Raw genomic sequence first — 107,059 nt, 5'->3', positions numbered from 1 at the left:
TCCTTCATTAAAACTATTTCTGTGCCACAGTTGCACCTGTGCATGAAAGAACCCCATGGAGTGTCCCAGTCCATTTAAAGATTTCTTGTCATGGTGTTGTGGTAGCAAGAAGCAGAAACACACATGTAGAATAACCATGCTGGTTCTGACCACATTTGACTTGGGTTATATGTAGGTTTAGATTAGGCAAATGCCTGTCTGTGCAACTGCATACATTTGCTATTTGCTTCTAAAGCTGCATTTAGGGATGATACCACAGTGGAAAATATTAAGGAAAATTCTAGTGTAGAGAAGAACTAGCACAGGGAATTCCATAGGCCACTGTAGCCTTTTCAATCACTCACAGAAGTGTTTGCAAAAACACCCAGCCTAAAGCTGATCTGTCCAGACTTCAATCAAGAATGCTTGACTTGGAGAGAAAGCATGATAGGCCAGTAATGAATATATTCGACAATGCTACTGTTAATTATCTGGTATATTTAATCCCTGACTTCTCTACCACCCCAGTAATTGTTTTGTGTGTTCATGAAGTGACAAGCTTCCTTCAGAGATGAATGGACTGCAACTATAATATGTGCCATTATTTGATATAAATGAAATACATTGTTTTGTTAAGTTAAAAAGAAGTCAGAGACATTCCATGACCTGTCTAAGCTAGCTGAGATCAGTTCAGCAAAAGACTGCTCAATTCATTTTGGCCTATATTCTGTGTTATTCTTTGTTGTCACTGTTATCATCTGCTTCTTAGCTCTTAACAGTAGCTTAATAGATCATCAGCATCGGCATCGGCATCAGCAGCAGCAGCAGCAGCAGCAGCAGCAGCATCATTGCCTGCATGATCTATTGGTTTAACCAAGAAGGGAAAACAGTGATCTTTGCATTCATTCCAGGCACTCTTGAAGTTTCAGTTTGATTACTGGCTTGCATCAGCTTTAAATTGAAAATAAATATATGGTTCCCAAAAGCCATGTAGTAAATAAATTGCAGAAGTTGCAATTATTTCTTTTTCCTGCCTATCTTTATTTCTGCTTTGAAAACTTCTGTGAGAGAGCCAACTATTGCAGGACATGCTTTAGCTCCTCATACCTCCAGGAGCTGTATGCTCAGTATGAGGATGTGAGGTATTTGACCATCTCCTGCTATTTCTCTAGGTTAGGTTATGTTTCTAAATCTTCCCTGCAAATATTAATGAAATTAAGAAGCTAATTGCTAGAAGACAGCTGGGAAAAGTAATTGCTCCTTTAATTGCAATTAAATTTTTATGACAAGTGCTAAAATGTATATATAACAACCCATAAAACAAGTCTTGGTCAGACATGCACAAAGAAACAGGGGATGAGCCCAGGACCTTCCTCTTTTTTCTTGTTTCCTCCTTGACAGTAACTACTAGTAAAGATTCTGTGACTCAGCAGCTGGGTTTAGACAGCCCAAACTGTTGAATGGGACAGGAAGGAATATACAAGAAGAAGAACTAGTAAACACACCAAAAATGTCCAAGTACTTTGATACTGAGACTACTGTACTTGCTGCTCTGAGTCACAGTGCTTTATATATAAGAAATTAAACAAAGAAGCCAAAGGTCTCAGAATGAAATTATTACAACCAATGCTGATGGAAAGTAAAATACCTGAACGTGAAATCACTTGGAAGTAACCCATGTGATAATGACTCTTTGTCTTAGCTATTTTTAAACTCTTTAGTAGACTGGCTGTGCCCAATGATAATAGAGTTGGCAAAGAGCAGCTTTCCTTGGATGTACATCTGCCAAAGAAGAGAACAAAAAAAATGCTGAATTGGCAAGAGCAACCTCTTAGTCTAAATGAAGATGATAGATTGAAAAACAAAGAGGGTTGTTGGTGGCCTAACTTACAACTTTATTATGGGATCAGCTTTCACCTTTCATGACTTTTTTGTATAAAGTATTTTATTTAAGAATTTAAACTTAAAACTCAGATTCTTCTGGTCCTTCCAAGATTTCCAAAGAGCATATGGGAGTGTACAAAGCAACATTTTGCATGCTATTTCATGGACTATCAAAACCCACCATCCATCTTGGTAACATTTCCGTTTAGGTGTGTCATAATATGACATATTGAAGATGAACACAATGAAGTACCTTAGACACAGGAAATACCAACTGTTTGGGTTTTCTCTTCATATGTTAACAATTTTTTTTATTTGATTTGTTGTTGTTGTTGTAGTGGTTGTTGTTGTTTTGTCATTTTACCAAGAAGGGGTAAAGTAGGATATCCTGCTTTTAAACTTTGGTAAGTAGCAGTGAACTTTCCTGTTTAAATACTGTATCTCTTAGGAAACTTTTCTAGAGAAGAAAGATGACCAAGGTTATTTTGACAAGTGATTATAAACCTATAGGAATTAACTAGGCGTGATATTCAAAGCCATAAGTTTTCAAAATGTTGGCAAAATCTGAAACTTTAGTAATTTTTTCTCCCTAGAAAAGTGAACCACAAAACTAAAGCTAATTCAGAGCTGTTCAGAAAGATCCAGAAACATTTCCCTACTCTTACTTCCACAGTTTTGAACTTGATTTTGATTCTGAAGTGAATTTAACGATGTCTCAAGCATTTGAATGTTTCCTGAAGGTGGTATTTATATATTGCTATCACATCATGACATTCTCAACAAAGCAGATGAGTTAAAAGCCAAATTCTGTTTTGTGCTAGAATTCTTGAAGAAGTTGAGATAATGATACATTTTGTAGTAAGATATCAACAAATGAAAGGAGGCAGCCTTCTGGGTTTTTATGGTGCTTCTATTCGCTCTGGGTTTTAGTCACAGTATCACACATTAGTCTATGTCCCCAGATTCAAAATTACCAGAGTAAGTTCAAATAATTTTCCAACATATGGCAAAGACTGTTCCACACATATAACATATGCATAGATATAGCATATGGATGATGTCAGACTTAGGGCTTGAGGAAAAGCCTGCTGAAATACTAGATACAAGAAGGAAGGTGAGAGCAATAGCCTTTTCTTGATCAGTGACATAGTTGGGGCAGATTCATGCTGACATGAAGGGCCATGTCACTGTTCTGGCAGTGTAAAGGAGCCTTTGGTTCAGAGAAAATTGGCTGAATTGAATTTGAAACTGTAAGGTCATTTAAGCTGTTGTACTATCCAAAGCTGCTTGTGTTGTGGGATGTTCCTGGTGTTAAACATGGAAACCTCTGGCTTACTTCAGGGAAGCTCTCAGCTTGCAAGACTCCATGAATACTTCAGGGTAATGCATATTCAAGCAACAATGGATGTATTGTTCACTAGATGGAAATCCAAAGGACCACTGAATTGCCTTCATCTTACACTCATACCAGTATGTGTTAATCTGTGATATAACCAGTAATGAATGTAATATAGAACACTGCTTTTACTGCTTTTACTTATGGGTAATTGAGAGGGGGGGAAAAGGATTTTTCAGTTTTATAGCAAAAATTATTATAGCAATGTTTAACTCAACTCTGAAACATTTTTATTTCAGCTGAGTAGCATTAGTCCCATTACTATGAAGAGCTTTATTTACCTGTGTGAGACGAGCACTCAAAGCAGCGTAGATTTGGAAGTGATGAACAATTACATCAATATAATACATGTCACATTATAGCAAAGGTCCTTGTTTCTCTGTCCTCTTGTTTAAATTCACTGCTGGGAGCTGTGTCAGCATCATAGCAGAGGGAATCCTATAAGCTCTCCTTGGGGTACAGTTTTGAGTATACGTCAGCAAATGACAACTAGCACTTGGCTTCAGCTACTGATTCTCTGGCTACATGGACCCTTTTATGTCTGTATTCTTTCCCTTGAGACAAATTCTTATTTATTTCCTCACTATTTCTTGATTTTCTTATTCTTATTTCATTCTCTTCCTCATATATTGTACTATGTTTCTCTCCCTGCTTTTTTTCCTTTTTGATAATGCCTCATCCTGCTTCCCATAACTTCCTCTTCTCTCCCCTTCCCTATCATGTTTTTCATTACACAGATCATCCAGTCTCTTGGTTATCTATCTCTCTTATCATTCTTCCTCAATTCTGCATGTTCTTTCCTTGCCTATGGTGGGGACACAAAGAACATGAGAAGAAACCCCCAGCCACTTCCAGCCCAGCTTACTGCCTCTGCTCCATACACCAGGGATTTGCACTTTGGCTTGGTCCTCACATGTAGTGTAGTCCAACTGAGCCTTTCACTGCCACATGGATGAGGAAGCCCCAGCACCGCTCCCATGCTAGCTTTGTGTAACCATAGGCATTATCCTTCTGCCAAAACATGGTGGGCTGCACACTGGTTGTGTTGTTGCATTCGGAGCTCTGACAGCGTTTCGGTGTGGCTAACAAGCAGGTAGGGAAGCAAACTTCTGCCACTGAGGGACTGCCTACAGAGTGCTTTGCAAACAGCACTGCTGTTCTCTGATACATGTGGTCCATAAATGTACAAAGTGAGGAGGCTGATGGACGGGGTAGGTACCTCTGTTCCAAAAATGATCTGATGCATGAATGCACACTGCATTGAAACTTTTCTAAGTGAATATAAATGAGAAGGCTGCCTCTGGCAATCATCATCGCTGTCAGAGGAATGTAACCCTTTCCATTACAATTCACCTGGTTGATTCTGTGATGTTATGACATTGAGGAATTTCATTATTCTTTCCACTACAAGCAATCAATTTGTGCCTTGAAGCATAAAATTCAAGTATGCTTGAAGCTTTGCTGTGCTCACATGGTACATAAATGTTACCAGTCAAAGTTTTCCAGTGCTCTTCAAGTTCCTGTCACCCTTATTACAGCTTTCTGTAACACATGACTGTCACAAGCTGGCATTTTATGGCATAAGTAAAAGTTTTACTTTCTACAGGACACCTTTCTGTCTTCCTTCACCTCTAAAACACCAAGAACTTATAAAATAAGATTCATTAGCAAGCAGCTCTCAAGGTCAACTTTTCTCAGTAAGTATAAACTGGCATAGCAAAGCTTTTACTCCTACTGGGATAAATTTAATCCAGAGTGTTTTAAACCCAGATCTTTAGTAAAAGCTGAGAGATAAATTTGGATGGTGGCATTCTGGGGGGGTGGGGGGACATTTTTTCTCCTCTCAGAGCTAAACATAGTTCTGGCATATAGCCCCAGACTGAAATTCTTGAGAGAGTCATAATAAGCAAGCCAGGGCAAAGAGGAATGTTTTTTTCTCCCTAATTCTTCCACATAAAAAGGTGAAAGGTCAAAGATGAACTTTAATACTAATGCAGTTCTGAACTTCTATGCAGTAATCTGTCAGAACATTAAAAAAAAAGTCAAAATAAAAAGTGTTTTATTGTTGGCAACAGTAGGTTGGTTTTATAAGCATATATATCTCCATCCTGATTTCTTTTAACCTTTGGGAGAATGGGAACTTTGAGATATTAAATGCAGACATTAAGCAATGCACAGTAGGGGTTTTGTGAGTTCAGCCCACCCCATACTTTTCCTTTTATATGCCCTTCTGCATCATTCCAGCTGAAAAAAGGAGTCAATTAGGGCTGTCTTCATGTTCTCTTTCCCTAGCGTTTTTTGACCGAGACGGTCATTCTTGAGGTTAATTTCCTTCTGCCTTCTGTCGAGGAATATTTCATGTGGATTACCAAACTTCATATGCTCTCATCATAAAAACAATTCTGTTGATTCAAACTGCCCCTTAGAGAGGCAACTAGACAAATACATATGTGGATGTGCATGCACATTTAAAAATTAAAAAAGATTTGCTCATGCTGAAGTTTTTTTAAATTTGATCACTGTAGCTGAAATACATGTAATGAAAGCTTTGTTATCTCTTTGGGTTTGTAGTACCACCCTTCTTGGGTTTGCAATGTACAAACAAGATGGTTGAGCTGTCCTTTTCACATTATAAGATTATCTGTGCTGGTGATGATGGCATACAACTTTTAATCACCATGGGGTGTGCAGATAGCCATCTAACCTGGGAAACACAAACTATAACTTGTAAGTTCAGCAATGCTGGAGTGGCCAAATGCATATCAACCAGCATGAATCTGCAGGAAAGCAAGGGGAGTGGCCAGAGTTCCAGAAGATACAACTAATAACGAAGGGTTGCATAACCTGGGCTTGTTTAGCACACAGACATGAAGACTGAGTGCAGGAGTACAGTTATGGGAGACAGAAAGGGACATAAAAATATGACCTTCTACAGAAAGAAAGAGAACAGCCTGTTTTCCATGTCTATGTAAACAGAGAAAGAAAGAACATGTTTTAACTATAGGAACAAAAACTAGATAGGAAAAACTGCCAAGCAATGAGAGAATAAAGCATTCAGATGTATTTTTGTGAAGATATCGTGGCTTCTCTATCACTGAGTTTTTACCAACAGCTTAACCAGCAAAAGTAGATTTCAACTCACCTGAGGCTGAATCCCTCAGGAGAGAAACAGGCATTTCCAGCATGTGATTCATTTGACCCACTCCCACCATACATTGGAAGGAGACAAATTTCACAGTGAAAGTGCCTGTTTTTCTTCAGGGGCTGTGAAAGGCTCTAGGAAATCAATTCAAGTCTAAAGCTCTGTTTTGTAGATGTCTACAGCTTTGTAAGGATTGCACCATCTCGTCTCTGTAACGACACTGACAGATTGATTTTGTACTGGTAAAAACAGCAAAGCTTGATGACCTCTTCAGATTATTTCTAGACTATGGAGGAAGTCAAGAACTGTCACTAACCGTTTGCCTAAACTAAAGGCCTAACTGAAAACCAAATTGCCTGTACAGTAGGATGACAGTAACAAAAATTCATTATTGATTAATTGCTGCTTGGCTGAATAATTGGAATGAGATAGTGAATAATGTAATGGTTAATAAGCAAACAAGTAACACCATCACCACAAAATAAACAAAATACTTTTCTTAATCTAAGAAACGAAGAGTAGAAGCAGCATAGACTTCCCTTTGAGTTCCTGACTGGCCTTTTCAAGATATCTTTTGTGAACCATAAAACTGTGCAAAGAGTTGATGTGTGTATTGTTAGGTTCACTGTATAAATAGAGGATTCCACATCCTGGGCTTATTTCTTAAGCATTACTTTTACTGGAAGAAAATTACTAAAAACACTGTCATCTTGATTATCTGCAGCAAAAAATGGCAGAAACTATTTTGAATTATATTCTCAGAAGACTCCTATTCAACCCTTCAATCCAGAGAAGTCCAAATTGACTGGCAGAAATTCCTCCCATGCCATTGATAAGCTGCTGAATCAGCTCAAAGCATTCAGCCTGTCTCACAATGAGTGCACTTAAGAAGCTGGCAAGCCTGGAAGGCAAATGCAATTATGGAACCCAGCCTTCCTTTTAAGAGTTTTGGATCCTGAGAATCAGCTGAAATGAAATGAATTGGTGTAATTTTCCCTCACCTTTTTCAAGGCAGTACTCTATTTTTCAAGGGAAAAGTGTCATGAAAACCTCACCTATAAAGTTCCTCATGCTGACAAATTAGCTTGGCTGGTACAACTAGTTATAAATGTGTACTGTGCCTTATCACTATGCTGTCTCCATATTTTCAACCTAGACTCATGTAGGAACAGCAATGAAAAGTTACCAGTGGATTTAATGAAATCTTTGTTATGTTTCCCATCTCAAACCTGCATGCTAGGACACTGGCTGAGGATGGGGAAGTTTGGGATTGGTTAAAGTCCAACTGGTTTCACCTGACCTTTATGGGAGTCTGGTACATATTCATATCCTGGGGAAGAAAACCCATGGATTTCTCTACTCTTCATCCCAGGCTTTGCATCTATGCTTGGATGGCTGATTTCCCCAGAGATGTCTCTTTATAGGTGTGTAGGAATTTCACCACTAATGGTAAATGCAGCAGGTGTTACCGGGGCAAGCTTTCTCCTCTTCCTGCTTTGTTTCCTTTTCATTTTTCCTCTTCCAGCTTCCTCACACATTTAGTGAGCTTGTGGCTGGTTTTCACACTTAGCAGGTTGCCAGTGGCACAAACCAGGCACTCTGTTGCTTGTTGGAGAGGCCTCTGTCATTGTTTGAGATAAATGGAGAATCTGGACTAATGGACCAAATCCATCTGTGCTTACACTAAGTAAACACTAAGTAAGTGTCAGTAACTTTCACAGCCCTTGTTGCTTTCCTCAGCACGGGAACACGTTTCCAGACCCATGGATATGGGTTAGATTTCAGGTTGCTTTCCCCTCTCTATCACATCGTGGTGTCAGTTTGACATGCTCCAGAAACTAGAAAATGCAGTTGTTGAGAATTTTGCTGCTAGAGGTGACTCAGTCATATCCAGAGGTGATTATACATCTAGAAATGTAATTATTTAATGCCAGTGCCCCTCAGCTAGCTCTCATGATATTTAACCGCTGTTCCATGCTGTATGGCACTGATGGGACAAAGAGGTACCTTGGCTGAAGTTCATTCTTAAACTGGAACAGCACTGTGTTTTGCATGTATGTAAGCACACCATGTTTTATTATTGTAGGGTTCATACGTTATCCTTGTCATTTCTTCACAAATAGCAAATGATTATCAAAATGTAAACTACACAGAAAAGGCATCTACTTTGGAAAAAAAAGAGGAATGAAAATCCTATGGGAAAGAAAAGTGAAGGAATGTTTGGTGTTTGGTAGTTATTTTAACTCAGCACAAACAATGCTTTTGAAAAGGCACTTCTTGCAAATAAAATGTTGGTTCCCTTCTGCCTCCTACCCCTCAAGCACACAGCTCCCTAACATTTTGAAAGCACCGGAATTAAGTCCTGGCTGAAGATCTTTAGATGGGGGCAGGGGGAGAGAGTGGGATTGTCCATATGGCAGGAAGTACATGCCACAATCAGGAGAAGCAACTGCCCCTGGGAGCAACTACGTTATTGTGATGCTTCTGTAAAACCATTTCCTTGAGGCATCTAAGAGACTATATAGAAAGCTGTCTAAAGGCAAATGTTTAATATCATACAGCATTTCCTTCTTGCTTAACATGTTCATTAAAACTTGAACCTAATTTTTTTTTTGAGGCCATGAATTCCTTCTCTCAAACTCATTTGTATTTATTTAGCTGAACAATAATTTTAGTAGGAAATTAAGGATGGACTCTGTCCTAAGTGTACTAAGGGTAGCCTTTTAAATTATTAGACATAGACACAATTGTGTTTCATTTAAAGGGTTTTTTTTCCTGATCATCTGAGGAAATTCCAAGGACCAGAGGAAATTAGTTATCTGCCTCCAGAAGAAAGTATGTAAAATTAAGTAGGTTTTTAATCTTTTACACAGTTTGAGGGAAACCTTCCCTTCCTGGGAACATTAGTTGTGTTTCATCAAGGCTTTAAAAATTAAATATATACAAATTTGTTTGATATATTTTGCCAAGGATGACTTCAGAGGTAAAGAACCTTCTTCTCATGAACTCTGTGCATTTTCCTCCCTAATCCTAAAATTTTACTCCAATTAAAGCAATAACCTTGCACATATTGGTATAAAAACAGATGTGCAGGATTATACCAAAGGCTCATTGAACTTGTCCACCATCCTGTCCCTGTGAGTGCCTGGTAACTGGGGGAGGAATGGAACAACGTTTAAAAGAAGATCCTTCTTTTTGTGATCCATATCAGCCATTAGCAGTTAACAATTCAGTGGACTTCCATTACCAGGGGATTAACAATTGAGGGATTTCCTCAACCAAAAGTTGTGTCTGGGCCATGACTATTCACAGTTGCCAACAGAGCCAGCCCTCAGGAATGTATCTAATTCCATTTTGAACACACTTACACTTTTGGCCTCCTCAACATCCTGTGGCAAAGAGTTCCACAATTTAATGACGTGTTATAAGAAAAAGAACATCCTTTTGTTTGAAATCTGCTGTTTATCTCTTCCTTGGTGCGTCTGATCAGTCTGTGTGTTCAGAAACGATCAATAATTATTTCTTATTCCTTTGCCACAACATTTCTGCTTTAAAAAGATCTCTCTTATCTCATCTTAGCCTCTTTTGTAAGCTACCTTATTTAGTCCTTCATTATATGAACAGCCATTCTATATTTATATCCCTCATTGAGATGTGATGAAGACAGTCACGTGCTGTGTACCAGAATCTCAAGAATGTTTTGTTTACCCTTTGACTAACATTGTGCTTGCATTACAAAGAATGATCAAAAGTTTTCAGGGATTTGTCAATGAATGAGTCTTAGATCTCTTACTTCAGTGTTAAAAGCTATTGTATCCATTTTGCATCTTTATGAATAATTCTGAATCTTTTTCCTCATGTAAATTACTCTGCACTTAGTGACTAGCAGACTACTGATTTCATATACCAACTGATTATCAATTAGTGAGTATTGCACAATGCTTCTGGAGCTGTCTGTAACAAGCTTTGAATATTCCAGACACAATCAAGCATGGCCAATTGATCAATCAATTTTGTCATCTCTGGCACATGACAAATTTTTCAGAAATACAGAAAAAGGGAATTGTAGTCTACCCTAAATGTAATGACTTCATTTGTTATGACTATTACTTTTAAACTGCAATTGGGCCAGTCTCAGATCTTCAGCAGAGGCCGTGCTGTTGTCCAACAGAAAAGTACCATAGCCTATTTTAGAATCCAGAACTTCTGAATATTATTTATTACTTTGCTTTTGAGCTGCTCTGGAGATGTCTGTGACCCTTTCCAACTTGTGACTTCTGGCAGAGTTGCATTTGAAGCTTCTTATCTTTCTTCTGGTATTTGCAAGTCACTACTGTATGCAATGACACCAGGAGAGCTGGAGCTGCTACTTCAGGCAGGTTTCTTCAGTGTCCCCCTATCCTCAGAGAATGCTGGTGTCCTGCAGTACGGCTTTGGTCAAGCGTAACAACAAGGCAGTCCTGGGAAACGTTTTGAACTGCTACAGCTCTTGGTAGCATAAAGCTGTTCCAGCTGAGCACAGGAACAGCTGGGTGAGTCTGTCTGGGAATTGCTTGAAGATGGACTGAATACTCCCCTGGAAACAGCTAAAAGAGCTCCCTTTGTATGGGATGTTCACTCTATCAGCTGAAAGGCCATAGGAGGGGTAACCAGGTGGAATAGGCCCATGGACTGATTATTTACCATATGACAGACATTAGGAGTGTTGACAGGAAGGACTATTAACACATTCCTTCTAAAAACAAACTCCATTCTTCCTTAAACAACAGTTAGTTTCTTGTTGAAGCAAAAGAACCAGCCACCCAGCTTTTACCATTGAGCTTTTAAAACAATTAAGACCACGATGACAGTCTAATTAGGTTTTAGGTTTTACTCCTCATGCATCTTTTGTTTATATCTGTATCAGAGGAGGACTAAAATCGAGCATGTACTAGTGGCTAATCTTTGTTGCAGTGAATTACAGGTAAAGGAAAAGTAAAAGTGACAAAATCAACAGCAAAACCAAACGAAAATGTTGCCTATATATGAGAATGTCTTTAAATTATTTTTAAAAAGTAGTTTGTAAGCTGTTCTAAGGATTAATCAGTTTATCAGCCAGAAAAAAATTGCATGTTATCATGATCTTTCTTTCAAAACTGATAAATTATTTCCATATGGGAATGCAAAAAAGGTAACATGGGACAGAATCAAACTGCATCTCAGTAATTTGTTACCTGATACTCAGGGCTGTTCACAATCATTTCCTCAGCTGTGGGTCATTCATATTAAAGCATGTCCTCTTAATGAGTTTGTACAACAGGCCCTCAGTTCACTGTGTATTTTATGGAGTATTTTCTCACTTTGTCTCCTTCAGCCTTGTAAACTACATGTAGTAGGTTTGGAAGACATTTTAGTTTTTTTCCTGCATTTCGGTTTTCCTAATAATTTATCTCACTTTCCCACCAGAGAGACAATGTTCCTAGTGTTACCAGGAAAAAAAGCAGCTCTGTGGTTAAATCTTCTCCAGATACGTGTTCTGTGGCGCTGTGCACAGCTAGCAGATGTCAGATAGGCTGCTGGTGTCACCCAGTGGACAGAGAGGTTGATCACAGATAGGTGTCATGAAGAGAAATTTTTCTTTCTGCAGGAATAGCTTGTTCCTGAGTGATTAAAACAGCCTTAATTTTGCCATAGCAAAGATGACAGGATGTTTAAAATTACCTCTGTTCTACCGCCATGGCCGGCACTAAAATGTACAGAGCAAAGACAGGAAGCAGTGCATGTTCCATTAGCAAGAATCGAGCAAAGAATAACCAAACAACAATTAGTGGGTGCTCTCTCCTACTGGGAGAAAGTAATTAAAATAACCAAGCAAAACAGTGTTTGTGCTGGTGTTTATGGAAATGTGGGGGGATTATCAGAATCCAATTCATTGCAGTTCTGTGCAATGCAAAACATAATTGCATTTTAGTAGCCTAATGACAGTTTGCAACAGAGGTAAACAGCTTGTCAGCAGCGGTGAACAAGATCTGGAGAATCCTTTCCTCAAAGTGTTACAACAGTAATGCATTTCACAACATGCAATGTACACCTTGCATGCAAAACTTCAACGGAATAAATCACTTATAAATTAATCTCCTATAAAAAAAATTCTCGTGTTTCCAGATCACGTATGAAAACGAAATATGTACCTACAACTAACATCAGTGCATGTTCCATCTTACACTATTTCCTGATTTGTGAAGAGTATTTCTCAATGTTGCAAAATGGAAGCTTTCTTATTTTTTAAAGACTAAAATATGCTGTTGAGTGCTGTACATCAAGACTTTTTGCCAGAGAGGAAGCAGAAACGGGGTTAAGTACATATAGATGGCTAGATCATATATATAATATTCCTTTTCTAATACTGTGGCAACTGCCATGTGCTTCTTGCCCCTTGCAGGTGGAATGAGAATGACCTGATGCACTGAAATTCCTGAACTGCTCATAGGTATAGAAGAGTTGAGGCTGCTGGGACAAACAGACAGTACTCCTGAGGAGGAAAGATGAGCATTCTGCTCTCCTGATAGCTCAAATGTTCTTAAATGCAGTCACTCACTTGTAACCAGATCACAGAAGTGGCATTGAAAGTTAAATAATGACTGCAATTGTTTTAAGATCCCAAAAACCTGCCAGAAGCTATGGTAGGTCTCTTTTCTAATAAGGAACCCTTAAGGAACCCTGTGAATGTGTCTGCAGACCTGATATCATGTGTGAGGGGGCGAAGGGAAGCCAGACAACCCAGAAGCAATAAGGGAAGTACAATTATATCATTAAGTAGGTGGTAAATTTTGCTTGACCAATTAAGCTAGTAACATTCCTTCTACGTAAGCCCTTATAAACTCAAATTTCTCTTTTAGATCAGATAGCAATGGTTATTTACACTGTAAATTTGATGGCAGGGGCTTCTTAATGTCTCAATTTCTCTTTGCAAATCTATTTAACTTTTCCTAGAATTAAGAGCTCCTCTGATTTATATAGCTGGACTTCAAAGTTGCAAACACAGAGGAGGTAGCTAGTCCCTGTGCAACTTTCTTACGGATTTGTCATAACTCTCTTGACCCCAGATTTTCAAAATCTTATGGTTTTACCTTTAGTGGACAAGGGCCAACTGGACCAGCACTGTTGAGTTGAGGAGGCAATATAAAAACCTTTTTTCCACTTATTTCCCAAATAGGTTTTTGGGTCAATTTTCCAGGAGAAAGGAAAAATATGAAAATTTACATCTGAAAACATCCTTACTTTCTTCCTCTTAAAGGTAGATATTTAATTCAGATTTAGCCCTTGATTCTTAGGCTAAAAATCCTGTTAGTGCTGAAATGTATGGGAATTCCCTCAATGACTTCATGAAGGCCAGAAGGTCACTTCCTCTATGCTAGCTTTTAAAATGCAAATCAGAAATGATAGTTGCTGTGTGACCGATTTCTTAAGAACCGGGAAAATAAGACACAGTGAAAGAAGTAATTTGAATGCCTTAATTGGTACTGAAGCTGCACGTATGCAGACTCAAATCTTCTTAACATTTAAATTTCAGTGCAGCTCCACTCCTACCTAGTGGCAGGTGGAATATTTTGAATACAGAAGTCACTGATGTTTACTGTTGTGCTCTCTGTGCCAAGATGATAAAAATGCCTTTTCAGTCTCTACTACCACTTCTACTGTTAACTCTATTGAGAAATTTTCAGGTAACAGACAACATTCAGGGAACATTGAACAAAAAAACCCCATTCCTTGTTTTAAAGTGTTCATCATATTACTTATCTTTTGCTTTTCTGCCTTTCCAAACTTTAACTTCCTCATACTTCCAGTCCTTCTACATACAGACTTACACAAATATACTTTGTGCTGTGTATTTCCTTAGTACTTGGCCATGTGAAGGGATGATGGTGCCTTTTATTAAATCACTGCTCACTAAGTTTATACTGTAAGGAAAATGATCTGGTTTGAAATTTTCTAGCAGCATGCTTCTGTGTGGAATGTTTTTTCACTCATTTTTATTAGAAAGTGCTGATTCCTGGAAATCAAAATTATTCAATAGCAACAAAAAGATAGTTTTTCACACTGCTAACAAATGACAGATTTCTGCTCAACTGAAGCAAAAGCTTCTTGTGGTTACTAATCTTTGGGTCCCACAAGGCCCCAGAATTCACACACATACCACAGAGCTTCCTGGTACTCTGCCACAGAGTTCTCAAGTTTTAGGGCCCTGCTTTACATTAAGCAATTTTTCAGGGTTACTCCCTCAGCTGTTTCAGAAAACAGAACGATGTAAGGAATTCATCTAAGCTAGGATTAGCAATTTACTCCATCTTCAAAGATACAGATTTGAGTAATATTTAGTTTTCAGAAACAGAAAAAATTTTGGTAGGAAATTCTAGTATTTCTAAACTTTTGTTCTCCTCTGGAATTTTTTTTTTTAATATGAATTTCCTAATTTCCTGTAGAACACATATCGGAATGGGTGCCAGTTAGAATTGCTGGTGAGACAACTTTATAGACAGTTTAGCAACCAGATAAACATAGAATTTTATAAAAACAAACCTCTTTAAAGTTTTTAAACATGTGTCGGAAAAATATCTAACATCTGGTAAAACCCACCTGAGCACAAGGCATACCTCTGTTTTTGTTTTTCCTGCATACAGCTGCTTTGTTTTGTCTTCACAAGTGTCCTTGTTTGTTTTTGAAGATGAGACAGACTGTTTTAATGTGCTCCTTAGTGGACATTTGATTGTCAATGAGGTGGTCGTACTCCAGGTGTGGTAGATCAGAAATCTGATGATTACTTCTGCTGCACATCTTTCCTTCCTTTCCCATAATTCTGTGAAGCACAGTAGGTTAAGCAGCCTGTCCCTGCCATGAGAAAGATGAAGTATCAGGGAGAGTGTTACCAAGTTAGATTAACAAATAAATCAAGTACAGATTGAAGAGCAGCAGAAAATTGTCTCTTTAAATGAGAAGCCTAGGCCCAGTCATCCCCAGTTATTTAAGATGTGCTGTCATCTCAGCATTTCAGGTGTTTCTTAAGGCCTGGTGCAACCAGGAGTGCTGCAGATCTCCTGGCTCCTGCCAAAACAGCCTCTGAAATCCAGCCAACAGGAGAAAAAAGGATGTGCTTTAACTAGATGAGTGAACCAGGCAGGCTTTGGTAGCAGCCAAGAGCAGACTTCAAAGGTTACTCCCTAATGATTTGAAGGTCTTGTAGGCACCTCTTATCTCAGGCAGTTGATTGTGGTATACTAATTTTATCTTTATGTGAATGTGCTACATGTGTTGGCATTATTTGTCTTTTACAAGTGTGGTGAAGACTAATTTGTTTAAAAAGTCCTTTGTAAACTGGGGGGATTCTGTAGGTTGTTTGGTCCAGTAAAGCCGGCAGCAGGAATGCCAAGATCCAGAGCCTTATCTTTACACCTCCAACGAAGACATCATATCATCAATAAACACCTGCCACTCTGCTCTTGTTCACTCCTCTATTGTTCCTTTAATTTTGCTCATTTTTAGACATTGTGGAGTTTGTAAAAAACTATTGTTGCTATTCACCCATAGGAAAGGCATCAATAAAAGCGGACTTGCCTCAAAGAAAGGGAAGCTTGAACCACCAAAGATGCAGTGACAAATCATGTCACCTTTTCCTGTTAAAAGAAACTGCAGACACAACACAGGACAGCTGAGGATTGTTTAAGTTTGAAAAGCTCCTACTGTTCTTACCCACACACAATTTATCCCATGCAATGGTGTCATGGCTTGGAGGAACAGGTGAACTACTGGTAAACTCTTACCAGCAGTGTTTGCACTGGAGCCATCATTGTCCAGCCTTAGTTTAGATTCCTCACTGTGAATTAATGGCATACAGCACATTCCTTCTTTTATTTACACAGAGCCCAGCCACAGGCAGCTTCTCTGATTTGATTTTACCATTCAGTAAAACAGAAGCCCTGCATGAGAAAACAATGGTAAGTAAGGAAAAGTTTAATGGCAGAATGAAACAGATGAGCAACTTGCATTAGCAAGATGTTCCATGCCTGGGTGAAGTCAGGTTTCAGAGGACTGCCAAGGGTATTGCAAATCTCTTTGCTTTAATGGATTGAATGAAAAGGCATTCACCTGAGACTAGCAGATTATTTAAAATCAAATATAGACCATCTTGTACTTGTAAAGGAAAGACTCAGCAAAGATGCTGTAAACAATTTCTCTCTGTTCTTCTGGCTGCCCTTACACATTTTTAGAGAAGGTAAACAAAGTAGCATGAATATGACTCTAAACAAACTCTGAGAAAGCAAGTCTGATGCTCAGATTTTCTATATATTACACTTGTCAGGTGGTTGCACTTGAAAGGGCAAAGCATCAATCAAGCACAAGGGCTTGTATCTTCATAAATGCTGGTTTAGAGAAGCATTGCTCTCAAAGAGAGTTTTTTGGAGGCAACTATCACAAATACTATGTGATATAATGGTTAATAATACAAAAAATCCTATTTCCTAAAATAGTATTTAAAGATCTAATATGAGCATTTTTCCAAACCTTCACAACTGCAGCTTCATTGTTGCTGCTTTTAGAATGTCTTATGAAGTACTGATAAAAACGTATCATGAAAAAAGAGTGTAAATTCTTACTGTGTGGCATAAGTAAGCAGTCAGAAAAGAACCAGCTAGTGACCAGGGGGAAAACAGTTCTTTTATCTCTTCTCCTTGTCCCCCTCATTCACCTGACAGGATAAGAGTATGGTTCCTGCTACATGCTGTGAAGAGAAGCATCTGATCTATAAGGAGAGGAGTTTCTTACTTGGGAGCTTGGCTGTTCTCTTTCCTCGTCCCTTGTGATCTCTGCATACCTGAGGTAATTGAGAGAGCATTTGCAGACTGAATTATGCCCTTCCTTAAGGGCTGCAGAGGAAGGTCAGACATTTTCTGAAGGTGTATGCAGCCAATTCCCAAAATACACCACCAGTGCCAGAATCAGTGACAAAGGAGGCCTTGATTTGGGAACTGAGAGTGGTTTTGCACTTACAAATGTAACTCATCCACTCTGTGATACAAAATGGAGAGCTAATAGTGACTGTTAATCACACAATTACAGAAACACAGAAATTATAACTATTTTTTGCTTCTTTTCAACAAAATCTTGGTTTGCATGCCAACATTCTGTATTCTCTAAAAATGTTAGAAGTTCTACCATGTGACATTGTGACCAATAATTTAAATGCTGCAAATACTAATATTTTTCAGATTTGCATCTGTGAATTACATCTTATATAAGTCCTTTCAGAAGAAATTAATACAAAGATTCTGTGGCTAAAGATACTTAAGGGTTACATAGCCAAGAATCAGAAGAATTTTCTCATAATGAATTTTCTCTAATCTCCTCTAAATTTCATTTTTTTCCAATAGTTTGTCCAAATAATAGCAGTTTTAAAGGAAAGTATTTTCTGCTAGTAGAAAATATGGATGCAAAGAACTACTAAATGACAGGTAATGGCAATATATCTGGTTTTAATGATCTCTGATTATGATACTTAGGGCAGGGAATTGAAAGGATTAGCTGGTACTTAAAGGTGGAGCCCAGAGCAGGATATGAATTATGTTGCCTACTGCCCAGCTTCTCATAACCATGACCATGTCTAGTGTGGGAGAGTCCTTGGAGTGCAGAAGCCTCACAGACAGATGTGGAAGCAGACACTAACAGGACTCCAAACATAAGGGTACTAGTCTTAGAATCCACCTCTTGAAGAAAGACAATCACCAGCTATACTTAAATTTAAAGAGAATATTTATCACTCCTGTTATGATTACTCACTGATTTCATTGTAAGACAATCAGATATTTGCTGGCTTATGAAATTTTGCTGTGTATTAACTATTTGGATTGCTGACAAATAAAAAACCAAAAACTAGAGCTATTTTATTGCTGTAAAAAAAGATTATTTGATTTTTGGAAAAGAAGAATATTAATTGAGAGATTCTTTCTGACTATAAGAATCACTGTTTAAAATTTAGAAGGAAGATAATTAATAAGAAACAAAGGGCAAAGAACAAAGACAAATTCTGATTTATCACAAGGTTTAGACCATTTTTGGTGTTTCCAGCTGAAACATGAAATAACAGTTACAAGTATTTAAAATGCCACTAACTACAGACAATATTATGATGCAAGCAAATATCACCTTCCGTATCCATTTTCAAAAAACTAAAGTTTAGCTTATGAAATATAGTTAGAATTTTTGTTTCCAAACAAATAAAAGATAGGTTAGATTTTGAATATGTTCATTTACTAGTTTATCTTCCCTCATTTAGACTGTTTCCTTGCCATGTAAGCAGAAAGCTGTGCAAATGAGAAGTTGGGAGATTTTTGCTAAATATAGTGGTATTAGTAGTAGTAGCTTCATGGATTGTGTTCTAAGCTACACATTGTGGACATCTTACAAGTTGTCATTTAATAACTGAAAAATTGAATTTCCCAGAAGTTCAGGACTGAATCAAAATTCCTCTTCAAATTAATAAGATGTATACATGCTACCTATATGCAATGCATGCTTTTACTTTTTCTAGGCTAAATGGTTTCATACATAACAGGAAGATGGAAATAAAATCTAAACAAACAGAACACTATTTTTGTTTTACTTGGTTCATAGATTTCTTCTGCCTTTCCAACTGTTTCATAAATTTATTTTTCCTGACTGGCAAATCACTCAAAAAATCTATTTCACCAAAACATGTTTCAATCTAACTACAAGACAGCTTTTGTCATTTGTCATAAAGATGTAGAGTTTTGGCTGGATAGTTAACCTAAATGGACAGACAGCACACTGCATGAAAGTCAAGATCAGACAGATAGCAATCAGGATTTCTTGGGGCTTCATTCAGTACCCTCCTCCTACATCGCAATAAATTATAACTACCTCTGAATGGACAGTCAGTATACTTAGTATTTTCTCTGGCAGATCAGGGAATTCTAGATAAACTACAGATAATATTTTTTCAGAGGAAAAAAGAATATTCACCTATGTTCTGGCTGCACCTAAATACACTGGAGGTAGGGTGGTAGAGACTTAATCAGAAATTGTGAATAGAGAATAATTAAATAATTAAAGAAACTAGACTGAAAAAATAAAGGCAGGAATAGGAACCTAACTACATCGAAATAACTGTCCCTTTAGGCCAGACCTAGGTGGACATCGGCATAAATCCACAGGAGTTTATATTTACTCTCTAGACACTCTTAACTTCATCAGTCAGTGGCAAGGCAGTTAGCACATTTAAAAGGAAATAAACCTGGGGGGTGTATTTATGGGAAAGCTCATCAATTCCAGAGTTTGCAGTGAAAATAATGTTTTTAAAGGGCCTTTACAAAATACAGTCCTGTAGCAGTTACAACACACCAACCCTTCAAACTGGAAGAGCCGCACCCAGCAGCGGTGCCAAAGAGGAGCACACACCTTCATGTTGCTACTTGTAGAAGAAGCTAATTGCAAAGAACCCTGTAATCCTCACTGCGATGGATTCATTAACTTTAAAGGGCTAAAAAAGATCTACTAACTCCAACAAGCTTTCATATTTATGTTTGCATGGAAGAATCATACTGACGTCTCAAAGAGTGATCCAAGACAGTTGGTCATAGGTGAGGAAATGATCAATTACTCAAGGATGAAGTCTACAAACAAGTTTTAGTACTTTCATTCTCATTTAAATCCCGCAGAGTTAGCTTGTAGCTTAAGAACTGTGGACAGAGACAGCTCCCAGACCTTTGTCTGATGACTTCTGCCTAAAGTAAATGTACTGAGACTGTGCATGTTTTGGAAGGTGGTGCTGCATTGCAGGAAGATGCTCTCTTCCTCTCAAGACACGTATACTTCTGAGGCAGAGGCTGAGGAGTCACACATGGACAGAATTGGGAAGCTCCAGTCCTTGCTTTCCCTTTAACTACAGTGGGAAGGATTTGGACAGTGTTTAGACCCCAGGAAAAAGTAACATTTTAGTGCATAGAAAGTTCTTTCTTAAAATTGTGGTCACTAAAGCCCTTAGCGCTGTTTGTGCACATGGACCATGAAGAATACCCTGGTGACACCAAGCAGGGATCTTGGAACTGTTGCTATTTAATCCAAAAGTCAGTTTGCACCAGCCTTTTCCAGCCTGACATTCCTACCTCTTCAAATATTATGTTCAAAAACTAACAGCTTTACTAGACTCATTTTCATAAGGCTTCTGAAAACATGAAATTAATTTGATATATTTGTTAAATTATATGATCTGTAACGTTCTGTAATCTGTATTTGATAACACAAAGTCTTTCAATAATTATATGCCTTCAATTTTGCACACTTAGTAAAAACCAAAACTGTAGATGCAGCATGGTATTTTGAAATATGATGAAGATTTGAATATGCCTGCAGATTTTACAGAATAAACAAAAGTCAGTTTACAGAAAAAAAAAAGAAAACAAACAAGTCCAAGTAAGAATATTTGCCTATATGAAACAGTCATGGCAGCTCTTCAGAATTTTATTGCCATTTGTTTGAAGTTATTCCTCTGTATCAGCTGCCAGCCTGATAGCATGAGCCAAGTAAAGAATTTGGTATGGGCTTGGATACCTGTCATTCTGTCAGGGCCTTATGTAGGCCTTGTATAAACTGCTAGGCAGGGCGCCAGTAGCTCTGTAGTGGGTAGCAGGAATTTAAAAAATCACTGATCCAACCCCTGTAAATAATGGGTTTGTTTACAAACTCCATGCCTGAATGCAGGCTTACTGACTGGGGTCACAAATGTTCTACCTCTGTTTCTGGAATTTTTGCAGTGTGTTAGGACCAGCTCTGGTAACTAAAAAAGCAGTGAGAGCCTTTTCATGGACTTCAGTGGAAAATGGATGAGGCCTAAGTAAGGCAAACAACTGCCTGCTAGTGAATATGCCCAAAAGCAAAATGAGGAACGGCTCATTTTCCTTGTTCATTTTCCCAAGCTCAGAAAAGACATTTACAAGATGCTTTCAGCTGGGAGGATGGACCTCTGTTGAAATCCTGAATTAAAACAGTTCCAGGCAATTTGCTTTTCCTTCTTCTTGCCAAGATGCTACTTGAGTAAAACAGAGGTAAAGACACCCACTCATGCAAGGTGCTGTTGGGAGAGATGCTCTTTGTAAAGAACATGCTGACAAGAGAGGCTGTGGATGTCCTGTTCCTGGAAGTGTCCAAGACTGGGCTCGATGGGACCCTGAGCAACCTGGTCTAGTGCAAGGTGTCCCTGCCCATGGCAGGAGGGTAGGAACTCGATGATCTTCAAGGTTCCTTCCAACCCAAACAATTCTCTGATTCTATGATGTGCTAAAGAAATACAAGCATCATGTTCCCTGCAATCAAGATACCTTAGAGAGAACAGAAGATGTGAAATTGAAAACAAAAAAAAGAAAAAAAAGAAAAAAAAAAGAAAACAACGAGAAAAGTAAAGCAATAAATATTACTTGTGCTATACCTGGCTGGGCACACCTGCCACCCCAAGGCTATTTCCATTCTCTGACCATTCATTTGTATTAGTCACCAGACCTCCTTCCTGATTAAGCATCACTGTTAGGCTGCTGCTGCAAACAAGCAGAAATACGAAACCTGTTTTTCCTGGTGTATCTCAGTGAAGCCACGAAATCCAAGAAGCTCTCTTTGATCTACGAGTCCTTAATTAAAGAGCCACTTTGCATATCTGCTCCTTCATCTGACTTTTCTCATGGTACAGACCTGTGAGGAAGGTGTCAGTTTTTATCCCTGTGATACAGACTAGAGTTGGCTTAAATTCTTGGTTTAGTAATTCAAATTTTAAAAGGAACTGTTGTTAAATGCTGTGATATTAATGACATTTCCAATTACTAGTAAATTCCTAGGAGTTCTAAAATACTTCAAAATCTATTGTAACATTTAAAGAAAGAAAAAATAAGGTCAAATAGCATGTAGATGTCATGCATGTGTGAGCTCTCACTTGGCCATTTCAGGAACATTTTTATGTCTCTATATTTAATATTTATTAAGAATAACATGGATGGGGATAATATTATCCAGAAGAAAAATGCTGATGTTCAATTTACAACGTCTAGTGGGCCTGAATCTTCAGAGGAAATCACCTGTGTGCTTTCCCGCAAGAAGGGATCTGTTTTTACAGCTGCACTTGAAATTGACACAGAGGATGTAGAAAATACCAGCGTTCATCCCGCAGTTTAACAACAGACCCCTTTATAGGAGACCCACCCTTAAAATTAAGAAAGCTGTATAGAAGGATAAGCATCCAAACAAATCCTTGCAATTGTTTTAACAAGATGGCTTAACACAAACCTAGAAGAATGAATGAAACCCAGTGAAATAAATAGAACAAAAATGAAGATATAAAATTATGAGCAACACTTTTTAAATGGCTTTTTCTTAAAACAGGCATCTACTAAGATTTCAAAAAGACAATTATAGCTCTAATTTCTATCCTTATTAAAAACAGACTAGAAAATGGGGCTGGAAGAGACATACAGATGCATTTAACTAGAGGAGCCAAACAACTGCAAGTATTTGGTGGTGATCACCTACAAATATGTCAGTTCCTTGTTGTACGTAAACTTTTTGGGATTAGGTCAGTAGCCCTGCTTTCTCCTTTAAGTTATGCCAGTTATTTTTAATATGAAAAATTATAATTATGATTGAAGAATGCATAGAACAAATAGCATTTCATCAGCTCTTTTTATGACCTACATGATGCATTGTGCCTCACTGCATTGTGAGGCACTAAGAAGTGGTGAAGGAGACAAAAGTGTGCCTGCAATTTGCCCCTACGAAATATCCACCTGCAGCTCATGTCATGTATTCCTGGCTCCCAATAGCCTGCTGGTCTCCTTTGCATATTTAAATTTTCTAGTAAGCCAAAGTGCATCCTGTCCTCACAACAAAGGGGAAGTTCAATTTTCAAAGTGATTTCTATCTAGCTTAGCAATTTAGATAACACTGTGCTTTGGGGCTGCATTTGACTCCTAGAAGAGACTTGTAGAGGGGACAAGGGCCTTCACCTCCATGTTTCTTCTCCATGGTCCTTCAGCTCCATCTGACTTGCACACAAGATAGAAGTGGTGTTTTTCCTCTTCCCAAGTCAATATTCTCCAATGCCAAACTCTCCAAAGACTATTCATCTGTTTGAGCAAAATTCTGGCCATCAAAGACTGAGCCTAGTTTTATGTTTGAGTGAAGAGGGTAGATGAGAAACAATCAACCAAAATAAACCCAGCCCATTGTTAGACACCCAACTAAGATATGACTCCAGGCTGCAGAAAAAAAGTTAGGTTGCACAACATATCACCTCTCTCATGTCCATTATTGTTCACATTGTTCATGTCCTTGTATAGCTTCATGCTCTCTGCACTAATTTGCAGCTTCAATGAACTGCTCATAGCACACCTCCCTGCCTGCTAGGAAGGCAGATGCTGCCATGTTCAAAAGAGATGTTAGTTCCAACTATAATGACACCTGAATAAGGGCTAAATATGCTGGTATAGAAACCCTCCATGGGAGTTTACAGAGCTCTGGCAAACAACAAGATGCTCAGAGGACAGCTAAAATGAGAGTCAAGGAGTTATTATTCTCTAGTTTTATGGCTTCTGTTACATGCCTCTGCAGAGAACACAGGGACCAGCACTCTCTATCAGCTCTGTATCCTGGGTATTGGGTCCAGGTGCATATAGATAAGTGAAGCCACTAACCCAGTCATGTCCTTCCTTGAACAAGCAGTTTGGGAGAAATGGAAGATGAACACAGCCCTCAGTACAAAATCCACCCACTTGACTAAGCACATCTTGCTGATTCCTCAATTCCCTCCCCAAGCAGTATCAGCCTTAAGTGGCAGATTTCTGTTATGTTTCCTTAAGACCTCTCTACAGGGAATTATATGATTTTGCAATCTTTTAAATTATGTTTCACATGAGAATCCTGAGGAGCCTTGTAAACATTGATGGTCAATATTATTCAATACAGTAGTCTCAGACAGAAAGGGATCTAGTAAGATGTCCAAGATCATGCAAGTTGCCTGGGGTTAAGCTGGCACCAGAAATGACCACACTGACCTACACACGGCACAAAGCAGAGATTCTTTGATGTGAAGAGCAGCCAACTTTGAAAGTCTATCTGATTTTTTTACTTCACCTTCACCACCTTGTATTCCATATACCTGTTGTGCAGCTCTTCATTGCTATTGCTTCCTTTATCCTTCTGAGAAAGAACAATAATTTAAATATTTTAAAGTTTCTTTATCTAACAGCCAAATTTAAATCTATTTCAGTACCATGACTGATCTTGAGAAAGAAGCAGAGAGAGTTTGAGGCTGGCTAAACTAACCCAAACCGAGGAGGCATGTATTTAGTCCTGCTTTTGGCTGACATCTTTTTCAATCAGACACTCTATGTGCACTATATTCTATGTTCTACATGTATATATGGGCACATGCCTCCAGTACTTTTATCTGTTAGTCCTGAAGCAGTTATAAAAATGTGCAGGTCATCACAGTAGTATTAGGGGAACAAAACCACTAAAGGAAAAAATGAGCACAGAAGCTGGTTAATTTTGAGGTAAGTTAATTAGGTAAAACATCAGCTGATAAAAATCAAAGTAATGTTATTTTTTCAGCCAATCTTTCTTGCTGTTCCAATTTTGCCATAAAATATTGCTCAGTATAAACTTTTTGCTGACCAGGCTAAGCATAAGTATTTAGGAACACTAAGCCAACTCTTATGGCACTAACACAGGACAGCATCAGCATATAGCACTATCAGAAACAGCATTTTACTTCCAACCTGATAGGCCAACAGGGTCTGCAAATCCTTGCAAACGTGCTCAGGTCTTATGGAAGGTAACACTTTGCTTGTAGGGGGACCTCATGATCTATTTGTGCCATAAAAGTTATCTAGATGATCAAAGCAGCTGACTGCAGAGCTTTGGGGAAGGTGGTAATAGGGAAGACCCCAGAGCACTTGCACCACAGACAGTCTGAGATATTGTCAGTGTTTGGATGAGCTCTGTGCTCTTCTTATAACAATTGCAGGCCAGGATCCAGAATCCATGAGGGTAAATGACAGACACATTTCAGAGAGTTCTCTAAAACAGGTAATTCTAAGACATGGTATGTCTCATAGGTGGGAAGACAATAGCACTTGTTTAAATAATCAGAAAATATGATGTTTCCTGGGAAAGCCCCAAACAATAAGCTTTTTTGTTGCTCTTTTCTTGGCTTTGCAAATACATTACTTAGCAATTGGAAGGTGACATACAGAGGCCAGCCAAAAAATGCAAACTCCATGTTTTGCTGCAGCATCCAGTCTTTTGGACTTTGGGCCACTCAGTTCCCCAAGGAGTCAAGCAGTGATAATAACCCATTTAATGAGGAATAATATGCCAGTGTACTATATTATACAATACATTGTAACATATGCACTTCACACATGGAAAACTGCTGATTTTATACAGCCTCTAACTACTAAACCTATTATTATGAATGATGATTGTCCACATAAGATTAAATCTGAATATGCTTATAATTTTGCCAGTGTACAGGAACTGTCAGTTAAATAGCAAGGTACAACAGTAGAAATTCAGAAACTGTGCTGCAGATACAAAATTATACAGGTTAACTTTAATAACTTGTAAGTAATTAATACTTACAATTACTTATCAGCAAAGATTTTTTTCATTTAAACTGAGCCTGCTTTATAAATTTCAATGTTTCTTCCTTGAAGAATTGATCAACCAGTGTAAATCTTAACTATCCTGATACCTCCCCATTCCTTTATACTATTTAAGCAGTTTAGTTGGTAATCAGAGAATGGATTATGTATTTGGAAGCTACCACACATTTTAAACACTTCTCTAGTTCTGTGCAGGCATCCTCCAGGGTGTTAAGGTGTTAAGGCTATCTTGTACTGTGATAGAAGGCTTAAATATAAGCAGCATGAAGAAGTCTAGAGCTTGTCCTGTAATACAACTGTGGCTGCAGCTGCACTATGGCAGGTATATTTTACTTAGTAAATTATTCAGAAACAAGAACTTAATGGGTAAGAGTTGTAGACACAGAAATCCATGACCTCCTGCTGGTCATTCCCTTTATCAAATCAATAAAATAAGCCTGCAATGACAGACCAAGCAAATGGGAGCTCCCAAGAGACAGGAAAGGGTATGGACAGGTTAGTAGAAGCTGGTTGTCTCAACCCAGGTGTTCATCTGGGATTAGGAAAACTCCAACAGCTGCCAGACTATACAGTGCACTTGCAGATGCACTGGCAGAGTGCTGAAAAGAAGTGTGCATAATCTTGAGATTGCTGACACAGAAGAGTAAGAGGCTGTCCATGAGCACAAGAGCTAAGGGTGGAATCAATACTCTTGCAAACTTAATACCTCAGAGACACCAAGAGCATGCAACTCTACACCAGAGCATTTCAGAAATTATTTGTTACAGCCAGAAAAAAGTGGACACCACATTTTCAGAAAACAACAGAAGAGATGGCATCATTTCATTCAGTGCCCGTTTATTTGGAGCTGATCCTCCATGCTAGGATGCTGGAGTCTCTGCAGCACTTTTAACCTTCACCAGCCAAGGAATTTCAGTTCTGCAGCCCCAGTGGCACCTGACCAACTTCATGGCCAGCATTAGGAAGAAAATGAACAAATGCTTTTTCTTTTTTTTTTCACATGGCAATGTCCTTAAAGAAATCAAAAGATCAGTGCAGAGTAAGCAGTTCTTCCCTCAGATCGTCTGTCCATGTTTTAGGCAGAACTAAACTAAGATATAATGCCTTGTGAAGAACTTTTTATTTAGTCCATTAGTTCTCTCATTCAGAGCAAAAGTGGGATTATGTCAAACATATGTGATCAGATGATTTCCAGTAGGAAAAGGCTTAATATAATACCTGAAAGCATTTAGACACCCTGTATTCTACTAGCAAAGAGTAGTGGATCTGCAGTGGCTATGTAGAAAACCTTGTTGGCAGATGATCAGAGATAATCAGAGAAAGACTGGGTATTTTAAAAAAAAATTATATCCAAAAATCAAGGAGAATTATTGGTTGACAATTTCTCCCTTATGCTAATCCATACTTCAGTTAAATCAGACATTCAGAACAGCTATTCAGGTATTGCATAATTCTAACCACCTCTGCTAAGAGCCATATAACTCTTACCTCTTTCTTCCCAGATGTTGGATGAGAGTGAGAAGCTGATTGTGATGGGTGCCTGACTGGCATCAATTTGCACAGCAGGAGCTAGACAGGAAGAAAACAGTTTGCAGTGCTTAGATCATATATTAAAGGGCAAGTCTGCTTTCAAAAACATAAACCCAAAGGTGCTTTTGGGTTTTTTTTTGTTTTGGCTTTTTTTTTTTTTTAAGAGGAAGACTACAGTAGCACCTAGAGAGCTAGAATGGGCTTGACCCCAGCCTGTGGTTCTGCACTGAGGATTACTTACACTTGCTGAATGAAATGCTCTGGATGCAAATATTTTTGCTGGCGCAATATGTTATGACTCTATCACTCACCTTGAAAGAGGAGACTAAAAATGCTTTGATAAACGCTTTGAAACATTGCCCAGTTTCACTGGCTTTGTTCTTCTAAGTGTTTGTACCTCTTGCTTCAGCTGCAAAGTTATTTCATCATGTCCTAAAACACTGCTATGCAGAGAACTGCAGTATAACAAGCTGTAAAGTGGAGCATGTTGGATTAGGCAGCCAGCTGAGAGTGTAGACTTAACAGAAAGTGCTTTCTACCCTTTGGAAGCCAAACATTACAAGACAGCACATTTGCACAGCATGACCTTACCTTTACTTCCGAGAGACATGTTTGGTGCTGTCTCAGGTTTTCTTCTTTCCTTTGCAGTGCAGGCTGGTAAAGCACAGCTTTTCTTGCATTGTTCTCTTCCGATGGCAGTGATTTCACACTCTATATTTGGATTCAAGAGCACCACTTCCAACCTCCTCTGAGACTTGGCTTCACCTGGTTCCACAGTTTTGTACATTAGTGACTTCTGGGGCTAATTATGGTAATCAATCCCCTCACTGAGCTCTCTCCAGCAACAAGTTAGCATGTTGCCAGTCTCATACCCAGCAAGGAGCTGCCATTTCTGTCCAAGTTCCTGCAATATGCTGGCAGCCATGGACTTACTCGATATGTTCAGTGGCAAGGCCTCATCTACCTGTGGGATCAAAGATGTTGGGCAGATCCTTGGGTTTGAGCCCTTCATAGTGGTTTTACACAGGGACACATCATAAAACTGGATATTTTTATTTTCTAGTTGTATCACTCTTAAGAAAGCATCTTCATGCCTTTTGGTATGCTCCTCTGTACAGATGACACGCCTGCCTTGAATTGGGCTGAGGAGAAAAAAACAGCTGTATTATTCAGTGAGACCAGTGCCAGTTAAAAACCCCAGAAAGCAGACTGGTTATCTTTGCTGCCACACTCATATCTGAACAGGCTGGCAGAGTGCCCCTACATAGCTGAGACTGAGCTACATTTCCTCCCAAGGAAGACACTCCTAGATCAAGCCTAGAAACACCTGTGCAGAGCAGCATCAGGAGATTTGGTGCAGCCAGTGCCAAACCAGGATCCCTGCTGAAGTGCAATACAATGTAATTTAACATGGTTATTGATTTCTCCTCTCCTATGTTAAATTATTTACTCTTGCTCCAGAGAATGATAACCAAATAAATCTAAAATTTTCCTTTCTTAGATGTCACATGCAAAGAACTTTTTGATGTAATAAAACTTTGAGTGTCTAAAAACATTTTCTCCAGCAGCTACTCATTCTATCTATCCTATTTTCTGTTGGGCTTTTTTTTTTTTTTCCCCAGTTTGGAAACTGTGATTTTTCTATCGTTTCGAGAGGGCCATATTTATTATAATTAGAGGCCTGCCAATGTGGAAAATTTCTTAATAATTTTTTTGAGTTCTAAAATCTAAAATACAAGTCTTCAAGCCTCTAAACACAAACTTTGCTGTAACCATACAGTTACCCTTTCCAGTTTCAATGGTAGCTTCTTTCACTCTCTGAATGCACACAAATAAGTTCATAAACTGAAACAATCTAGAGTAAATTTCTGAAATTCCAAAGCAAGTTCAGCAAAACAAGGTTTGTCCTTGGAACAAACATATCAGTTTAAAGCAAATGTGATGAGATCTGAACTTAAAACCCAGTTATCCTGGGAAGTCACACCCCAGAGGAATGCTGTGAACACTGTCTCCCAGTACATTAGTCAGCAGACATGAATTTCATGAAATCCACAGAGCTCTGCTATATGCTATTGTTCAGTCCAAGCCAAAACAATAGAGCAAAGCTGTTCTGTGGCATTATATAACTAACTGTTCAAAGTTTTTAAATTAAATATATTAAACTCATGAAATGCTGACAGCAGGAATGAACATTAGGTATCACAGCTCAAGGAGGTAGTGTTAGATGTAGGACACTGTCACCTTCCCACTTCTCTCTCTCTCTGCTCACACTGCATGGCAAAGTGCCAGTTCCAGCCCTGTGCTGCCCCTGTCTCTCCTGCTCTGTCCTGGCTACATCTACCTCGGGGGTAAGTTTTGTGCTTTCCTTGAAAATGTAAGTTCCTTGCTCCCACCACTAATGGTGTCACACCATTACCTAGCAGTAAAGCCAGGGGGAAGAGCTACAGTGAAATACAAGACCAGTTCTGGTTTCTTGCCTTTCTCTTTCATTCTAGTTTTCATCTACAGCAAAATGAATGACTGTTTCCAATTTAAGACTGGAGGAGGTGTGAAGGTGAAATGGAAGACTATCCTGGACATAAAAGAAAATATCTGGTGAAAGAAATACACAGGTACTGCCTCCAGCACTTCAGCTGTAAACATTACTTCCATTACTCCCCAGAATGCAGAAGGGGTGGAGCAGAGAACCCAGAGGAAAGCTGTTACATCAGCAGGCTGTGGAAAAGAAATTTTTAGTGTTTTTCATGCTACATTACTTTCTGTGTGAGGTCTTGAAAATTTTCTTCAGACAAGAAAAGAACCTTCACTGTGTGAATAAGAATACATTAATACATCGGTGTATTAAATTATATAAAATTGATTACAATCTCAAATTCAAAATATAACTTCCTGATAATTTAGGTTCATATCTCTCTAAATTAGGGTTTTCAGGAGATATGACCTACAATTATTTCTGAGGCTATACAATGTCTCAGTTTGTTATCTGGAAAAGAAGACTGCTTCCATCTGCAGTTATGGCTCAGTGAGTCAATCAAGAAAGATGCTTTTATTATAAAAAATAATTTTTATGACTCCATCATAAATACCCAAAAAATTATTTAAAAACAGCAGTCTAGGGTCTCTGTAGCCTTTCATCCATTACCAAGACCAGGCACAGGCACAGAGATGTGCTGTCAGGGAGATGCTCACTGCAGCATGTCCTAATGTATTTCTAATTTCTGCATTCCTGCCTAATGCAATAGCTCCTTGCCACAGAAATTCCAGGAGTCTTCCTGAGGCACTGACTTGTTTTGTTCACATGAATCTTGTAGTTTAAAAGCAATTTGAAAAGTAAGCTCTAAAGCTGACTTACTTTCACATTTCACAGCATGCATCTATTGATGCAAACTGAGAAGCATTTGCTTTGTCCCAGTCTGAGTACACACACAGCAGACTGTGCTTCTCACGGTGACTTTCACCACTCAGAGAGGAGAAATTTGCTTCTCTTCAGAAGCGCTCATACATCCCTTGAAACCTGTCCTCCAAGGGACACAGATGTTGGGACACCAGCTGAGGCAAGGCAGTACATTTGGATTACAGCTGACAGGCTGTGATCTAGCTGATGTTCAGCAAAAAGAAGAAAAGAAAAAAAAAAAACCAATCACTAAGGAACGTGGAAAGAAGACACAGTGAACAGAGTTAAATGTGAATTTTTCGTCTGGTTTTGCCATGTTGATCTCGCTACTTCATCTAGGTCATAAGAAAATTTTAGAGATGGCTGAGGAAGTAGAAGAATCCTTTGTCTTCAGCAATGGGTGACAAGGAATATCTTTCCTTCTAGAGTCCATAAGACATATTTGCTGTCATGCAGGAAACATTTCCTTGTCTACTTCCAGAATTTAGGCCTAATATTAAACCTCTAGTCAAAAAAATTTTCCCATTGACTTCAGTGAATTTTTACAGCTGAGTAAGGACTCTGAGTTTTGGCCCTCAGCTAGGAAAAAGAGTATTAAAGTGTCATAAACACATAAATAATGGCATCAGTCCCAGAAATACCAACAGAAACAAATATAACATCCTGCTGCTCAACTCTTCTGGGGGCTGATATAGGCCACTTACTCCCTAGTTGTCCTTGCACACCCTCTTTCCAGGATTAAACCACAGCTGTCAGAGACAGCTCCCCTACTCCATTCCATGCCATTTCTTGACACTTACATACAATCTGAAAACAAAACACGAAAGAAAACATAACATGCCCTAAGAAAAAAGTCTTTTTCTGAAGATCATAACTTTGTTTGCTTGGAAAATAGTGCAATTGGAGCAGTCTTCTTAGAAGAAAAATAAGAGGAGGTGACTCTTTGTGTTGTCTTTCAGAAAAGTGTTTCAAATCCTGCTGAATGTTTTGGACTGCATTCAGCCCTTCCCTTAATTCCCCAGCCACCGCCTGCCTTTGTCTGGAAGGCTGATTAAGAAAAACAAATAGTGAGAAAACAAAAACTTCCAGCTGAAAATGGTACTCACAGGTCTCTCCTGGCCTACAGCCTGGCTGATACTTTCACCTTATCACGCTGTTTAGTACAGCATGCAATTGGGAAAAGTAGCATCCATTAATATAATGTGTATTAAACGCTAGGAACAGCTGACTGGCAATAACAGAAGAAGGACAAAAAACTCTGAGCTGGTAAGGGCATTCAACAAGGTGTGTCTCACCCTCTGCATCCATGAGCTTAGATCCTCTTAAAAACAGCTAGATGGGGAATGTGGAACCGGTTGTCAGCCTGTTCACATTAATGTTTGCTTTGTCAGTGCAGTCAGGCCAGCTTCTTACTCCCACTTTGCAATTTTTTTTACAGAGCATTCCTATTTTTGCACATTGGTTATCATGATATTCCCCTCTTAGTTATCCATATTCTCTTATATATGGTGCTAAGTCTGGGTCTGGAAACAGCATAACCTGGAAAATGCTTAACTTTGCTGTGTGCCCTCTCCCCTGAGAGCCTGATGAGCACAGCCTGGGTCCAAAACACCATCTCAAACTGTACAGACACTGGGTTAATCCAGCTTTTTCTAGCTCACTCACAGCTTGCTTTCACTCTGCTGGGTTTTATTTCATTCTATGTTAAGTGTGACACCACTCTACAATTTATTTTCAGCCTACTTTTTTAAAGAAAGGAGGTTTATGTGAAGGTTCATTTTCAGACAAAATTGGTGGAATAACACACCCAAACGTAATGACACTTGGACACACTTTCCAAAAATTGTCAGCTGAGTAAACAATAGCAGCTCAAAGAAATGTCCCCACCTAAACAGAGACAGGCCAAACTGCTGAACCATGTGGCACAAGCCATCTCTCCCTCTCTGCTGGGGTATCACAGTGACTATGAATGGTGCCAGAGTCCAGTCTGGGATGGAAAGAAATAATGCTCTGAGAAAACTGCCTTGGTTAGTTCAGCTGACCACAGAAACATTTATTCTGCTTGTGATTTTTTTTTTCCTCTGATGCATTTCCAGATCTCATGTTTGCAGCTTCTGCATGAGATGTATTCTAATTTTATCTGTCTCCAATATTCCCCTTCTGTCTTCCCTGGGCTTCTGTAGACTTTATGGACTCCTTTACCTGTCACTTCACTTCCAGAGTCAACAAAAGCCATGGTCTGGCAACCTGTTTTGGCACACACCAGATCGAATGGAACAGGAGCACAATCACTCTTTTTCAAGCTTTCAAAGTCACTACAGGGGTCAGAGCAAGGGGTAGAGCAGTCTGATGTATGAGAGACTAATGGACTAAAGCAAACCACAAAATCACTGCTGTCAGATATCCTGGGACCATTACAGTGCCCAACTACAATAAACACACAACAGGAAGATGTAAGATGACTCAAAATGGAGAATTCAGGGAATTTGATCATTGATGCTCCCCCTTTCTCATGCCACCATCCACAAGAAAACCCCAACCAAACCAGCTCTGTAGATTCTGCTTCTATCTAATTAGAAGACTAGAATAGAAAGCAATAAATCCAGAGTGTTCTAGGCAGCATTAGTGCACATGCTATCATGTCATCCATTGTCAGTGCGACAACAGTGCATGGAAATCATGCTGCCATGACACTTGCCTGGAGCAAGATGGACTTTGATCAGTACTACAGCATTAGTTTAGTCCTTTTGAACTCTGTTCTTCCTGGGAATTGTATCAGGCCAGGAGTGAGGAGATACCCATGGGTATGACCCAAGGAAGGGGCAGATGGAACCAGCCAGCCTGGCTGGGGCCAAGGGGGCGGAATTTGTACCTCAGTGAGGAACCGGGCATTACCAGCTTTCCCAAGCAAAGGCCTGCCTGCGGAAGCATTTTAAAACATAGCTATGCAACAAAAGGACCGTTTTGAACCTTCATATGTTATAAATTATAATGGCACTATATTGCATCATCTTATGTTCAAGTATACCAAGCAGGAAAAGTATTTTTCAGCCAGCACGGATATACTGTAGAAAATCTGTGAAAAGTATAAACTCAGTAAATTAATTTTAAGGGCCGGGTTGATTTAATACTTCATTCATTAGTGGATGCTGGCAAATTTGGCATTTTGCCTTGTTTTTCTACAGAGTAGTGGAAACGGGACAAGGCAGTGTCCTTATCATGTATCCGAATCTTCTCTTTTTTGCTCTATGTGACTTGGAACGAGTGATTTTTTCCCCCTTGTATTATTTTCATTCTGTACACCAGTTATCTCGCGTTAGTCACATTCCTCAGCGCCCTCGAATGGTAAAAGCCTAACAATCTTACGTGCTGTAAGGAAACGTAGCAGCTGTACCTCCTGACAAAAAGTGCTGTTTTTATAAGATTTCGCCTTTCCATTTTTTATCGCTCCGCGCAGCCAGGAGCGGCCACGGCGCCCCCCCGCCGCCACCGCCTCCCCCGCCGCCACCGCCTCCCCCTCACGGGCCCGCGCGCGCACCCCGGCGGCGGCGCGCGTGCGCGGCGGAGAGCCCGCCCCCTGCCGCCCTCCCGGCCGAGTCCTCCGCCGTCCCGGCGTGCCCCGCGCGCACCACAGAGCGTGGCGCCGGCCCCGCCGCTCTCCCCGGCTGGCTCCGTGCGCGCGAGGCGGCGCGGCCGCGGCGACATGGCGGGCGTGGGGCGGGCGGAGGAGCGGGAGCAGCACCTGAACGGCGAGCTGCCCCCCGAGCCCGAGGACAGGGACGGCGCGGCCGGGCTCGGCGCTGACGATGGCGCCAAGAAGAAGCGCAAGAAGAAGAAGAAGGGCAGAGCGGGCCCTGCGGGTAGGGGCCGGGCCGCGCCGCGACCCTGCGCTGACGGGCTGGGCGGCGTGAGGGGCCTCGGGCCGCACACCGGGAAGCGGGCGCGGCTGTGCGCGGGCGTGGGGGGCTCAAGGGTCCCGGCGTGTGGGTGCGGGGCGCCGCCGCCGAGGCCGCTGTCCCGGCCCCTGGCAGCGGTGTGGGTTGAGGGGGATCCCCGCGGCTCGGAGGGGGCTGGCGGTGCCCGGAGGATGCTGCTGTCGGTCGGCCGGGGCCGGGGTGTCCTCCCCGCTCCGGCGTGCGCAAGAGAAGGCACCGCTTCCCTCACCCTCTCCTATGCCCCGAGGGGAGAAAGGTGTAAGACTGCCACTGTAAAAGTCATCCCGCCTGATGGAGGCTCTGCACCCCTCCCAAGTTCTCGGAGAGAGCTGGAGCAAGTCTGGGCAAATAGTGTAAAGGCGCGATGGTTTGGGTTTGTTTTAGCAGGCCATCAGTTAGCCATGATCGTGCTTTGCGTTTATAATTATCTACCTCACGCCCATATTATCTCACAAGAGCAGGCTCCTACTATGGGAAGAAGAATTAGTTACCCTGGCAGAAAAAAGTAATCAGAAGTGTCAGGCTAATCTACCTTTATGTGCAGGTTTCATTAACAGCACCTGTCACTGTACTGTTCTACAGCCTTACACTTTGGGGCTGCTTTAAGACAGAAAAAGGCACTAAGTGCTCAGGTGTCTGTGGGCTGAGTACAACATAATGTTTTTATAAAGCTTTGGGGGTTGTTGGTTACTAACATGGAGCTAATGTTTTACAGTAAGTCATACTTAAACTTTACAAACAGGACAAGAAACTGATAAAGAAATGGAAGGTGCTCTTGATGATGTAGCAAAACAATTGGACAAGCAAGCCCTGGAGGAGAAAGAAAAAGATGATGATGATGATGGCAAGTATAACTTATATTTTCTCTTAACATTTCCAGTTTCAGCTTCTTCCAAGACTCCCTTTTAACAGACTGTTTACAGATATCTTGGTTTGATTTTGGTTGGGTTTGTTTTTTAGAGGTGAGATGCAACTATATAGTTTCTACTTTTTGTCAATGATTTTGTTGTCACACAGGTGTACATATAAAAGTAACAGCAATACAGGCTTTGTTAAAGTTTGTGTTTTCAAGGATCTACCTGCTGAAGGGGAATGTTTAGTTTGAGATAAGGTAAGCTATAAATTATTCTCACTTGCATTACCGCAGCCAGTAGACATTTATGTCCCAAATTATGTCTCTTATTCTTGGCTTAAAACATACAGAGAAAATTTTAAGGTAGCATTTTAATTAATAGGTTTTACAGTCTTTACCAGTGACTTGAAACCTGCTCATCTGTAATTATAATTTTTCAATAAAATTGAACTTGGGGGGAAATTAATACATAAGCAAGACACACACTTTGTATGTTGCTTGTGCTGTGTAGCTGATTTTCTTAGCCAGAACCTTGAAAGTGTCTGTATTGAAATCCAGACCGAGTCCATCTTTTCTGTAGGGAGATCCAGTTAAGGTGCTGCATTTCCTTTGGTTTGATGGATGGTTCTCAACAGAAATGGATGCTTAAGAAAGCACATTTCTTAAAGTGGTTATTTGGTTTCATTTTTTTGAATTAGCATATAAAGTTGGCTCAACACTTTGAGCAGTCTGCTTAGAAATCTTCATTCACTTGCTGGAATTTGTCCTTCCGGAATGTCATTTTAATGAATTAGGAATGGAAGTTTTAAAAAATTCAATCAGAGTGCTGAGACATATTAAGTAACAAATTTATCTTTGACCATTACCAATCTGCAGCATCAAGTTTAGTGCAGGTACCTTGCATAGAAGTCTGTTCTTATGGCTTGTTTTGTGGTATCTTTCAAATTATGGAGTTGAAATTAATGCAATATGTGCTTTGCCATCATTGCAACTTTAGGAAGAAGTATTGAGGAGGGTAGTGAAAACTGTATACAATGGAAAGAAATCTTTGAAATCATTAGAATAGTTAGAGTTCTGTCTCGGGAGAAATAACAATGCTAGTTGCAGATCAAATACTGTGCTCTCCTAGCCTCTTTACAGTATTAGTAATTGTATTACAGTATTAGAAAGCATAAAACAATGAAGTGATGCTATGACTGAATTAATAATCTCTCTTTTTTCCCACATATTAGACTTGGATGTGGATGTGTTTTTAGTAAAACTGATACTTTTGCAGAAAAATTATAACTAATTGAAGTGTTTTGAAGACAGCTGTGTTCTTGCCTGTACTGGTTGTCACTATTTGCCATCTTAATTGTGTAGTTTCAGAATTGTTTTTATAAGACATGCTGCATTAGATTAAAATCAATAAAATACCTACTCCCTCTTTCCTTTTATTTTTTTTCCTCTTGATAAGCCTGTAACTGGCTTCAAAAAGGAGATTAGCAAGTGCTCTTTGGATTTCCCTGGCCATGTTAAAATACACTGATATGTAACATTTTTGCATGATACTGTGCTAAGTTATTAAATGGCTATACCAAAATGATATAAGGTTGGACTTCTGTTTCACAGAGACCTGAAATTGCTTTTCTGGTGACAGTTTTTTTTCCTTAGCAGCTAAGTAAGCTGAAGACAAACAGTGTTGGTAGATGCAGTAGTTCTGTTTCTGGCAGCACAGTTAGTCTGCAGCAGTCTTCAAGGACATGAAAGCATAGACTGGGCTGGTTTGGCTCACATTTGGCAGTTTCACGTGCAGTGATGTATGAAAAAGCTACAATACCCAGATAGCAACAGCAGCAATATTTAAGAAATGCTGGGGTTTTTTTTCTCTTCAGTTTAGGCCTAGCCTTTGAAAAAATAATCCAGAAATCTCTTGGTGAATGAACTGGAGTATGCCTAATTAATTTCTTTATGAATGGTTTTGGCATTGCTCAAGGTCAAGACAAATGTGACAAAGTTATCACATTTTAAAGAAATTTATATGCACTGGTAAGGATTTTTGGTTGCCTGTGAAATACAGATTGATGAAGAATCTGGTAGGTTGGGACCATGCTATAGATACAAAGTATTTATATCTGCAATTTGTTACAGAAACTTAAATTAAGATACTTTATGCCAAATTGAGCTGGCTGGGGAGGGGCAGGAGTGACACTACTGAAATTTGCCCCAGCTGCAAAATTACAGCACTCATCATGGCATAGAATTGCTGATTATATTGACCATCATGAGAGGCTTGAAATCTAGTGACTGGAGCAGCTGGTCAGTGTTTTGGTTTGGTTTTTAAGTACAAGCTTCTGGATAAATAGACTCAAAATGGAATGCTTTGACTTGATTCTAGAAGTTCTTTTAATTTTACTTCTTGCTGTAGTTGAAAATGTTCTATATGTAGATGAGTAGTACTTGTCTACTTTGAAAAGAATTTGTGGTTAGGACCAGAAGGTTTAGGTAGCTGATGGCACCTGAAGTACTGAGTATGAAGTAAGTAGGGATTAGATGTTGCCAAATGTGAAGTCTGCAGGGTTGTTGTTACCTCCCAGGTGTGGCTGATTCTTGGTGCTTACCTGCTGTGCTCCCTGGAAACCTCCCACTGGTATAGATTGAGAGAAGGTTTTGGGTTGGAGGGACCTTTAAAGGTCATCTGGTCCAAGGCCCTGCAATGATCTTCAGGCAGATCACGTTGCTCAAAGCTCCATTCAGCCTGACCCTGACTATTTGCAGGGATGGGGCATCTTCACCTCTCTGGGAAGCCTGTTCCAGTGTTTGACCACCTTGTATCTCACACATTCAGTGCTTTTGCTGAGAGTGTTGTTTGTGACCTTCCCTGTTATCTCAAGATTAAATTTACCCTGGCCTAGAGTGCTGTCATCTTTACTTCTCTGGGGTCTTTACCTTTCCAGATGCAGTAAGTTTTTTTAGCTGAGGATCAGAAGATGGAGTGAAAGCAGTAGTTTCTAGCTTTTTGTTAGCTGTTGTGTCTAATACAGTGTCCTTTAACAATTCCATGCATCTATTTGCCTGAATTGAGAGCAGAGGACTATGAGGTAGGACTTTCTGAAAACACTTTACCTGAGCTCTCTTTTTTCCTCTGTTTGGTGATATGTTTGTTGTCAACTTTCAAAACTATTTTCTTAGGTCTGCATTTGGTGTAGGGACTGAAAATGCTGATGGTTTGATGGCAGCTTCTGGATGTTGTCTTTTAATCCATTAAATTCTGCTGTAAGAGAAGTGTTTCCAGATAGTCCAGATGTTGTTGTGTTCTATTCAAACATTGATTCTTTTAAGATTATTTTGTGTTCAGCTGAGCACTTTCTTTCCTCTAGATGGAGATGGTGAAGGAGATGGAGCAACTGGGAAAAAGAAGAAGAAGAAGAAAAAGAAGAAAGGACGTAGGTATCAAGCACAAAAATACAGACTATGTGAATATTTGTTATTAAGTGTGTGCAAGTGCTGGTCTTGCAGCTGAAACAAATTTAAGGGTGCAGTTTGTGTTTTTAGGCTAAGTCTGGCCAAGTTATCTTTTTTCTGGTATCCCTGAATGCCATTGAGGGCATTCATTGGCCTCCAGCATTGGCTAAATGAAGTCATATGAGGGCATTGTGATACAATTTTGTCTTGGTAGAAGCCCAGATTCTAGTTAAGGGGATCTTAAATAACATCTGCTGTTTAGCTTTTATGGTTGAAATAAGAGGGTTAGTATTTCCAGAGTCCCATGTGTAACACTTTCTTATACTCAACAGCTAAGGTCCAGACAGATCCACCTTCTATTCCAATATGTGATCTATTTCCCAGCAATGTATTCCCAAAGGGAGAAGAATGTGAATATCCACCAACACAAGATGGGTGAGTGTTTTAAGCTTAAGGAAGAAATGCTTTCATTTTGATGTGCTGAAAAAAATAGTTTACACCAAAGGGAGAGAGTAGGTAGATATTTGTATGTCTGAAAGCATTGTCTGGATTTCAATGACTTTTGCTTCAGAATGAAAGTACTCTGGAATGTTGTTTTTATTGGTTATTTAAAATCAATGCCTATTTCTCATGGAATGTAAGTAAAATAAGTAGGAGAAGTAATGCTTCCAGTACCCCTATAAATTGTGTTCAGATAATGATTTCATTTTTATGAGATGAAAATTTGCTTTCAAGGAAGCTTCTTCTTTTTCATTATTTTAGTTTGAACACAATTTCCAAGAGCAGCATTTTCATCAGCATGCTAATGAAGTGCTTGCACAGGATAGTTCTGGCAGGCTGATCCAGGAGTTGATTCTTTAATGTGTAAGAGTTAAGTATTTAACCTGGGCCATGTTCATAAGAGTATATTTAAACCAGAAAACTAGATAATAAACAACTTAATCATGTACATAGTTTATTAACAAATAACACACTATTTTTACACATATTCAGCTGTTGAAGATTAAAATATTTTCTCTGGTTTAACTACTATTTATTGAAAAGAAAAAGGACAAAAGCCATAAAAACAAACCTCCTTTCATAACAGGATTTAAGTGGGGTGTCTTTTCTGGACCTGATGTTCTGCTATGGAGGAAGAATATATGCTTCTAAGGAACCTGAAATAGTTTCCTCATGTAATGTGCTTAAGCAAATATATGCTTAGTTTTCTTCCTAATTTAAATATTCAAATATTGCTATGCTACTTTAGTATTTCCTAATATAAGCCACTACTTAAATTAGTAGCTGACATTAATGCCAGGACATTTCATATTCTGAGTAATTCCTTCATTTTATATATTGGTGGAGCATTTTTGTGCCATGTCTTATTCATGCTGAGGTCAGTAGGGTTTTGCCTTTGATTTTTTTAAGAGTTGCACTTCTATTCTTAACTGTTAATGTCATGTGCTTTCTAAAGTTACCTCTCATCAACCCACAATTGTGTATTTTGTGTGAGAAGTTCAGCTAGAAGTGGGCGTCATTCAGATTTCAGCCTAAAAATAATAGCAGATAATCAATGCTTCCATAGACAACAGACTAACAGGTTTAACATTTTTATATCTCCAGTTGTTTGGCGGGGGGGGGGGGGTGTTTTGGTTTTTGGGTTTTTTTGAAGCTTGTGTTTTTTTTCTTGCAGATGTGGGAATTTGAAATGATACAACTGGGAGGGCAGAAAATAAATAAGCAGTGTTTCATGATACACCAATTCTGTTAAAGTAGAATTCAGGAATTCTTGACCCTGCCTACTTGTTTCTGCCTCTTTGCTGTTACAGAGTCACTGACTGGTTTGCTTTGGAATGTACCTTGAAGATGAGCTAGTTCCAACCCCCCTGCCATAGGCAGGGACACCTTCCACAATTTCTCTGGGCAACCTGTTCCAGTGCCTTAACACCCTCACAGTAAATGAATTCTTCCTAGCTTCTAATCTAAACCTACCATCTTTCAGTTTATAGCCATTACCCCTTGTCTTGTCACTAATGACCTTGGAAAAAGCCCTCCCTTTCAGGTTCTGGAAGGTGCTATGAGGTCTCCCCAGAGCCTTCTCTTCTCCAGGCTGCAGGGCCCCACCTATTCTCAGCCTGTCTTCACAGGAGTGGTGCTTACAGCCATGATCATTTTCATGGCCCTTCTCTGCACTCACTGAAACAGCCCCACATCTTTCTTATCTTGGGGGCCTCAGAGCTGAATGTAATACTCCAGGTGGGGTCTCTCAATGCAGTAGAGGGGTAGAATCACCTTCCTTGACCTGCTGGCCATGGTGATTTTGATGCAACCCAGTGTGTGATTTGGCTTCCTGGGCTGTGAGTGCACATTGCTTGGTCATGTGGAGCTTCTTGTCCACTAACATCCCCAAATCCTTCTCCTCAGAGCTGCTCTCAATCCATTCTTCACCCAGCCTGTGTTTGTGAGGGGATTGTCCTGACCCAGGACAGGGTGCAGAACCTTGCACTTGGCCTTGTTGAACATCATGAGGGTCACACAGGTCCACCTCTCAACCTTGTAATGGTCCCTCTGGATGGCATCCCTTCCCTCCACCATGACTGGATTATCTGGGGGAAGATAATCTGAGGAAATGCTTTTCTGGATTTCTTTGATCACTATAATCTAAACTACAGTGTGATCCTGTAAAGATTTGTACTGGTGAAAACTGCAGGCTGTGAACTGGAGTAAAAAGCTGGACCAAATGGTTTGGAGCAAGAGTTGAATTTCTTCAGCTGACATGTGACAGGCAGCACATTAGGGGAAAAAAAAAAGCTTCTTAGCTCATGTACCTGTGGGAGGACTTGATGTTTGGCATGAGGCCTTCACCTGACCAACTGATTTTTCATGTGTCCTGAAGTGCTTAGGCCCTAGCAGAAATTCTTGTTGCCTCCCTTCCTGAGCTCCCAGGTGGCAGTAGTGCAGCTTTTTCAGCAAAATGCTTTGGGTCTGCTACAGTGTTTTTACATGTAGAGGCAGTTCTGTCCCCCGGTTGACTTGTGTGAAGTGACAATATGCTGAAATACAGTAAGACAGAGTGAGGATGGCTTCCTGCCAGTTTGCTGGAGTTGCACTCAAGTCTGTGACAGATGGCAGAGCAGCTGCCCAGACTCTGTCAGCAATTCTTGCTACCAAGGGGTGTTCACTGCTGGAATCCAGAACAGTCTGAAAGGATCTTTGAGTCTCTGTCCCCAGTGTTTTTCTGCAGTGCACCTTTTCCATCTTCAATGACTACTGTGCTGGAAGAAGTCCAGTTTTCTAGTGGCAGTGCAGGAGCCCAGGTTTTACAGCACGTTGCTTTCTTTTTTTGGTAGAATTTGCTGGATTGAGGGAAATTGTAGGAGTAGTATGTGTGATGCTTGCTATTGGAGCAAGGAAACTGCTCAAAAAGGTAAATGTGGGATTTCTGCTTTACACTTTTATCTGAAAAGAAGTAGAAAGTTCAATGGAAACAAGCAAAAGGGTCTCAAAATATTTTGTATCCTCTGATCATCCTGAGAAAGATTTATCCTCCTTTATCTTTTCAACTATTTTGAAATACTCAGTATAAATATATATACTTATAAATCTATATATAAGTATATATTCTTAGTTCAAAATGCAGCAAAACACAAGGGCATAGTCCCTTGGTTCACTTGTACCTATTTTTTGGAAGGAAAACTCAGAGTGGAGCTAAGATACGTGTCTATGAAACAGGTAAAAAGCTGCACCTTTGGATTTCCAAAGCTAATCCTTTACTCTCTGTGTACTCAGTTGTTTGCTTAGAATCAACTCATTTGCATTAATTTCTAAATTTGAAAATCAGTGTATTTCAGCATCTTTGGTCCATTTTGTCCACCACCCATTTTCTTTGAAGACCCACCTGCTAGCCTGTGTAGCTGTGTATTGTTCTAGTAGTTTTTGTCTTGCATAGCATGTACAGAGTTCTTTGAGTCATCACTAGGGTTTTTTGCACTATTATGTGGCTACAGCTTCACCATTTGAAGTGTTATTCTCTACTTTGTAGTCAGAGTAGTCTTCTAGCTAAGTTCTGACAGTTATTGGAGGACTTTAATTATGTTTTTGTTTGTTTGCTTTCATGGAACCTTAGTCACATTGGATTTTTGCATAATACAAAATATATTTAAAGCTAATCTTATACTTAATCCTGTATTAAAAACTATATCTGTATTTGTTCTATGAACCTACCAAAGAGCCAGAATGAGTGGTGCTCTCCCGTAACAAATGTTGATTCACCATCCAGCCCATTTAGAAAGTAACATTCTGACATGTGTCATACTTACCATGCACTGTGTTAGGTGTTATTACTTAAATATTCTGAGCATGACTGAAAATAATACTGGAACTGCAAGCTCTTAAATTTTGAAGATGCTTATTGTCTGTGTCAGCAGCAGTTTCTGGGCCAAGCAGCCACACTACAGTGCTGAGGTTCATCTCTATACAGGAACAACGCTGTCTGAATGAATAAGATTGTGAAAAAAATAAACTTTTTGCATGAGTAGAGCCTGATGCAGTTTTTTGCCCTGCTAAACTGGAATTGCAGGTATTAATATGAATTTTGTACACCTGTTCTGTGTCTTTGAAAACTTGGGCATCCTTCAAGCACCCTGCTTGTCTGGGCCTTTGGTAGGATGTTACTGCCTTTCACAGCTGCTAGTCTGTGGTACTGATAGTTGTTTTTTTTTTTAATAGGCTTCCTTTATTCTGAAAATTGTATAAATCAGGATCTTTTTTTACACGAGGGAATGTAGACCTGACTGGTTAATAAACACTTTGCAGGCTTTAGACAGAAGTTGTAATGACTGCTGTGATTATAGTAACTTGTTTGAAACATTTCCTTTATTTTCAAGGCGAACTGCTGCTTGGAGAACAACTAGTGAAGAAAAGAAAGCACTAGACCAAGCCAGTGAGGAAATCTGGAATGATTTTCGGGAGGCTGCAGAGGCACACAGACAAGTGAGGAAATACGTTATGAGCTGGATAAAACCTGGAATGACAATGATAGAAATCTGGTAAGGACACACATCTTCTAGAAGACCTGTGCTCTAGATTTTTCTTCATTTTCCAGAGAGGGAGAGATTTAGTCTCAGTTTTGTGTGCTTAATTCACTGTGTAATGAATGTTGGGGAGATTTTTGTTTGAGGTACACAACCACTTGCCAATTATTTCCGTTGCCAATTATTTCCTTTAAGCTCCTTCTTGCATTTTTAGCTTATGCAGCTTTACAGGGCCTGGGATTATACTGAATTTTAAACTAAGCTTTCCATGATGTTAATGTACTTTGATTATATGCTTCATTTAGTTTTCAGTGCCTTTGCTACTCTGCAGCAGTACTGGGAAAAGCAGCAATAGCAGCACTGCTGCTGCTGCTTGCCAGAATTGTCATGAAATGGCATGTGGACAGTGAGGTGCAGTCTGTGCTGGGGACTGGGCAAGGAGAGGAGGCATAAAACCAGCATGGCTGTGTATTCAGTCCAGGGCAGGAAGGTTTGGACTATGTTCAGTCGTCTTTGACTGACTGGTGTTTCTGGTGGAAACACAGTGGGGTTTTTTATTATTCTCAGTTAGTAAGAAATAACTGAGCAAATGGATTCAGATGAATGTGAATTTGATTAAAGAAAGAATTAGCCTGGACTGATTTTTGTGACTCTTCCAACTATTACTTTTTCTGTCCTTCAGTTTATCTAGATTGAATGTCTACTGTCCAAGTACTGCACTGATCCAGAACAGTTTAGCTTCCAAAATCAGGTGCTTTCAGCCTGGTGTGACTGAGGACTGTGCTGACAAGAGTAGGATAGTAAGAAAGCTAATGAGAGCTGATCCCCAAGGTAACTGCAAGGATAACAGAAAGACATAATATGCCATGAGGGAAAGTAGAAGAAAGGCAGCTCACTAGTCTGGGTGAAACAAATCTGTTTTCGTGAATTATACAGTTTGGCTGTTCTAAGCACACATTTTCTCAAAACATGACTGTTCTTGATAAAGTACCTCAGACTGTGGGGCCTTGCTGATTAAAACATGCTCTCTTTTTTCATATTTCTCTGGCTTTCTTAAAATCAGAGTTTGGTGCACTGCAGTGAGCTGCAGTTTACCTCATTCACTGACACTGAAGGAGAATGCACCGTTGGATGTGTATTTGTGAATTTGCAGTAGCTAGCATCATGAGATTAGACAAAACCAAAAAACAAAGGCTAGTCTCACAAGGTTTTATTTGATCATAATTACCACTCAGTTTTTTTTAAAAAAGTCCTTTTATAATCAGTTTTTTAATAAATAAGAGGCTTTACCTCCTTTTTCCCACCACTTTTTAAATCACAGTAATTATAAAGAATGCATTTAATTTGCCTAAACTTTGGTTGTCTAACCTCTGCTGTTCAGGAAGGATGGGTTAAATGTACCTTGTAAGGATAAATATTTTAAACTTAAAACAATAGAGAAGGGCTCATTTTTGCCCAAGAAAGGTAGAGGAAACAACACAAAGAGCTGAAGATTGTTGTGTTGTGCCTATGTTTTTCAGCCTAGGGTTGTCTGTCCACTTAGCATACAAATAGTTTGATTTGATATAAAAACATTTGCTTTAATATTTTTCTGACGTTTTGTTCTTGCATTGATTTATTTGAAGTAGTCATAAGAAATACTAATGACAACTGTCCTATTCTTTTTTTCTTCTCCCTCCCCTCTGCCTTTCAGTGAAAAACTAGAAGACTGCTCACGTAAGCTGATAAAGGAAAATGGTTTAAATGCAGGTCTTGCATTTCCTACGGGGTGTTCTCTGAATAACTGTGCTGCCCACTACACTCCCAATGCTGGAGATCCAACAGTCCTGCAATACAATGATATTTGCAAAATAGATTTTGGAACACATATTAGTGGTTAGTTTTCATTTATTAATTAAAACTTTGAGAATGTTCTTCGGTGCAAATACTGTGAAGCTAACTAACTTCTGCTGATTTCAGGTCGAATTATTGACTGTGCTTTTACAGTCACATTCAATCCAAAATATGACAGACTATTACAAGCTGTAAAGGATGCCACAAATACTGGAATAAAGGTATGATCCTTATATAAGTAATTTACAAAGACTTTTTCAGTAAATGTTGTGATTATTTTCCATTTATATTTGCATTTATTTTCAGTGTGCTGGAATAGATGTACGTCTCTGTGATGTGGGAGAGGCCATACAAGAAGTTATGGAGTCTTATGAAGTTGAAATTGATGGCAAAACATACCAAGGCAAGTTATTTTCTTCATATAGGGATAGTTGTTTTAGAAGTGTGAACCTGTATATAAATTTGTGTAAATTTTGATTTCAACATAAGATATTGAAAAGACTTTTCTGCTAGAAGGATGGTATGGGTCTTGCATAAATACATGTTTATGGCTGGCTTGCCTTCCCTTTGGAGAAACGTTCTTGGCTTATACTTCCAAGTATTGCATCTCTTAACAGACAAGATGATAATACGAATACTAAACAGCAGTTTCGAACTGTACAGATGATTTGATACTTGCTGTTTGGCTTTATTAATAAGCTTTTATTACTGTTGGAGTTGCTGGTCTTTAATAACAAAGCCTTGCTAAAGCCTACAAAACTAACCTGTGTTTTGGCTGGTGTTTGTACAAGGTATGTGGATAGTTCTGACTTTGGTTCCTGTGCAGTATGATGACTCACTATTACACTTTCAATATGGGATAACAAACCAAATTGCCCTAAAGGGTTCACCATTTGTTAGGAAATTGCCTGTAATATTCATGTTCTCTTCCAAAGTGAAGCCAATCCGCAATTTGAACGGACACTCCATTGGGCCCTATAGGATACATGCAGGAAAAACAGTACCCATTGTGAAAGGAGGAGAAGCCACAAGAATGGAGGTCAGTTGAATTCTTTATTCCTTCTGTTAATTTTCCCCAGTATCATTTGCAAGAATAGTATTCTTGTGCACTTTTCATTTGTAGTTTTTGTCATTCTGGTGAATAATTGCAGTGGAATAACTGCTGTAATGTGTAATGCTCCTATACAGGAGTAGTTCTGTCTCAGTGCCTTCTTCATTTTAGCCCTGGAGTGTTCAGGTATCTAACACTTCCTGAAATTGAAGCCTTGGAACACTGCTATTTAAAAAACAAACCAAAAGAAACCCACCACTGTTGAAATCTGAATGCCACAGTAATACTTACTAAAACTCCTACATATTTATTTCTCTGTGTGTATATGTTATTAATGGAGTGTTGGAATGTTGCATTAGGAACATTCATGAAAAGAAAAGAAACATAAAAAGGAATTCATATTTAGGGGTGAACTGGAATTTAGGAAATCAGAGTTTTCCTGAATGACTTGTAGGTCATTCATACTCCTTGTTTGTTTCTTTTGTAATGAAATCTTCTCTCACTCAGGTAATTCTTGATAAATACATCTGAAGTGTAGTTTTGGATAACTTTTTGTGAGTACTGTTAGATACAGTATTTTTCTTGAAAAGTTCCCAATGTAGTTTTTCTCTGCAGATACCAAGTAATTAAGTGTATTTGTAGTTAATGTGAGAGGCTAGTTCAAAGATGTTGTTTGGGTATTGTTCTGGAGCAGGGAAAGGGCAATGGCTGTACATGATGTGACAAAGTACCGGTTGGGAAGGCAGTATTCAAACATGGAACCTGAGATTTAGCCATCATTGTCACTGAAGCTCTTGTTCTCATAAGATAAGATTTAAAGGATGGGTGATGAGACAAGATGCTTTTAATCTTATTCTAAGCTTCATCACTAATGATCACCGGTAAGTCTGTCAGGATAGATAAGGCTTGTCAGAGCTGAAGAGGCACAAGTGTGGTCTGGACAGGATTGTTTTTTGAGGTAGGCTCACTCTCATCACCCAAAACTTGTATCATAGTTGTTGACCTATGATGTGCACAAAAAGGCAGAGTTTAAATTATCTTATTTATAAGACTGTGCAAAGAGATTAAGAGTATTGGAAAAGGAAGATAGAAAAACTTGTGTGTTCTTCTTAGTTTGACTTAGTTAATGGCTTCGTTTTGGGGAGAAGACTTTTTCTAATTTCTTCAGCTTCTGTAGGTTACTTAGGACACAATTCTACATTGTTAAGTACGGTGAGGTTGACAATGAAGAATGTGAAGCATAGCCAAGGTCTTGCTGTACTGTGCTAATTATAGTATCAAACTGCAATCCAGGGAATTTTTTGTGACTAACAGAGCCTCTGATGATCCTTATTCAGAAAAAGTGGGTTTTAAGTGAATCTTGTGGCAGCATTGGGCCTTTTGAGGGTTGGTTTTTTAAATGAGTCAGTTGAATATTCAGGGACATCTTCAAACGTTTGTCTTGAATTTGTAGCCTGTTGCTGCTTTTCATATGGCTTCTCATTCTGGGCTGGTGACTTTAAAAGTAGCTTAATAAAATAAACAGTGAACTCATAGTGTCCGTCAGTGTTTGATGCCGTGGGTTGTTAAGTCCCTGTCACAGTCCTGCTGTTAAGGATGTGTGAATGCACTTGGCAGAAATGAGTTTGTATAGTGGCATTTCAGTATGTTCTTAGCTAGAATTTTGATAATGCCCTTGGCAGATATGTATCACCTTCATTTCTTCAAGAAATTAATCTTGTGGAATGAAAATGAGCAGGTTAAAGGTATATACTAGCATCTGTTACCAGAAAATTCTTGCAGAAATTGGGCAGAAAGTTCATCAGTGCAGTATGAGTCTGTAATCAACATCTATTTGCTATGTCTAAACTATACATATCCTAGGACTTAGACCTGAATAGCACAGGAGAAGTACTTCCAGGTAGCAAAAGTAGTCTCTTAGCTATGTTAGATGTATGCCTTGACAATGTTTTAACTGCAAGGACTTTGAGAAATTGGGACTAGAAACATGCTGATGCTTCTGGCTTGAAATAAAATGCTACTAATGTAAATAGTTGATGGTAGTTGGAACTCTAATGTGTGAAATCTTCATACTGAATTTTTTCTACATTGATTTGACAATTGAATCTATTCCCATTTAATTACTCGTGTTCAGAAGTGTAATACTGAAATGTTGTATCACAATGACACAATGTCACATTTTCATATTGCAGCATGTTCCTTTTTTCTCTCCTTAGGAAGGTGAAGTGTATGCCATAGAAACCTTTGGTAGCACAGGAAAAGGCGTTGTTCATGATGATATGGAGTGTTCTCATTACATGAAGAACTTTGATGTTGGGCATGTGCCAATAAGGTTGGATTTTGTTGGTGTATTTTCATAGAGCTACCACCCCCTTGGGATTCAAATTTGATAACAATGCATGTTCTTCACTAATTAATAAGGCTGTCAAGGACCTGAGGGGCAATACTAGCAATATTGTTACACTCTCACTGTTAGTGTGGAATAACACAGAATTATTTCCAAGAAACTGAAAATGGAGAAAATATGTTTTGGGAATACAATCTTCCTGCCATTATTTTTTTTATGATTTGTAATATATAGAATATATTTGTGTATTCACCTGTGTATTAAATGTATAGTGGGTTTTTTTAGTCAGTATCTGTACTGTGGTTGTGTGTCACAATCTTTGTCTTGCTGCTGTTCCCAGAATCTATTAAGCTATTTGTGCCGTCTGTTTTATTGTATGGATATTTTGAGAGTTTTGAGTTTTTGTTTTAGTGCATGGCTGTAAAATGAAGAAATTCCTCATTTTTAATTTCACTGGGTTTGCATTTTGGCATTTGTAGGAGTGCAACATATTTTCTGAAACAAAGACCACTCTGGTCAGAAACGTAGCAGGCAGAAATGCTTTTCCATAGCACATACCGGGAGTGTGAGAGAGGATAGGAAGAATTAGACTAAAGGTTGCAAAGGAACTGCTTGACTGCAACTAAGCTTAGTTTTTAAAAGATCTATAAATATATATATTTTTTATGCCTGTATATTGTAAGATGTATGAATAAAAAGCTTACTGAGTATTTACTTCAGAAGTGAAAACTCAGCATTTTAAACCACCAAGCTTCTTTCAAAATTAGTTCAGATTACTGACCACTCTGAATCAGGAAGAATTCTGATTTTCTTTATAAAATGAAATTTTTAAGAGAGAGATTTCTGTCCCTGTGTTTAGTTTAGCTTGCAGATAGGTTCACAGTCTGTTTTGAAGGATATCTATTTGCAGGAGGAGAGCACACTTCATTTTCTAAAGAGAACATGTGACTGATGTAGAAAGACATCCCAAGTCTAGGCACTCTGAAAAGACCTTGCAGTCTAACTTTATTCTTAGTTGGTGTGCTTTATTTCTGTAGTGAATGCATGCTGGTGATATCTCTGTCTTCTCCAACACGTTCTTGTTTGGTTTTTTCCCTCCAAGGCTTCCAAGAGCGAAACACTTGCTAAACGTTATCAACGAAAACTTTGGTACTCTTGCCTTCTGCCGGCGGTGGCTGGATCGCCTGGGGGAGAGCAAATACCTGATGGCTCTGAAGAACCTGTGCGACCTGGGCATCGTGGATCCCTACCCGCCCCTGTGCGACATCAAGGGCTCCTACACGGCGCAGTTCGAGCACACCATCCTGCTGCGCCCCACCTGCAAGGAGGTTGTCAGCAGGGGCGACGACTACTAACTCAGAGCCACCTCAGCACCTTTGTACTCCAGGCTTTCTTGGAACATACTCTACCAGAATTAATTTGCAACACATTGTCTGTTTTAACAGTGGACCGATGTTAATACTTTCCGTATTTGGAAAGGAAGGAATTTAATCTAAGGCAAGTCTTCTAATTGTAACTAACCATGGAAAAAGCTTTCAGGCCTTTAGAAATATTTCAAAAGTTACTTATTTTTTCTGTTCAGGGAAATACGTGCTATAAAGCTCAATTTTTAGTTTGGAATGAGTTATACATTTTGTTCTGAACATTTATGATAAAAGATGCTTTTCAAATATTTATATGACCATATTCCTACTTGAATGCTTTGAATGACTACACCTGATTTCTGCGCCCCAGTCCTCTATGATATTGCCTTTTAAACTTCCTGGAATCCATTTTGTAAAAAATAAAGATAAATTTTCAAATCTGAAAATATATATAATTTTTAGAAGTCTGGTTATGATTCTGGTCAGGAGTCCACTGGGAAACTGCTCTATTAAATATTTTACAAACTTGATTTGCCATTTCTTGTCTTGAAATTGGACCTTGTCTTACCCTTCATATGAAACTTGGCCTTTCATGCTTGTTTAAATAATCTTGTCAGTGCTGGGATACAGGGCAAGAAGTCATCAACACTTTACAGGACAAAATGTGACAACTACAGTAAAGGTGTGTGGTAAGGGTTTTGAGTGTGCTAGTCTTTAGTTTAGACTTCAGCTCTGTTAATGCAGCTGGTGGTCTCTGCTGCTGGTGGCATCGAGATGCCTTCAGCTTTGGGCTGAAGTCAGCTCAGTTTTAGCCAGCTTTGCCATTGGCATACCCTCTTGCACAGAGTCAAATTTCATGTGATTTCCTGTCTTTTTAAAGTTCATATTTGATTGCGCAAGTGGTGGGGACAAGGAAAACTATTTAATTTTGAGTGTTAAAAGTTACTTCATGCAGGCAAAATAATCTGGAGTATTTGATGTTTTCCTGACATAAAAAGTCATTATCTGACTCCTGCTGCAGTGAAATCTGACTGTTGAATCTCATTTGTAAAGGTAAACTAAATCCCATGGCTCTGCAGGCCTATCTATATGCAATGTCTTCCAATGCTGTATCTTTACCTCATTACTTGCATATTAAAAATTTCAATAGTTACTGGTGATAAAAATGACAGCTCTGTTAATAGGTCACTAACAGTGCCTTAAACATAAGTGCTTAGAAAACAGATACTTCACCTGCTCCTTTATAGTCAGCCTGTCTCTATAGAAGAGTTCATATTAACTTAAAAATATCCGTTATGTTCTCCTCTCCTCTTGGGTAAAAGCTGCATTTTTGTCTGTTCATACCTGATTATGTGAGCTGCAATTTAGAGGGGAGCAGTGTCATATACTGCCTACAGTTTAAAAATAATAGAAACTGGTGGGATTTTTATCCCAATTACAAGTATTGTTCAAACTCAGTACTATTTAAACTTGCAGAAATGGATGAAATGGGATACTGAAATGTGTATTTATTTCTGCTGTTGCTGTTTGGAAATCTTGGCATCCCAGCAATGAATTTTAATTTAGGCAGCTGTATGGCTATGTGTGTCTCAGCTTCCCAAGAAACAGTAGCTAGTGTGGGTGCTTGTGCATTGCAAAGTGAAAGCTGGCACTTGAAAGAATCTGTGCTGGGTACATTGCTGCTATTTTTATTTATGCTAACAAGACCATACTCTTCTGCACTTCTTGATATGACAAGAGCAGGTTCTTGTAGCCTGGCTGGCTTCCAGCTCACTTATTTTCGTACAAAGTCCACTAGAAACAACACAAATTGTTTTAGTTCTTGCCTGCTTATTGGCAATTTCTAGACTTTTCTCTCTAGAAGGTGCCTGTTTAGGTAGAAGTTCAGTGTGACTTGGTATTGTTTCTACAGCTTAAGGCTTAACTTCACTGACAGTAATTTTAAAAACATTGGGTTTTACAAATCAATTATGTGTTTTCTTCCCTTTGTTTTTTGGGTTTTTTACCTGAATATGATAGACCTGGACTAGCAGAGCTAGTTTGGACTATGGCCTCCTACCTTATTAATTTGCTGGCTGTTCGTTAGTTCACATGTAGAGGCTGATCATCATGTGTAACAAGGTAAAGTAGAAATGACTCAGCAGAATACTTGCAGAGGGTGATGACTTGCCCATAAATTTAACTGGGTATATCTGCATACAAGCATCCGGTGCTGCTGGCCCTCCTCCATCCTCCTGCCTGGCATATAAAAGGCAAGCCCTATTTCTATCTCCTTCAAATAAATAAATTTCCTACTGCTCTCATGCTCTTCAGGCTGCCTTTTCCTGCTGCTCTAAGTGCTAAAAGTCCTGGCCATGCTGTCTGGTAAGTGAACCCTGCTCTCCTCACTTGACAAAATCAAAAGTTTCCCAAAAGACAAGTCAAAAGTTTACCAAAAGACTTTTGAGCCAGATGTTGAGGTCTGATACCAGAAGATGGGGTCATCTTGTTTCTTGTACATACATTAGAGTATGTACAGCTGACCTTGAGTGACGTGTCCTTTTGATGAAGGCATGGCCTAAGAGTTTCCTAATTTTAGACTCAACTACCATGCTTCTCCTCTTAGATGTGGGTAAGACAGGGCTGGTGGGTACAGCAGACACAGCTGGGTGAGTATAACAACAGCATTTCAAAGAGGAGCTGAAATAGGCCATGTGGGGAGGCAAGTGGAGTTCCTGGTCCAGCAAGAAAACTGCTGCTGTGTCTTTCTGTGTGGTTGTGTCATGTGTATCAAAATACTACTTTCAGAACAGTACCAAAACACAGTAAGATGGTATGCAAACTTAATGATGGGATGTGTAAACATAACTGGAATTTGTTAATTTGATTTTTACAGCTGGTGTTTGTGGAGATAGAGGAATTTTGCCAAATCCTATTTCCAAAAAAAACAGAGAATAAGGCTTTTCACTGTTATTTATTTCCCAGGATTATGCACTGTTGGTACTCGGCTTTCTGTGGAACATCAGTCAGCTGTCCAGAATGGGAGGTGGGCAGTGTATTTTCCTCAGTCCAAACACTTTCACAAGGTGTGTTTAAAGACCATGTAGCTTGCCCAAAGCATGGCATGATCTGAATCAGGTTATATTTTTTTCAGACTTATGCATAGTTATTTTTTTCTACAAGGATTCAAGAGGCTTTTCTGTTTTTGAGTGTTTCAGTATTTTTAAAGTAAAAGAAAAAAGACAACTCTGCTCTGACTCTTTTATCATTTTTGACTTGTGTTTTTGCCATGACAGGCACCCAACTTCTATAACTTAAAGTCATACTCATTTTAGCTTTGGTCTGCATTTCTACTGATAGTTACATCTCCCTTTTTTACAAAGGTACGGGGCTCAAGGAAAAAACCCAAAAGCTGTGTAGCCTACTCAGCAGTTCAGATAAACAATAAAATTTTTACCTAGTTGTTTTGGAAGTGCCTGTGTCCCCAGTTTTTGAAACTACGATTTATGTTTTTTTTCAGTAAGGCTAAATCTCTGAATCCCTTAAATGGGAGAGGGCTCTATAGAAGCCTTCTCTACCACTAGAGAAAAGTGAAGGTGTGTGCTGTCAGGATGCATAAATCCATTACCACCTGGGGCTGGGAACTGTTACTGTTTTTCAGTTTAAAGTGAGGCTCCTTTGGCCTGTGTGCTGCATCCCTGAGCTCTCAGTGAGTTTGCAGATGACACAAAGCCAGAGGAGTGGCTGGTAGGCCAGCTGGGGGCACTGCCACACAAGGGGAGCAGGACAGGCCCAGGAGATGAGACAGGAGGAACCTCATGCAGCTCCACACCGGGAATGACCACTCCTGCTCCTGGGCAGGAACCACAGGCTGGGTGGGAAGCAGCTGCCCCGAGAAGGACCTGGGGTAGAAGCTGTCCATGAACCAGTAATGTGCCCTTATGACAAGAGAGGCCAACAGCCTTAATCTGGTTAAAGGGTGCAGGGCTACTATCTGAACTAGTTAAATATTGAGAATTGAAGCAGAAGCTGTAGAGAAGAGCACCTGAATTAGCTCATCCTTGTGGTGGACTGCACTACTCATCTCTACTCTCCCCCCTGCCTTGATTAGGAGGACTAGGACTCTTTCTCCTCCCCTTCTCTTGTTCTATCTAAGAGGAGCAATGGGAAGAAAGCTGGATTTGCTTTTGCAAAGCTAAAGATGTCTTTCAGAGAAAGCCTTGAGGCTCAGCAATCTTTGCTGTAATGCAGGGGAATAGCTGGAAGCAGAGCCTAGGCAATCTTTCTAGTGATGATGGCAGGGTAAGATTCCTTCTAAGATTCCTTCAATGTGCTTAATAGTGATGATTGAGACCAATTAACTCTCACACCCAAGTTGCTCTCTACATGTCCAAAGACAGATTCTTAATGCCCGAGTCTCTGAAGATCTCTAAGGATCTCCTAAGAGATGTACTTGGAGGAAGAAAAAAAGTAACAGAAGCCTAAAAGGCAAATTTTCTTAACTACCTGTAAGTAGAAAGTGGAGTTGAAATTACATGCATTTCCTCACCAGCCAGGACAGCAGAGGAAAGTATTTGAAAGACTGAACAGCCATAACAAGTACATTTGTCAGATCACTCCAGCACGTGGCTTTTGGCTAAAGAAAAGAAAGAAGCAAAAAAAAAACCAATAACAAAACCACAAAAAACCCAACCAACCAAAAAATTCCCCAAACCAACACATGAACTGTTTTGCATACTTAATTAAGATGAGCACAAGACCAAGAAGTTTGAGATCTGAGGCTGCTATGTGCTTGCTATAATATGGCATCTTTCAGAAACAGAAATGATAGCAAAATCAGCTGTTAAATCAGTGACACGTGGCCAAAACAGTTGTATAGTTAACGCTTTAACTCCTGCTACACCAAATCTAAAATTATTTTTAAAAATGTAATGATAATGTAGGAATTGATTCCAGTACACACCTGCTTTTCTGTCCATATCAAGGCATTTTATTGAGGTATAAACTTTGCAGAAGATGAGGTAACAATTTGCATAGGACTTACTTACACAAAATAACTTCACAATTAAAATTTAATTGGCATTAACTACTGCATGTGGAGGACTGATAATTCCTGCTTGTTAAATTCTCCTCACTGCACAGTTCTGTTAATGCTAGTGGTAGGACCATGTAGTATAAGGTACAGCAGTTGTGGGTAATGAAACCAGACTGAGAATGCTTTCATGCCAACACTGCAGCTGCTTTTCATCAGCTGTTTGTTCAGGGATGACTGAGACAGACAATGCTTGCTGCAGCTTGAAGTAAGCTGGCCCAATTCAAGAAAAGGGATGCTAATGTTCTTGTAGCAGTGACGGTGGGGTGAGTAAGTGTGGTTTTATTGTAGGGGGGGTTACTGAGGTTTTTACTTGTTTGTTTAAGAAAACTTTTTAAACTTTTGGAATAAAAAAGCCCCTGGTAGTTAAATTACTTTGAATTTGGCACTTGAGTTTTAAAATGTCAGGTTTGTTAAGGCTAAAACATGCAAGTCTTGATAAAGATACATTCTTGTGTTATTAAACACTCCTCTTACATACTTCATATTCTATTTCCTCAAGCTCAGATTTTAAGAAATTCTATCAGTGTATCTTTAGTATAGCCATTCAAGCTTGCAAAATAATTTCACAGAAAGTTGTCTACAAAACATTCAGTTACCATCTGACATGTTTTAACATTCCTTGCTGGTGAATGTCAATATTCTAAGACCTAGTAGCAATTCCTCCAAGACAGTAAGAATCACGGTATCATTAGAACTATACTATAAAATGTACACAAGCCTATACAGAAAATTAACCAGACAAATACCAGTTGCCCATTGAAGTAAATTTTCTAAACCAATTCAAAAATATTATCAAAATACAAAAACCAGCTTAAAAAAATAGCCTGAGGTAAAAGTTAAATGCACATAGCAATCTCTTCTTATAAAAATAGCTGTATTGAAATTCTAGGTACTTTGAAAGTTACTTATTGTCAATAAAAACTTTTGCTAACCATTGTAAAGAGTACTTCAACTAATACAAAACTATATAAACATTGAAAAAGTACAATACTGTACTTCCTTTTAAAAATACATAGTTATGACCATTTAAACCTTTACCATACACACAGTTAACTGGCTTTGGATTAGCTGCTACTGTTGTCCATGGAAGAGCCAGCTAATTCTGTGTGCTGCTGACTTTCAGCTGTGCTGGGACAAGGGACTCTACCATGTCCATTTGCCTGAGTAAGTCGTTGGCTGTAAAACAAAATGTAGGCTTGAGCCTTGCATACTTCTTCCATAGTGCACATGTTGAGTTTTGAATCATTGCAGTGTACCCAAAATCCTGCAATAAGGAAATATACCAGAAAAAAAAAGTCATCAGGACACTGATTTTAAGTAATTGCACCATATTTAATAATTAATTAGTGTTTGATCCTATTAATGAGTTGTGTACAAATAGTAAACTGTTTCAGTTGATCCGGTTTATTTACCTCAATGTTTTAAAAACCCAGCTCAGCTTCCTCAGATTTACAAGAGAGTTTATAGCTAGAACACATTTAACAAGGCAATACAAAAACTGAACTGTTGCTCTGCAGAGCTGCAGTTCTTCTTTCAGGCAGATCAGCTACAATTGATTCCCTTTTAATTTGAGAAAAGACTCTCTTTGTATCAGTTTAGAATTAGGAAGACCCCTTTCTCCCTCAGTGCTCATGTCCCAGCTGGTTCCTACCTCCTTCAGAATTGTAGCAGTAGGCAGTGTAGTGCCCTGAGCCGAATCCTTTCCCGTGATGCATTACCACAGCGGACAAGTCGTAGATGAAGCAGTCAGGCAGGAGAGACTTGAGGGATTCCCTGCAGCAATAAGGCTCCATGTTTAGCATTTGCTCAAAACTAACATGTACACCAATCTTCTCACGGTGATTGCGTCCTGACCACCTGGGAAGTTAAAATAATGAAAACTTATGGGTTTTTTAAGGAAAGAGCACAGCATTCTGAATTATGTTTGAACATAACACAATATTTTCACTATTACTCTGTGCACAAAATAAATGCTAGGGTTTTCTAAGCTTCCTCTTTCACTTCTTTATTTCAAGGCCTTTTAAGTGTGTCTAAGGTACCTACTGTTCTCATCTTCTGAAACATCTATCTTAAGATCTGTGCAGTGGTGAGTATGAAGTATTTCCCACCTGTTATACCTCTTTGGTATTTCTCATTTATTCTATCTCATTTTCAGTTTCCTTTGTACGAGGAACAGACAGTACTGATGTTGTGCTATGAGTTCACAGAGATGCAGTGTCCACTTCCCTTCTTTGAGGCCAAATATATTTATGTATTTGGATACAGGATTGTTATCTGAGACTTCCACTGAATACAGCATTAGTGATTATGAGCATCCTACTCTACCATAAGATTAATTTTTACCAATAGAGTTAAGAGCAAGGTTGGTAGGTATTGACAGAAAACAAGGATAAAATAATTTTGGTACTAAAGTAGCAAGTACTGAAATCCAAAAAGTTAAAAGTTAAAGCTTAAATTTATAATACATCTTACTGATATATTGTTTCAAGTGAACAAGGAAAAGAAGTTTCTAGTAACTATTTCTCACCATACTAGTAAAGGGAAACGAAACTGATGCTGAAAAACATTGATCCTAAGCAATGGTAGAGCAAGACTGAATCTGTCAGTTTGCAACACTTTTTGTTGTGGTACTACTTACCTAAACCGTTTAAGGTGTAATCTGAGAACCTGAGGTAGTCGACACACCATAAGCTGCTTCTGAGCTTCTGTGAGTATAACTGGTTTAGAAGAAAACTTCCTTCGTTTTGCTGAGGTCAAACACACAGTTACACAATACAAATCTTGGTAACAGCCTTACATTTCAGTCTAAATTTACCCACAGAATTTGTGTGGACCTAAATATTTATGGTACGTGCCTCCTTAAAAAGGATATGCTCTGAGAGCTGATTTGCAATGATTATTTTATGATGCAAGTAAAAAATACTTGTGGTCACTTACATTAGTCACCTTAATTTAAAAAGGTGATGGCTTCTTCAGCTGGGAGTACCCCATTAGTGTGTCATGAGACTGTATCTAAATGAAGCATCACACTTCAAAACATCTTTTGAACAATTTAATCTTCTAGGGGGCAAGTAACAGCTGTCAAGTGACCACAGCAGGACATAAGACAAAGGTCTTTGTTTGCATTATACTTTTAAGACTCCTATACTTGCACTGTCAGTTTATATTTTACACAGAGAATGTATGCATGACTACATACTGCCTTTACTCACTGTTGCACTGATCACATGCATATATCTTTCCTTCCAAAGCTTCAGTTTCTGTAAACTTGGCCAGCATTTCTGTCAGCAGACATGGATACTGAGACGACATCTCCTTGCCATTGCAGTGATACCTCTCAGGAAACTCCAGGGACAGGTCCCAGAAACGTTCTATAGTATTTGATTTATTGTCACAGGCAAGGCATGTAACCTGTAAAAAAGATATTTCACCAGTTCTTTACACTCAAAAATGCACTTTGCTAAACATGTACCATTACATAGCTCTAAAAAGAGATTATTTTTCCTAGAGATAACCAAGGGTAACCAAAGACAAGACAAAGTCATTTAACAACAGAGATGATACACCTAATTTCTTTTCTCTGAAGCAGCATGTCCAAAACTGGTATCACAAACAAGTAAGTGTTCTTATGTTTTACTGAGAAACAAAAACAGTGTCAAAATGTTCTGTCTGGGACTGTCCAAAAGAAAACAGCTGGTGAAGTCTCAGGAGTCTTTTCTCAAAAAGGAAAATTTACATGAGAAATTATAATGTAGGTTAATTTAAAAATGAATCAAAATAAATCAAAACCACACACACACACGCAAAAGAGAAAAAAAAAAAAGGAACAGCTGGGGATTTTAAAGTCATATCCTTCTTACTTTGTAAGTCTTCCAGGGAAGTCTGGATTAGGAAGCACACTTCTTCAAAGAAAAATTAACAGGTAAAAATAATTTATTTCTTCTTTCAGTAAGTGGATCCATCGTCACACTAGGGAATGGACAAGCAGTAAGACAACATAAATAAAATGTAACGAAGTGAAGTGAGTCAACCTGGAAAATGCAGATACTACAGGCAGGAGACAATTAATTTATTATAACATTCAATTCTTAGGAGAATAAGTTAAAAGCAGTAGCTCTTCTAAGCTGGAAAGACAACATATTAGGTATTGCATGCTTCCTATTTAGGAAATTACCACAAGTTGTTCAGAACAACTGAGACAAAGACATAGTAATAAAGGAATGAAAATTCATGTGACATCCAAAGATTGTTATTTCACAGGGACCCTTTTATACTGCTGCTGCTCTACACAAATTTGGTGTAGTTCCCTTCAGTTTGGTTAGTAAGCCTACACAAGTGTGAAAGTACACTCACTTTTGTTCAGATGCTCCTTTGTTTTCCTCTGAAGGTTTGCTGTTAGGTAATTATTTACCCTGCTTTGGTATTTCATGATGATTTATATAAGGCCCTATCTGTCACCTCATGGTGTCTTCCTCCTAGGTGTGTGTTCTTGTAACTGCACTCAGTAGCTGCAGCAGCTCATACTCCATCTCTGCATTAGCCACCGAGTGCACATGTGGATTTGTGTCCCAGCATGAACATTCAGCAGTGCAGTTAGGAAAGCTGTTAACTGCTTGAAGTTCTAAGATGAAAATGCCACTGCCTTGTTCTTAGAAAACAAAACTTCAAAACTTACATGGCAGAAAAGAGGAGATTCTTCTATTTTAATTTACACTGTCAGGAGTGTCTTTTGCAAGTGCTAACATCTGGCAACATTTCAAAGCCACAAATTATTAGTAATTCAGAGCTGAAATCTAGACATGGGAGACAAAATGGTATGTTTGGCCACAGTTCAATCACACTCCAGCTTAATCCCAGAATGACCAATAAATTTCTGCTGTACAAATGGGTAATTTTGCTGGGCCAAAAGTTTATTTGATTGATGAGTTATGTAAGAATTTGTTGCGCATGAATGCACACTTAAGATTAAGGAGCTCAGGATGTAGAACACATGCGACTCCAACACAGATAATTTTAACACATTTTGAGGTTTTAAATTTAGTGTATTACATGATAATCTAGGTTAAGATCTTCTTTCCCAACTAGCTAATGAGTACTATCCCAGAGAAAAAGACATGAATAATAGACCCAGCTTCCAGTTTTTCCCAGTCAAAAAACCTGAAGAACACAAACAGATGCAATAAATCTGCTTCTCATCTCATCATGCACCTGTGAGCAAAGCTGATTTGTGGGGACAAAACCCTGTACTGATACACAGCTGCACTTATTTCCTCCAATCCAAGCCAGTCCTCGCTGCAGCAGAGTTAAACTCGGGGATTCCTGCAGCTGCCAACAGCACGGTAACCCGACACACCCGGGCAAGAGCACCCAGCCCCATCAGCCCCTGTGCGCTCCCTGCTCCTGGATGTGGTGGGAAAGGACAGCCAGGCACGGCCGCAACAAGGGTGGAAGTTTCTTTCTTAGCCAGGCCTGGGCTTACCAAGTGGCTTACTCAAAAAGCAGGAGGATTCCCAGCCTTCTGTGGAATTCATCTGCACTGGCCTGTCCACTGGCATTGGCTTGGTGACATTCCCATCACTCTTCTTTCTGTCCTAAAAGGGACTCCTTTATCTCAAGCTCCATTATCATTCACACAGTGCAACCCAGATTTTCTTTCTCCATGAGAGGGGCAGAAATTGTAAAAACTGTTCAAAAGTTGGTTGAGATTTTATAGAACACAAAACAAACCCCAAACATGAACTCAAAGGGCAAAAACTTTATGCATATATCCAGTGTAACTTTGTATAGTATAAGTATGCACAACAGTAATAGGGAAGTGAGTCTACTCTAGCAATCTGGTTAGTGATGTCTATCTTTATGATTATACTTTATAAATTCAGAGTTTGATTCCACCTTCCCTTTGTAATTCAGAATTGCTATTACAAGAAGCTTTAATGCTGTCATTTATACCAAAGCAAATGAAAAGTTCACACTAGAGCAAAGTAAATTACAGATTTTAACCAGTCTGAAATCTCTACCTTATGTTCTGCCCTGACCACCCTCTCATGCCTTGAAACACGGGTACTAAACACAATTGTTTGGTTAAAGCTTAGTATTCAATCATGGGCCAAAGGCCAGACTGAAAAGAGCTGGATCAAATTGCTTGATTCAAGCTAAGCACGGAGACTACTCAGACAAGCATCATTGTGGCCACAATAACGTGACAGACAGCCACTGCCCTGGATGGCATTCAGTGTAAATGCAGCCAAAGAAAATAGTTAACATATTGCTGCAGTAAAAGCCAACTTCATCATCAACTGTTTTTCCTATGTTCCCTGCACTTGCGTGGAAGAAACAAAACTCTTAACCACCTCTGCCCCAACTCTTTTTTTTCCTTTGTTGTTTTTAAGAAGAGTAAAATAGCCAGTCCCATTTTTGTGCTTTCACTAGATGAGACACATATATAATGATTAGTACTCAATTTTTGCACAGGGAAGTAATTTAAGTTGAAGGGGATCTCTGGAATACAGCTAAAATGCATAATTCATATGACAGTCAGCATAAAAAAAGCCCAACTGAACTTTGTAGTGATAAGCATACAGTATCCTCAAAATGATCTTTATCTATTTAGCAGAATAACATAAAGCATAACCACAGGTAACTGCAGTCTGTGATTCAATGGCCTCTTTTAGATTAATTTAAAATGTTACTTTCATCTAGTTGGAAAACAACTTGACAAACACTTTGTAAGTCAGGCTAAACATAAAAGCACAAAGACTAACACCAAAATATAGAAATCAGTATACATGATATCAACTGGTTTAAGAGCAAAGTGTCCCATTTACCTGCCTGAAGTTCTGTTCTTTCTAACAGTCTATTCAGTGGGAGACTTCATACCCAGCAGTACACGGATCACCCTCAGCATTCTCCCCCAAACTCCAACTCACAGCATACTACCCAAAACAGAAGGCTTTCAAACAACTCAAAAATCACATTTCCCCTTTTCTCAGACAATCTGTCCTGAAATATGCTTTAAGAATAGTTTACATACTACACTGGTTAGAACCTCCTTCACTCCTCGAGACCTGGTATATTCATTTCTCTGATCACTGCACACTGTTCTTCTGCTGTGCTGAGCAGGAGCAGCAAGAAGCATTTTGCTCAGATTCCATCTTAAAAATGATCAGGAAGTAATCAAACTGCTAAGGAAGTTTTAAGCATGCCCAGAGGTATCAGAAGCTAGTTCCTACCAGGCACTGCTATAAAAAATACTGGAGGCAATTTTTCTGAACTCTGAGAAGTCTGCAGAAGACACAAAGCAGGAGGAGTGGCTGGTACGGCTGGCTGGGGCACTGCCACCCACTAGGAATGGGACAGGGCCAGGAAATAGGACCTTATGCAGCTCTGCAAAAGGAAACACCACGTCCTGCTCCTGGGCATGAATCACCCAGGCACCAGTACAGGCTGGGTGGGTGTGGTGGTGTTTGCAGGGTCCCAGGAAGAGATGAGAATGTTGACTCTGTCTTTCAGAAGGCTTGATTTATTATTTTATATTATATTAAAATGATACTAAAAGAATAGAAGAAAGGATTTCATCAGAAGGCTAGCTAAGAACAGAAAAAGAATGATAACAAAGGCTTGTGACTGACCAAGACAGTCTGGACAGCTGGACTGTGATTGGCCATTAATTAGAAACAACTACATGAGACCAACCAATGATGCACCTGTTGCATTCCACAGCAGCAGATAATCATTGTTTACATTTCTCTCAGCTTCTCAGGAGAAAAAGTCCTAAGGAAAGGATTTTTCATAAAACATGTGACAGGTGGGAAGAGAGGATCTGGAGGACAAACTGTCCAGGAGCCAGAGATGTGCCCTTATGGCAAAGGAGGCCAACAGCCTCTGGAGCTGCATTCTGCAGAGCATCACCAGCAGGTCCAGGCAGGTGATCCCTGCCCTCTCCTCAGCTCCCACACAGTGGAAGTGCTGGGCTCAGTGCTCAGAAGAAAGGGAGACATGGATATGCTGGACTGAGTTCACCAAAGGGCCAGGAAGATGATGAAAGGCCTTGGACATATCTGACATATAAGGACATACTCAGAGAGCTGGGACTGTTCAGCCCAGAGAAGGAAGTTCAAGGTGGATTTCATCCTTGTCCAAGAATTTCTGCTCATATGATTTCTGAGTACATGTGGCACACAATAAAATCTGTTATTTCAATTTCTGGATTTTTAGAAACATACCTGTCCCCTTCCTTGCTTAATATGGACAAAGTTGAAATAAAGGTACTTTAAAAATTGTTGCATACTGTGCTATTTAGTTGGTACCATTTAAAAAAACACAAGCCAAGAAGCTCTTGAGACAACAGCCAACATATTTGAGCTCTTGAAGTGTACTTTAGAGATCTGTGAGCCAGCGTGGATCAGTTTACCACTGCCACATGAGTTCAGAGCACAGCAGTTTCTCCTTTCCCACTGAAGGACTGAGGACAGGAGACAGTAAGTACCTTCCACAAGAGTATAAGCACTGAGGGGTTGCAAAGAACTAGGGTTTTAACAGACATATTGAGATCTCCTCAGAATCCCAGTGGGTTTGAGAGGTATGAGCCACTTTCTCCATCACTGCAGGAAGACTAGCACATGAAGACAGAGCAGAGGGGAAGGGGTTTGCACCTACAATGCAGATCTTTACTTCTCTTAGACATACCAGTTATTGCAGTTTCACACTACTGCAAAGTAAAAGGCTGAAATCCTAAAACAGGTATTAGAATAAACATAAAATAAAAAAACAGAGGCAATTTGCTCATACTATTCCTGGAGTTACCCATTGCCTAGTCTAGTATTCCATAAAATAGTAAAACATTTCAAGCAGCAGATGAAGGAAACTTACTTTAAATCAGCTGAGAAAATAGCAAAACATAAACAACTACTTCATATATGACATCACCCAAAACTTTTTCTAGTTATCAAAAGCACAAGATCTAGTTCTCTAGTAAACTATCTATCTAGTTATGAAAAAAGCACAAGATTCTCAAACACTTAATTCTCTGCTTCCTTAATCCTAGATCCTAAATTCAGTTAGTGCTGAACCAGGCAGCACTTCAATAGCAACAGACTGATGGCAAGCTCAGGATTATGACTTCCCTTCAAGTTAAATTAGAACTAGAAGAAGGGGGGAAAAGTTGAGCTGCACATGTGAAAGTAATGTGAAACCTAAGTAAACACACAGCTTATCAGCACCGTAAGGGATCCTATGTGTACTTTATCAAGAGTAGCTCATAGTATTCCTGAGGTTTGAAGGTCAGGAAGATTGACTTCATGGCACTTGAGTATCTCACAGAATCAAGTATCTTGAAATTATATTCTCTGTACAAAGAGTAAGTATGGTAACATTTCAGGGGCTCTAAAATGGAAGGCAACTGCACACAGAAACACACTCCCCAATTCCCCTTTCTCAATAAAGTAAGATATAACTTAATACACTAGAATAAAATCCTGTCTTATTTTTAATAAGGGCAGCTTGGAACAGCTCCAATTATCTTCTAGAGAGAAGCTGTAATACTGTCACAGTATTACTATATTTATTTTTATTACTATGTTTATCACAGTTTTACTTTATCTTGTAGGTAGATAAAGTTAAGCCTGTAAGGACTAAACATACATTCATTGCTTTTAAGAGCAAACACTGTCCAAGATGCAATGACACAGCAAGAAGTTTGGGTTTTTTTCCAGCCCTGCATGGGTGTTTTCTTGCCTTTCCTGTTAACTTCATTAAAGCAGTTCTGACAAACGCCTAGTGAAATCATGATGTAGGAATCTTACTGAGGAAAGGAAAATAATTGCCTAACAGAGTTTTTAGAGTTCATCTTTCCGTGTGCAAACACCAGGGACTAAATCATTAAGATGACCTGAATATATTTTACAAGGAAGGAATTTAAATCTTCAGGGCTTCCCTTTTCCTTATATTTATCATGTTCAAAACCACAGGTGAAGACAAAACTAAAAAAAAAAAAAAAGGAGTGGCTAAAGACAAAGGGAACACTGGGAGGGGTAAAGTGTTGGAACAGTCTGTGGGAACTGCCTAATGAGCCAGGGAGAAATTACTAGATAACAGCCTCAATACTCTTTTCCTGCTCCCCTCACTTCAGTGAGGCAATCTTGACTTGATCAAGGCTGTATTCTGCACACAGACATGGAGCAGCTGCAATAAGAGCTGTATGTAGTCACACAAGTCAGAGGATACCTCAAAACTGCCTAATTCCCTTTCTGGTTTACTCAATACTGAGGAAGTGAGGATTTTTCCTTTGTTTTGTAATGGTTTTGTTTTAGTTTACTCATTAGAGAATTCTCACTACTCCTCTCCTGGTCTCAGGAAGGTGGGAGGGTTTCTAGTCACAAACCTCTCCATATAAAGCTAAAAATATGTGAAAGTAGTTATTACTGAAATGATGCTGTGTCTTTAGAGCCTTGAAAACTCTTACTAAACCATGAATCCTGTAAGGCGGTTTGCAACGCAAGCAAACCTTGTCACTATTCCTAAAAAAATAACCTTATTTTGCTGGCAAAACTGCTATTTTGGAGAGGAATGGAATTTTCAAACCAAAAACTCTTTAATGACATAATGTACTAAACACTTCTAGTTGTGCAACACTGATACAAGATATCTAGTGCCCAAGGAAAGGAAGCATGCCACAGAGGTGCTGGTACTCTGGGCCAGGCAGAAGGTGGCTGGTGATACAGTTTTATTGAAAGATCTAACAGCTTCCAGTAGCTTCACCAAACCCAAAATGACTGAGGCCTGACTTATGCTGCAAACAACCCTGTTACACTCCTATGAAGTTTACAGGGATCGTAGCAGTAAGCAGTCCTACTTTAGTCAAAAAGCATTTGGATTTCTAGTTTTACATAATAAAACATTAAACCATCAATCAACTAGTCAGAATACCAGGAACAGACATTTCTGTGTTAAGCCTTTTTTTTACACACAATATTCATCAAATGCTTCCACACTCCCTCAGTTAACATGTTCATGTATACTACAGATCCATTCCAGGAGCCAAGAACTTCCCAACTTCTGTTCCTGCTGCAATGTGGTTAGTTTTTAGATTAATTTAACAGAAACAAGCATTTGTTTGTTCAGTCAGAATTCAGACACTTACACACACTGTTGGGATATGCATAATAGCAGTGGACACACTGAAATACTTAACAAGGAGCTGAGAAGCAGGGAAAAAAAAAAGAAGTCATGCAGAAAGGAGAACCACCATTGCCTCCACCCCACAAATTTGGTTCCTGTGTTGACAGAGCCTTCTGTATCTTTGTGTTGCAATAGAAAAGAAGTATTAGTATTTCTGTACATAAAATCTTGACATGCAATTACTCACTGGTAATCAAGCTCAAATTCAAGCTGTTTAGTGAAATAATATCCTGTTTGACATCCCTTACCTAATCAGTTTCTACTTACACTAGATTAACCTTCCTTAACACCTTTTATCTAGTAGTGCTATAGTGATAAGCCAGATACTTGAAATTGTAAATTCTTCATTCCTTCAGATGAGTTGGTGCTTAACAGCAAATACAAGTATTTCTCAGTAGGTGGAAAGGTGTGTTTTAAAATAACAAATGTAAGACTTTTATGATTAACAGGTGTATTGGGTTTGAATGGCCTAGGTTTTGGTAGTGGAGGGCTACAGAGTGGCATTTATTCAAACCGTGTAATATTTCTTCTGAAACTGTAATATATCCTCACCATCCCCCCTCAACAGTTATAAATGTATAAACCTTTGAAGTATGTCCATACCTGACTGACTAGAGTAAATCCAGAACTATAAATCATTAAACACCTTTAAAAAAGTAATCATAAAACATACCTGACTTAACAACTGTCCATGAAAAATGTTGTTAACCACATTCAAAACCTGCTTTATAAGTTTTCTTTGAGAAGCAGGGATGAGAGCTGGGTATCTGGTCCCTGTAGTCTCCAGCTCCTGCTGTACTTTATCCAAAAGTTCACAGAGAAATTCCTGAGCATCTTGTTGTGCATACCCTCTGAAGGCTGGAATTAGTCTCCACACAGAATGAAGCATGGCAAAAGGAGACACCAGTGCCCATTTGCCAGACCACATAACCTGGAATAGAGTATGCAACTCATGACAGAGGGAAATATGTTTTGAACTGGGCTCCCTGGGCTGAATAAGTTCCATACTTTTTGATGCTCCTCCACTTAATCCAGAGGATAAACTAGGCCGCCTCACAGAATACGATCCCTTTACTTTTTCTTGGTTTTCATTCATGTGTAATGTCGAGGCAGCTATTGACAGGTGTTTGGATGAAGATCTTGTTTTACCATTGGTTGCTGTTGCCAGCAGTTCCTGAGTTTGGTTGAGATCAAGCTTTAAAAAGCATTCTCGAAAAATAAGTAAGTGACTTAATACCTGCAGGACAGAATTCATATAGCATGTGTTTCCCAGGTTTCTCAGTCCTGTGACTCCAGGAGTCACGGTAGGCCTTCGTTTAATTGGAGAGTCACTTATTTTTTTCAATCTCAGTTCTTCTGAGGTATATGTTTCTTTCAACTCTGCCAAAAACTCCATGTGCTGTGATGTTTTTTGAGGGCAGGGTTCTGGTTTTGAGGACATTCTAATCTGATTTTGTAAACGACTGCTCTTTCTTGGAGGCATCTTTTCCATCTCTGCTTTCAACTCACGCTTTCGTTCTTGTCTCCTCTTCCTAGCTTCGTCCTTTTTTAGCTCTGCTTCTTCTTGACGTCTCTCTTCTTCCAAAATCCTCTTTCCAGTAGGTGTCAACTCAAGCCACGATCTGAACACTTTGCCGAGGACGGCACGCCGTCGGTGCCAGAGAGCCGTGAACATCCTGTCTTCATTCCGAAGCGTGGCTTGGGCACCGCCGTGTGCAAGGTAGGAATCATCGCTGGTACCCATAGAACGCAAAGTCCTCCCACTTCGAGTAGTGCACTCATAGTTTTGACTCTTGATTGCACTTAGCGTACTCCGCAAGAGCTTTAAGTCTCCGGTTGCGTTGTCATTGAGAACGTAATCGTCGCAGAGATAGCAGAACACGTACAGCTCGTTCACCTCCAACGCCACGGGGTGGCTGCTCTCCTGAAAGTGCTTTAGTGCATGCTCTTCGATGTACCTGCCACACGCCACGTGCGAGCAGCTGAGGCACGCCCACACCGACTCCGTGGTATTGCAGTCCATGCAATGCCATTTCTGAGGATTGAGAATGGAGTGATCTTGGGCCAGGCGCAGACGTCCTACGTGCTTACACTTATCCATCGTTAAAACTGAAACTGCAGAAATATGCTGGCAAAACACATCATCCAAACTATTTTCTGCCTGTGAGATTTCAATCTGCAACTAAAAAAAAAAAAAAAAGTTATAGTTCATAAATACCCAACTGTATCCCTTTTACAAGAGTCAGTGTACCACTTTCATATTAAGATGAAGATCACTCTCATCATCCAGCTGAGTCCCACCAAACACGTGAAAGAAATCAGTCACGTGGAGCCACACACATACTCAACACCTTCAAGAGCAGTTCCACTTTCACACTAAATTGCCTGCATACCACTGTTTATATTCCAAGGGCTTTGTGGCTCAGGACTGAAGCATACTAGCTACACTTTAGGCCTGGTTTGGTTTTTCTTATTAAGGGTCACTGATTTTGTTAAAAGATGCTGTTACAGAGTTCCCATTCAAGAGTGGGAGAGGCTGTTCAGAGAAGCTGCGGATGCTCCCATCCCTAGAACTGTTCAGAGCCAGGTGGGATTGGACTTTAAACAACTGGATCTAATTGGAGGCGTCCCTCCACACAGCAGGGAATAGGGCTACCGGATCCTTATGGTCCCTTGCAACTCAAACCATTGTGAGATTCCAAAATTCTCCTATTAATTCTACCCCATAGCATACAGGTGCAGAAGTGCAAAGTTCACTTAAATTTATTATGTTTACACAGTGCCAACAGTACAGACAAGTGAGGCTTTATACAACTCAAACCCTTAATTAATCCATACCTTTAATTAAATCACTGATCCTCTGTGCCCATTATACTATTTCTATAATAAAGTATCTTAAATTTTAACACATCATCCTAACACCTCTGAAAGAGCAACTTAGCAAAGCAGAACTTGATTTCTTTAGATAGAAATACCAGGAGGTATCTACATCAGTTACCACAAACTTTATAAAAACTTTCTAATTCAGCTCTTCAAAAGTTCATTTAAAAATCTGACTAGCACTGGCTTATACCTTTTATTAAGTTTGTATGGTTGCATTTATTTGTTCAAAGCTGCTGTTTTTGCTTCTTCCTATTAAGTGTATTTACCCAAAACAGACAGTCTCTGATTAGCAAAAAGTTAAACAGACAGTGATTCATTCTTGTTTTTACCACTTTGACTATCTTGAACATCTAGAGAAAAATGATAACAGTGCTATGACGCATCAGGAAATGATTACATTTGATCTGGGGCATTTGTGCCCACCATATACATCCCTGACCAGAAGGGCCAAAGAGCACACAGCACCAGTACCACTATGCACAGTGCTTGCCAAATGAAACAATTTATTCACCTGAGGAGTTCAAGGCTTTGTCAAATATTCAGTCTACCCCAAGTGAGATGAGTTTGCCATTACAAATACATGCTCTGGACCCAGCTTAGACTGTACAGTATAAAGGTCCAGGATTCTATGCTTTACAGGTGAATAAACCATACTACAAAAACACTGAGTGACTTACACAACTCTGGATGGAACCAAAAAACTTTATTCCCGCTATTAGCCTTAAATATGCTAGTATTTATCAATTTCGACAGTTCTGAAAAACTAATAGGCTTCTCAATATAGAACAGATGTTTAGTGTAAAATAAGCATTAGCTAGAGGGAATCCTAATGTACAACAACATGACACCACTAAGGATGGGAAACAAGTAAAAGGTTGCAGATGGCTAGAAAAGAAGCTCTAATTTTCATCTGGTACTTTGATAAAAACTGTCATTAAAAGATTCAACCAAAAATGGCTTTGTTTGATCAATTGGCCCATGGCTAGTGCCTTTTAAAATGTTACAATACAGATACCAACATAAGAGCTGTAATAAGTCTCTAAGCACATAATCAGCACCCAGCATTGCATGTGCTGTATAGAATTTATTCTGTAATGAAGAAAAGCTTGAACCAGCTGTAGAGAAACTAAAAAACTGTACTTTTAATCTCTACTATTAATCTCTCTGACATTCTGGCTAAGAGTTGTTTCCAGTCCATACTGACTGCACCAAAGAATTTCAGGCACCACAACCTCTGGGGAGCCATCCAGCAGCTCCCCAAGATCAAGTACCAGCCACAGCATACTAGGGGAAGTTGAGATCTCCTGTGTGCTATGGTCAGCAGATCACAAAAGTAAGGGCATGCTTAACTCTTTCATCTTGTTGCACCCGTAACATTCATTCCTTCTAAAGGGCAATCTTATCTGCAGGCTGCTAATTAGATTCTTTTACAAATAATTGTGCACAGTAAGTTTGCTTTTTATATTGTCTTTATAAATAAGATCATCAGCATTATCTCATGTCTTCTAGTCTGACAACCTCTTTTCCACAGCAAAGGGGAAATTTTGTAACACTGTAAAATTCAGGATAGTAATACGTATGTAAAGTGTGCTGCAATAATTAAATATGGTACAGAGAATTTTAAGGGACTTCTCTTTCTGGTTTTGGACTAACATATATAGATTCTATTGCATAACATATTAGTAACAGTCCTTTCCAGCAGACCAGAAAAGAACACTAAACCCTGCCTTCCCACAGGGCTGTCACACACAGCAATGCTGTCAGTCACAGCAATCTGAGGGGCCAACTCTTTCTGGGTTTGGTAAAGTCACTGTGTAAACCCTGTGCCTTATTTTTCCTTCCTTTTAATACTACATGAGCAGATTATTTTTTTCACACTTTTAAAAACATTCAAGACTAAAACTGCTTACATGCCTCAGTGTAAGCAGATATTGGACTGAGGACAAAAACAGTCCACTGATTCCTGGACAGCCACACTGTGTAAATCAGGACTGCACATTCAAGCTCCTCATGCAAAAGCAGCACAATTCTACGAAAGAGCAAGATCAGCACCTCGAAGGGAAAAACCTAAAGCCCCAGCTCCCCTACCAGCAAGCAAGCCAGCATGACATTTTCCCACCTACGTCGATGTGTGGAGAAAAGAGACAGGGTGGAAGGGGGAGGGGGAGGAAACATCTTAGCATGGGAGAAGTCTTTCTTTGGAAAAAAGTGAGGAAATCAAAATGCAGTTTGGTCAAAAAGGCAGCAATATCTGAAAACACTGCAAAAAAGCTTAGAGTACAAAAGTGAGACAAGAAAACTTCAGATGAATGTCAAGCAGCACACTGACAGAGTGAATGATTGAAGTACTGAGACTGCATCAACCCACAACATTTAAAAACTGTACCTTAGAACCAAAACTTGGCAAAAGATCTCAGGGTAAAAAACAGGAGTGAAGTGACAATGATGGAAGAAACAGGAAAAATACTGCACACTCATTCCCACACCTGAAAACTGCAGCTGGAATAAAATAGTACAATCTAATGCTCTGATGTTAAAATTCCCTAAAGGAAGTTATTCAGCCCTAGTTTCTGCATTCTTCTCTCCTGAGGTTCAGTTCTGTGCACACACACAAAGAAACTTTGAATTAGTTGACCAGCACTTCAGAGATCAAGCCCCCCTCTGAGTTCTTACCACAGACCTGAGCTGAAGCAGTAAGCAAAATAACAACTACTAGCATATAGAATAGTACTATTGAAAGCACTAAGTTGTCTGGAAACAGAGAGATACACAGAAGTTTTTTCTTGCACCAAAGTTTCACAAGCTAGAAACAAAGATATATAGAAAAGGATTTTTTTATTGTACCATATTTCAGCCTTACTGACACATTAATTCCTTTTGTTCCATTCAAAGGCTGGCAAAATGTACATTTTTAGGTAATTAATGAGCTGAAAAAGCACTTGATGCCAAAACCAACTTAGAAGTCATGAAAATTGATGGTTTTCTTCCATTTCTTCTCCATAAAAAAAAAATCAAGATTTTAACAATTTAAGTGTGATTTTCACAGCTAAATTCATAAATATAACTATAAACGAAAGGCTGAATTTTACCCTTAGTCACTACTTGTGTAATTAATTGCCTGACACATAAATGAGAAGTCTCCAACACTAGACTAGAAATGCAGTACACAGAGTTTTACAATTATATACACACTCGTGTGTGTGCTCTTGTGCCCCATTTATATTCTGGCTTTTAAATCAGATGACTGTTTACCAACTGATTCCCATCAGGTTCAGAGTACCTGCTGAATATCTGAAAACGCAGGAATCATGGGTACTTAAACAACTCAAAAGTTTTAGATAACAAATTCAGTAACTAGAAGGCAGATGTACTGCTTTACTGCTTTTTTAAACGAGTTTTCTTTAAGAAAACAACTCAATAAAACACTTATGTGCATAACTTCCAGCTGCAGTACAGTCCTGCAGGCGTAACAATTTAGACTTGAAATCAAAGCAGCACTTCAAAAAGAAATTTTGTGAATTATTTCCGATTTCTAACAGAACAGCCCTTGACAAGAAGCCCCCCGGTCTCCCTTCCTTGGAGCTGTGCCATTGAACTTTTTTTGCTCTATTTTTTTTCTTTTACAGCTAAAGAATGTACAACCAGTGTGCTGCCTAGAAGTGGCCATTTAGCCCAGGACACCAGAGACAGCGGTACAGCTTTACATTGGATGTCTACTGCTGCAAATAACCGCGCGTTTCCTGCAGTGCAGACTTGACGATAAACAAACGACACAGATTGAAGCACTTTCACACAGGCACCAAAAACACTGATTAAAACACACAGGCACTTCTTACTGATCTGAAGTTACACTTGACAGTTGAGCTCGTTTAGAAAAACGAGCATCTCTGACAGCTCTGACAGCTCCAGCTCTGACAGCCCTGCAAGTACAGACACCCCGGCAAAGCTGGCCAGGGCTCGGTGCCGCGGGGCCGGTTCCGCAGAAGGTCCGGCGCTCCGCGACATGGCGCGACTTCGCCTCGGCCACCACAGGCGGGAGCCCAGAGCAGCGGGCCCTGCTCACCGCCGCCCTCCGCTCCTCCCGCGCTCTCCCTCACCTCGACGCCCTCCCGGCCCCTCAGGGACGCGTACGACAGCGGGCCCCGTGCCGGGGTTCCCCGCCACACAGCGAGCGCGGCGGGCAGACCGCAGCACCCCTGCTGCCCGGCGGGGGTGGCCGGTCCCAGGGTCCCGCTCCCCCGTGCCTGGCTCGCCCCCGCGACAACGAGCACCTCCTCCTCAGATGTCCCTCCGCAAACAGCGCGCCGCCGCTACCGTCCCTCCCCAAGGAAAAGGCGCCGGTGTTTCCCGCCCCGCGCTCCCCTCCGCCGGGCACCTGCTCCCCGCAGGCCGGCCCCGGGCAGGCTGGCAGCGCTGCCGCGCCGCTGCCGCTCCCGCCCGCCGGTCCCGCACGCACCCTTCACCCGCCGCCATCTTGGGCGCCCCGAGCCGCCGCCGCCGCCTCGGAGCGGCCCCTCCACGACGTCAGTGCCGCGCGGGGCCGCCCCCGCCCGCCCCACGCCCCCGCCCGGACGGGGAGCGCGGCGGGCGGCGGGGGCCCGCGAGGAAACGCGCGGCGGGGGAGTGCCGCGAACGTCTCCGCACTCGCCCACCACCCGCACCCCCGCGGCTGCCCCGGGCCCTACCGCCGCCCCGCACCCACCTGCCCATCGCCATGTGCCGGCGGCGCGTCTGTCACCAGATTTGTAGTGGCAACCGAAGTCCTTCCCACGTCTCCTCCCACCTCCCCCGGCCTCCCCCGCCCGCCGGGCCGAGCGGGCCGGTCCCGCGGGGCCGGACGCGGGCAGCCCGGTGGGAAACGCCGTTGGTCAGTTCCCGAGGTGCCGAGGAGCTGCCGCTGTCCCGGGCCGTGGCCGCGGGGCACCTGTTCGCCCCGAGGTAGGTCCGTACCCAGCGGGGAAGAAGCGGGCTCTTAGGCCCCCCAGGAGTGGGTGTCCAGATTTGCTTCCTACATTTTCACCCGTGATTTGTCATCGGTGGCTTCATCCTTGTCCGAGCACAGCACAGCGGGAGCTCCGTGGGCTGAGCACTGCCCTGCGCCCCAGGCCTTGCCCGGTGGCTCCTCGGCTCGCAGGTGCCACCAGGAGCCATCTCTGGCCTGGGCGCTGCCTGTACGTGACAGCCACACACCGTACCGGAGATCTCAGCCCATAAAACTCCTTCATATCATATCTCTGTGCGTGTTGTTTGTGGAAACTTCTGCAAGGCAGCTCACGTGATGAAAAAACACAGTCTCTTATCAGGTCCTTGTTACCCATGTATTGAGTACTTTTTCAGTCTCAGGTTTCATTACAGGAACTTAAATTGGCAAAGGCTTGTGTACTCACATCCTGCAGATGTCCTGGTTTTTAAATTTGACGCTTCTTTACACTGATACTTTTAGAACTAAAGTTTCTGAAGTGTAGCCAACTGTTTTTAGCTGCTTTCCAATTCTGCTGGCGCTGAACTGATTTACACTTGTGCATGCCTTCTGCTCTGCCCTGTGTACAGGCAGGCTGTGTTTGGGGCAAGAGGAATCTGGTGAAAAACACCCCCTGACTGGGCAGCATCATTTTCTGCATCCATGCTGAAGCAGGCTGGCTTGTGGTTTATGTAAACCTGCTCAGAAAGTCAGTGCGCGGTGCTTCTGGCCATTGCCAAACGTAGTTTGGATCCGTTATGCATTAGCATGTTTTCATGACAGCATCAAAATCTCGCACATCTGTTTCTGTTTCTAGTTGTGTCATCAGAGAAAATGTGTTTCAGTTTAAATGTTTAAATCTATAGGCCCTGGTTGCCTCAATTCTGCTCCAGCAGTGCATTCCCATTCTTTCTGTTTCTGATGAGGCTGCTGAGATGGTATTAGCAGGATGTGGCCATTTGTCTGTAGGGTCACTTTATCATGGTGCTTTCAGAAGCTCATAAAAAATGTATACAGATAAAGCCACCAGGCTTCAAATCTCTTTCAAACTTCTAACTTTAAAGCTAAAAATACTATTGCCTAATCAAAATATTTATTGGAATTGTTCATGCTTAGTAATTCCACACATTTGCATATCCCTATTAGGTGTTTTAAGATAACTTTAACAATTTTTAAATAACTATTTTTTCAAGTTCCTATCTTCATCTTTAACACCAGCAGTCTCTTCTTGAGTCATGGTTGGCAAACTAACCCTTCCATGCTTTTTCTTGCCGACTCACTTGTCAGAATCTCAATCCAGCTGTGCGTGCACGCCTGTGCATTGGTTAAGTGGATGTTGGCTCTGCTGTCCAGACCAGACTGGCCATCCCTACTGCGACCTCTTCAGCTGCCTTTGCAGGCTGCTGTCACCAGGGCTCCTCAGCTCCGGGAGCCTCTAGAGGGGGAGTCCGAGTTCCTGATGCCTCCACACACCTTGGAGGCATGGAGGTCTTGTCCATGTTTTCCGGGTGAATGAATTATAGGTGAGGCTCAGGATATTACCATGCAGGGCACTGAGAAAGAATCCCAAATCCTGCTTTTCCTAAGCATCCTGAGGAGACTTTGATCTGGGCTGCTCGCAGGAAGGCTGAGGCCAGCAATGCAAATGAAAATGGTGGCTCTCAGCTATGCACATACTTACCCCCACTCTCAGCTCACTCAGACACAGCCTGAGGCCTTGTCACCAGCTCTCTTTATATCCTAAATGGCCACTTTAAGCAGCTATTCCCAAAGTGATTATGACCCTCAAGAAATATTTTTTATTTATGACAATTTTAAATGTTGTAGTCTTACCACCTCTCTAACACCCCTTTCTCTTTCATCAAATAGTGCCTGTACATCCAAAGCCTGTTCCAGTGATAACACAGATTTGCCATGTCTCTGCTGCTTCTGCAAGTATCTGATTTAACACAGAATAAAGTTAGTATTTTTTTTTTCATGTTTGTGTGTGGCTTCCCTGTGTTAATGGACAACATTTCAGCTGATATTCATTAAGCACGTTTGATATCCTTACTGTTTAAGGCAGACTTCAATCTTTGTTCCTGCCACATTGGCTAATCCATTGTAAAACATTGATTTGGAGCTGGGATTTGGCTTTGGCATAACAAATAAATCACTGAATTGCCATGTGCTGCTCTTAGCATATCTGCTCTGCTTCCTGTGTGCCTTTAGTGACATCCCGCTTAAAATTTTTCACCTTCCTTTAACCTTTCTCTGAGTCATGTATTTATTCTTCTAAGTAACATCCACCTTAAAAACATTCAAGGCTGATCAGAGAATTCCTGAGCCTTAGGGACATTACTTAGGCTCAAGTAATTTCCACCATCCAGACATTACAGCTAGAATGTTGTGATTTATTGAGACAGACTGAAATTGATTTCCCAAATGTAGTTTAATTTAAAATTCATTGGGCATTTATAAAAATGGATGACAGATACAGAATATATTGTCAAGAGGCAAGAAAATGTAATAAATTCCTATAAGCAGTAAGTAACCTCCTATGATGTGTGAAAACATTCTCTGGAGGGGAAAACCACCTCTAACTGAAACACCACCTCTGACTTAATGTCAAAATGTTCCAGTATAGCAAATAGTTTTAATGTGTTTTTAAATGGTTGCTAGAATTATATACAACTATTGCATTAATACAACTGAAAAAATATTTATTTAGTGCATTTGATAGAAAGAAGCATCATAAGCTATTATTCCAAGTGGGGCATCTAAACTTTTGCTAATGTATAAAATGTCAAATTTTTGGCGAATACAAATGTAATTATAAAATAGTAATAGCTTTTGATACTCAACAACTAAGTGGTAGGCTAACCAAGTCTCCTGGGTCTATCTGAAAAGAGAGTTGATATATACCAGGTGACTCTTTCTCCACTGGGTTTGGGTCTGGTTTTAGGGTTTGAATACTCAAAACTGGTGAAAAAGGAAAGAGATAAAATCTTATGTAAGCTAAAGAAAGAAAAGCAAGCTTTAAACAAACATGGAGTCATCTTTTGCTCTTGCTGGTGTGAGCGCTTTGACTCGTTGGCAGCTCCCCAGTTAGGAGTGGTGCCCATGGATGTCCCTGTGCTTGCAGGGTACGATGCTGTCCTGGCAGCCACAGTGCTCGATGTGAGGTCACTGCTCTGGTTCCACTCTGCCTGCACCCACACTGCTTGCAACAGGAACTGTCTTGAGGTCAAGCTGCTCCTGTATGAAATTTCTCCTCCTGTAGAGCCAGCCGGCTTCCCTGAAGCTCAAGGCAATCTTGGTGATTGGGAAATCTCTTCTGTTGCTTTTACAACAGTACAGTCATGTCCTGTGTAGATGTTGGCAGATGGGCCTGACTGCATGGAGTTAATTGCATGTCTGAGGCACAGAAAACAGGTGACAATAGAGAAACTATAATAAATCACAAATTTACATATGTTAATATGAGCAGCTTAATGCTTGCTAGTTCAGCCTTTGATGAAAACTTTTTTTTTTCCAAAACAGTGGGAGCATTTTAAAACAGCACAAAAGGAGGTAAATTTTGGAAAACATATCTCAAAGCTCAAAACAGATATGCACCAGTATTTGCCTCTTTGGGGAACATTTGCATGCTTACCTTCATGTAACATCTGCAGTGGGAGTTTGTTGTATTGCCGTGTTTATTGATACAAAAAAACCCCTTCAGTTTATCTATAAACAGATTCAGGGCTCAAAGAGAAATTCTGTGTGTAATCCTGAAAATAACAGGATTTTCTCCAGCATCTGTGAAGCTTTTGTGCTGGAGTTCAGATGAAGACTCCTGCATGTTGATGTCTACATATGAGCTAAGTGTTTTAATTCCCAGTAGGGCTAGGGGAGGCAGGTGGGAGAACTTGTGAGGTACTTCTGCAGTGTGAGATGTTCAACCAGGGCTGGGCCACCTGGGATGTGACCTGCAGGCCTGTAATGCCCTTCTGGAGCGGCAGCTGGAGACAGCAGGGGCTAACCTGTGACTTCTCAAATTTTACTGGTGCTGAACTGAGCACTGCAGCTCTACTTAGGCTGACCCTAAGCAGGGAGCTGATGGCTGGTTCAATGGATCTCTAGAATGCAATCTCCTTTGAATCCACTCACAAAGAGCTCATTTAATTCTGTGAACATCAAGTGCCACTTGAGAGGCTGTGGGATGTCCTTCCTGGTCTGTGAGTATCATTCTGGAAACACATCAGTTCCCATATGCCCTGTGCCATATCTGCTGGCTCTGGGCAGGTGTCTCAGAACTTAGGGGTTCTCACACTGCTTTAGGTGCCATCTTGTAGGCAACTGAATAAAGTTTTCGATCTCCACTGCCTGTAGCAGGAATGCAGACATGCTTAGTTGCTTAAATATAGGCTCTATAGATGCCTCTGGGCACCAAAGGCATTCTTGGAGGCTGACTGGCATGAGGGAGAGTCTGAGAAGAATGAAAACTTCCTGGAGCTGCCTGTGGGCCTGGGCACCTCTCCCCAACCCAGATGCCTCAGGGGTGGCAGGTGCCTTACCTGTCCTTAGGCAATTGAGCCCTGCACTAGCCTGTGTAGGCATACTTGTGTTTGGGTGTGTGCTGATGTACTGGATCCCACCCCTACTCATTTCATCAAACTTCAACTGGGTCTAAACACAGATGTATTTTGCAAAGATGCATTTTTCAAAAATGGGGTGAAAGTTTGTGGTGATTCCTGAGTTTTCAAATAATCTTCAGAATTAATAGCAAAACAAAAGTTGTAAGATGTACATATGACATTACAAATCATTAGAAAATTTTCCAAGACTTTTTATACTTTCCTTCATAAGTATAAAGAAAACAGAAAATACTAACTTTAATACTGATTTGAGTGAAAAGTGTCGTTTCCAAGGTTAATGCCATACTTATTCAATCCTTCTTCTCCCATTTGATTTCCCTTTACTTCTTCACATTGGCTTTGCCTGACAAATGCAGTCAAACCTATCTCCATGGGTAAAATGGTTAAACAGTATAAAAGTATTTGGACCCAGGGCTTTGAAGGCCTATTCACAACGTTAAGTACAAGAAGATACTTAATGACTTTTTATGATAAAGGTTTTTTTTGCTTAGTATCTCTCATTTTCAAAGAGCTTGAAATAGAAATGAACATTTAACAAACAGTTGTTTAGGCATGTGCTGTTGATTTTAATTGAAAGGTCTGGGACTCTAAGGTTCCTTTTCGTTATTAACTATTTGGCTTGTTCTCCTTGTGGTGCTGGTGAGCTTCTGAGTCCCAACTCTAACACAAGTATTATTACTAAAAGTAATCAGACAGGTTCTGTTTCTGCCAATCTTTCATAGAAAACAGTTTAAAATGCACTGGAATTGTCAAGAGGTAGAATTTAATGGAACAGAATTATATAAATCAAATCTTCCCACTACTTCTTGTAAAAACAAGTGCACAGGGTGAAACATTTTTAATTTTCAGACTCAGGAGTTATCCCTTCTGACTATAAATCCAAAACATACTGGTGAACACACCTTTGTCAATATTTTCTTCACCTGCTCCACTGAGTCCTGCTCTAGGAGCATAGCACATGATGGATACCTCATTTAGTTATACATAGATTTGAACTGACTTTGAGTCTAGACAGCAGAAGATTTCTTAGTGATGATGGGTTAACAAAGGAATGTCGCTCCAATTAATTCTTGATTCAAGGACAATGTTGCACTCCTATCAATAAGAAGGAAAGATACATGCTCTCCTCTGCAGAAACCTTCATATTGTGGATTTGGCTGACCCATGAGAGAGTGCTCAGAATCTCTTGCGTTTTCGCTTTCCCTGAATCCTATATTCTTCTGCCTTTGCTCCCCATGAGCCTGGAGAGTCATCGTCCCACGTCCTTCCCAGAATACAAAGCACCCTCAGTGCATGACCCCTCTCCTTGGCCAAATGCTGAGTCCTTTTCTTCTACTCTAAGAGCTTGTTCTGCATGACAGTGCTTCTGTCTTTAACGCGTCTTTTGTGTAGCAGGTTCTGCCCTAAGATTTGCTATGGATCTCCCATCGAGGTCAATGGATGTGGGAAGTATGTCTGCATAGCTCAAGCCTGCTTTACTGTAATTGCAAAGAAAGGCGAAGTGCTCAGATGTGATAAATGTGACATTCTTCGCTCTGGATGCTGGCTATGCAGCCACTGTAGCTCACTGGCTACTCAGAGAGACTGAGGGCATAGCTTGTTTTCCCCCCCAGCCCTTCTACCCTCATCCTCCATTGGAGCATCCGTACAGTCTCACAGAGGGTGACTCTCACAGATGTCTTTATTCCGCCCTCCTCATCACCAGGGAACAGGTCAAAACAGATGCAGTGATGGGTTTGGACTTAAATGGTTTCAGGCCGGACAGTTTGCTTCAACCAACCTGGAGATTCAGCTTAGCTTATTTCAGCGGCGAACGCGTATGTCCAAGGACTTTGGTGAGAGCTGTGTCTGCAAATAGACCTGAACCTGCAAATATTCAAACTGGCAAAAGGAGCTGGACTTGTATTTGGCCCATAACACAGCTTGTTAGGGGCCAAACACAGCCATTCAATTAAAGAAGCAGAAGAAGGACATGCCTGTCCATTTGGTTTGCTGCTACACACTTTTTTTGGGTTAGTCTTGTAGCTGCGGTGTTGATGGTGTGTTATTCCCCTTGATTTTATCTGGTGTCCATCTCCACTGAGGTTGGACTGTACCCTTTAATACGTTTTAAAAACTTTATTGAGCTTATTAAAGAAGCTTCTTGTTACTAAGTGTCTCAGACTTTGCTCAGTATCTTAATTGAGAGACAGCTCTTTGCAATACCTCTGCAACTGGAAAAAAAAATACCTGTAAAAAAATTGGATTTGGGGGAATTCTTGCTGCCACTGCACCACATGGTACAATGCCACTATTTCTGCCTTCAGATGTAAATGCCTGTGCAAATGCTGCTTTTCAATTAAACTGTAGTACAATTCGTTGAAGTTTAGCCAAAGAAAGCCTGTGAATTGAAACACTTAAACGATACATTAGGATTTAGTTACAGACTTTGCATTTGCTTTCTCAACCAAATGTAAAACAATTGTTTAGTGGCCCATAGGAGAGAAGATTTTACTTGGGTTTTGTTTGAGCGTCAGTGTTAACGATCAGTGCTCAAGCGTTTTAGATTTCAATCTTAAATTAGCAATTTAAAGACAACAAAGAATGATTTTCATGCTTGTCAGTTCTGATTAATGTAACGTTAACCCCTAGAGAACAGTATATTGCTCCAGTACTTTATTTCAACTTGCGAGAGACCAGTCCTGCGAAACAATGAAAGATTGTTTTGGGCTTTTAATTATTTTTTTTTTTTTAAACTTGAAATGTAAAGATAACACTATTGCTGTTATCACGTTTTTTATTATCGGTCTTATGGTTGTTATCTTCTCAGATATGTGACAACGAGAGATTTCCTAAATCACACCTCTACCAAGTTAATACCCTTCCATTGCTTCCTACAGATCCCGGCGCTGATTTTGCTGCTGTCGTGTGGATCCCGCGTAGCTCCCAGCTTGCTACCTGCTGATCTGAGCTTTCGAGGGCAAAAACTTCTAGCAGCATGCAGAGGAAATTTATATGTCTCTCCCCTGCTGACCAAATTACAGAGAGGAAGCAAAACCAGAATGTGAAAGTAGCACATAAAATAAGGGTAGTTTTGCTGTAAAAGCACTTGCTTTTTGATAACTACCTGTAAACCCAAAATTTGTCATTTTGCTGCCTGTTTCCTGCCTGTCTTTTTCCTGCCAGAACAGTAGTTTAAATCAGCTTTTAGTTATCCAGAATTCAGAGATGGTGAGGCAAGCATGTGAAGAGGATGATGGAGATAAGGAGAGACCAGGAAATAACGAATTTGCCATCAGGGTGGATTAGGATGTAAATAGGAGCCCTCTGGTTCCCCTGCCCACAGCAGTGTCCAACAAAAACCCTGCCCATATGAGACAGCAAGAGATCTGCCATTGACACAGCTACAGTCCCCCAAATAAACCAATGGAAACCTGGTGACACGTTTGCAATGTGATCAGTCAATTCTCTGCTAGACATTGCTCCTCATGCATGTTTAAAACGAGGGCTTTGGGGCAGGAAAAAGTGGTTTCAGTAGAAGAAAGAAAAAAGGAAAGAAGAAAAAGTAAAAAAAGAAGAAGAAAAAAAAAAGCCCCTGACAGTTTCAGCTTCCTGGTCACAACAATTAAACAGTTTTGTATAGAAATGTCACCAGACTTTCAAATAATTCAAATGTGTCGTAGCTGAGATAACTCTTACTAGAAACCCCTCTGTGGGAAAAATAAAGACCATAAAACCTTACAGAGGCACAGAAAAAAAATTGCTCCTTCAACTCCAGCTCTTTATATCTACTTGTGCATTTCCAGGGCTCAGACCACATTTGGTTTCATTTCCCTTCTGTTACTGCCTAACACTGGGGGTGGAGAGCCAACAACTGCCTCACATGAGCCCATCAAAGAGCAAAGAATGCAGCATGCACTCTTTGTGCTTACAACATTTCCCTTGACTCCAGAGGGAGCTTGACGATCTGCACAAACTACAAACCTGGTCTTGAAGGATGATTTATGCTTCATATATTTATTTTCCCATGGTATTTGTATATTTGGAAACTTTCACAGCTTTGGATAGAAGATCAGTGCATGCCCACGGACATGTACATGTTTGTGTCCCACAAGATGACAGACTGATGGCAGCATCCTGCTCCTTTAGGCATGGTAAGAATGCATAGCAAGAGGAAGTTCCTACAGTGAAGAGACTGCATTTAAATGGATGATATAGACACAGGGGATAGGGGAGGAAGTGTATGATATTAATTTACTGTATTTGTCCCGCTTCTCAGGCTGCTTCACCTGCATGGGGTTAAGTACCAGTAAGTTCTTCTGGGTCACAGCTGGCTTGCCAAACCTTGAGGTGTCTTTCAGAAAGCCCTTACATAAAGAAGAAAGAAAAACAATGAACATCTGGAAACATGGTGGAAAATTACTGATGTTTTCTCAGAGGGTGAAAGCCCCCTCCCCTGATGATGGGGAGAGGCCAGGAAAGCAGAGTGAAGGCTGGGCTTCCCCATGGAAGGAGCTCTGAAATCAGCCTCTTTGCTCACCCAAGCCTTGGCTGTGAACAAGAGAAGGGAAGGGAAAGGGTAGCCAGATCCAGGAACAGGGGTGCTCCCTCAGCCCTTAGGGTAGCCCCTGACTGTAATGCCTGCTCCCATGTTCTGTACATGAAGGCACACTTCTTCCTTCCTGTAACAACTAATTTTTTAAAAAATGAGCATGCCTGATGCTATTGTAATAATAATGACGATAGAATAATTTACATTTATGTTTCACTTATTGTAAACTTTTTGGAGGCTCTCTTTCCTCCACTTTTTGTTGATTGCAGGGAAAAATGTCAAAAGAAAGCATTGACTTTTGAGTCTAACCTAGGATTATGACAACTTCTAGCTATCCAATGCTGATATTTAGCACAGTTTACCGCACAGTCACCCAGTGTTGTTGCAAAGTTTCATAAAAGCTGCAACTGGAGTTACAAAACAGATGTGACACTCTAGTTTACGTAGAGGAGGAGATGGTGTAATTTTTGTGGTTCTACTGCCAGATTAATCAGGAACCAGGACTCACTGCAGACTTAGTTGTGCTCTTTGTGGGCAGTGAGAAATTCAAGCTGTCTCTTTAAGAAATTACAGTGAAAAACCCACTTCTGAAAAAAATTTCACCTAATATGGGCAAAACTACCTCCTCAGTGTACTAGAGCCTGAAGCAATTCAAGGAAATGTCTTTCCTGTTTGTTTACTTCAAGCCCTGAACAACCTTGTGGACTTACTGCCTGTATCCTTTCTCTGACTTTTGGGGGATTTTTTGTGCCCCACCACACAAGTGAGCCTTTTATGAAATAAAGGTGAAAAAATAATGCAATAAAATGGGAGAACAAGATTGTGAAATCACCGCTTGTTGCAAAGGGCATTTGGCAGACATGACTTTCGAAACTACTTTGATTTTTAAAACTGACTAGATTTCAAAGCCATCTTTCTGACTTCCCAGGCTTTCTCACCACAATGAATCTTTTTGGTAGGCCTCTCCTTGGAGCATACACTGACCTGGGAATACAGCACTGAGCTGGGTCCTCTTGTACACCTCATGAACCCCATTTCAAATGTGTTTTTTTTGTGTTGGAGAGTGCTTGTTCTCCAGAGTCACAGGCAGAATGCTTGTCACTGACACAGAGCTGTTGTCTTGCCACTGTGTCCAGCAGGGACTGGGCCATCACAGTCACAGATGCTGCTACAGCAGGACGAAGAGACGGTCCCACCACTGAGGCACTTAGAGCAAATCAGAAGCAAAGGAAATAAAAATCAGTACAGACAGGGAAGTAGGAAGAAAGATGGAGAAAATAAGACTGCTCTTGCATCCCAGCTTGTAAGTCCTTGGGTATGTCAGAAGCAACCTCTTGCAAGTAGCAGCACAAAGGAAGTTGTTGATAGCATTCACCACAATGCCACAGGCATGTCCTGCTCTAATTATAGATGCTGTGGTGACTTGGACACGACACAAGGGACACCACATGGACTTGCCAGACTGCTGCTGTGCAGCAAATTGCAATGTCCAGGCCTTAAATGGTGTGGTCACTGGTGATAAAAACTGGGGCTTTCCAGTGGTGACCACTGTAATAGTTTGTGGTCAGAAGGAAGGCAACCACAGGGAAGAGCTTTCAAATTGTTATTTGAAACAAAAGGTAAAACCAGCAGGAGTCTGTGAGCATTTGCAAAGACATCCAGACTGTTGTAGGGAAAACAAGGCAGTTGCTGAGGCTGCAGAAAGTGCCATTTTAACCGATGTCCTCAGTTAACAGAGCTATTTTTAAAATTAAAAAAAATCTCAATTATTTTTTCCTTGCAATTTTGTTACACACTGACCAACATTTTTCAGGACATCCAGGCTTTGCTTTTATTTGGTTATAAACTAACCCCTAAAGGTCCACAGATACCTCTGCTCTCCCTGGTACATAAGCCCCAGGGCCAGATCTGTACAGGCTCCTCTGGGACAGCTTAAGGAGAGGCTCTACTCCCACCTCATGGGGAAAGGATGCTGTCTTTCTGGTGTGTTTTCATTTGGAGCTCTCACAACCTCTCATGATTCAGATCTCTTAGATGTCAGCATGTGTCAAGAAATTGATTAAACGGAAGCATTGCTGGGTGAGCTGGCCAAAGACAGGTTTGGACATAGCTGGTCTAGATGAGAGGTTAATCTGGAGTGAAGGCAGCTCCTCATTGCCACACAAGTGGCAATTGCACTGCACTGAGTTTGTGTCCTCAATTTAAGAATTTTGCATGGGGTTTTCCTGCTTGTGCCATACCCACTTTATTACTGGGTGAGAATGGAGATAAAGGAATTATGTAGTCAAAGGAATCATGTCACATATTCAGTAGTTTTGATGATTTAAAGACCCTTTTAAAAATTTCTTTACCCAGGATAACTTGTGCACAGTTTCCTCTCCCTCCCTGAAGAAGCAGGAGGTGTGGGGTGCTGCATGCCCTCCACAGAGGGCTGTCAGAGGCTGCTCTGTCAAGGATGAGGGAAGATACACATCATGCTGCCTGTACATCTGCAACAACATGTGGGGGAAAACAGCTGGGAAAAACTAAAACACAGAGTCTGTGCCTCAGCCTGCAAGATCCCAAGGGCTGTACAGAGGTTTTTTAAAGGTTCGCTGAGGCAGTCATGGCCTGGGAAGGGTGCCTGGCTCAGGGACTGGGGCAAAAATGTGTTTGGGTCCTGTGTGCAAACATAAGGGTTTGCTGAATCTGGGGGTGCCTGAGGACAAGAACTAGGAAACAAACTCCACTCACGGCAGCTCTGGAGGAAACAGCTGGAAAGGGAACTGCACAGGACTATGCAGAGTGTCTTTTGGCACTAACACAGCTGTCCTTGACTGTGTCATGTTCAAACCTACTCTTGTTTGGGGGACTGCAGTCTGGGCTTCATGGACCACAGGCAGCAGCCTGGAGAGTAGAGCCTCAAATGTTACATTCCCTGCACAAGTGGAATGGAGCCTGTAAAATCCTCAGGCTCATGCAGTCCATCCTCCAAGATGGATAAGGCAGTAAACGTAATGATGATCATCTCCAGTTGATACCCAGGAAAGCAGATGGCTGAGGGAGAGAAATTACTTATTCTAAGTCACTACAGGGAGTGCAGCCCCATTTCCCAAGCTGAATTCACAGGTAAGCGAGTGTCTCCTGGAGGAAAAGAGTTTTCACAGCAGGGGCATCTGCTCATTAGAAAGGAACCAGACCTTCATTTATTTTGCTTCCTCACTGGTTTCATGGGTTGAATCTTGGTCTTCTGGCAACTGTTTATACTCTTCTAATTTTGACGGAAGGTATTTTGCTGACATTCATACAATATAACTATTTCTCACATCAAATCCATAGAAAAGTTTTGAAGTTGCTGTTTTGTGGTTATAAATGGGCTCCCTTCTCAGTCCATGCAGGACTGTAATGCATTAACCAGGTGTGACTCCTGCTTTTGCAATCAAAAGCACAGGGTATCAATTTTCCAGATTGAATATCTAAATGAAAGAGGTCACATCGAGGCTTCATAACTTCAGGCAAGGTAACATCCATTAAGAGCTGGAAGCCAAGTGGGACTGAAAAAAAATGTTGATGAGTCAAGTATCTGTTCCTGTATTCCACTTACCTCGCTATCTATAAATCAGCTGTAAGAGGAAATAACTTCTTCCAGAGCACTGTATGGTCATACAGGTGATGTACGTGCCTTCCCCAGCCTGTAAGTTGCTGCCATCAGGAGAGGGCTGGATGGATAATGTAAATAGACACACTGTTGCTGGATGGAGAATGTAAATAGATCTGTGGATTAAATAATTTTTGGTTTTGCATGGTTGGAAAGGAAAGATAGTTTTTCTCCAGGTCACTGTTAGAACAAGCAATGCTGCCACTACAGTTTCCTTTCTCTGCCTGGGAATTCGAGCAATTGGAAAGGTGACATCCTTGGTGTTTTTCCTTGTCACAGAGCTACAAAAGACCCAGGGCACCGTCCTAGAAGAAAGCAGTAGTGGCTTTAACTGACAATACTTGGGAGCAGAGCGGTTTTTTTTGGTTTCCTTCCTGAGCCAGACCTTGCTACCAAAATGTCACCTGAGCTATCAGTTCCTTGCTCTCACGTGTACAGACTACTTTCTGCTACCTTCGAGGTGTTTACACCGAGGTGGATGTCCCTGCCGTGCCTGCGGGCTGTGACAGGGGGCCGGCTGTGGGAGTTATTAAATTTGAAAGTAATTCCCACCCTCCTGCTGTCTTCTGCTGGGTAGATGGGGAAGAGATCGGCACGCTGGAGCTCCCCAGGCTGCTGGAGAGCACCGGGTGGGAATGACAGCGCCCAGGCCTGCGGGAACACCGGGTGGGAATGACAGCGCCCCAGGCCTGCGGGAACACCGGGTGGGAATGACAGCGCACCAGACTGCGGGAACACCGGGTGGGAATGATAACGCCCCAGTCCCCCCGGAGCACCGGGTGGGAATGACAGCGCCCCAGACTGCCGGAACACCGGGTGGGAGTGACAGCGCCCAAGCCTGCGGGAACACCGGGTGGGAATGACAGCGCCCCAGTCCCCCCGGAGCACCGGGTGGGAATGACAGCTCCCAGGCTGCCGGAACACCGGGTGGGAGTGACAGCGCCCAGGCCTGCGGGAACATCGGGTGGGAATGACAGCGCCCCAGGCCTGCGGGAACACCGGGTGGGAATCACAGCGGTCATTGCCACCGAGCACGGCCCCGAGTGTCCAGGCAGTCACCGCAGTGAGCACCGTGAGGGCTCAGGGGGCAGGGAAAGTGCGCTCTGCAGCCCTCTCTCTACCATTCGTGAGGACTGCATGTTTGAAGTAAGTGACTGCTGGTTTTTTAAGGTATTTGTACATTGAATAGATGACATGACTGCACAGATTAAGTCGATTCCTCTCCACCCTTGCTCTAAAATGGTGAGAAGCTCCTTTGCATGTGTCTTTCCTCACTCACAGAGGAGGCCACCGTGTGTGGGGCAAGATGAATTCCCTGCGGAGGAGCAGCCAGGACCAAAATGGTGGGAGCAGGCTCGGAGAGCTGCGGTGGAGGCTGCGGATTACCCTGCCTGCTCGCTCCTTTCCACCCATGAACAGCTCTGCAACTTTCACACATTTGTCCCCAGCCAGCTGAGGTGGCCTTTTGGGTCACTTGGGTGGCCAGTAATTCTGCTGTCCTGGTTTTCTGGAGCTGTCTGCAGCATGGCAGAGCTCACCTATGGCTTCAGCAAAACCTTGTCACAGCTGGCCCTGGGTTTGAGAAAATCCTCCAGTTTGTAGGGATTTGGAGACCACTGAGAACCTCCATCCTGCATGAAAGACACATTTTGGCCCCAATGTATGTGAAGAGCAGTGTTTGGCTGTGTGTAAAGCACAAGTGTGCTAGAAAACTTCCTGAACACATGCTTCTGCCAGAGGAGGAAGGATGGGCAAACACAAGGGTACCACCAGGTGTGGCCAAGCTGCTGATCAGGGGATTGGCAATGCTTGGGGCTGGTGGGATGACTCCGTGACAGGACCTGTGTAGGACTGAAATGAATCAGGCAAGCACAGCTTCTTCCCTCTCATTGTTCAGTAATTTTTAAGACTACCCTTTTCAGTAACTGAACTTGCAAGACCTTTGAAAAGCCTAAGAAAACTTACAGTTTAAAATTTTGCCATAAGAGGGCAGTCTGACATAACCACATAAGCAAGTTACCTTGCAAGGACCTGAGTTTTTCTTCCTAAAAAAAAAAAAAAAAGGCAGACTGATAGGAATTAATGAATTAATGACTTGTCTCGAGCTGAAGTCTTAGATTAAACTTTAGAAGGGATTTTTGCAACTGGTGACATAGAATGAGCGTAAAAGGAAGCATTTGCAGTAAACACAAAAATTTCTGTTTTCCTGGAAGAGGCAGAACTTAGGAGTTGAACTTAGGAGTCAGGGGGATGAGATTTCCTCTTTGCACAGCTGTATTCTCCTACTAGGAACACAGGTTTGGAATTTTCCTTTCAGTGGAAAAACTATGTGGTCTAATGTGGGCAGTGAAACACGGCAGCACATGCTCATGGTGAGAGAGCAGAGTAACTGCAAGACAGGGATGGGGCACTATGGCATCTTTAGAGAAGTGTTTATAAGGGGCTCTGAGGTCTTGCTGTTGAAAAGGCCAGGTCCTGCCAAAAGGGGACTGGCAGCCATGACCCTCCTAGTTCCTGCTGAGTTTCTCCCAGGGCACATAATCTCTAATGTTGAAAATGCCAGCATGGTACAGGACTTCGAAAGGTTGCCTGCTGCTAGTCTGATTGCTGCGATCTGGAGGACAAAATCTCATCCTCTTTAAGCCCCAACTTATCTTTCTGTGGTTCTGGGCAAGGCACTTGTGTTCCCTAAGCATAAACTCCTGGTGAATGGAGGCAGGATACTTCCCACAGTGTTGTTCAAAGACTGCCTTTTGCAGGGTGCCTTAAAATGTTGCCAGCACTGCTCTTCCATGTCAGATATATAAAGCACTGGCATTCCAGCCCTTGGTTGCTGTTGTTGGCCACTCCCTGGCACAAAAAGTGGAGGAAAAGAGGACTAGAACTGCAGTGGCTGCTGCCTCTCAAGGCACTGCTGAGGGACTAGTGCAGCAGTGGCAGATAGGACAACCCCAAGTCTGGCTGCAAGCACCTCAGGTCCAGAGCTGGGAGAGCCAGTGGGATGCCACCTCTTCTTCCTTCCTTTCCCTGGGCATCATGGTAGCTAAAACATCCTTTTGCTGCACTTTTTGTCCAATACATTTTACACTTTGTTAGCTCAGACAAATTAATTTGCTTCATGGTGCAGCTCAAGGGCAGCTGTTCAGTCAATAAAAAAACAAAAAGAAAGCAAGTGTTGTTTATGCCCTAGTATCGCCCTGCAAGGCAAAACCAATCAAATTTGCCCTTCCTGCAAGAAAAAACATGAAGGAAAGTGAAGACCAGAGAGGGCTGGTGGCAGTGTGATGCTGGACACAGAACCAGATTGCTGTGGTTGTTCAGACCACAGCAGCATTCAAGGGTGGGAGATTGAATCCCTGGCCTTCAACACAGGGTGTGAATTGCACTCCGGTGTCCTTGGCAGACCCCTGCTGTCCCTCTCCTGCAGTGATGAGATCACATAACTTCTCTGGTAATACACTGTGCTTTTCTTGAGCTCAATCTGTGCAGTATAGACCAACCAAGAACTAATTTTGTCTGAAATGAAGTATTGGTTTGTGTGGGAATGGGCAAGATTATAGCAAACTACAACTGGATTCGGCCACAGCTTTTGGATGCAAAATAAACTCCGATTTGATTTCAGAACTTCCAGTTAAAGTTGTTTGCTGTGCATTTTTCAATGTTGTTTTTCAAGAATGGAAACCAATAGTATATAAAATACTTGCTAGTACTCCTCAGGTCTGCTTTTACTATAGCATATAATGCATGGCATAAATTGTTAAAAGTAAACCAGCAGATAGTCAGAAATAACAGCCTGTGGGAGGAAAGAACTGGAAACTCCCCAAGATGATCCAATCCCAATAATCTGAAAAAAAGTCCCACCCAGATTTCATGGATGTGCTAAGAAAGCAAGCAAGCAAGCTTTTTTTAAAACTCAAGTTTACAACATGTAATACTTAACAAAACTGCTCCTGGGAAAATCTACGGTGGTGAATCAATACACACCCCATCTCACTGTAATTACTGTGTTAAATACAATTAAGTGTTTAACTAGTAGTTAGAAATAGAGATGATCTTGCTTTTTATGAGTGAGACAGATCTCCAATGAAAGCGATCCTTTGCCATTTCTGTTCACATTTAAACTTTAAAACTGAGGGAACAGGCAAACAGCTCCACAGTCCGAAGAGAGTTTGCAGTTTGCTATAAATGCACACATAGGCTATAGGAGCAAAGTGAACTCCTCAGCTGTATATGGGCAGATTCCTTAAATTAGTGCAGTCATCCTCACAGAAGTAAAAAATGGACCTGTCATCTCTGAGGAGCAGTTAGTCCACTGCTGTGCTCCCATGGGAAAGGGAAAGGCAATTTTCCCAACAGAAGGAATTGCTCCGTAATGTGAGAGGTCATTGAAATGCAAGTAACAAACCAAAACAGATGAAATATGTGCAAAGTAAATAGATCAAAGGCATTGAGATAATTAATTATCGGCGGTCTAGTTCTCAGAGAAAGACGATTCATTCACAAAGACGCCACTGTACCCGACACTTCCCAATATTGGTGTCTGCAGCACGCATTTACTGATCTTTGTTAATGAGTAAAGACAGAATTATTATGCCAGATTAACTGTCTGCCCTAAAAGTTTCTGTTCTGTTACCATAATGCCTTGGCCTACAAATAAACTCTGCTACATTCATAACATTTTAGTTTAAGAGTAAGTGCCAAGTCCATTTTTTTGTTTACTAATGTGGAAGTTTTGATCTCTGTATGCTAATCATTTGTGAGTTTACATGGCCATTTCAAAAGAAAACTCAATGGTGTTTTGAACTCAAATTCTCTTAATTCTTAGTGCCTGGGTACCCATCTTTTTAATCCCATTAGCACAGCAGGAATATTTCTGCTGCAAGGACAGCAAGTGTGGAAAAGATGAAGTCCTTTCAGCCAGTCCTAGTGCTGGCTCTTTGGCTGCCCACACATTGAGATGGCTCTCTTCCCTGAGGAATTACTGGAATGATAAAGAATGGAGTGAATTTTCTTTTGTGCTGTACACCCTGGTCTGATGGGAACCTGAGCACCTTGAAGACACCACAAAGCTTGTGGCTACAGGGCTATTTCTGTGAGGAGGAGTGTGATATGAGCCAGGTGTGAGCAGTAAGTGGTAGTTGCTCTGAGTCTGCAAACCCACAGGTTTGCCAGGTGGGAGGATTTGCTGGGAGCAGGCAGTAAGCTGAAAGGCACCAGGAGGAAGGAGAGAAAGATGCTGATTGCTACCCAGGGATGGCACCTACCTTCTGCAGAAAACACCAAGAGCTTGTTTTAGTTGTTTGGTTTCTCTCTTTGAAGAGTAACGTTTGAAGCATCCCAGAGAAGCTGCGTGTTTCTCAGAGGATTTTTGAGTGATGCTGAAGATGTTCATCCTACCCATTCCCAGCACCTTTTTTGTTATGACCTTCAGCCTCTAATTTTTGCTCCTTTAACAGGTGACTGAAGGCACAGGGTTGGAGGTACAGACCCTGCAATTTCTCCCACTCCTTTAGAGAAAGTACCGTGCTTTCCTGAGGAGAGGACTGTCATAACACAAAGGAATGTGGTAGAGAGGTCAGGGCAAGTGATAGGAAATGTCTCTCATGTCTGTAAGTGTTAGCAATTTGGGACTTTCTGCATCCCCCAGAAACTCTGACTCCATACCATGGTCTTGTGGAGCTGCGTGGAAGATGCATGGTGCCATGGCCTGGGATTTCACCCACTCACACAGGATCTGTGAGCCCACCAAGGGATGAGCCAGGTACTTCACCAGCTGTGGCAGGAACAGTGTTATGGGAGAACAAAGGAGTGAAGGGAAAACAGCCATGTTCCCCAAACACCTGGGGAGCAGGACTGGGAGAGAGACCAGGAGGGCTAAAGAGGCTTGGAGAAGAGGGGTGAGTGATGGCCGGGACCATCTTCTGGAAGGAGGAGAAGTGGGGACATCTGGAGAGAAGGAAAGTTCTGATGTGGCTGCAGGAGCTTGGGAGGACTCTGGGAAAACTGGAGGTGCACGGTACCATGCTCCAGTTGGCTGTGGACAAGACTGGGATGGTACCTTGAGGGGAATGGAGGTGCATGTGAAGGGCAAAATTGGGCTTTGCAGCATGTGGGATGCAGTGTTGGCTGGAGTAGTCTTTCCTCACCCTCTCCTTTCTTTTTTTGTTTCCAAAAAACATGTCAGCCGTCACCTGGATGGATGCATGCTTGTATGAATGGATAGATACATAATTGGGAAGGGGTGGCTGGTTTATCATCTTCCAAATTACTCCCCAGACAATTATATCCCAACTGACCATGTTGAAACCAGATGGGCTTTCAAGTCTGAAAATTTGTCATGGGTTCTCTCTCACTTTTAACAGCATCTCAGTAACTATAAAATACTATAAAGTAACTATAAAAATAATGTGGATAAACATTTATGTGAACATGGGGGATGCAGCTCATCAGTTGTTGGCCTTTGGGCCTCATATCTGGCAAAGACCCCATCATTGTCAGTGCAGCTCCAGCTTTAACACTCTCCCAGAATAGTGTTCTCCCACCAAGTTAACAGAACCTAAGCAAAGGGATTTAAGGAGCAGCAAGCCAGTGATAGGGGACAAGTGTGAAGGCTTAGTTTACTTTGTTTAGCATAGACCCTTAATTTTAGCCACCACAAATATAATAAGGCCTTTTCTTTATTTATCTATGCAGCCATGGGGCAGAAAGGGCAGAGGAGCTTAAAAGACTTATTCATGCAAGCAGGGTTGCTGTGCTAAGTCCTCTATTTACATACTGCAAATGTGTTTCATTCACATTAATGCAATGTGAAGGAAAATGGATGCAAATTCTGTGTGTCCATCTCTATGGAAGTACAGAGGCTGGCAGTGCAAACAGAGGCCAGTAATATTGCTATTTTCCCTTCCACTAAATGGAAAACTCATCTACACAAAAGGACTGAAAGTGTTCTCTAAGCCATCCAAAAAGAAGAAAATTTGCTCATGTTCTGTGGCTCAGGGACTGCTATAAAAATTCTCTGTCATCTTCCTGCCTGGTCTATTTCAAGCAGAATGATTTCCCAGCTAAGGGAAAAATAGTTTGACATTATTAGCATTTTTCAAGAATTCCTGCTCCTAGTCTCTTGCTCATGCCAGGCAAATTTGTTTTGCTGAACTTTGGTACAGTTTGTGTGGAATATTTCCAGGCAGACTTTGGGGCTGTAGGCTGGTGAAACCTTGGTACAAGCATTGAAAAATGGCAAAAACTTAAATCATCTTTGGAAGGTGCATCTCTGAAGCTGTTTTTTTTTTGTATCTAGGCACCTTTCTCCTATTGATACCTGTAAGCCAGAAACAAACTGGGTTTTTAAGAAAAGAAGAATTAGAAGTCAAGGCCAAAATAGCTCCTTTGTCTCCAGAAACCTGTGGCAGAACTGAGGGAGGAGTGCTGCGTGTCAGGGTACCACCTATTCTTGGGGCACTCCAGCAGCTGTAAGTGCTGTGGAAACCCTGCCCTAGGGTCATGGGCAGCTCTCACCGGCCCCTCCCCAGCACCTGGGGTCCTTCAGCAAATCCTGATGAAGCTGTGAGAACCTTCTAGCTGCCCTTGCAGGTGCATTTGGTGCCCTGCAGAAGCCCACAGCAATGTGCCCCATGTCGCTATGGATTCTTGAGCCAGGGCTCCGGGCAGTGCCTCGGGTGCTGTTGTGGGAGGACAAATCAGTAAAGCCTTTGCTGCTTCTGCATCCTGTCCCACACCAGCACCTCTTTCTCTCCAACTCTGTAACAGACAAAAGTACTCAATTAACAGTCTGTCAATCCTACTGGGTGATGATTCCTGAAATAACACCTTTTCCCACCCCTCCTTGCCTGGAGTGGGGCTTTTTGTGAACTCTAATCAACATAAGGACTAACCTGCACCATGGGAACACCTATGTAAAGATACACTTTTTTAGCTGTTTCTTTTCACAGCCAAAGTGCCTGGAGAAAGGCCAAGAGGGATTCTCAGGCATCTCTGAGCTGCTGGGCAATTCAGTAAATCTCAGGCATCTCTGAGTTGCTGTAGGAGAATCATGGGTAAGGGAGTCAGGGAGGCAAAGGATCAGTTTTATCTGGCTCACAGATTTACAGTCACTCTTTCCAGGAACACATTCCTAACTACTCTGGTTCAAAAAGTGCATTTCTTTGTGCAGCCATCATTGCTTTCTAGCTCATTTTCTGATTTCTGTCCTGGCTTGAATATTTAAAAGGAGGATGTGTGCCGGGAAGTCACTGCTGGAAAGCTGCAGCCTTCCTTCTTGTCTCTCAGGGACTACCAAGGCAGCAGAGACCACAACACATGTTTTTCCTACTGCACTAAACATTTTGAATGTATGCTAAAAATGTTAATACACTATTGAAGCCTGGAATTTTTCCTTCAGGTGTGATGCCTTTGGGCCATTTGTGCTTCACACACGACTGCGGGTAAGGGCTTGTTGCACTGCCAGAAACATGCAGTTAATGAGAAGTTATTCACTGTCCTATTATAGTCAATGAGAGAGCTCAGCAGTCACTCAGCCCTAACATACCCTACTTTTTCCTCAAAAGCTTTGTTCTGGAGTCAGGGCTGCTGTGAGGCTGAGGCAAGAGGTCCATCTTTCCTTTGAGGAGGGCCCTACATGGGTGCAAACACTCCAGGACCAGACTGGCTGCTGTGGGCTCCTGCTAAAGCAGCCAGGAGATGTGCAGGGAGCAGGAGATGATGGTGGCACAGGAATGATCCCAAGGAGAAGAGGCACTGTAGAGCACCAGGAATAAAACCTCTTGAAATAAGGGATGGTGGAGGCAAGGCACCAGATTTTGCCCTCTCTCTCACTGTGTACCAATATGATTTCACTGTTAGGTCCTTGCTAGAGCTGCACAGTCACAGTGCCACAGTTCAAAGCAGCAGGGAGGCTGCCCAGGAGGCTGGGGATGTCCCTGGGCAAAGGAAAGGCAGGTGTCCTGTGGGTGCCAAGTGTGGGACCTCTCACCCAGGGGTCTGGCAGGGAGCCACACATCCCAGACACAGCCTGCAGGGGTCCGGTCAGTCCCTGTGGCCTAGTGGGACCATGGGCTGCTTCACACCAGGAAAGGTTAGTGGCACAAGCCCTTGTGCTTGGAGAAGCTTCTTACTGCTCTCAACAACTTTGCAGAAGTTGGCTGTAAGTTGGCTGCTCAGGTAATACCCCAGTGGAGTGTCCATCTCAGGGTTCCCTCTGGGTGACTTAGTGTTCCTTTCTGGCAAGCTTTGTCATCAGTTGTGGTGTGACTCTTTCATTCTGATGGCATATTATTAGTAAAATAGTCCCATACTGGCTCACCTTTTCCTGAAGCCTCAGAGAGCCAGCAGGCTCATTGCTCAGGAAGGTGCTGATCAAAACCTATGGATAAGGGCTGGAGTTCTGCAGTATACTTGAATCAACATCAGGTTTCACTTGGGTTTCTCAATTTAGATTTAACTTCAGGCAATTTGAAGATGTTAAGGTACCAAAGGGCACATTCCCAAGTAGCTGCACTCAACACAAAGGCACAGGTTTTTTACTGGATATTGGCAGGGTTTTGCTGTGTGTTTATCGGCAGTATCTTGAGGCACAAAGTCAGGGCCTCAGAGTTCAAGAAACAAGTTCCTTTTGCAAGGAGAGAAATCCGTATGGCTTTGCAGAAGGGAAGGATTTTGGGGGGGATCACTGGGCTGAGCTGTATGCCTGAACCATGCTGTACCCTCAGACCTCACTGAGCTGGCTGGGCTGTGAGTTCTCCTCTCCCACCGCTGTCCTCATCACCTTGCAGGACCGTGCCCGTATTTTGGCTCCTGAACGCGTGGCCCCAGCGTGGCCGGGCGCTGATCCCACCTCTCCAGCAAGCAGAGCGTGTTGTTCCGCCTGTCTGCTCGCAGCTTTCGCCTTTCTTCTGTCCTCCTGCTATTCTATCACTACCATAAAATGCAGTTCTGACCTTTTTGTCCTCAGCAAGCTATTCATTTAAAATACAAATGCTGTCCTCAAACAGCAGTCATTAATATGAGGCAGCAAATTCTTTTCTTTGTTCTTTATTGTTGATTTCCCCCCATTGGGAAACTGGGTGGCAGGAGAACTGCATAGCTGCAGAAGCAGCTTGCTAATTGCATACTTTCAAATACTAATTTGTATGGGTTGGTTTGGTTAAAAAGGGGAAAAGAAACAAGGCAGGGGGTGATAAAAAAATGTCAAGGTTATAAACTCCACAGAAGCTCTGTAGCCTGGAATTTTTATTAATTCTTTAAATGTAAATTGCAGGCCCATGGCTGCACATCCATGCCTCCCGCAGAGTGCCAGGTAGTGTGGTGCAATTTGCCCTGCAGACCTTGGGTGCAGCAATCAAGCCGAGGAGCTGAGCTCTGCCCTCGGCTGCCCGGAGCGCGGCCGGCGAGGTGCCAGCCAGGAGCCATTCCCAACGGGGACATTGCTCCCAGCTGGCGCCTGGCTGGCTGTGGGCAGGAGCCAGCCCCTGGCCCAAGTGGGCTCAGGCGTTGGTGGGCACAAAAACATCTCTGCCTTTGAGGAGCTGAGGTTTGGAGGGATGGCACACAGAATCACAGAATAATGAGGTTGGAAGAGACATTTGAGATCATCGAGTCTAACCTAGCCCTAACACCTCAACTAGATCATGGCACCAAGTGCCACATCCAGTCTTGTTTTAAGCACATCCAGGGATGATGACTCCACCACCTCCCCAGGCAAACCATTCCAATACTTTATCACCCTCTCTGTATAAAACTTTTTCCCAATATCCAACCTATATTTCCCTTGGTGCAGCTTGAGACTGAGTCCTCTGCTTCTGTCAGTTGCTTCCTGGTGAAAGAGACTGACCCCCACCTGACTACTACCACCTTTCAGGGAGTTGTAGACAGTGCTAAGGTCACCTCTGAGCCTCCTTTTCTCCAGGCTAAACAACTCCAGCTCCCTCAGTTGTTCCTCATAGGGTTTGTGTTCCAAGCCCCACACCAACCTTGTTGCCCTTCTCAAGTCAGCCTTGTGACTGTGATGGTCTAAGGGAAGAGGTGAAAGAAGGTACTGATCAAGGAGTGACACTTTTTACTAAACAAAGAGGTACAGCTAGAAAAAAGGCAAGTCTTTGAGCACACCAGCTGAGATTGCTGCTCAGAGATTCCTCAATATGCATCCCCGTACCTGCCAATGAAAGTGCTTACTAAACATGGACTGCAAGCTTTCAGTATTTTGTATTGTGTCTGGATCATTTGTATTGGAAAAAACCCCAAGACTTAAAGATATTCAGCTCTTACAAGCTCTTGACTACCAAGAGGTAGTTATTATTGTTTTGAGTGTTTGTCTTTTTTGCCCACTTCTTGCTCAGTTTTTAGCCATGCTTGATATTTTCGTACAGATTCTTCCTTGCCACCAAATAATGTTTGCTATTTCTCATTGGAAAAAGATATTTTTAGATGCTCTCTTTGGAGAAGCTTACAGTGCCCATGCATGGTACTCATGCATAGTAGGGGCATTTCTGCCTGCAGCAGCCATCTCAGTTCCATTTGGACATTATTGTCACTTTATTTCCTCTCCTGTCTCTGTTTCATGCATTTTCTTGCTTGGAGAAGCTCCCTGTGCTCACCCTCAGCACCAGTACTGCCCTTGCACTCAAGAGCCATGGCAGCCAGCAGCCCCTGCAGCCTGCGGAGATGTTCCCCCAGGACAGCTGCTGCCCACGCAAGGCTGCCCCGAAATGTGTGCTGAACTGACATGAATGTGGGAGAAAAGCAGCCCTAAGCACCCCTGTGCTGCTCCTGTGTGTAGGATGTGACAGAAGCCAGTGCCAGGGAGGACCTTCCCAGGGCAGCGAGGGCTGGAGGGACAGGCACGGCGCAGGGATCTGGAATTCACTGTCACACCAAGTACAGTGGGCAGAGTATCAGCACCTAAAGATACTGGAGGGCTCCAAGGCTGTGAATGCGAGGGAGGCAAAGCCAAGGAAAAAATTTATTAACTGTGTTATTTTGTGTCTGTTTGCTCAGAAGAGCAGCTATCTCTGTTTGTTCTCTCTCTTGTCACACGATGTGATACAGAGTCAAAATGGATTTTATTGTGTATTATCTGCATTAAAAAAAAATTCCTTCCCAGTATATGCTACAATAAATCACAGTTATTATTTCCCTCTCTGCTTAATAAAGTTATCATGGATACATGGCAGCATCAAGGGAAAACAAGCATGTGGAGGCACCAGCTCTCTCAAAAATAACTTGTATTTTGTTGCTGAGAAAAGGTCAAAATCATTGGCCAAGTTCCACAGCTCAAGTAGGTTTGCAGTGGAAAGCACTGTAACTACCTTGAGCAGCAACAAAACCAATATCTAATTATAACACATGCAAATGTTGTGTTGGCTGGGAACTCGTACCTGAAGGTTGCTTCTCTGTTTATAAAGGGCAAAAAAATGGATGCCTTAACAGGAATTTCGATTTTTTTGAGTTTTGTGATGCTTAATATAATTGACCATTTCCTTCATGGTAAGAGAATGGATGAGTCAGTAATCTTTATGGCTTATTATTAAAATAGGGTTTAATCAGTGAGTGGCAGGGAGAAAATTGCAGTGGAAGCAGTGCTTAGCAGCTGGTGAGCCATTAGGATAAACCCAGGGTGAGGTCTGTAGCACCTCTGGCTCACAAAAGGTGACCCTTACTGGCTCCCAGATGCCTGCATGCTCAGTGAGGGATCCCCCCCTGCCCCAAGCCTACAAGAAGTGGCCTTTGGTGGGCTCCAAAGCCACACTTCATGTTTTGTGACAGCTTTCATGGATGCTGGAAAACAGAATCACACAATGGTTTGGGGTTAGGAGGGACCCTAAGGATCATTTGGTTGCAACCCCCCTGCCACAAGCAGGGACACATCCCACTACACCAGATTGCTCTCAGTACGATCCAACTTGGCCTGGAACACTTCCAGGGATGTCAGGGTGGGTGGATACAAACAACAGTGTTTGAAGTGCCATATATTGCTGGTTCTCAGCAGGCTTGTTCCATGGCAGCTGAGCTGTCACCAGCAGGCTGTGAACTCACACGTGTTCCCTGGCACTGGAGTTCCTGCAGCCAGGCAGTGGCTTCTGCCTCCACCCTGTGGCATCTGCTGCTTGACAGTGGCCTGCTGGTAGAGGGGATGGGCTGCAAAGCCTCTGTTGGGACTGTGGAAAGTGGGAGATGTGGTGGTCTTACCATGGGAGCACTGCCAGCCATGGAGGCCCAGCTCCACACTGCTCCCAAGTAATGCCAGGGAAGGAAAACAAAATCCTCCAGAGAAGACAAAGGACATAGCTCTTCTCCCCCAGACTCTGGTCTCCCTGGAGCCCTCAGACACTGCAGTCTTTTGGGAGAAAACTTCTTTTGACAGCACTTAGTATAACCCAGCACCAGCATCCACCAACAGAGTGCAATTCTGCACCAGCTTGGGAGGGGGAATTGGGAAGACATGTATCTCCATGGGCTACAGATAATTAAAATGAAAATGTTTCTTCAGTTTAATGAAGAAACATCCATAACATTACAGAAATTGTACTAAAATGATGGTAACACATATATTCCTTTGACAGCAAAGCAATAGGCTCTCTTTGCTACAATTCACTCAGAAAAACTCCTTCCTTAACATAACATGGAAGCAAAATCCTTGCTTCCCCAGGTGGGGGAAACTTGAGATTACCCATGTAGGTCTATTTTTCAGGATGCCTTCAGATAAGCTGTTCCTCAGAATAAGCTGCACTGCTAACACACTGCAGGGAAAATAACAGTGCATGAATTGTAACATGAAGCAAGAAGTTATCGCAGTTGTGGGTTCGAGTTTGAAGCTGGCATCCAGCTGGCAGAGACCGGATGACCATTAAATATGTCAACAGCCCCAGATGAATGCCAGGATAGCCTTGTGAACAGGAACTCCTGATGGTGTTTTTTCTTGTACCGTTGCTATTTTAGTTCTTTTTGATTTCTCTCTATTTTGGATGTTACATAGAGGATAAAAAAAGACTCTGCTAGAGAAATCAGAGTCCTGGAAGGAAAAGAATGACCAGCTGGTCACTCCTCCTTTGCCTCTAGCTAGTATAACTGCAGTGTATTTGATTTTTTCAAGTCACAGAGGGTTTAAATGACAGGTATAGTACGGCCTCAGTGTATGTCATCATCTGCTGGGTATTCAAGGATTTCTAAGGATTTAAGCTTGCCTGTTGTTTGAATACAGGATGAGCAGTGATTTCTGTTCTCTGGCATGTGTTGTGTTTCCCTGAGGGTGGAAAGGGAGACTGGAATTTAAAGTGATTCTCATTTACTTAGTATTTCCCTGTACAAAGCAGGGAGTTTTCCAAAGCTGACTGGAGTGCAGTCATTTGTGGAGAACAGCCCGTGGCTGCTACCTGGGTTACGTCGGCATGTAACAATACCTGTCTGCCCCATGAATGTCAGACAAAGCTGTCATAAATCTTGAAGGTCAGGCAGTAAAATTAATAGGAATTGCAGAGAGCAGGACCTTGTCAGCTTCATACTAGTGCTGTGGGTGGAAAAAAAAATCTCATGGTTTCCTTCAGGCTTTTGGCAATGCACCTACTGATGCTCAGTGGCCATTATCCAATTATAAGGGCTTTTGGCTCAGAAGAATTCAGTGGTTACTGCTTTTAGTGTGTTAAATAGTCACCAGCATTGAACAAACCCGCACGGATGGTCCCCGGCTTTGCCGTCGGTGTGGAAGCTCCTTGCAGCACCGCTCGGATTTTGTCATTTGCAATAATGCTTTGTCATTTCAGAGGTGACCGGGGCGCCGCGGGGCCCCGGCCTCTTCCCCCTTCTGCCTTGTCCAGCTGATCGCTATCTGCCAGAGGTGGGGCGTCCTGTTTATGTCCCCGAGCAGGACCGGGAGTGCTGGCCCGTCCCACGGGCACCGCCACTGTCCCTGGTCCCTGGAGCGCTGCCGCCGGGGCTGCTCCCCGAGCCTGGGGCCGGGCTCTGTGCGAGCCGCCGCGCATTGTATTTACTGCGCCTTTCGGGGTTTCTGCCGGTCACCCGCCGCGACCAGGGAAATATTTTTATTCCTCCTCTGCTGCATAACTTGGCTTCTGTTTTCTTGTTGTTGTTTTTTTCCTCCTGCCTTTGTAGATGTTGGCTGCGGCCAGGGCCAAGTCACGGGGCAGGATGTGCTGCCTCTGCGGAGGTACAGACATGGGAATAAATGACACAGTTCTCTGGAAATTCTCTGGGCACTGCAAGGTGAGAATCTGTACCCCAGAGTTGTCAGCTTGGCTCTTGGCACAACTCTGCACCGCTCCATCCTCTCCTGAACCCCCGGCTTGGGGGCTGCCCAGGGGCAGCATCCCTCCCAAAATGTCTGTGTCAGAGGTGTTTGATGGCAGAGATGGGGGTTTGCTGCACTGCAGAGTGGCTCTGGGCACGTTTATTTTGCACACACAGCTCCACATGAGCATTTTCAACCCCCTTAGGCAACTGCAGGCTGCATGTGTTGCCATGACCAGGTTAGACTCCCTTGAATCAGCCTCCCTGTTCCAGTCACACCAGCAGCTCTGGGGGCCTTTTTGAAGACCTGCTCTGCAGGTCAAGGAATGGCTTCTTCTTGTAGCACTGTAATGTAAGAGACTGATCAGGTCCAGGCAGCCATGCCCAGCAAGGGGCAAATGCTGAGGCTTCCTTGTCTCCTGTGGCTGGGGTCCCTTGTCACTGTATGTGCCCACAGCTGCAGAGGTGACAGTGTCCCTGCTTGCACCTCTGTTCTGTTTATCTTCCCTTAAGCATTAGTTTAATCCTCTGCTTCCATGCCAAGAGCATCTTGCTGATGCTCCTCAAGTTGCACAAGTACCTGTGCATCTTCCTGCCCCTTCACCTGCCCCTGTGGGGCAGATGGGCAGCTCTAATGACCACTCAGGGTGCTCCTGGGTCTCTTCTGCAACCCTGGGGGGATTGGGGGGATCCTGTCCTGACCACCATCTGCCACCAGCACCTCAGATTCACCAGGTGAGGTGAATCTCTCCTTGGTTGTGTATCTGAAATAATGTTTTCTGATCTCTGAGTAACAGGTGTTACTCAGATAAAGCCCAAGCAGAGATTATGCAGCAGATTTGACCACACAGAGGCTTCACAAGTGCTGGAGGTCCAGATGTGAGTTGCACCTGATGCAAATCAAGGAAAGCTCTGATAAATAGCAGAGACAGAGAGCAAACATATTTTTAATTGTATAAATCTTAAGGTAATAATGTGAGAAATATCTCCTACTGATCCAGGCAGAGATCATGTGTGAATCTGCCACAGGAACTGCAGTGAGGAATGCCCTTTCCTCCAGGCTGATGGCAGCTGAATGAGTGGTTGTTTGGTTTTGATCTTTTTTCACCTGTTTGTGTACCAGCCTGGAGCTGGGCTGCATTTTACACCTGCTAGAAGGGGTGCATATCCATGTCCTCAGCAAGTCAGTTTGGGGAAATTTCACTAATGTTTGCTTTAGGAAGCAGCTTTACTCTTCTCAGCAATTTTCATACAGATCTGAGGGTCTTTCGCCAGCCCTCATTTCCAGATGGCTTAAAAGCCATGTCCTGTGCTAAATAACTGTATTTAATTTCCATGTATAAATCTGAGACAAGAGGTCAAAGAAAGAAATGCAGTCAGTATGAACAACCTGCCTGATCAGGGGGAGCTCAGAGACATGAGCAGAGTAAACACCATCTGGGAAATGAAGAAGTGAGCATGGGGATGCACATATGCACACTTCATCCAGGCCCACAATCTCCCATGACCTTTGGTGGCCTGGCAAACTTCTTTTACATGTCTTCTACAGCTGAAAAAGTGTCCAGGTAGTACTTGGAGATACCTAGAACTGCATATGGCGTTGCAACAAAGCTTGGGCATGATGACATTTTTCTGGACTTGGCTGGGCTTAAGTGTACCCATGAGTGCATCACACCAGTGATACATCACATGCTCAAGCAACCCAGCATTATTTTTGCTCAAAGGACCCCTAAGAGTGGTGGAGAAGAGAGGAGATGAGCTAGACACAGAGAGTGGCTCTCCCAATGCCTGCTGCAGCACTTTGGCCTCTTGGCCATGCTAACATTTTCAATATGCCTACAAGTTTCCCATATATAGTGTATTTCCCAGCCTTTGAGGCTTGCTGAGGCATCACTGCCTTCCCTTGAAGCAATACAAGGCATTCATGAAGTTTCTGTGCTGAACTGTGGGAAAAGAGCAGCAAGAAACTGTGACCCCTGGGTAAGAGCATGCTTTGGAAACACCATCATCAAAAAATCAACACATCAGCCCAGAAGGCCCACAGGCAGCTGATCCCCTCCAGCCTTATCAGAGAGAGAGCTCCTGTGGATGCTGAGGCAGCAGCCAACAGATATTTTTGAGATGTTTATTCTATCCTGTGTTGATATTGAAGTCAATACAATAACTAAAAATAAAGATTAAAAAAAAAGTACACTGCAGCTATTTGTTCCTGAATTGTTATGTTTACCCATACCAGCCCAGATTTCCATTTAGGCAGGCCTGTAGTCCCAGATGTTCAGTCATTTTCAGCAACATGGTCACATCCCAGAAGATTTGGCCTGCTGGAGCAACTATATAAAACATGCCTGTAATTTTCCACTGTAACTGGGAGATTGCATTCCTCAGGGGCGAGCAGTCACTGACTGGGTGGCCCTGTGCACATGCAGGCAGCACAACCCTGAGTCCTCTCCAGCCTCTCACCATGGCAGGGGGGCAGAGCACTTCTGTAGCCCAACAGGGCTTGGTCTGGCATGAGGAGGCTCCCATCAGTAGCACTTCCTAGGGGAGGGGGCCATGCTGCTGGGACCCATGGCCAGCTGCTGCTGCAGGGATGCATGTGGCTGGGCCTGCAGGTGGCTGCTCTGCTGGCCCTGCTTGCACTCAGAGCCTGTGGGCATAGTTAGTGTTTGTTGAGGTGATCCAAAGAGAAAAATGGTCTTTAACTGAATGAAAGAAGATGCTTCACTAATCACCTCCTGCTTCCTGATGAATGGGCAGAGGTGCCCATCACAAAGGCCCTGCACAGCTGGGGAGACTCACCAGGTACTGCTTCCAGGTACTGGTGTAAGGCCACCTCTCAGGAAGGCTGTGGGATGTCTCTGAGTACAGCCTCCTCCAAGAATCCAGCTTCAGGTTAGGGAAAACTAATGGGCAGATCTGTGTGGCTTATTCTGCTTTCTTCCACAGGTAGCAGTGGTGGCAGAGGATGGTGGAGAAAGACACAGTGGCTTAGTGCCTATTCCTGATAATTCTTTTGGCACAGGATTTGCCTCAGAGAGTGCAAGGAGGCATTGAAAACTTGCTGGAGCTAGGTGTTTCCTTCTCTGTGCCAAACACCTGCTGAGAGCTCATGTGCCAGAGAGTGGAGTGCTCATGTCCTCCAGAAAGAGTGGAAGAGGTGTCCTGTGAGTGCCTTGAAGGAGGACAGGTTTGGGTCAGATGTTGCTGTGCTGGAGGGGCTGTATAGCAGTGGACAGCCAGGCCCAGTGCTGTGGTGGCAGCTGGTTCCAGCACACCTTACCTTGCCTTACCTCCTCCAGCCAAGCCCAGGGTACCAACACCACTCACTCCTGCAGTGCTGACAGACAACCAGGAGCACAGGGCTCTGGCAGGCAGCCCCAGCCCCCACCACTGATCCCTGGCCACTGCTTACATCTGGCCTCCAGCCTTGGAAAAAAGAGACTCCACCATGCTTCCTTCAGCAGCAGGAAGGTCCTTGTTCTTTAGGTGCAGGTGAGGCATAAGGACAGCATGAGGATGCTCTAGGGAGAACTGTGGCAATTCCCATCTCTGGTTCCTGAAAATCCAGCACTCACCTCTTGACAGAAGCAGCACAATCCAGAAAGGGCAGCCTGGCCTCAGCTGCCAGCTTTGCCTGCATCAGTGGGGTAGTTCTGGAAGAAAAGACCCTTATGTGGGTGCTGTTGCCAACTTTGATTATGACTGGGCTGGTTTTCCTGCCACTGATTTTTGTCCCACAGAAGGACTGGTCAAGGCATTGCTATTCCTGGAATCATCAAGGAACAGATCTCTTCAGGTGGGCAGAGACAGACATCCTCTTCTCACACACATGACAGAGGGCAGTAAACAGATAAACCAGGCAGGCGGCTTCCATTAACTCACTGAGCTGCAAGGACAGTGTCCAAAGAAGCTTTTCTTGCTAAAGAGGGCCTGGTTGGCCATTTTGTGATCTCATATGAAAAGAGGGATCGAAAAGGCCTAGAGGGTAAGTCCTGTGAGGAGTGGCTGAGGGAGCTCAGATTGTTCAGCCTAGAGAGAAGGATGCTCAGGGGGGACCTTCT

At 41.6% G+C, this 107,059-nt stretch overlaps 3 protein-coding genes and 1 long non-coding RNA gene across 6 annotated transcripts; 2 read left to right on the top strand and 2 right to left on the bottom strand.

Annotated features, from left to right (window-relative positions):
• Positions 1-16,209: 16,209 nt before the first annotated feature.
• On the bottom strand, positions 16,210-28,775 carry LOC143694045 (uncharacterized). The gene is made up of 3 exons (XR_013182220.1): positions 28,220-28,775; positions 27,587-27,667; positions 16,210-16,354 (listed from the first exon to the last, which is right to left on the bottom strand). It is a non-coding gene; the product is annotated as an uncharacterized LOC143694045 (long non-coding RNA).
• Positions 28,776-34,612: 5,837 nt separating this feature from the next.
• Positions 34,613-51,394, top strand: METAP2 (methionyl aminopeptidase 2). Its single transcript, XM_054630960.2, has 11 exons — positions 34,613-34,882; positions 35,700-35,801; positions 39,170-39,235; positions 39,587-39,689; positions 44,123-44,284; positions 45,963-46,144; positions 46,229-46,323; positions 46,409-46,505; positions 47,038-47,141; positions 49,370-49,485; positions 50,603-51,394. Exons 1-11 carry the CDS (start codon positions 34,726-34,728, stop codon positions 50,853-50,855), a joined length of 1,437 nt encoding a protein of 478 aa, XP_054486935.1. The 5' UTR covers positions 34,613-34,725; the 3' UTR covers positions 50,856-51,394.
• A 4,413-nt stretch (positions 51,395-55,807) lies between these two features.
• USP44 (ubiquitin specific peptidase 44) lies at positions 55,808-74,793 on the bottom strand. Of its 3 annotated transcripts, none has more exons than XM_077178740.1 (6): positions 74,699-74,793; positions 67,787-69,295; positions 59,151-59,349; positions 58,577-58,685; positions 57,590-57,795; positions 55,808-57,202 (listed from the first exon to the last, which is right to left on the bottom strand). In XM_077178740.1, the coding sequence occupies exons 2-6, from the start codon at positions 69,212-69,214 to the stop codon at positions 57,003-57,005; spliced, it is 2,142 nt and encodes a 713-aa protein (XP_077034855.1). In that variant the 5' UTR covers positions 69,215-69,295; positions 74,699-74,793; the 3' UTR covers positions 55,808-57,002. The 3 variants fall into 3 exon arrangements, with proteins under 3 accessions (XP_077034855.1, XP_054487363.1, XP_077034854.1); XM_054631388.2 differs by lacking the exon at positions 74,699-74,793 and adding an exon at positions 74,453-74,533; XM_077178739.1 differs by lacking the exon at positions 74,699-74,793 and adding an exon at positions 74,372-74,502.
• Positions 74,000-82,706, top strand: LOC143694065 (uncharacterized). Its single transcript, XM_077178022.1, has 2 exons — positions 74,000-74,934; positions 82,455-82,706. The coding sequence occupies exons 1-2, from the start codon at positions 74,000-74,002 to the stop codon at positions 82,465-82,467; spliced, it is 948 nt and encodes a 315-aa protein (XP_077034137.1). The 3' UTR covers positions 82,468-82,706.
• The last annotated feature ends 24,353 nt before the right edge of the window (positions 82,707-107,059 follow it).

This window comes from Agelaius phoeniceus, chromosome 5 (assembly GCF_051311805.1).
Source record: "Agelaius phoeniceus isolate bAgePho1 chromosome 5, bAgePho1.hap1, whole genome shotgun sequence".
Taxonomy (NCBI): domain Eukaryota; kingdom Metazoa; phylum Chordata; class Aves; order Passeriformes; family Icteridae; genus Agelaius; species Agelaius phoeniceus.
The sequence above is the reverse complement of the archived record's forward strand: the minus strand, read 5'-3'. Positions and strand labels throughout refer to the sequence as shown.

Coding starts and splice junctions, on each gene's coding strand:
- METAP2 (XM_054630960.2), top strand. CDS start 34,726: ATGGCGGGCGTGGGGCGGGCGGAGGAGCGGGAGCAGCACCTGAACGGC. Junction 39,236..39,586: donor GAAGAAAAAGAAGAAAGGAC/GTAGGTATCAAG, acceptor TATACTCAACAG/CTAAGGTCCAGACAGATCCA. Junction 47,142..49,369: donor GAGAAGCCACAAGAATGGAG/GTCAGTTGAATT, acceptor TTCTCTCCTTAG/GAAGGTGAAGTGTATGCCAT.
- USP44 (XM_077178740.1), bottom strand. CDS start 69,214: ATGGATAAGTGTAAGCACGTAGGACGTCTGCGCCTGGCCCAAGATCAC. Junction 59,350..67,786: donor ATGGACAGTTGTTAAGTCAG/GTATGTTTTATG, acceptor TCTTTTTTACAG/GTTACATGCCTTGCCTGTGA. Junction 57,203..57,589: donor CTGCTACAATTCTGAAGGAG/GTAGGAACCAGC, acceptor TCCTTATTGCAG/GATTTTGGGTACACTGCAAT.
- LOC143694065 (XM_077178022.1), top strand. CDS start 74,000: ATGGCGCGACTTCGCCTCGGCCACCACAGGCGGGAGCCCAGAGCAGCG.